The 144179-nt window shown below is 38.5% G+C and overlaps 1 protein-coding gene across 1 annotated transcript; it reads right to left on the bottom strand.

Moving 5' to 3' along the window:
* Window positions 1-135522: 135522 nt before the first annotated feature.
* Window positions 135523-139010, bottom strand: LOC137709987 (uncharacterized). Its single transcript, XM_068448961.1, has 6 exons — window positions 138960-139010; window positions 138659-138820; window positions 138558-138617; window positions 138334-138439; window positions 136972-137579; window positions 135523-136290 (listed from the first exon to the last, which is right to left on the bottom strand). Exons 1-6 carry the CDS (start codon window positions 139008-139010, stop codon window positions 135523-135525), a joined length of 1755 nt encoding a protein of 584 aa, XP_068305062.1.
* Window positions 139011-144179: the final 5169 nt, after the last annotated feature.

Below are 144179 nucleotides of genomic sequence, written 5' to 3'. Positions count from 1 at the left end.
GCAATACTACATTTGCAAAACTCCTAGCCCAAATTATTTAGCTTAGGGCTTACCACCCTGATTATCTGATCAAGTCAATTCAACTGGATAATGCTGGAGAGTTTACATCACAGACTTTTGACGATTATTGCATGTCCATTGGGATTGAAGTTGAATATCACGTACCCCATGTTCATACCCAAAATGCCCTGGCAAAAGCTTTCACAAAGTGCCTTTAATTGATAGCTCGGAATTTGGTCTTGTGAACCAAACTGTTGGTACTTGCTTGGGGCTATACAATATTACACGCAACTATGTTAGTCCGGCTGAGGCCCACCGCTATCCAACCTCATTCATCGTTATAGTTGGTTACTGGATATGAGCCTGACGTCTCGCATTTACATGTGTTTGAGTGCACAGTCTATATGCCAATAGCGCCGCCACTACGTATGAAAATGGGTCATCAGAGAAGAATAGGAATCTATATCGGTTATGATTTGCCATCAATTATTTGCTACTTAGAGCCCTTGACAGGGGAGATCTCTTTACCGCACGTTTTGCGGATTGTTACTTTGATGAGACAGTCTTCCCGTTGTTAGGGGGAGATAAGAACGTAACATTCTTGTTGAACGTCGCGAATTGTCGTTGTATGCTCCCACTATGTCTCATTTAGATACCTGCATTTCTCAGTCTGAAACTGAAGTACATTGTATTATAGATCTTCAGAGCATTGCTTAAAAGTATGCCTGATGCTTTTACTGATCTAGTAAAGGGGACGAGATCACATATACCCGCTGCAAATGCACCTGCAAGGACCAACGTACGTAGAGTACGTCATAATATCACCTTGGAAGGCCGGACCGTCCTTGAGGGTGGGGTGGCTACACCTTCCACACGACCTAGTACATTTGTGGCTAGCCAATCATCTACTCTTACCTTGAAGCGTGGCATACCCCTTGGTTCAAATGAATCATAACCTCAGAAGAGGAAAATGGCACAAACTAGTGACCCTAGTCTAAATCCGACCATTGCATACTCATCTGTTCCAATGCATGAGGTTATTATAGATTACGGGGATGTCTTAGATGAGATAACCTAACTTCTTGAGAATCGCGAGATTTCAGTCCACTATGCAGTATTAGATGAGGTTTGGAATCAGAATGAGATGATCATCGACGATGCATTTGTGTACACAGTAGATACTGACATCATGCTTAGCGATGGCATTGAATCATGTTTCGTTAATGAATGTCGATGTAGAATGGATTGGTCAAACTGGAAACAAGCAATCTAAGTCGAACTCAATTCACTTGCGAAACATAAGGTGTTTGGGCCCGCAGCTCTTACTACAACAACCCGTCCCGAATAATTTTACGAAATTTAGAACGAAAAGATATTTTGGTAATTTCATTGGGATTGGGCTAGATATTTTGAATTGTTGCTTTTGGGTCTTAATTTGTGTGCCTGGTGGGGCCCACTTTTTTTGGTTTGTCTCCCCCCGGCCCAACCTCTCTTTCCTTTTTTCTTTCCTCCTTTCTTCCTTTCCTTCCTTATCCGTGAGCAAACCCACACCTACACCTACAACAAACACCATCACCCACCACCAAGGATGGGCTTCATCCCTCATTCCTTTTCTGTGAAGCATAGAGAAGACCCGAAAATCCCCTACGGTGAGTTCGATTTCAAGATCGATGATTCGAGGTAAACTTTATTTGATTCGGACCTATTTCAGTGTCTCATTATCTTCCGTAACCTTGTGGGGTTGTTTTCAAACTAAAAATTGACAGACTTAACCTTACTTTTTCCGGCCAACTCCAGCCACTACTGGGGAAACCAAAGGTATAATCCTAATCTACTCTTGTTTATCTTCAATTAGTGGGTAGATCGTAGGATATTGTTGAGGTTCAAGGTTGACCGAAGCTTGGGAAGCTCCGGCTTTCCTTTTTTTTTCAAAACCAACCTAGAATCAGGTTGGTTCTAAGGGTCGAATCGACCCGGTAACCCAAAGCCCAACTACCTTAGACCCAAACCCAAGGGGAACCGAGCCAAACCCAGAAACCAAAACCCAGATCCCAGTCTGCATTTGGGTCCATGCATGGGCGTTTGTCTTGGCTGGCAAGTGAAGCACACACACCTCCATCGGAGGTACTGTGTTCAGCTGCCGACTTTTTTGGCAACCCAAATCAGTGCTTGGCGATGCATGCGGTGACATGTGGCCGTCCTGTGGCGGTGCATGGGGGTACCCAAGGTCTGCCAATATGTTTTTCAACGTTCTGAATCTGTTTATGATGTCCGTTTCCTGAAATTCAATCATTTTAGTATAGTTTTATTAATTGGTACCTTTATGTGCTTAGGTACAATTATTTATGGCATTTCTGTCTTCTCTAGTTTGCACAACTCTTCGACGGTAAAGTATCTATGAGTGGACCCCTTCTAAAATGCATGATTTCACTATTAGAAATGCATGCGTGTAAAGCATGATTTAATGGCTATGTTTTATGAAACGTTTATGAGTAAATTGGTTTCACGCTTTATGAATTATCATGCTTTATCGACTTTACGTTCTTTGTGGTATATATGATGGATGATTATATACTATGAACATGATTTAAGATATGATGCTTGAGCTATTGAGCTCCGTTAAGATATATATACTTATACTTTGGAAAGATTATGTTCAATGTTTTTGTGTGCTTATTTAGTGGTTACTCATATGTCTTGCCTACGGGCAAATGTCCTGCTTATGAGCGAATGATCCGCCTACGGGCGAATGACCTGCCTACGGTCGAATAACTTGCCTTCGGGCGATTTTGATACCACTACTTAGCACACTATATACAATACATGTTTTATAAAGTTTTATAGCATGCTAGGGTTTTCGGAAAACCTATTACTTATTATGCTATATATGTTTTCATAAACTTTCGGGGTTAGTACGTTGTTAAATAACTATGTTAGTATTACTTATATATCAACTTGATCCACTCATATTTTGTTTTGCACCCCCTCAAGACTTAGAATCAAGGCATACAATCCCCATGTCAAGGCATTCCCGTATCAGCATCTTCCAATCCTTTCAGTGTAGGACCCATCTCTTTGTTCATTCCATTTTATATTATTCCTTTTTAGTGTCTTGGATTAGTTGTTTGCTCTGGACACGTTCCGCAATTGCATATTCATTATAATTAAATTTACAAGTTTTATTTATGTTGGTTAATTGTTTTTAGTTCTCATGCATCCTAATATGGCTTCGTCACCATTGGGTGTCGGCCAATAGGTGCCTACCCTGGTGTTTGGAGAATATTAGGGTCGGGTGTGTCACCTACTCCACCACATGTGAAGCTCGTGGGCTGGAAGTAGGTTTTCGTGAGGAAACGTAATGAGAATAAAGAAATAATGTGATACAAAGCACGTCTCGCATCGCAAGGCTTCTCTTGATGCCCTGGGATTGATTACAAGGAAATGTATTCCCTTGTAATGGACATCATAACGTTCCGCTACCTTATTAGTTTGGTAGTTTCCGAAAAACTGAATATGCGGCTTATGGACATGGTAACCACGTATCTGTATGGGGATCTACATACGAAAATCTACATGAAAGTTCCAGAAGGACTTCCATTAATTGGTTCAAATAGTTCTAGACCACGAAACACTCTCTCGATTAGATTGAGGAGATCACTCTACATATTGAAACAATCCGGACAGATGTGGTATAATCATCTAAGTGAATATTTGACAAGTCAAGGTTATGTGAACAACGAACTATGCCTATGCATGTTCCTCAAGAAGTCACATTCTGGATTTGCGATCGTTGCAGTTTATTGATGACATGAACCTCATCAGAACTCCTGCAGAGCTTAAGGAAATTGAAATTCACTAGAAATTGAAATTTGAGATGAAGGATCTTAGGAAAACTCAATATTGTCAAGGCCTGAAGATCAAGCATTGTTTGGTTGGAATCCTAGTACATTAATTGAACTACACCCAAAAGGTGTTGTGACATTTTAATAAGGATAAAACGAAGTCTTTGAGTACTTCTATGGTCGTTTGGACTCTAGATGCTAAACGAGATCCATTATGTCCCAAAGAGGATGAGGAAAAGATTTTGGAGCCTAAAGTTCCACACCTAAGTGCAATTGGTGCTTTACTGTACTTGGCTTGGCTTACTGTACTTGGCTTGGCTTAATGCACTAGACCTAACATCTCATTTGCTGTTAATCTTTTGGCTAGATACCACAATGTGCCTACACGCAGACAGTGGAATGATTTTAAAGGCATTTTCTGCTACCTCAAGGGTACAACAGATTTGGGCTTGTTCTACATTCACAAATCCCCGAGAGGAGCCACCACCCTCTAGGTCTTCGGGATGATTCCAGCCTTGTTGGTTACACAGATGCTAGTTATTTGTCTGACCCATATAAGGCATGTTCGTAAACGGGCTATGTCTTTACCATTGGAGACACCGTAATATCCTTGAGGTTTACCAAACAAACGCTAGTTGCAACTTATTTGAACCATGCTGAGATTCTCGCCCTGTATGGCATGAGTGCTTTTGGTTGAGAACCGTCATAGAACATATTCAAAGCACTAGTGGTCTTACTACCATCGTTGACCTGCCTACGACTGATAGGAGCATATTTATGCGACTTTGTTAGCTTGTTTCTCTGCATTTAGTGAGTTAGTTTCTATTTATTATAGTGATTTAAGCTATTTTCATGTGTTTGTAGGTCCAATTGGCAAAGATGACAATAAATGGCTAAATGGAGTAATTTGGAGCAGTTTTGGACTTGGATTGGATAGCATGTGTATGGAGCATAATGGATGGATGTTTTTGGTGACAAATGATGTTAAAAATGTGCTACAAATCTGGAAGAATTAAATTAAGGCTTAAAAGATAAGGAATCAGTTGAAAACAAGGAGATCTTATCCAACCTTATCCTATCATATCCAGTCTTATCTTATCTTATCCCATATTATCCAAACATTATCCTATTTAATCCAACATTATCTAAACTCATCTCCAGCTGCAAAAGGAGTCCTTATCATGTTTTAAAAATGCATATTTGATTTTAGAAGTCCTGAAATCATGCAAACAATTTAATTCCTTTTCTCCTAGAATTGTGCCATGTCCTATCCTTGTCCTCCAAGGATTGGTGCTGTGAGTCTGCATATATATAAATTACATTGTGTTGCAGCTTTGAAGGGGATTTTTCAGAGCGAAAGTTTTAGAGAGAAAATACATTAGTGTGCACAGGTTTCTGAGAATTTTAGAAACTTGTGTCGTGCTTACAAGGAAGGAAGGAGAAAAGGAGTTTTGAGCCGTGCTGCATCCAAGGATTATGCAATCTTCCATTGGATTGCTGGAGTGTCTTGGGTTCTTTCTATCCTTAGTTTTAATTTCGATATTTATTTTAGATTGCTTTTCAACTATGATAAACATGTGTAACTAAATTTCTTTTTAGCTAGAGGTGAATTCGAAGGCATGGACATATGTTTTATATAAATTGATTTCCTCCAGTTATTGTTTCATAAAGCATGAATGTGATTTACTTATCTATTTTATAGAGAACTTATTCTTGTATGTTTATTACGGAGGCCTACTTAGTATGCATGCAGGGATTTGATGCTAGGATATAAGGGAATTTCACCTAATCGTTATGAACTTATATTCACAAGTAGTAAAAGTCACTATCATGATTGCGTTAAATAGATTCCTGGCAGGAGTATCATGCTTTTCATAGTTATGAATGCCTTGTCAAAGCTTATGGTTTTCATAGAACTTAATGATCTTTGATATGTATCTCTATCATGTTGTTCATATAGGGAACTTGATAAGAATAATTTGATTGCGTCACTGAGTCCAATTCAATGAACTTAGGAAAATCTGAGAGTTAATTTGTGCAGTTCACAGTTAATTTGGGGCATTGTCATTCGTGGTTTATGTAGGGATAATAACTGGAAATCGATTTGTATGTATATGGTTTATGTGTGGAGAAGAATCCTTTAGCTAGCCTTTCACCCAATTTTCGTACCAAACTTAATTTGTTTCTTCAATTTACTGGTTTTAAGTTAGAAGTCGTCCAAAAACCTCCCCCCTCATTGTTTTGTGTCAGTTTAGCCTAGTTTTCAAATTTTAAGTCTAATTTGTGTTGATTAGCATCCCTTCTAATCCCTGGCCTAGAATGATCCCTACTTGCTCATACTACAACTGTCTAAAAAGGGTTTAATTTGTGTGTTAGTTTCTACCACATCAAATTTTGGCGCCGTTGCCGGGGATTAGCAAATTTGCTAATCTTCCCCTTAGTTTCTGTTCGTGTTTCTTTTGTGTTTCTGATTTTGTTTTGTTTTGTTTTCTTTGTTTTAGGTACTAGTTTATGACTCGAAGTTCTCAACCTGTTCGTGAGCATATATTGGAGTTTGATGATGATTTTGAACAAACTTTGAGAAGGAAAAAGAAGAAGCCAGAATTCAATCCACCTAGTTCTAGTTCTGAATCTGAAATTGAAGCTGACATTGAGATACATTCGGAAGGGGAACAAGATATGGCTGTGGACAATCGAATAATCAAGGAACTTTTAGCCTCGGGTTTGGACAATGCCATTCCTCTTTGCATCCAATACCCTAGGGAAGTTCAAGGCAAAACCGGTGAGTTCGAATTAAAGTCTAGCTTGCTACATCACCTTCCCAAATACCATAGGCTGTCCATGGAGGATCCGAACAAACGTCTTAAGGAATGTGAAGTAGTATGCTCGAGTATGACACCAATCAACGTGGATGGGAATATTTTGAAGATGACAGCCTTTCCATTCTCTCTTATGGACAAGGCTAAAGATTGGCTCTATGAACTAGCACCTGGAACCGTTACTTCTTGGGAAATCATGAAGAAAGCATTCTTAGAGAAATTTTTCCCAACTTCAAGAGTCATTCTTTTGAGGAAGAAAATTAGTGGAATTCAACAGGGCCAGGGAGAATCCTTTCCAGTGTACTATAAGCATTTTAAGACGTTAGTTGCATCTTGCCCACAACATCAAATGAAGGAAGAGCTTTTAATTCAATATTTCTATGAAGGACTACTTCCACTTGAGAGACAAATGCTTGATGATTCAGTGGGAGGTGCCTTGGTTGACAAAACACCAGTTGTAGCAAAGATCTTAATAGCGAACCAAGCCTTGAATGCACAACAATACGAAAGAGTTGGAAGAAGGGATCATACACGGCCAAGCCAAGTTAATGAGGTAAATGCTATTTCGAAACTTCAATCTCAAATGGTTAATCTTTCTACACTTATTTCGCAGGTTGTTGAAGGATCCGAAGTGCAAAGTATAATCACTTGTAGCATGTGCTCTATGCAAGGACACCCCACTGATCAATGTCCTCAATTAATAGAGAATGGAGGATGGGAAAATGCGAATGCCATGGGTTATCAAGGCCAAAATCAACCAAGGTATGACCCGTTTTCCAACACCTATAACTCGGGGTGGAGAGAACATTCAAATATGAAGTAGAGGGAACCTTAACAAACTCATCAACAAGGCGGATATAGACAGCCACCTTCAGGACTCTATCAAAGGCCATTCGTACCACCACAACTCTCACCACAATCTGCCCAACCAAATTTAGGTTTGTCATTGGATAATGATAAACTTCTTAAAGTACTAACTTCTTTAACTCAAGGTTTACAAAATCAAGCTAAGAAGGTAGGCAAATTGAAGAATTAAATAGGGCAGATGGCAGAATTCATGGGACAGTTTAGAGAGAAGGCAAATTACCTAGTTCAACCATCGTCAATCGAAAGGGATGTTTTGAAATGGCTAAGGCTATCATCTAGAGAAATGGCAAAGAGGTTAGAACCATTCCAAAAATGTCCAAACAAAGTCGAAAAAAGGACGAGCAGTTGTTGCCTAAAGAAGAAGAGGAGGATAAAGCCACGACAAGGGAAGAACAACCCTTGTCGTATCCCTCTAAACCTTCTACACCACCCAACTTAGGTAAGGTTGTTCCAAATTCAACTCATTCTAACCCTATTCCACCACATGTGCCTTTCCCTCTCAGGTTTATGCAATCTAAGCAAGTTCCAAGGTATGCTAAATTCTTGAAAAAGCATTGTACAACAAGGAGGAGAATTTCAAGCAAAGAAACGGTAAGGGTAAGTGAGAATGTTTCAGCAGTTTTGCAACGAAAACTGCCACCTAAATGCAAAGATCCAGGTAGTTTCAAAATCCCTTGTGTTATTGGTAATACCAAGTTTGAACATGCCATGTTAGATTTAGGTGCTTCCATTAATCTCATGCCATACTCTATTTATGCATCTATGAACCTAGGAGAGCTTAAAAATGATGGTGTTATAATTCAATTAACCAATCGTTCTAATGCATATCCGAAAGGAGTTTTGGAAGATGTTTTGGTGCAGGTTAACCACTTGATATTTCTAGTAAATTTTTATGTGCTTGAGATGGAGGATTTGGCCCATTCTACACCATTGCCAATCTTACTTGGATGACCTTTCATGAAAACAGCCCGAACTAAGATCGATGTGTTCAAGGGGACGTTGACAATGGAATTTGATGACGATATCTTGAATCTCTAGATAGGGATGCCATTGAAACAACCATTGCTTGATGAATTAAACTCATCACCAATGGGGCCAAACCTAATCATGAAGAAAGTGGCGAGATGGTGGCTGCCCTTGAGTCATTGCCACAATATGTTGGTAAGCCTTTAATCCCAATTCCAATTCCCATTTCTACTAACAAGTTTTTTCCTTCGATGATTCAGGCACCCACTCTCGAGCTTAAACCGTTACCGAATCATTTAAAGTATATCTTCTTGGGAGATAAAGAGACTTTGCCCATCATAGTGTCTTCATCACTCATGACAGTGGAGGAGGAAAAACTAGTTCGGGTGTTGCATGAGTACAAAACAGCCATTGGATGGACTTTAGCCGACATCAAGGGAATTAGTCCTACAATAGCATACTTCTAGAGGAGGGGACTAAACCAACTCGAGAGGCTCAACGCCGACTTAACCCTCCAATGATGGAAGTTATGAAAAAGGAGATCATTAAACTTCTTGATTGTGGGGTCTTTTACCCAATTTCGGATAGTCGTTGGGTTTCACTGGTTCAAGTAGTACCATAGAAATCTGGAGTCACTGTGGTAAAATATGCAGAGAATGAACTTATGCCTACTCGTATCCAAACAAGTTGGAGAGTTTGTATTAACTATAGGAAACTCAATGCCATCACAAGGAAAGATCACTTCCCTTTGCCGTTCATTGATCAAATGCTTGAAAGGTTAGCCGGTTATTCTTTTTATTGCTTTCTTGATGGTTATTCGGGATATAACCAGATTGTTAAGCTCTAGATGATCAAGAAAACACTACTTTTACTTGTCTGTTTGGTACTTTTGCTTATCGTCGAATGCCATTTGGTTTATGTAATGCACCAGCTACTTTTCAACGATGCATGGTAAGTATCTTTTCAAATTTTGTTGAGAAGATTATTGAAGTTTTCATGGATGATTTTAGTGTCTTTGGTGACTCTTTTGATGGTTGTTTAAATAATCTCACGTTGATATTGAAACGATGCATTGAAACTAACCTTGTTTTAAATTGGGAAAAATGTCACTTCGTAAAACAAGGCATAATTTTAGGACATATAGTTTCAGAAAAGGGAATTGAAGTTGATAAATCAAAAATAGATTTTGTACGCCACTTACCTTCTCCCATTTTAGTGAGAGAGGTTCATTTTTTCCTTGGACATGTAGGATTCTATAGACGTTTTATCAAAGATTTCTTGAAGATTTCAACACCCTTGTGCCGACTTCTACAAAAGGATGTGCCGTTTGTGTTTGATGACGAATGTGAGAAGGCGTTCAATCACCTCAAATAATTGTTAACTTCGGCACCTATCATTGTTCTACCAGAGTGGAGCCTTCCATTTAAGCTTATGTGTGATGCTTCAGATTATGCTTTAGGGGCTATTTGGGACAACAAAATGACAAGAAGCCACACGTCATCTACTACGCATCTCGAACCTTGAATGATGCGCAATTGAATTAATCCACCATTAAAAAGAGCTTCTTGCTGTTGTGTTTTCTTTAGATAAGTTTCGTTCTTATTTACTTGGTACTAAAGTTATAATTTACTCTGACCATGCAACTTTGAAGTACTTAGTCACAAAGAAAGAAGCCAAACCAAGGCTTATTCACTGGATGCTTCTTCTTCAAGAGTTTGACGTGGAAATTAGGGACAAAAGAGGATGTGAGAATGTAGTGGCTGACCACCTTGAGCCATTTGGTACATGAAGAAGACCCTCTACCTATTCCAAACGCATTCCCAAATGAACAATTGCTGACCATTGAGGTAAGTGAGCCATGGTATGGTGATGTTGTGAATTATATTGTGTCTAAACAAGTTCCAAGCACCATAACTAGGCACCAACATGATAAACTTATGGCACGGTTTTATGTGTGGGATGACCCTTATTTGTGGAAATATTGCCTTAATCAAATTATTTGTAGATGTGTGCATGATTCTGAGTTTAATTCAATCTTAACTTTTAGTCACACTTATGCATGTGGAGGTCACTTTGGCACACAACGCACAACACTTAAGGTTTTAGAATGTGGATTTTATTGGCCTACTATCTTGAAGGATGCTAGAACTTTTTGTATGACTTATGATCGTTGTCAAAGAATGGGCAATATAGGTGCAAAAGATCAAACGCCACAAACCCCTATCTTTTCTGTTGAGATTTTTTATGTTTGGGGTATTGATTTCATGGGTCCTTTTCCTTCCTCACATGGTTTCAATTATATTTTACTTGTTGTGGATTATGTGTCGAAAGGGGTGGAAGCAAGAGCCACCTATACTAATGATTCCAAAATGGTTGTAGATTTTGTTAAAACTAACATATTTGCAAGGTTTGGAATGCCGTGAGTAATTAGACGTGACGGGGGTTCTCACTTTTGTAATCGGACCATAAAGGCGCTGCTCAAGAAGTATAATGTCACACATAAGGTTTCGACACCTTATCATCCTCAAACAAGTGGGCAAGCCGAAGTCTCCAACAGGGAAATCAAGCAAATCTTGGAGAAGATAGTTGGACCAACTTGAAAGGATTGAAGCTTACATTTGAATGATGCATTATGGGCATATCGTACTGCATACAAAACACCAATTGGAATGTCTCATTTTCGGCTCATTTATGGGAAACCATGTCATCTTCCAGTTGAGTTAGAGCATTGTGAACATTGGGCAGTCAAGACTTTCAACATGAACATTGATGCCGCTAGAATCCATAGGAAGTTACAATTGAATTAGCTTGAGGAAATTCAGAACGAGGCTTATAAGAACGCTCACATTTACAAGGAGAAAACAAAGGCTGTCCATGATAAGATGATTCGTAGTAAAATGTTTTCTGTAGGGCATAAAGTGTTACTCTTCAACTCTCACCTTCGTTTATTTCTAGGTAAGTTGCATCTAAATGGATTGGTCCTTTTGTTGTTACTAATGTATTTCCCTATGCTGCAGTCCAAATTCAAAGTTTGAAGATGGGACATGAATTCAAAGTGAATGGACACTGTTTGAAGCCTTACTACGAGTGTTTTGAGGAGCATGCTGTGGAAGACATACCCCTCCATGCCGTTGGCCCTAGTGAGGCTTAATTGAAGGTATCATCCGACTGGAAGATGTGTTAAAGCAAGCGCTTCTTGGGAGGCAACCCATGTGTTCCAATAGGAAGACGATGGACTCTCAGGCTCCTACAACCAGATTTGCTCTCTTTTACCCTTCTCTTTATTGCTTTTACTTTGCCATGATTGTCTTGTTTGTTAGTTGTCTTTTATTGCTTTCTTGTTTAAGTTTATTTTTGAAACATTGAGAACAATGTTTGGTTTAAGTGGGGGGGGGGGGGGGGTAAACAGATTGCTTTTCATGACTTATCATTGAATTACATCACCTATCACTTCCAATGTTGTTATGCACTGTTTTTAAGTGTTTTTATTGTGTTTTAAAGTCAAAATTAAAAAATTTTGAAAAAAATAAAAAAATAAAAATCGAAAAATTTTGAAAAAAAATACCAAAAAAAGTCGTCTTTGTTGCTTGTGTGTGTTTTAGGGTGTGTGTTTTAGGGTACCTTCCAACACAATGATGAGGATTTGGTTTTTAATTCCATGACTATTAAAGAAAGTTACAAACATGGGTGGAAGTTTGATATGCTCTTTGGTTAATACTTAGTTGTAGTTGTCAATTACGAATTCAAATGTAATCACAAAAAGAAAAAAACTCAGTTTTTGTAACTTGCTTGAAGGAAGAAACTCAAACTAACGCTACAACCCTAGAGACTTGAGCCCATTCTTTGTTTGGAGAGTATTAATCTGTGATATTGTTGTTTTCTAAAGACGTTGCATGATCTCATTATTTCTTTGCTTGGTTGCTACTTAGAATGCTTTTTCATCATTTTAGTTCCAAATACTAGAACTCATGCCTGTTTCATTCAAAGCATAAAATTGATTGCATAACAAATAACAAGATGAAGTTGTTTAGTTACCACCAGAGCTAAAAAGCCTTATCCCTTTCATATGTATTGTAGGTTTAACCCCGTTGAATATTATTTAGCCTATTTTCTTTGTTAGCCTGCATTATCCCTACCTAGCCTAGTATAGGACTATCCATACCCTTGTTCTTAAAGAATAGTGGAGCATGACTTGTTGGGAATTCCTTTTGATCTACAATATGTAGAAAAACAAGTGTGGGGGAAGAATTTGTCTTTGTGAATTGGTGAAGGAGTACATTTTGTGTTTCAAAAGAAAGAAGAAAAACAAAAGAAAGAAAAAAAAACGTGGAAAAAGAAAGAGAAAAGAAAAAGTTGCACAGAAAAGGAAAAAAGTGTTTGAAAAGAAGTGAGAATGAGTTCATAAGTGTTGGTTGTTGAAGAAGGGTCCACAAATGTGAATTTGACCCTAAAGTTGCACGAATCTCCCCTTTGTGTTTCAAGTTGGGTGGTACAATCAAAAGTTGAATTCTAAGTGTTGATTTCATTACTTTGCTTACTATCACTTTAAGAACCTTTGTTTATCCTTAACCTTTCTTTGTTAGCCAATACCTTAGCCCCATTACAACCCTTAGACTTTTATCTTGATCGTTATGTGATTCAATATGTGGAGTTTGAAATTGGTACGAGTATATGGAATCCCTGGTTCTCACTTCTAAGTAGTGGCATTCCGTTCATATGATCATATACATGTTTGTATTAATAATTCCAGAAAGTGCCTTCTTTGTTACAACATATGTGAGTGCTAGTCTACATGTTTACATCAATCTTCTCACATATACTTAGTATGGGAAGTGTAGTCAGAAAATCTGTGTGAAAATAGAGAGTATATCTGGTGAGGAATTGAGTGAATTCTCTAAGGCATGTTAATACTTTCAAATATTGTTTTAATTGATTAAATGCGAGCTAGCGAGTGGTGACTGCGGTTAAGTGTATACTTAAGAGTAAGGATGGCTAAAATCTATGTGAGTAGTAATTTTTAAAATGCCATGTTCCATTGGAAATCCCTGAGGCAATTGTTGGAAGGTTTAGGTTTTGTTTTGTTTCTTTGTTTTGCTCAGGGACTAGCAAAAGCTAAGTATGGGGGAATTTGATACGAGCATATTTATGTGACTTTGTTAGCTTGTTTCTTTGCATTGAGTGGGTTAGTTTCTATTTATTGTAGTGATTTAAGCTATTTTTGTGTGTTTGTAGGTCTAATTGGCAAAGATGACAATAAATGGCTAAATGGAGCAATTTGGAGCAATTTTGGACTTGGATTGGATAGCATGTGTATGGAGCACAATGGATGGGTATTTTTGGTAACAAATGATACTAAAAATGTACTACAAATCTGGAAGAATTAAATTAAGGCATGGAAGACAAGGAATCAGTTGAAAACAAGGAGATCTTATCCAACCTTATCTTATCTTATCCAGTCTTATCTTATCTTATCCCATATTATCCAAACATTATACTATTTAATCCAGCATTATCTAAACTCATCTCTAGCTGCAAAAGGAGTCCTTATCCTATTCTAAATCCTTCCCATCTAAATTTAGGAGTCCTTATCATGTTTTAACAATGCATATCTGATTCTAGAAGTCCTGAAATCATGCAAACAATTTAATTCCTTTTCTCCTAGAATTGTGCCGTGCCCTATCCTTGTCCTCCAAGGATTGGTGTCGTGAGTCTGCATATATATAAATTACATTGTGCCACAACTTTGAGGGTGATTTTTCAGAGCAAGAGTTTTAGAGATAAAATACATCAGTGTGCATAGGTTTCTGAGAATTTTAGAGACTTCTACCGTGCTTGCAAGGAAGGAAGGAGAGAAGGAGTTTTGAGCCGTGCTGCATCCAAGGATTGTGCATTCTGCCATTGGATTGTTGGAGCATCTTGGGTTCTTTCTTAGTTTTAGTTTTGATGTTTATTTTAGATTGCTTTTTAACTATGATAAACATGTGTAACTAAATTTCTTTTTAGGTAGAGGTGAATTCGAAGCCATGGACATATGTTTTATATGAATTGATTTCCTCCAGTTATTGTTTCATAAAGCATGAATGTGATTTTACTATGAAACCACCATCGCTGCAACAATAGGAAGCCTAAAGGAAACGTAAGAAATGCTAAGCCAACATACGCTAGGTAACTTATGGAGCAAGAGCCACACATTCCTGTCTCCTTGCATGAGTACTTCCCGAAGAACTTATTCCAACGGTGCACTGCCGTTGCCTGTCACATGGTTGAAATAGAGATGGAATAGCCCTCAAAAGGCAAAGCTATCGTCACCGAGGAAGAGAAGACCATCATGCCCAAAGAAGGCCTGCTGACACACTTTAGCATTAAGGAAGCTCTACGATTGCCAAAGAAGATGCGAAGAGCACTAGCAGCAGTCTTGGCAAGTCCCGACGACCATGAGGTACAAGAAAGCAAGGACGAGGGCTTGAAGCTTCGACCATATGTTGTGCCACCTATGACGTAATTAACTTCACTGACAAAGACTTACTGTTGGGATCAAAGTCGCACAACTGGCCTCTCTTTGTCTCGGGGTACATAAGGGAGCACAAAGTCAACCGTATGCTTGTGGATGACGGATCAGCCATAAACATCATGCCAAAGTCAACAATGACAACAATTGGCACCAAGGTGGCTGAACTGTCCCTAAGCCTCCTGCTGATCTAAGGTTTTAACCAAGGAGGACAAAAAATGATGGGCATGATCCGAGTGGAGAAGACCATTGGCGAACTCAAATCAAGCACGATATTCCATGTGATTGATGCAAGAACTTCCTATATCTTGCTCTTAGGAAGGCTTTGGATCCATGGGAATGGAGCAGTGCCATCAACCCTTCACCAATGCTTAAAATTCTACCAGGAAGGATACCAAGCCATTCATCGAAGCTAAATCACACTTCGTAGACGCCAAGTTCTACATGGATGAAGATATAGTGCCCGAAGTTCTTCCAAAAGAGATCAAATCCACGGGCAAAGCAGCACCTATAAAACAGGAGTGGCAAGTCATGCCCAAGAAGCAAGAAGGAAAAGTCGTGCCATCTTCAAGCAAAAACAATGATGAATCTGCTAAACCTGCAATGACCAAAGGGAGTAGGACGCTTACCAAAGGACCGAACACACCCGTTTTCCGATACATCCCGATGTTAAAAAGAAAGAATTGTCAATCTCTGTTTGAAACTAGAGCAAGCAAACACGACACACAGCTGCAGAAAGATAATGTAAAGTTACTCAAGACAAATGCAGTTTTGCCTCTAACATAGCTAAGCAATGCTAAGGTTGCAAGACTACCTCAAGGCTTCATAAAAGCTCTGCCGAAGGGGGTGGAACCAAGCTTTCTTCCAACCAAAAAGACCGAAGAATGTTTTGATCCAAACTTCTACAAACTCATGTCAAAGGTTGGGTACGACTTCACTTCCTCTTTGAATCCTGGAAAGAAGGTTTCAAACACCGTCAACGACAAAGAACATGATGCGAAAATTATGTTGACACACAAATTAAACCCTATTTGTGACAATTGTAGTAATGAAGTAAGTAGGGATCGTTCTAACCGGGGATTAACTAGGGGTGCTAATCTAATTTGAATTGACTCAAAAACACAAAAACTAAAATTTAATTTGGTCGAATTTGAAAGTGTTTATGACTCCAAATGCTTAAAAACACAAAATAAAACAAATACAAATGACTACGACTCAACAAAATATGGGGGGATTGTGGTTGGATGAATTTAAACTAAATGGGCAGATTGTAAAGAAAATAGATTTTAAGACAAAATTTGGATGAATCAATGGATGATGGGGTAGCTAAGGGGTTCTTCTCCACACATGAAATATATGCAACGTAAATCAATTTCCAAATATCAATCCAATAAGTTATGAACCTCGACACTCCAAGTTAATTAGGTCCGCTTAAATTAACCTTCAGATTTCCCTAGAATCATTGAATTGGATGAATATGCATCGCAAACAAATTATTCCTAACAAATTCTCTATATGAACAGCATGATAAAGATATAAGTTAGAATCATTACGTTCTTTGGAAATCATAAGCATCGACAAGGCATTTGTAACTATGAAAAGCATGATACGCTTGCCAGGAATCTACTTAACATGATCGTGACTAGCAACCTTCACTACTTGTGAATATAAATTCATAACGATTAGGTGAAACAAACTTATATCCTAGCATCAAATTCAAGCATGCAAATTAAGCGTGCACTCTCAATCAACATACAAGAATAAGTTTTAAATCAAACGGTTAAGCAAATTGTATTCAAAACTTATGCAACGATAATTGGAAGTAATCAACTTATTTCACATATATAATCATGGTTTCGAATCACCCCCTAGCTAACTAGGGGGTTTAGCCTCTCATGTTCACAGAAAGAGAAATACAATTGAATTTAAACATAAAGCACAAAGGATTGATTACACCTAGAACGCCCAACGAATCCACGTGAATTTCGGCGCGTCCAAGCTCCTCTTTCCTCTTCTCCTTGATGCGGCAGATTGGGTTTTGGATGATTTTGGGTGAATTTATGGGTTATAGATAGGTTTAGGGTTGTTTGGTAGTGCGGCAAGGTGGTGGAGTGATGGAGGAAGGGTTGTATGGTGGCTGGAAGTGTGGGGATGGCTGCGGCAAGGTTGGATTGTATGTGTAAGATCGCTGGAATGGAAGGGAGATGTCACGGCTTGGGAATTAGGGAAGAATGGTTGCGGCTGTGATGGAATTTTTAGATTAGGTGGCCACGGCTTTGATTTATTTTTGGTTTATTAGGGTTAATGGTCAATGGGGGGGGCCACGGCAGAGAAGAAAACTGGGAGATTGGCTTTATGGTGGCTGCGGCAAGAGCTTTTTGTTGGTTTTCTTAGGGTTTTTGATAAATGGGGGACACGGCAAGCAAAGGGGATTGCATGCAATGGCTGAATGTTTTATTATGGTCAATGGCTAATTAGAATAATGGGCTATGGTGGCTGCGGCAAGATTCAATTTTTGTCTTTTAAGGTGAATGATTAATGGGAACTTGCGGCTAAGTTGTAAAATGTAGGGTTTTCTGAAATTCAAAACCTAATTTATTTTTATTAACTACAATTCACCTAAAGGCTGCTAGAATTTAGGAAATAAAATCAGAAATTAAAGAAGGAATAATTAAAGGGTGCGGCTAGGGTTAGGTTAGGAGAGGGAAATAGGGTTTAATTGCACAACATTGGACAAAAGTGCCCCCCCTTGCACGGCAAGGGAAAGGAATTAGGGTTAAGGCACGGCAAGGTTGTGTAATTGGGCTAGGGCCTTGGTTTTGTGTCCTAAAGTGTTTACAAGGCCTTCAAAGTGGCTAGAAAATACGGACGTTTAAGTTTAGGAAAGGTTACCAAAACGGGAAACTTAGGGTTAACTTTCCTACTTCAAGTTGTTTGAGTAGGATTCCTCGTTTTGGTAAGAATTCATCGTTGGAGTAGGAATTCGTCGTTTCTTCACGTCTTCAACTCATTCATTCCTCTTTCGCTCCAAAAGACTCCAATTTGCATTTTCTTGCACCCTTTGGCCTTATAATCTGAAAATACACAAAAGTGGCCTTAAACACTAAAATAGCTAAGTAAACACAACATAAATGCATGAGAACAAGCTAATTAAGTCGCATGAATATGCTCCTATCAAATTCCCCCACACTTAACTTTTGCTAGTCCTCGAGCAAAACAAAACTAACTAAACAAAACGAAACAAAACACACAAAACATAACCTAAACCTTCCAACGTTTGCCTCAGGGATTTCCAATAAAACATGACATGTCAAAGATCATTACTCACATAGCTTTTAGTCTTCCCTCCCCTCAAGCATATACTTAATCATAGTCACCATTCACTAGTTCGCATTTAATCAATTAAAACACATTTTGAATGTAGTAACATGCCTTAGAGAACTCCCTCAATTCCTCACTAGTTATGCACTCAATTTTCACTCAGATTTTCTGACTACACACCCTACACTAGTTATATGTGAGAAGATTGATGTAAACATGAAAGACTAATACTCACATACGTTATAACAAAGAAAGCAATTTCTGGAGTAATTAAACGTGTTTAGATATGATCTCATGAATGGAATGCTACTACTTAGATGCGAGAACCAGTGACACCATATGCTCATACCAAATTCAAACTCCACAATTGAAATGCAAAACACTCAAGATAGAAGTCAAGGGTTGTAACGGGGCTTAGGTATTGGCTAACAAGGAAAGGTAGGGATAAACAAAAGTTCTTTACGCAATAGCAAGCAAAGTAATGAAATTAAGTCCTAGAATTCCCTTAGAATGCAGAAATCAACTTTTAGACAAACAAGGGAGATTCAAACCACTCTTAGGGCCTAATTCATTGTTTTGGGCCCTTACTTCAACAAACAATACTTTTGAAACTCTTTTTCACTTCTTTTTCTTTTCTTTTCTTTTGTTTTTTTTTTTTTTTTTCTCTTTTTTTTTTTTTTCTAACCGTGCCTATGGCACCTCAACTCACATAAATACTCTTTCCCCCACACTTATTTTCTGCAACACATTAATCAAAAGGAATTCATTCATGCTTACTATGCTTCAAGAACAAGGGTACGGATGATCCTAATCTAGGCTAGGTGAGGATGATATGGGTTAACAAAGAACATGGCTAACACGGCTCAATGGGGTTAAACTTAAACACAAAATGAATGAAGGCACATGGTTGTTTGGCTTTGATGGTGGTCACTACACAACTTCATCTTGAATATGTGTTATGCAAATCAATAACATGCTTTGAATGAAATGGGCATGAGTTCTAGCATTTGGAACTAAGTGATGAAATGCCTTCTAAGTAGTAACCGAGCAATGAGTAATGAGATCATGCAACGACTTTAGAAAACAATGATGCACAGATTATTACTCTCCAAATAAACGTTTAGGCTCAAGTCTCACAGGGATGTAGCGTTTGTTAAGTTCCTTCCTTCAAGCATGTTACAAAAACTAATTTTTTTCTTTTGTGATTACATGTGAATTCGTAAACTATAACTACAAACAAGCATAAACCAAAGAGTATATCAAACGTCCATCCATGTTTGTAACTTTCTTTAACCATCATGCAATTAAAAACCAAATCCTCATCATTGTGTTGGAAGGTAACCTACGACACAAACAAACACACAAAAACAACTCTTTTTGGGTTTTTCAAAGCAATTTTTCAAATTTTTATGGGATTTTCAGATTTTTAAGTCAACATACTCTAAAACACTCTAAAATAGCTTAAAAAACACTTAAAAACAGTGGGAAACAAGTTTAGACATGTTAGGTGGTAATACCCTACGAATTTCATGCACAAAATATCTCAAAACAGAATGTTACCCCCCCACACTTAAACGAAACATTGTCCTCAATGTTTTAGACACAATTGAACACATTACACATAACATAAAGTAAGCAACGAAGGAAAGGGTTTAGGGACGCAAATCTGAGTGTGGAGCGATTCCCAAGTTCTTCCTTTGTTGATTGCATGGGTTGCCTCCCAAGTAGCGCTTGCTTTAACGTCTTCCAGCCGGACAAAACCTTCTTTTAAACTTCACTCTGGCTCACGGAATGGGGGAGTATGTCCTCCACGGTATACTTCTTGGAATTTCTCGTAGTATGGCTCACTGAATGGCCGAGGATAATGATCCTCCCTGATGGTGGTGTTTCGGTTCTGAAAGTCCATGTACATGCTCCCACCACCTTGAAATTGATTGAGTACCTGCACCGAAGAAGGTAACAACCTATTAGTTGAAATGGGAATTGGAATTGGGCTTGGTGACTTACAAACATATTGTATTGAAGGCTCAAAATCGTCAGCCCTATCAACAATGTCCCCATTTGAAGTTTCGGCCATATTGGGTGGTTGTAGGGCAATCACTCCAAGTTCTTTTCCCATGGTGGTGCTTGACACATCTTTCGTGGTAAGTGTGGATCCTTTCGGCCTTTTATCCTTATGCACATCTACGACAAAACAAAAATGATTATCGTTAGGATTCTTAACAGAGTCATAAACATTGAATTTAATTACGTCACCACCAAACTCCATTGTTAGTGCTCCTTTGGCCACATCAATCTTGGTTTGGGCCGTTTTCATGAACGGACGGCCTAGCAAGAGTGGCAATGATGGAGCATCGCTCGAATCCTCCATTTCTAGGACATAAAAATCTGCAGGAAAGATGAGATGATTGACCTGCACTAAAACATCCTCAAGGACTCCCTTGGGATAAACATTAGAACGATCGGCCAATTGAATTATAACGCCATCTTGTTTTAACTCACCCAGGTTCATAGATGCATAAATGGAATATGGCATGACATTAATAGAAGCACCTAAATCTAACATGCATTGTTTAAATCTAGTGTTTCCAATTGTGCATGGGATGGTAAAGCTCCCTGGATCCTTACATTTTGGAGGCAACTTTCGTTGCAAAACCGCCGATACATTTTCACTCACTTTCACAACTTCTTTGTTTGGAATTCTTTTCCTAGTTGTGCATAACTCTTTTAAAAACTTTGCATACCTTGGGACTTGCTTTATGGCATCAAGTAAAGGAATGTTTACTTGGACCTTCCTAAACGTCTCAAGAATGTCCTTCTCGGCTTCCTCTTTCTTTGTTTGCATGAACCTACTAGGAAAAGGCACATTCAAAGGAAAAACATTAGTAGGAACAGAATTTGACACATTCTTACCCTTTTTGGCCGAATTGGACAAGTTGGGATCTCTAGAAGCTTGCAGCAAAGGTATGTCCACCTTCGCCGTGGGTTGTCTTGCTTCATCCTCTTTAATTCTCCGTTTTTCATCCTCTTCGGGGCTTGATGGTGATGGTTTTGATGTAATGCCAACTTCTTTTCCACTTCTCAAGGTGATTGCGTTGGCCGTTTCGAAACCACCCTTGGGATTGACCACCGTAGTGCTTGGTAACTTACCATTTTCACGGAATTGTCCCAAAAATTCGGCCATTTGGCCCATTTGCTTCTTTAGCTCATTAACCTCCTTTGCTTGGTTCTGCATTCCCTGCGCCATTGTGGTTAGTAACTGATATGTTTTATCGTCATTCATAGACGTACCTGAGTTGGTTTGGGATGATTGTGCTTGAGGAGGTGGTTGTGGTGCCATTGGTCTTGGAAAGAAACCCGGGGGTTGTCGGAATCCACTTTGTTGGCCATATTGTGGTGCATCTCTCCATCTGAAATTGGGGTGGTCACGCCATCCCTGATTGTATGTGTTGGAGAAAGGATCACCCCTTGGTTGGTTCTGATTCTCAAAGCCCACGGCATTGGCAGATTCCCACCCTCCGTTCTCAATTAATTGAGGACATTGATCAGATTGGTGTCCTTGAATGGAGCATACACCACAGATTGTAGTTCCTTGCGTCTTAGGGCCTTCAACAAACTGCGATAACATAGACGTAAGGTTAGCCATCTGGGATTGTAACTCAGAAATAGAACTTACCTCATTTACATGCTGTGGCCGTGGGGTGTCTCTCTGCCCAACACCTTCATATTGTTGTGCATTGAGTGCTCGATTAGCAATGAGAGTTTTGGCATCCCTAGGCGTCTTGTCCACTAGAGCCCCTCCCGCGGATGCATCCAACATTTGCCGTTCAAGTGGTAAAAGGCCTTCGTAAAAATATTGAAGAAGTAGCTCCTCCTTCATCTGGTGCTGTGGACAGGAAGCAACAAGAGATTTAAAACGTTCGTAATACGTAGGAAAAGATTCACCTTGGCTTTGCTGAATTCCACTAATCTTCTTGCGAAGAAGAATGACTCGTGATGTCGGAAAGAACTTCTCTAAGAAGGCTCGCTTCATACTCTCCCATGATGTGACAGTTCCGGGAGCCAACTCATACAACCAATCCTTGGCCTTCTCCACCAAAGAAAAAGGAAAAGCCTTCATCTTCAATATGTTGCTGTCCACGTTCACCGGTGTCATACTTGAGCACACCACCTCGAATTCCTTTAGATGCTTGTTCGGATCCTCCATGGCCAACCCATGGTATTTCGGAATATGGTGGAGCAAGCTGGACTTCAACTCAAATTCATCGGTCTTCTCAGGGGCTGCCCTAGGGTATTGGATGCAAAGAGGTGCTGCATTGGCCAAACCCGAGGCAGAAAGCTCCTTGATGGTTCGATTGTCCACTGCCATGGTTGGTACTTCCTCTTCAACCCAATCCGTGGCCTCCTCTTCAACCTCAACTTCAACTTCTTGCTCTTCTAATTCAGGTTCGGGACTAGGAGGATTAGACTCTTGCGATTTCTTTTTCCTTCTCAAAATCCTCTCGAAATCACCGTCAAAGTCGGAGATATGCTCACGAACAGGTTGTGAGCCACGGGTCATAAACTAGTACCTGCACACAAGAGCAAACAAGGTTAGCAATCAACCTAATAGACTCGGCACAAGTAAGGAAATAAGGTGCCACACACGGCACAAAAACAAAACACACACACACGGTGCAAAAAATTAAAACAAAACAGAAACTAAACAATTTAAACAAGACTCAAGACAAGGGATTAGCAACTTTGCTAATCCCCGGCAACGGCGCCAAAATTTGATGTGTAACTTATGTTGACACACAAATTAAACCCTATTTGTGACAATTGTAGTAATGAAGTAAGTAGGGATCGTTCTAACCGGGGATTAACTAGGGGTGCTAATCTAATTTGAATTGACTCAAAAACACAAAAACTAAAATTTAATTTGGTCGAATTTGAAAGTGTTTATGACTCCAAATGCTTAAAAACACAAAATAAAACAAATACAAATGACTACGACTCAACAAAATATGGGGGGATTGTGGTTGGATGAATTTAAACTAAATGGGCAGATTGTAAAGAAAATAGATTTTAAGACAAAATTTGGATGAATCAATGGATGATGGGGTAGCTAAGGGGTTCTTCTCCACACATGAAATATATGCAACGTAAATCAATTTCCAAATATCAATCCAATAAGTTATGAACCTCGACACTCCAAGTTAATTAGGTCCGCTTAAATTAACCTTCAGATTTCCCTAGAATCATTGAATTGGATGAATATGCATCGCAAACAAATTATTCCTAACAAATTCTCTATATGAACAGCATGATAAAGATATAAGTTAGAATCATTACGTTCTTTGGAAATCATAAGCATCGACAAGGCATTTGTAACTATGAAAAGCATGATACGCTTGCCAGGAATCTACTTAACATGATCGTGACTAGCAACCTTCACTACTTGTGAATATAAATTCATAACGATTAGGTGAAACAAACTTATATCCTAGCATCAAATTCAAGCATGCAAATTAAGCGTGCACTCTCAATCAACATACAAGAATAAGTTTTAAATCAAACGGTTAAGCAAATTGTATTCAAAACTTATGCAACGATAATTGGAAGTAATCAACTTATTTCACATATATAATCATGGTTTCGAATCACCCCCTAGCTAACTAGGGGGTTTAGCCTCTCATGTTCACAGAAAGAGAAATACAATTGAATTTAAACATAAAGCACAAAGGATTGATTACACCTAGAACGCCCAACGAATCCACGTGAATTTCGGCGCGTCCAAGCTCCTCTTTCCTCTTCTCCTTGATGCGGCAGATTGGGTTTTGGATGATTTTGGGTGAATTTATGGGTTATAGATAGGTTTAGGGTTGTTTGGTAGTGCGGCAAGGTGGTGGAGTGATGGAGGAAGGGTTGTATGGTGGCTGGAAGTGTGGGGATGGCTGCGGCAAGGTTGGATTGTATGTGTAAGATCGCTGGAATGGAAGGGAGATGTCACGGCTTGGGAATTAGGGAAGAATGGTTGCGGCTGTGATGGAATTTTTAGATTAGGTGGCCACGGCTTTGATTTATTTTTGGTTTATTAGGGTTAATGGTCAATGGGGGGGGCCACGGCAGAGAAGAAAACTGGGAGATTGGCTTTATGGTGGCTGCGGCAAGAGCTTTTTGTTGGTTTTCTTAGGGTTTTTGATAAATGGGGGACACGGCAAGCAAAGGGGATTGCATGCAATGGCTGAATGTTTTATTATGGTCAATGGCTAATTAGAATAATGGGCTATGGTGGCTGCGGCAAGATTCAATTTTTGTCTTTTAAGGTGAATGATTAATGGGAACTTGCGGCTAAGTTGTAAAATGTAGGGTTTTCTGAAATTCAAAACCTAATTTATTTTTATTAACTACAATTCACCTAAAGGCTGCTAGAATTTAGGAAATAAAATCAGAAATTAAAGAAGGAATAATTAAAGGGTGCGGCTAGGGTTAGGTTAGGAGAGGGAAATAGGGTTTAATTGCACAACATTGGACAAAAGTGCCCCCCCTTGCACGGCAAGGGAAAGGAATTAGGGTTAAGGCACGGCAAGGTTGTGTAATTGGGCTAGGGCCTTGGTTTTGTGTCCTAAAGTGTTTACAAGGCCTTCAAAGTGGCTAGAAAATACGGACGTTTAAGTTTAGGAAAGGTTACCAAAACGGGAAACTTAGGGTTAACTTTCCTACTTCAAGTTGTTTGAGTAGGATTCCTCGTTTTGGTAAGAATTCATCGTTGGAGTAGGAATTCGTCGTTTCTTCACGTCTTCAACTCATTCATTCCTCTTTCGCTCCAAAAGACTCCAATTTGCATTTTCTTGCACCCTTTGGCCTTATAATCTGAAAATACACAAAAGTGGCCTTAAACACTAAAATAGCTAAGTAAACACAACATAAATGCATGAGAACAAGCTAATTAAGTCGCATGAATATGCTCCTATCAGAACACAACCTCACCAAGACTTAAAAGAAGTTGAAGGAGCATGGTTACCGAGTTTACAATAACAAAGCTGGACTCTGATGCGAGATTTTACTTGACACTCAAATTAAACCCTCGTTTGACAATTGTAGTAGAATGGATAAGTGAGGGATCGTTCTAGACCGGGGATTAGGAGGGCTTGCTAAAACCTTCTAAATTGACTTAAAAACATAAAAACTAAATTAAAATACTCTTAACAAGACTACTATGACTCAGAAAGGCTTTGAAAAACTCAAATTGTCTAAAACAATCAAATTGACTCAAATAGAAGCTAGAACTTGATTTAGACGAATTTGCAATTGTTTATGACTCCAAAAGCTTAAAGATACAAAAATAAAACAAATACGAATGATTAAGACTTAACAAAATAGGGGGGGGGAATTGTGGTTGGACGATATTAAATTAAAAAGACAGAATATAATTAAAGGCAAAATGTAAATATGAATGTGATAAAAATATGGATGATGGAATAGCCAAGGGGTTCTTCTCCACACATGTTACACTTGCAAAACAAAATTGATTCTCAGTTGGTCTTTCGATAAGTTGTGAAACTCAATGCTCCAAGTTAATTAGATCCGCTTAGATTAACTTTCAGATTTCCCTAAATTCGTTGGATTGAATGGAATACGCATTACAACCAAATTATTCTTAATCAAAGTCCCTAACTATGGAATACGCATGATAGAGACATTCAACAAAGATCATTAAGTTCAACGGAAATCATAAACATCGACGAGGCAATCGTTACTATGGAATATGCATGAAACTTATGCCAAGAATTCGTTTAACGCGATTGTTTATAAGCAACCTCCACTACTTGTGAATATAAGTTCATAGCGATTAGGTGAAATTCACTTATATTTTAGCGTCATATTTATGCATGAAAATTAAGCTTGCAATCTCAATGAACATACATAAATAAGTTATCAATCAAACAGTTAAACGAATTGAATCCACAACTTATGAAATTCCAACCAAACGTAATCAATTCAAATTGCAAATATAAACATAGTTTCGAATCACCCCCTAGCTAAAGGGGGTTTAGTTCCTCATAACTTTGAAATCAAGGAAACACCTAAACATTCCAACAACTCAAACGTGAATTGTATGAACGTTTAGGCACTCTTCTCTTCCCTTCTCATACGTACAAAACAAAGAGAATTAAATTTAAACTTTGAAATCAAAGAAACACCTAAACATTCCAACAACTCAAACTTGAATTGTATGAACGTTTAAGCACTCTTTTCTTCCTCGTTGTTGTAGCACAAGGTCTAAGGTGAGCTTAAGGGCTTTAGGTGTATGTGGAATGGAGTAGGGAGTGGTTGGAGATGGAAGAATGAAGAGAAAATATGCAGAAAATGAAGTGGGACTCACGGCAATGCAATGGGTTTGTTGCTTGGTGTTTGTAACTGAAAATGTGTATGGAAGAGTAAGTGAATTTTGAGGAGTGTTGGATGCTTATTTATAGGTGAAATGGGGGAACAAAAGAGGGAATATTGCAGCTAGGAGCGGATGAATGATTATGGGTGCATGTGTTTGGAATAATGAAGGGGGAATGTATGTAATAAAACAACTAGGAAAAGTTATGAAAAGCTGGAAATGGGAGTGGGAACTCACGGCAAAGTGTTTTGGGGATGGTTCTTTGTGGTTGTGATGCATGTGATTACATGTGTTGATTGCTAAGGTGTGTGATGATGAGTGTAAGTGGAATAAAGAATGAATGAAGGCATGTGAATTAGGTGGGAAAGAGGTGGAAATGGAATGTTATGCAATGATAATGTCTTGTAAAGATACTAATAAATAATGCATGTAGGGTTAGGAAATAAAATCATAACTTAAAGGGGGAAGATTAAAGGGTGTTGAAAGGTTTTGCATGGCTTTGAAGTGATTGTGGATTGGGCTAGAGTTTAAGTACATGAAATGGACCCAAATTGCTCCCCCTTGCATGGCAAGGAATGGTGTTTGTGTTAAGCCCAAGGCAAGGTGAATGTAATTGGGTTAGGGCCATTGTTTTGTGTCTTCAAGTGCATACAAGGCCTTCAAATTCGTCCATCCTCTTGGCTCCATGGATAAGCTATCCAATCCATGCCCAAAAATGCTCCAAATGGCCTCAAAATGCACTTTCTTGCTCCCTAGGCCCTTAGAACCTAAAAACACACAAAAGAAGCATAAAGGACTAAAATAACGAGAGAAACATAACGTAAATGCACGAGAACAAGCCATTTAAGTCGCATGAATATGCTCCTATCAAATACCCCCACACTTAGCTTTTGCTAGTCCTCGAGCAAAACAGAATAAAAACAAATAAACAAAACGACACTAAACACGTAAAACACAACCTAAACCTTCCAACAACCGTCTTAGGGATTTCCAATGCACATGACAAGTTAAAAATCATCATTCTCACAGATTTTAGTCATCTTCACACTTAAGTACATTCTTAATCAAAGTCACCATATACTAGTTCACAATTAAGCATTTAAAACCATGTTTTGAATGTAGTAACATGCCTTAGAGAATTTGCTCAATTCCTTACAAGATGTGAACTCGATTCTCACTCAGATTTTCTGACTACACACCCTAAACTAGTTATATGTGAGAAGATTGATGTAAACATAAAAACGAACACTCACATATATGTATTTCAAAGGAAGCAATTTCTGGAGTTAATAAGCATGTTTAGATATGATCTCATGAATGGAATGCTACTACTTAGATGCGAGAACCAGTGACACCATAAGCTCATACCAAGTTCAAACTCCACAAATTGAAATACACAACACTCAAGATAGAAGTCAAGGGTTGTAACGGGGCTTGGGGTATGTGGATAACAAAGAAGGGATATGGAAAACAAAGGTTCTTAAAGAAATAGTGAGCAAAGCATTTGAATCAACTTAGAATTCACTTTTGAATGAAAACTCAACTTTTGAACAAAAAAAGGAGAATTTAGACAATTTACGCCCAGAATTGGTGTTTTGGAACCTTTCTTCAATCACTTATTCTTTTTTTTTTTTTTTTTTTTTTTTTTTTTTTTTTTTTTTTCTTTTTTTTTTTTTTTTTTTGAATCTCAAAACATAAACACTTAAACATTCTCTCCCCCACACTTATTTTCTTTCATAATGTAACTCAAAAGGAATTCAATTAAGTCATGCTCACTATCTTTTAAGAACAAGGATGGGGATTGTCCTAAACTAGGCTAGGTGAGGAAAAAGTGGGTTAACAAAGAACATGGGCTAACACGGCTCAACGGGGGTACAACTTACAACATATACGAAATATAGGAAGTGAGGCTATTTGGCTATGGTGGCAACTACACAACTTCATCTTGAATATGTGTTATGCAAATCAATAACATGCTTTGAATGAAATGGGCATGAGTTCTAGCATTTGGAACTATATGATGAAACGCCTTCTAAGTAGTAACCAAGCAAAGAATAATGAGATCATGCAACGACTTTAGAAAACAAGAAATCACAGATTATACTCTCCAAAGAACGTTATAGGCTCAAGTCTCTCAGGGTTGTAGCATTTGTTTGAGTTCTTTCCTTCAGGCATGTTACAAAAACGAAATTTTCTTTTATGATTGCATGTGAAGTCATACATTATAACCATAACCAAGCATATACCAAGAGTAAATCAAACTTTTCTCTATGTTAATAACTCTTTTTAACAGTCATGCAATTACAAACCAAATCCTTATTATTGTGTTGGAAGGTATCCTAAGACACAAACACACACACAAAAACAACTTTAAAACAACTCTTTTTGGGTTTTTCAAAACAATTTTTTCAAATTTTTATGGGATTTTCGAATTTTTAAGACAAAACACACTAAAACAGTTTTAAAACAGTGAGAAACAACATGTGAAGTGATAGGTGAATAAATCCCACGAATTTGCATCAAATATACTTAGTTACCCCCCCCCCCCCCCACACTTAAATCAAACATTGTCTTCAATGTTTTAAGCATAGATTCACACAAAGCATAAGTAAATACACAAAAAGCACTTAAACATACTAAACATGGCATAATGTAATTAACAAAGAGAAGAGTTTAGAGACGCAAATCTGGTTATAGAGTGTAAATTCCATCTTCTCCTTGGTAATTGCATTGAGGCTTTTGATCTTTGTGATTCCACAGGCTTACTCTTGAACTGGTTTCTGCCCATCGTTGATTTTCCTTTGTGCTACTTCTTGAACTGGGTAGCAGGATGGTTCTTTTGGTCTCCCCCGAAGGTCTGAGCTTATCCCTTTTATCTGTTTCTTTGTTCAATCTTTCCAATTCGTATTGAAAAGGGTTGGAGGATAACTCAGCCTATGTTTGTCTCCACATGCTTCAATGTATCGTTTGCACTTGCCTTACTCGCTCCCCTTTGCAGAAGTGGTCCCTTCTCCGGAAGTGTATCAACCGTTGAAGATGACTACTCGAGAGCAACGCTAGGTAAGCAATCAGGAATAGATTCCAGGCAGTTGGCTCCAGAACGGAAGATTGACTCCAAGTGCCGGCTGATTGCTTGTTTTACTTTGCCATGCGAGTAAGAACAAGGACAAAGAAAAAGACAGGGAAAGAGCATGATATGAGATACTTTTGCTTTTGACCTTGATGATATGAGATACCTTTGCTTTTGAAGAAGCGGTGAATGAATCAGCACATGTATTTGTTGTGCTGTTTCCTCCTGGGTCATATGTACTCCAGGCATCTGGTATCATCTTTGGGGAAGAAGAAAGAATTGAGTCTTTCGAAAGGCTTTGCTGGGAGTACGCCCTCAGAGGTGAGGGAGAGTTGGGCATTTTTCTTCAGGTTAAAAAAAAAAAAGGTCGACATATATAGAGATAATATCAAGTGGTGGTATTTTTTACCTTTGTCGACAAACGTTTTGATCCCGCAAATCTGGCTTTTTGAAATAGTGGCGCCTCTTCGATCTCTGAACACGCCTCTTCGATTTCTGAACACGCCTCTTCGATTTCTGAGCAGGCGCCCCTTCGATTTCTGAACGACGCCCCTTCGCTTTCTGAACGACACGTGGTAGTGCAGATGCGGCTCCTTTTGACAAAGCTGCACGCGTCTTCTGAAAAGCAGAGAAAGCGTCGCCGAACTTTGCGCTTGTCGGCTAAAGACGTGTAATTGAGATGATGGCCTCCACGTGTTATCAGCTTTGTCAGATATCTTTTGACAAAGCTGAACGCGTTTTCTGAAAAGCCGCGAATGCGTCGTCGAAATTTGCGGAGGAAAATCCGGATCTCTGAATCGGTGGACGCGTCGCCATGGCTTTTTATGGAGCTATCGATCACCCCAACAAATACACTCTGAAGAAATCCCATTCTTGAAAAATCGACTCCGGCCCTTTGAGAATTAACTCCATCCACCCCTTGAACACTTTTGAAAAATGGCAAACTCATCGAACCTTAGCTTGGAATTGAGCCTTAGCAGTGATGCGGGCGCGCCGCGTCAAGGTAACGTATGGCGCCCTTCTTTCTTTTCTTCTAACGGTCCTCTCACAGGTGAAGACTCCGTGATGCAGGACGCCACAACAGCTACAATAGTAGCTAGGAACCTCCTCACTCCGAAAGATAGTAGGCTGCTGTCAGGACGGTCCGATGAGTTGGCCGTTCAAGAGTCCCTCGCACTTAGTGTTCAGTGTGCGAGTTCTGTGTCCAACATGGGCCAACGCCTGCTTGCCCGCTCCCGTCAGGTGGAATCATTGATGGCAGAGGTGGAAAGTCTCAAGCAGGAGATCCAGCAGCTGAAGTATGAGAATAGAAGTTTGCACGTGCTTGCAAACAACTATTCGACGGGCATGAAGAGGAAGCTTGATGAGCTGCAAGAGTCTGAAGGTCGGATTCACAGTGACCGTCAAAGGTTTTCGTCTTTCCTCCAGAGGCACCTTTTTCCTGGCTCATCCAGCGCTTGGCCAAGTATTGAGGCCTGGAATGCTCTATCTTCGATGCCTTCTGCTCCTATGCCTTCCGCTCCGATGCCTTCTGTTCCTACGCCTTCCGCTCCTACGCCTTCTGTTCCTACGCCTTCCGCTTCAAGAGTAAAGCCACGTAGTGGGGCCTCAAGCAAACACCCTTTGTGAAGCACCATCTTTCTTTGTTTAGCAGTGCCTATCAATAAATCAAACATTTTCTCAATGTTACAATCATAGACTCACACAATTAATAAACAAACAAACAATAACAACTAAACAACCTAACAAGGCAGAAACGAAATAGCAACAAAGAAAAGAATTTATTTTTTATTTTTTTAATTTTTTTTTATTTTTTATTTTTATCAAATTTTCGGAGTTTTATACCAAGACACTATAAAACACACTAAAACACTCTAAAAACGCTTAAAACATCAAGAAACAACATTCTAAGTGAAAGGTGAATAAATCCCACGAAATTCATGCAAATACAAATTGTTTACCCCCCCCACACTTAAATCAAACTTTGTCCTCAATGTTTTAAGCAGAAAGTCACAACAGAGCAAGCAAATAAACAAATTCGAGAAAGAAAGCAAAGTAAAGGCAGTAAAGAAAAAGAAAGGAATAAAAATAAGTCTCTTAAAGGGGTTTCCAAGTTCTTCTCTATTCGGATGCATGGGTTGCCTCCCACGAAGCGCTTTCTTTTACGTCTTGCAGCCGGACGGTACCTCCGTTTAAGCTTGACTAGGTTCCACGGCATGGAGGGGTACCTCCTCCACGACATGCTCCTCAAACATCTCGTAATAGGGCTTCAATCGATGCCCATTCACTTTGAATTCTTGCTGCGTCCTTGAACTTTTGATTTGCACTGCACCATGAGGGAAAACATTAGTAACAACAAACGGGCCAATCCATTTAGAACGCAACTTACCAGGAAACAAACGTAGGCGAGAGTTAAAAAGTAACACTTTCTGCCCAACTGTGAAGGTCTTGGTTCGAATCATTTTATCATGGAATGCTTTGGTCTTGGCTTTGTACATCCGGGCATTCTCATAGGCTTCATTCCGAATCTCCTCAAGTTCATTCAATTGGAGCTTCCTATGAACTCCCGCTGCATCTATGTCCATGTTGAAAATCTTCACGGCCCAATGTGCCTTGTGCTCTAACTCTACGGGCAAATGACATGGCTTACCATAGACGAGCCGAAAATGTGACATCCCAATGGGTGTTTTGTATGCCGTACGATATGCCCACAGTGCATCATCTAAACGTAAGCTCCAATCCCTCCTTGTTGGTCCAACGGTCTTCTCCAAAATTTGTTTGATTTCTCGGTTAGACACCTCGGCTTGGCCATTTGTTTGAGGATGGTAAGGTGTGGAGACCTTATGGTTGACATGGTACTTTCTTAGCAACGCCTCAATGGTCCGATTGCAAAAGTGAGACCCTCCATCACTTATGATTACTCTCGGCATTCCAAACCTAGCAAAAATGTTAGTTTTCACGAAATCTGCAACCACCTTAGAATCGTTAGTACGGGTGGCTTTTGCTTCCACCCATTTAGAAACATAATCAACGGCTAGCAAGATATAAGTGAAACCATAAGATGGAGGGAAAGGGCCCATGAAATCAATGCCCCAAACATCAAAAATTTCAACATTAAAGACAGGGGTTTGCGGCATTTGGTCCTTGGTACCTATGTTACCCATTCGTTGGCAACGATCACAAGACATACAAAAGGTTCTAGCATCCCTAAATATAGTCGGCCAATAAAAACCACACTCTAGAACCTTGAGGGCAGTGCGTTGTGTGCCAAAATGACCACCACATGCATATGTGTGACAAAAGCTTAGAATTGAGTGAAATTCAGAATCATGCACACATCTACGTACAATTTGATCTGAGCAATACTTCCACAAATAAGGGTCATCCCAAACATAGAAACGTGCATCATTTTTAAGCTTATCACGTTGGTGCTTGTTTAGTTCATTTGGAATTTGTTTAGCCACCAAGTAATTCACTAAATCTGCATACCATGGTTCACTTACCTCAATGGATAGCAGCTGCTCATCGGGAAAAGTTTCAGGGATAGGTACGGCATGTTCATGCTCCTCGTGGATCATTCGGCTTAAATGGTCAGCCACTACATTCTCGCTTCCTTTCTTATCCCGGATTTCAATATCAAATTCTTGAAGAAGAAGAATCCAACGGATAAGCCTCGACTTTGCTTCCTTTTTCGTGAGCAAGTACCTCAAAGCTGCATGATCAGAATAAACGATTACTTTAGTACCAATTAAATATGAACGGAATTTATCTAAAGCAAAAACCACAGCTAGAAGTTCTTTTTCCGTCGTGGAGTAGTTCAATTGGGCATCATTGAGAGTCCGAGAGGCATAGTATATGACATGCGGCCGCTTGTCTCTTCTTTGTCCTAGAACAGCTCCTAATGCATAGTCGGATGCATCGCACATGAGCTCGAACGGAAGGCTCCAATCTGGAGGTACAATAATGGGGGCCGAGACTAGCTTCTCCTTGAGTTGGTTAAATGCCGAATTACACTCTTCATCAAACTTGAATGGCACATCTTTTTGAAGCAATCGGCAAAGAGGGTTGGACATCTTGGAGAAGTCCTTGATAAAACGCCTATAGAACCCTGCATGGCCAAGAAACGAACGTACCTCTCTAACCGAAGTAGGAGAGGGTAAGTGACTTACAAGGTCTATTTTTGATTTATCTACTGCAATTCCTTTTTCTGAAACAATATGTCCTAAAACTATACCTTGTTTCACCATAAAGTGACATTTCTCCCAATTCAAGACAAGGTTAGTTTCAACACATCGTTTCAAAATTAAGGTCAGATTATCCAAGCAATTATCAAATGAACTCCCAAATACACTGAAATCATCCATGAAAACCTCAATGATCTTTTCAACAAAATCGGAAAATATACTTACCATACACCTTTGGAAAGTGGCCGGTGCGTTGCATAAGCCAAATGGCATGCGACGATAAGCAAATGTTCCAAAGGGACATGTGAATGTGGTCTTCTCTTGATCATCCGGGGCTATCACAATTTGGTTATATCCAGAGTATCCATCAAGAAAACAGTAAAAAGCATGACCGGCTAACCTTTCGAGCATCTGGTCGATGAATGGCAAAGGAAAGTGATCTTTCCTAGTCATGGCATTTAGCTTCCGGTAATCGATACATACTCGCCATCCAGTCTGAATGCGTGTAGGCACGAGCTCATTCTCATCATTCTTGATAACAGTTACTCCGGACTTCTTGGGAACGACTTGAACTGGAGAGACCCAACGGCTATCGGAGATAGGGTAGATCACTCCGCAATCCAAAAGCTTGATTATTTCTTTCTTCACCACTTCCATCATCGGAGGGTTGAGACGGCGTTGAGCCTCTCGAGTTGGTTTAGCCCCCTCCTCAAGAAGTATACGGTGCATGCATGTGGTAGGGCTTATTCCTTTAATGTCGGCCAAAGTCCACCCTATGGCCGTTTTGTGCTCTCGCAGCACCCTCACAAGCTTCTCCTCCTCCATTGCCGTGAGACTTGATGAAATGATGACGGGCAATGTTTCGCTTTCTCCCAAAAACACATACTTCAAATGGTCCGGCAACGGCTTAAGTTCAAGCGATGGTGCCTGAACAACAGAAGGTAGCATCTTAGTGGAAACTGAATTGGAAAGTGAGAGTGGAACCTTACCATATTGTTGTGGCAATGACTCAAGGGCTGCCACAACCTCAATTATTTCTTCACTAGAACCCATTGCAAAGAATTCCTCCTCCTTGCCGTGGCCTTGCATTGGCCCAAATCCTTCATTTTTGCGCTCTATGGCCTTAGTGATGGTTGTTTCCAGGGCGTCCTCGTTCAATTCTTCAAGGTATACCTGCGCCAAAGAATCGATAACATCAATGGAAAAACAAGAATGGTCATCAACGGGATATCTCATAGTTTCAGAAATATTAAAATCAATCACTTCCCCATCGAATTCCATTGTCAAGGTGCCTTTGTATACATCAATCTTTGTTCGGGCCGTCTTCATGAATGGCCTACCAAGGAGAATCGGCAAAGATGTAGAATGGGCTGAATCCTCCATGTCTAGGACGTAGAAATCAGCTGGACAAATTAAATGGTTCACCTGCACAAGCACATCTTCCAAAACTCCTTTTGGATACGCGTTAGAACGATCGGCCAATTGTATAATTACACCATCTTGTTTTAATTCACCCAAATTCATAGATGCATAAATAGAATAAGGCATGACATTTATGGATGCACCTAAATCAAGCATGGCATGTTCAAAACGATTATGTCTAATCACACAAGGAATCGTGAAACTACCGGGGTCTTTGCACTTGGTAGGCAGTTTACGTTGCAAAACAGCGGACACATTCTCGCTTACCTTCACTACCTCTTTGTTTGTCCTCCTTCTCTTTGTATTGCATAGGTCCTTGAGGAATTTAGCATACTTTGGAACCTGTTTGATTGCATCGAGAAGCGGTATGTTCACTTGCACCTTCCGGAACGTTTCAAGAATGTCCTTCTCGCTTTCTTCCTTTTTTTCTTGCATGAACCTGCGAGGAAAAGGTACATTGGGCAGATTAGGACGTGAAGTACATGAATTTGAACTTAAATTACCTGATTTGGTCGAGTTAGGGTGATCTGCCTCAGGTTGTGTCTTCTCTTCATCTACTCTCTGGGCAGATTTGGGATTGTTTGGCTCGGTCCCAACTTCTTTTCCACCCCTTAGGGTGATGGCCTTGGCGGATTCGAATCCTCCCTTTGGATTGACTGTGGTTGAGCTAGGAAGCTTTCCTTGCTCTCTAATCTGTCCAAGGAACTCAGAAATCTGCCCTATTTGTTTCTTCATATCCATCATCTCCTTCTCGTTATTTTCTATCCGGTTGTTTTGATTTTGCAACCCCTGCGAAATAGAGGTTAGTAATTGCATAGCTTGATTACTTTCCAAAGACGTACCTGAATGAGATGATGCCGAAGGTTGTTGGGATTGTTGGGGTGCATACGGCTTGGAATAAAAACCAGGGGGGTTTGGCCTAAATCCTCCTTGTTGGGCAGCTTGTTGTGGCTCCCTCCATTTGAAGTTTGGATGGTCCCTCCATCCGGCATTGTAAGTGTTCGAGTATGGGTTGTTTTGATTTTGTCCTTGGAAACCAATTGCATTGGCAGATTCCCAACCACCATTCTCGATTAGTTGAGGGCACTTGTCGGATGGATGCCCTTGAATTGAGCACACGCCACAAACTTGGTGTTCTTGTGCTTTTGGACCAATCACAACCTGAGAAACAAGAGAATTAAGATTAGCAAGTTGTGATTGAATTTCAGAAATAGCACTCACCTCATTTATACTTTGTTGCCGTGGGGCTTCCCTTTGGCCCACTCCTTCATATTGTTGAGCGTTGAGCGCTCGGTTGGCTATGAGAATCTTGGCATCCCTTGGTGTTTTGTCCACCAATGCTCCTCCCGCTGATGCATCAAGCATTTGACGTTCGATAGGAAGGAGGCCCTCATAGAAATATTGAAGGAGAAGTTCCTCCTTCATTTGATGTTGAGGACATGAAGCTACAAGGCCCTTGAAGCGCTCATAATAAGCCGGGAATGTCTCACCATGATTCTGTTGAATACCACTAATTTTCTTCCGTAGGAGAATCACTCTCGAAGTAGGGAAGAATTTCTCCAAGAAAGCACGCTTCATACTCTCCCACGAAGTCACAGTTCCCGGGGCTAGTTCGTAGAGCCAATCTTTGGCCTTGTCCATAAGTGAAAATGGAAAGGCCTTCATCTTCAATATACTCCCATCCACATTGACGGGGGTCATGCTCGAACAAACCACCTCGAACTCCTTCAAGTGTTTGTTGGGGTCTTCCATAGACAAGCCATGGAACTTCGGAATATGGTGTAACAAACTGGATTTGAGTTCAAATTCCTCAGTCTTCCCCTCTGCAGCCGTGGGGTATTGGATACAAAGAGGCAATGCATTATCCAAACCCGAGGCCGAAAGCTCCTTGATGGTTCTATTATCTGCTGCCATGACTTGTTCTTCTTCAAAAATCTGATCCGTGGGCTTTTCTTCTACACCTACTTCGTCTTCTTCAAGCCCAGGTTGTGGTGGAGGTTGTGGTGGAGGTTGTGGTGGCTCTTGTTGACTCCTCGTTCTCCTCAAAGTGCGTTCAAAATCACCGTCAAAGTCGGAGATGTTCTCTATAATAGGCCGAGAGCTACGAGTCATACACAGTACCTAAAAAAAACAAGGAAACAAACAAACTAAGAATCTGAAATAAGAATGCACGAAAAACAAAATATAAAAATAAAGACAAAGGATTAGCAAAATTGCTAATCCCCGGCAACGGCGCCAAAATTTGATGCGAGATTTTACTTGACACTCAAATTAAACCCTCGTTTGACAATTGTAGTAGAATGGATAAGTGAGGGATCGTTCTAGACCGGGGATTAGGAGGGCTTGCTAAAACCTTCTAAATTGACTTAAAAACATAAAAACTAAATTAAAATACTCTTAACAAGACTACTATGACTCAGAAAGGCTTTGAAAAACTCAAATTGTCTAAAACAATCAAATTGACTCAAATAGAAGCTAGAACTTGATTTAGACGAATTTGCAATTGTTTATGACTCCAAAAGCTTAAAGATACAAAAATAAAACAAATACGAATGATTAAGACTTAACAAAATAGGGGGGGGGAATTGTGGTTGGACGATATTAAATTAAAAAGACAGAATATAATTAAAGGCAAAATGTAAATATGAATGTGATAAAAATATGGATGATGGAATAGCCAAGGGGTTCTTCTCCACACATGTTACACTTGCAAAACAAAATTGATTCTCAGTTGGTCTTTCGATAAGTTGTGAAACTCAATGCTCCAAGTTAATTAGATCCGCTTAGATTAACTTTCAGATTTCCCTAAATTCGTTGGATTGAATGGAATACGCATTACAACCAAATTATTCTTAATCAAAGTCCCTAACTATGGAATACGCATGATAGAGACATTCAACAAAGATCATTAAGTTCAACGGAAATCATAAACATCGACGAGGCAATCGTTACTATGGAATACGCATGAAACTTATGCCAAGAATTCGTTTAACGCGATTGTTTATAAGCAACCTCCACTACTTGTGAATATAAGTTCATAGCGATTAGGTGAAATTCACTTATATTTTAGCGTCATATTTATGCATGAAAATTAAGCTTGCAATCTCAATGAACATACATAAATAAGTTATCAATCAAACAGTTAAACGAATTGAATCCACAACTTATGAAATTCCAACCAAACGTAATCAATTCAAATTGCAAATATAAACATAGTTTCGAATCACCCCCTAGCTAAAGGGGGTTTAGTTCCTCATAACTTTGAAATCAAAGAAACACCTAAACATTCCAACAACTCAAACGTGAATTGTATGAACGTTTAGGCACTCTTCTCTTCCCTTCTCATACGTACAAAACAAAGAGAATTAAATTTAAACTTTGAAATCAAAGAAACACCTAAACATTCCAACAACTCAAACTTGAATTGTATGAACGTTTAAGCACTCTTTTCTTCCTCGTTGTTGTAGCACAAGGTCTAAGGTGAGCTTAAGGGCTTTAGGTGTATGTGGAATGGAGTAGGGAGTGGTTGGAGATGGAAGAATGAAGAGAAAATATGCAGAAAATGAAGTGGGACTCACGGCAATGCAATGGGTTTGTTGCTTGGTGTTTGTAACTGAAAATGTGTATGGAAGAGTAAGTGAATTTTGAGGAGTGTTGGATGCTTATTTATAGGTGAAATGGGGGAACAAAAGAGGGAATATTGCAGCTAGGAGGGGATGAATGATTATGGGTGCATGTGTTTGGAATAATGAAGGGGGAATGTATGTAATAAAACAACTAGGAAAAGTTATGAAAAGCTGGAAATGGGAGTGGGAACTCACGGCAAAGTGTTTTGGGGATGGTTCTTTGTGGTTGTGATGCATGTGATTACATGTGTTGATTGCTAAGGTGTGTGATGATGAGTGTAAGTGGAATAAAGAATGAATGAAGGCATGTGAATTAGGTGGGAAAGAGGTGGAAATGGAATGTTATGCAATGATAATGTCTTGTAAAGATACTAATAAATAATGCATGTAGGGTTAGGAAATAAAATCATAACTTAAAGGGGGAAGATTAAAGGGTGTTGAAAGGTTTTGCATGGCTTTGAAGTGATTGTGGATTGGGCTAGAGTTTAAGTACATGAAATGGACCCAAATTGCTCCCCCTTGCATGGCAAGGAATGGTGTTTGTGTTAAGCCCAAGGCAAGGTGAATGTAATTGGGTTAGGGCCATTGTTTTGTGTCTTCAAGTGCATACAAGGCCTTCAAATTCGTCCATCCTCTTGGCTCCATGGATAAGCTATCCAATCCATGCCCAAAAATGCTCCAAATGGCCTCAAAATGCACTTTCTTGCTCCCTAGGCCCTTAGAACCTAAAAACACACAAAAGAAGCATAAAGGACTAAAATAACGAGAGAAACATAACGTAAATGCACGAGAACAAGCCATTTAAGTCGCATGAATATGCTCCTATCAAATACCCCCACACTTAGCTTTTGCTAGTCCTCGAGCAAAACAGAATAAAAACAAATAAACAAAACGACACTAAACACGTAAAACACAACCTAAACCTTCCAACAACCGTCTTAGGGATTTCCAATGCACATGACAAGTTAAAAATCATCATTCTCACAGATTTTAGTCATCTTCACACTTAAGTACATTCTTAATCAAAGTCACCATATACTAGTTCACAATTAAGCATTTAAAACCATGTTTTGAATGTAGTAACATGCCTTAGAGAATTTGCTCAATTCCTTACAAGATGTGAACTCGATTCTCACTCAGATTTTCTGACTACACACCCTAAACTAGTTATATGTGAGAAGATTGATGTAAACATAAAAACGAACACTCACATATATGTATTTCAAAGGAAGCAATTTCTGGAGTTAATAAGCATGTTTAGATATGATCTCATGAATGGAATGCTACTACTTAGATGCGAGAACCAGTGACACCATAAGCTCATACCAAGTTCAAACTCCACAAATTGAAATACACAACACTCAAGATAGAAGTCAAGGGTTGTAACGGGGCTTGGGGTATGTGGATAACAAAGAAGGGATATGGAAAACAAAGGTTCTTAAAGAAATAGTGAGCAAAGCATTTGAATCAACTTAGAATTCACTTTTGAATGAAAACTCAACTTTTGAACAAAAAAAGGAGAATTTAGACAATTTACGCCCAGAATTGGTGTTTTGGAACCTTTCTTCAATCACTTATTCTTTTTTTTTTTTTTTTTTTTTTTTTTTTTTTTTTTTTTTTCTTTTTTTTTTTTTTTTTTTGAATCTCAAAACATAAACACTTAAACATTCTCTCCCCCACACTTATTTTCTTTCATAATGTAACTCAAAAGGAATTCAATTAAGTCATGCTCACTATCTTTTAAGAACAAGGATGGGGATTGTCCTAAACTAGGCTAGGTGAGGAAAAAGTGGGTTAACAAAGAACATGGGCTAACACGGCTCAACGGGGGTACAACTTACAACATATACGAAATATAGGAAGTGAGGCTATTTGGCTATGGTGGCAACTACACAACTTCATCTTGAATATGTGTTATGCAAATCAATAACATGCTTTGAATGAAATGGGCATGAGTTCTAGCATTTGGAACTATATGATGAAACGCCTTCTAAGTAGTAACCAAGCAAAGAATAATGAGATCATGCAACGACTTTAGAAAACAAGAAATCACAGATTATACTCTCCAAAGAACGTTATAGGCTCAAGTCTCTCAGGGTTGTAGCATTTGTTTGAGTTCTTTCCTTCAGGCATGTTACAAAAACGAAATTTTCTTTTATGATTGCATGTGAAGTCATACATTATAACCATAACCAAGCATATACCAAGAGTAAATCAAACTTTTCTCTATGTTAATAACTCTTTTTAACAGTCATGCAATTACAAACCAAATCCTTATTATTGTGTTGGAAGGTATCCTAAGACACAAACACACACACAAAAACAACTTTAAAACAACTCTTTTTGGGTTTTTCAAAACAATTTTTTCAAATTTTTATGGGATTTTCGAATTTTTAAGACAAAACACACTAAAACAGTTTTAAAACAGTGAGAAACAACATGTGAAGTGATAGGTGAATAAATCCCACGAATTTGCATCAAATATACTTAGTTACCCCCCCCCCCCCCCACACTTAAATCAAACATTGTCTTCAATGTTTTAAGCATAGATTCACACAAAGCATAAGTAAATACACAAAAAGCACTTAAACATACTAAACATGGCATAATGTAATTAACAAAGAGAAGAGTTTAGAGACGCAAATCTGGTTATAGAGTGTAAATTCCATCTTCTCCTTGGTAATTGCATTGAGGCTTTTGATCTTTGTGATTCCACAGGCTTACTCTTGAACTGGTTTCTGCCCATCGTTGATTTTCCTTTGTGCTACTTCTTGAACTGGGTAGCAGGATGGTTCTTTTGGTCTCCCCCGAAGGTCTGAGCTTATCCCTTTTATCTGTTTCTTTGTTCAATCTTTCCAATTCGTATTGAAAAGGGTTGGAGGATAACTCAGCCTATGTTTGTCTCCACATGCTTCAATGTATCGTTTGCACTTGCCTTACTCGCTCCCCTTTGCAGAAGTGGTCCCTTCTCCGGAAGTGTATCAACCGTTGAAGATGACTACTCGAGAGCAACGCTAGGTAAGCAATCAGGAATAGATTCCAGGCAGTTGGCTCCAGAACGGAAGATTGACTCCAAGTGCCGGCTGATTGCTTGTTTTACTTTGCCATGCGAGTAAGAACAAGGACAAAGAAAAAGACAGGGAAAGAGCATGATATGAGATACTTTTGCTTTTGACCTTGATGATATGAGATACCTTTGCTTTTGAAGAAGCGGTGAATGAATCAGCACATGTATTTGTTGTGCTGTTTCCTCCTGGGTCATATGTACTCCAGGCATCTGGTATCATCTTTGGGGAAGAAGAAAGAATTGAGTCTTTCGAAAGGCTTTGCTGGGAGTACGCCCTCAGAGGTGAGGGAGAGTTGGGCATTTTTCTTCAGGTTAAAAAAAAAAAAGGTCGACATATATAGAGATAATATCAAGTGGTGGTATTTTTTACCTTTGTCGACAAACGTTTTGATCCCGCAAATCTGGCTTTTTGAAATAGTGGCGCCTCTTCGATCTCTGAACACGCCTCTTCGATTTCTGAACACGCCTCTTCGATTTCTGAGCAGGCGCCCCTTCGATTTCTGAACGACGCCCCTTCGCTTTCTGAACGACACGTGGTAGTGCAGATGCGGCTCCTTTTGACAAAGCTGCACGCGTCTTCTGAAAAGCAGAGAAAGCGTCGCCGAACTTTGCGCTTGTCGGCTAAAGACGTGTAATTGAGATGATGGCCTCCACGTGTTATCAGCTTTGTCAGATATCTTTTGACAAAGCTGAACGCGTTTTCTGAAAAGCCGCGAATGCGTCGTCGAAATTTGCGGAGGAAAATCCGGATCTCTGAATCGGTGGACGCGTCGCCATGGCTTTTTATGGAGCTATCGATCACCCCAACAAATACACTCTGAAGAAATCCCATTCTTGAAAAATCGACTCCGGCCCTTTGAGAATTAACTCCATCCACCCCTTGAACACTTTTGAAAAATGGCAAACTCATCGAACCTTAGCTTGGAATTGAGCCTTAGCAGTGATGCGGGCGCGCCGCGTCAAGGTAACGTATGGCGCCCTTCTTTCTTTTCTTCTAACGGTCCTCTCACAGGTGAAGACTCCGTGATGCAGGACGCCACAACAGCTACAATAGTAGCTAGGAACCTCCTCACTCCGAAAGATAGTAGGCTGCTGTCAGGACGGTCCGATGAGTTGGCCGTTCAAGAGTCCCTCGCACTTAGTGTTCAGTGTGCGAGTTCTGTGTCCAACATGGGCCAACGCCTGCTTGCCCGCTCCCGTCAGGTGGAATCATTGATGGCAGAGGTGGAAAGTCTCAAGCAGGAGATCCAGCAGCTGAAGTATGAGAATAGAAGTTTGCACGTGCTTGCAAACAACTATTCGACGGGCATGAAGAGGAAGCTTGATGAGCTGCAAGAGTCTGAAGGTCGGATTCACAGTGACCGTCAAAGGTTTTCGTCTTTCCTCCAGAGGCACCTTTTTCCTGGCTCATCCAGCGCTTGGCCAAGTATTGAGGCCTGGAATGCTCTATCTTCGATGCCTTCTGCTCCTATGCCTTCCGCTCCGATGCCTTCTGTTCCTACGCCTTCCGCTCCTACGCCTTCTGTTCCTACGCCTTCCGCTTCAAGAGTAAAGCCACGTAGTGGGGCCTCAAGCAAACACCCTTTGTGAAGCACCATCTTTCTTTGTTTAGCAGTGCCTATCAATAAATCAAACATTTTCTCAATGTTACAATCATAGACTCACACAATTAATAAACAAACAAACAATAACAACTAAACAACCTAACAAGGCAGAAACGAAATAGCAACAAAGAAAAGAATTTTTTTTTTATTTTTTTTATTTTTTTTTATTTTTTATTTTTATCAAATTTTCGGAGTTTTATACCAAGACACTATAAAACACACTAAAACACTCTAAAAACGCTTAAAACATCAAGAAACAACATTCTAAGTGAAAGGTGAATAAATCCCACGAAATTCATGCAAATACAAATTGTTTACCCCCCCCCACACTTAAATCAAACTTTGTCCTCAATGTTTTAAGCAGAAAGTCACAACAGAGCAAGCAAATAAACAAATTCGAGAAAGAAAGCAAAGTAAAGGCAGTAAAGAAAAAGAAAGGAATAAAAATAAGTCTCTTAAAGGGGTTTCCAAGTTCTTCTCTATTCGGATGCATGGGTTGCCTCCCACGAAGCGCTTTCTTTTACGTCTTGCAGCCGGACGGTACCTCCGTTTAAGCTTGACTAGGTTCCACGGCATGGAGGGGTACCTCCTCCACGACATGCTCCTCAAACATCTCGTAATAGGGCTTCAATCGATGCCCATTCACTTTGAATTCTTGCTGCGTCCTTGAACTTTTGATTTGCACTGCACCATGAGGGAAAACATTAGTAACAACAAACGGGCCAATCCATTTAGAACGCAACTTACCAGGAAACAAACGTAAGCGAGAGTTAAAAAGTAACACTTTCTGCCCAACTGTGAAGGTCTTGGTTCGAATCATTTTATCATGGAATGCTTTGGTCTTGGCTTTGTACATCCGGGCATTCTCATAGGCTTCATTCCGAATCTCCTCAAGTTCATTCAATTGGAGCTTCCTATGAACTCCCGCTGCATCTATGTCCATGTTGAAAATCTTCACGGCCCAATGTGCCTTGTGCTCTAACTCTACGGGCAAATGACATGGCTTACCATAGACGAGCCGAAAAGGTGACATCCCAATGGGTGTTTTGTATGCCGTACGATATGCCCACAGTGCATCATCTAAACGTAAGCTCCAATCCCTCCTTGTTGGTCCAACGGTCTTCTCCAAAATTTGTTTGATTTCTCGGTTAGACACCTCGGCTTGGCCATTTGTTTGAGGATGGTAAGGTGTGGAGACCTTATGGTTGACATGGTACTTTCTTAGCAACGCCTCAATGGTCCGATTGCAAAAGTGAGACCCTCCATCACTTATGATTACTCTCGGCATTCCAAACCTAGCAAAAATGTTAGTTTTCACGAAATCTGCAACCACCTTAGAATCGTTAGTACGGGTGGCTTTTGCTTCCACCCATTTAGAAACATAATCAACGGCTAGCAAGATATAAGTGAAACCATAAGATGGAGGGAAAGGGCCCATGAAATCAATGCCCCAAACATCAAAAATTTCAACATTAAAGACAGGGGTTTGCGGCATTTGGTCCTTGGTACCTATGTTACCCATTCGTTGGCAACGATCACAAGACATACAAAAGGTTCTAGCATCCCTAAATATAGTCGGCCAATAAAAACCACACTCTAGAACCTTGAGGGCAGTGCGTTGTGTGCCAAAATGACCACCACATGCATATGTGTGACAAAAGCTTAGAATTGAGTGAAATTCAGAATCATGCACACATCTACGTACAATTTGATCTGAGCAATACTTCCACAAATAAGGGTCATCCCAAACATAGAAACGTGCATCATTTTTAAGCTTATCACGTTGGTGCTTGTTTAGTTCATTTGGAATTTGTTTAGCCACCAAGTAATTCACTAAATCTGCATACCATGGTTCACTTACCTCAATGGATAGCAGCTGCTCATCGGGAAAAGTTTCAGGGATAGGTACGGCATGTTCATGCTCCTCGTGGATCATTCGGCTTAAATGGTCAGCCACTACATTCTCGCTTCCTTTCTTATCCCGGATTTCAATATCAAATTCTTGAAGAAGAAGAATCCAACGGATAAGCCTCGACTTTGCTTCCTTTTTCGTGAGCAAGTACCTCAAAGCTGCATGATCAGAATAAACGATTACTTTAGTACCAATTAAATATGAACGGAATTTATCTAAAGCAAAAACCACAGCTAGAAGTTCTTTTTCCGTCGTGGAGTAGTTCAATTGGGCATCATTGAGAGTCCGAGAGGCATAGTATATGACATGCGGCCGCTTGTCTCTTCTTTGTCCTAGAACAGCTCCTAATGCATAGTCGGATGCATCGCACATGAGCTCGAACGGAAGGCTCCAATCTGGAGGTACAATAATGGGGGCCGAGACTAGCTTCTCCTTGAGTTGGTTAAATGCCGAATTACACTCTTCATCAAACTTGAATGGCACATCTTTTTGAAGCAATCGGCAAAGAGGGTTGGACATCTTGGAGAAGTCCTTGATAAAACGCCTATAGAACCCTGCATGGCCAAGAAACGAACGTACCTCTCTAACCGAAGTAGGAGAGGGTAAGTGACTTACAAGGTCTATTTTTGATTTATCTACTGCAATTCCTTTTTCTGAAACAATATGTCCTAAAACTATACCTTGTTTCACCATAAAGTGACATTTCTCCCAATTCAAGACAAGGTTAGTTTCAACACATCGTTTCAAAATTAAGGTCAGATTATCCAAGCAATTATCAAATGAACTCCCAAATACACTGAAATCATCCATGAAAACCTCAATGATCTTTTCAACAAAATCGGAAAATATACTTACCATACACCTTTGGAAAGTGGCCGGTGCGTTGCATAAGCCAAATGGCATGCGACGATAAGCAAATGTTCCAAAGGGACATGTGAATGTGGTCTTCTCTTGATCATCCGGGGCTATCACAATTTGGTTATATCCAGAGTATCCATCAAGAAAACAGTAAAAAGCATGACCGGCTAACCTTTCGAGCATCTGGTCGATGAATGGCAAAGGAAAGTGATCTTTCCTAGTCATGGCATTTAGCTTCCGGTAATCGATACATACTCGCCATCCAGTCTGAATGCGTGTAGGCACGAGCTCATTCTCATCATTCTTGATAACAGTTACTCCGGACTTCTTGGGAACGACTTGAACTGGAGAGACCCAACGGCTATCGGAGATAGGGTAGATCACTCCGCAATCCAAAAGCTTGATTATTTCTTTCTTCACCACTTCCATCATCGGAGGGTTGAGACGGCGTTGAGCCTCTCGAGTTGGTTTAGCCCCCTCCTCAAGAAGTATACGGTGCATGCATGTGGTAGGGCTTATTCCTTTAATGTCGGCCAAAGTCCACCCTATGGCCGTTTTGTGCTCTCGCAGCACCCTCACAAGCTTCTCCTCCTCCATTGCCGTGAGACTTGATGAAATGATGACGGGCAATGTTTCGCTTTCTCCCAAAAACACATACTTCAAATGGTCCGGCAACGGCTTAAGTTCAAGCGATGGTGCCTGAACAACAGAAGGTAGCATCTTAGTGGAAACTGAATTGGAAAGTGAGAGTGGAACCTTACCATATTGTTGTGGCAATGACTCAAGGGCTGCCACAACCTCAATTATTTCTTCACTAGAACCCATTGCAAAGAATTCCTCCTCCTTGCCGTGGCCTTGCATTGGCCCAAATCCTTCATTTTTGCGCTCTATGGCCTTAGTGATGGTTGTTTCCAGGGCGTCCTCGTTCAATTCTTCAAGGTATACCTGCGCCAAAGAATCGATAACATCAATGGAAAAACAAGAATGGTCATCAACGGGATATCTCATAGTTTCAGAAATATTAAAATCAATCACTTCCCCATCGAATTCCATTGTCAAGGTGCCTTTGTATACATCAATCTTTGTTCGGGCCGTCTTCATGAATGGCCTACCAAGGAGAATCGGCAAAGATGTAGAATGGGCTGAATCCTCCATGTCTAGGACGTAGAAATCAGCTGGACAAATTAAATGGTTCACCTGCACAAGCACATCTTCCAAAACTCCTTTTGGATACGCGTTAGAACGATCGGCCAATTGTATAATTACACCATCTTGTTTTAATTCACCCAAATTCATAGATGCATAAATAGAATAAGGCATGACATTTATGGATGCACCTAAATCAAGCATGGCATGTTCAAAACGATTATGTCTAATCACACAAGGAATCGTGAAACTACCGGGGTCTTTGCACTTGGTAGGCAGTTTACGTTGCAAAACAGCGGACACATTCTCGCTTACCTTCACTACCTCTTTGTTTGTCCTCCTTCTCTTTGTATTGCATAGGTCCTTGAGGAATTTAGCATACTTTGGAACCTGTTTGATTGCATCGAGAAGCGGTATGTTCACTTGCACCTTCCGGAACGTTTCAAGAATGTCCTTCTCGCTTTCTTCCTTTTTTTCTTGCATGAACCTGCGAGGAAAAGGTACATTGGGCAGATTAGGACGTGAAGTACATGAATTTGAACTTAAATTACCTGATTTGGCCGAGTTAGGGTGATCTGCCTCAGGTTGTGTCTTCTCTTCATCTACTCTCTGGGCAGATTTGGGATTGTTTGGCTCGGTCCCAACTTCTTTTCCACCCCTTAGGGTGATGGCCTTGGCGGATTCGAATCCTCCCTTTGGATTGACTGTGGTTGAGCTAGGAAGCTTTCCTTGCTCTCTAATCTGTCCAAGGAACTCAGAAATCTGCCCTATTTGTTTCTTCATATCCATCATCTCCTTCTCGTTATTTTCTATCCGGTTGTTTTGATTTTGCAACCCCTGCGAAATAGAGGTTAGTAATTGCATAGCTTGATTACTTTCCAAAGACGTACCTGAATGAGATGATGCCGAAGGTTGTTGGGATTGTTGGGGTGCATACGGCTTGGAATAAAAACCAGGGGGGTTTGGCCTAAATCCTCCTTGTTGGGCAGCTTGTTGTGGCTCCCTCCATTTGAAGTTTGGATGGTCCCTCCATCCGGCATTGTAAGTGTTCGAGTATGGGTTGTTTTGATTTTGTCCTTGGAAACCAATTGCATTGGCAGATTCCCAACCACCATTCTCGATTAGTTGAGGGCACTTGTCGGATGGATGCCCTTGAATTGAGCACACGCCACAAACTTGGTGTTCTTGTGCTTTTGGACCAATCACAACCTGAGAAACAAGAGAATTAAGATTAGCAAGTTGTGATTGAATTTCAGAAATAGCACTCACCTCATTTATACTTTGTTGCCGTGGGGCTTCCCTTTGGCCCACTCCTTCATATTGTTGAGCGTTGAGCGCTCGGTTGGCTATGAGAATCTTGGCATCCCTTGGTGTTTTGTCCACCAATGCTCCTCCCGCTGATGCATCAAGCATTTGACGTTCGATAGGAAGGAGGCCCTCATAGAAATATTGAAGGAGAAGTTCCTCCTTCATTTGATGTTGAGGACATGAAGCTACAAGGCCCTTGAAGCGCTCATAATAAGCCGGGAATGTCTCACCATGATTCTGTTGAATACCACTAATTTTCTTCCGTAGGAGAATCACTCTCGAAGTAGGGAAGAATTTCTCCAAGAAAGCACGCTTCATACTCTCCCACGAAGTCACAGTTCCCGGGGCTAGTTCGTAGAGCCAATCTTTGGCCTTGTCCATAAGTGAAAATGGAAAGGCCTTCATCTTCAATATACTCCCATCCACATTGACGGGGGTCATGCTCGAACAAACCACCTCGAACTCCTTCAAGTGTTTGTTGGGGTCTTCCATAGACAAGCCATGGAACTTCGGAATATGGTGTAACAAACTGGATTTGAGTTCAAATTCCTCAGTCTTCCCCTCTGCAGCCGTGGGGTATTGGATACAAAGAGGCAATGCATTATCCAAACCCGAGGCCGAAAGCTCCTTGATGGTTCTATTATCTGCTGCCATGACTTGTTCTTCTTCAAAAATCTGATCCGTGGGCTTTTCTTCTACACCTACTTCGTCTTCTTCAAGCCCAGGTTGTGGTGGAGGTTGTGGTGGAGGTTGTGGTGGCTCTTGTTGACTCCTCGTTCTCCTCAAAGTGCGTTCAAAATCACCGTCAAAGTCGGAGATGTTCTCTATAATAGGCCGAGAGCTACGAGTCATACACAGTACCTAAAAAAAACAAGGAAACAAACAAACTAAGAATCTGAAATAAGAATGCACGAAAAACAAAATATAAAAATAAAGACAAAGGATTAGCAAAGTTGCTAATCCCCGGCAACGGCGCCAAAATTTGATGCGAGATTTTACTTGACACTCAAATTAAACCCTCGTTTGACAATTGTAGTAGAATGGATAAGTGAGGGATCGTTCTAGACCGGGGATTAGGAGGGCTTGCTAAAACCTTCTAAATTGACTTAAAAACATAAAAACTAAATTAAAATACTCTTAACAAGACTACTATGACTCAGAAAGGCTTTGAAAAACTCAAATTGTCTAAAACAATCAAATTGACTCAAATAGAAGCTAGAACTTGATTTAGACGAATTTGCAATTGTTTATGACTCCAAAAGCTTAAAGATACAAAAATAAAACAAATACGAATGATTAAGACTTAACAAAATAGGGGGGGGAATTGTGGTTGGACGATATTAAATTAAAAAGACAGAATATAATTAAAGGCAAAATGTAAATATGAATGTGATAAAAATATGGATGATGGAATAGCCAAGGGGTTCTTCTCCACACATGTTACACTTGCAAAACAAAATTGATTCTCAGTTGGTCTTTCGATAAGTTGTGAAACTCAATGCTCCAAGTTAATTAGATCCGCTTAGATTAACTTTCAGATTTCCCTAAATTCGTTGGATTGAATGGAATACGCATTACAACCAAATTATTCTTAATCAAAGTCCCTAACTATGGAATACGCATGATAGAGACATTCAACAAAGATCATTAAGTTCAACGGAAATCATAAACATCGACGAGGCAATCGTTACTATGGAATACGCATGAAACTTATGCCAAGAATTCGTTTAACGCGATTGTTTATAAGCAACCTCCACTACTTGTGAATATAAGTTCATAGCGATTAGGTGAAATTCACTTATATTTTAGCGTCATATTTATGCATGAAAATTAAGCTTGCAATCTCAATGAACATACATAAATAAGTTATCAATCAAACAGTTAAACGAATTGAATCCACAACTTATGAAATTCCAACCAAACGTAATCAATTCAAATTGCAAATATAAACATAGTTTCGAATCACCCCCTAGCTAAAGGGGGTTTAGTTCCTCATAACTTTGAAATCAAAGAAACACCTAAACATTCCAACAACTCAAACGTGAATTGTATGAACGTTTAGGCACTCTTCTCTTCCCTTCTCATACGTACAAAACAAAGAGAATTAAATTTAAACTTTGAAATCAAAGAAACACCTAAACATTCCAACAACTCAAACTTGAATTGTATGAACGTTTAAGCACTCTTTTTTTCCTCGTTGTTGTAGCACAAGGTCTAAGGTGAGCTTAAGGGCTTTAGGTGTATGTGGAATGGAGTAGGGAGTGGTTGGAGATGGAAGAATGAAGAGAAAATATGCAGAAAATGAAGTGGGACTCACGGCAATGCAATGGGTTTGTTGCTTGGTGTTTGTAACTGAAAATGTGTATGGAAGAGTAAGTGAATTTTGAGGAGTGTTGGATGCTTATTTATAGGTGAAATGGGGGAACAAAAGAGGGAATATTGCAGCTAGGAGGGGATGAATGATTATGGGTGCATGTGTTTGGAATAATGAAGGGGGAATGTATGTAATAAAACAACTAGGAAAAGTTATGAAAAGCTGGAAATGGGAGTGGGAACTCACGGCAAAGTGTTTTGGGGATGGTTCTTTGTGGTTGTGATGCATGTGATTACATGTGTTGATTGCTAAGGTGTGTGATGATGAGTGTAAGTGGAATAAAGAATGAATGAAGGCATGTGAATTAGGTGGGAAAGAGGTGGAAATGGAATGTTATGCAATGATAATGTCTTGTAAAGATACTAATAAATAATGCATGTAGGGTTAGGAAATAAAATCATAACTTAAAGGGGGAAGATTAAAGGGTGTTGAAAGGTTTTGCATGGCTTTGAAGTGATTGTGGATTGGGCTAGAGTTTAAGTACATGAAATGGACCCAAATTGCTCCCCCTTGCATGGCAAGGAATGGTGTTTGTGTTAAGCCCAAGGCAAGGTGAATGTAATTGGGTTAGGGCCATTGTTTTGTGTCTTCAAGTGCATACAAGGCCTTCAAATTCGTCCATCCTCTTGGCTCCATGGATAAGCTATCCAATCCATGCCCAAAAATGCTCCAAATGGCCTCAAAATGCACTTTCTTGCTCCCTAGGCCCTTAGAACCTAAAAACACACAAAAGAAGCATAAAGGACTAAAATAACGAGAGAAACATAACGTAAATGCACGAGAACAAGCCATTTAAGTCGCATGAATATGCTCCTATCAAATACCCCCACACTTAGCTTTTGCTAGTCCTCGAGCAAAACAGAATAAAAACAAATAAACAAAACGACACTAAACACGTAAAACACAACCTAAACCTTCCAACAACCGTCTTAGGGATTTCCAATGCACATGACAAGTTAAAAATCATCATTCTCACAGATTTTAGTCATCTTCACACTTAAGTACGTTCTTAATCAAAGTCACCATATACTAGTTCACAATTAAGCATTTAAAACCATGTTTTGAATGTAGTAACATGCCTTAGAGAATTTGCTCAATTCCTTACAAGATGTGAACTCGATTCTCACTCAGATTTTCTGACTACACACCCTAAACTAGTTATATGTGAGAAGATTGATGTAAACATAAAAACGAACACTCACATATATGTATTTCAAAGGAAGCAATTTCTGGAGTTAATAAGCATGTTTAGATATGATCTCATGAATGGAATGCTACTACTTAGATGCGAGAACCAGTGACACCATAAGCTCATACCAAGTTCAAACTCCACAAATTGAAATACACAACACTCAAGATAGAAGTCAAGGGTTGTAACGGGGCTTGGGGTATGTGGATAACAAAGAAGGGATATGGAAAACAAAGGTTCTTAAAGAAATAGTGAGCAAAGCATTTGAATCAACTTAGAATTCACTTTTGAATGAAAACTCAACTTTTGAACAAAAAAAGGAGAATTTAGACAATTTACGCCCAGAATTGGTGTTTTGGAACCTTTCTTCAATCACTTATTCTTTTTTTTTTTTTTTTTTTTTTTTTTTTTTTTTTTTTTTTGAATCTCAAAACATAAACACTTAAACATTCTCTCCCCCACACTTATTTTCTTTCATAATGTAACTCAAAAGGAATTCAATTAAGTCATGCTCACTATCTTTTAAGAACAAGGATGGGGATTGTCCTAAACTAGGCTAGGTGAGGAAAAAGTGGGTTAACAAAGAACATGGGCTAACACGGCTCAACGGGGGTACAACTTACAACATATACGAAATATAGGAAGTGAGGCTATTTGGCTATGGTGGCAACTACACAACTTCATCTTGAATATGTGTTATGCAAATCAATAACATGCTTTGAATGAAATGGGCATGAGTTCTAGCATTTGGAACTATATGATGAAACGCCTTCTAAGTAGTAACCAAGCAAAGAATAATGAGATCATGCAACGACTTTAGAAAACAAGAAATCACAGATTATACTCTCCAAAGAACGTTATAGGCTCAAGTCTCTCAGGGTTGTAGCATTTGTTTGAGTTCTTTCCTTCAGGCATGTTACAAAAACGAAATTTTCTTTTATGATTGCATGTGAAGTCATACATTATAACCATAACCAAGCATATACCAAGAGTAAATCAAACTTTTCTCTATGTTAATAACTCTTTTTAACAGTCATGCAATTACAAACCAAATCCTTATTATTGTGTTGGAAGGTATCCTAAGACACAAACACACACACAAAAACAACTTTAAAACAACTCTTTTTGGGTTTTTCAAAACAATTTTTTCAAATTTTTATGCAGAAAATGAAGTGGGACTCACGGCAATGCAATGGGTTTGTTGCTTGGTGTTTGTAACTGAAAATGTGTATGGAAGAGTAAGTGAATTTTGAGGAGTGTTGGATGCTTATTTATAGGTGAAATGGGGGAACAAAAGAGGGAATATTGCAGCTAGGAGGGGATGAATGATTATGGGTGCATGTGTTTGGAATAATGAAGGGGGAATGTATGTAATAAAACAACTAGGAAAAGTTATGAAAAGCTGGAAATGGGAGTGGGAACTCACGGCAAAGTGTTTTGGGGATGGTTCTTTGTGGTTGTGATGCATGTGATTACATGTGTTGATTGCTAAGGTGTGTGATGATGAGTGTAAGTGGAATAAAGAATGAATGAAGGCATGTGAATTAGGTGGGAAAGAGGTGGAAATGGAATGTTATGCAATGATAATGTCTTGTAAAGATACTAATAAATAATGCATGTAGGGTTAGGAAATAAAATCATAACTTAAAGGGGGAAGATTAAAGGGTGTTGAAAGGTTTTGCATGGCTTTGAAGTGATTGTGGATTGGGCTAGAGTTTAAGTACATGAAATGGACCCAAATTGCTCCCCCTTGCATGGCAAGGAATGGTGTTTGTGTTAAGCCCAAGGCAAGGTGAATGTAATTGGGTTAGGGCCATTGTTTTGTGTCTTCAAGTGCATACAAGGCCTTCAAATTCGTCCATCCTCTTGGCTCCATGGATAAGCTATCCAATCCATGCCCAAAAATGCTCCAAATGGCCTCAAAATGCACTTTCTTGCTCCCTAGGCCCTTAGAACCTAAAAACACACAAAAGAAGCATAAAGGACTAAAATAACGAGAGAAACATAACGTAAATGCACGAGAACAAGCCATTTAAGTCGCATGAATATGCTCCTATCAGACTCGGCTTCACACTAAAAGCACCCGTGAAGATTTCAAGCAAAGCGAATGCTAGCACTCAACACATCAGCGTGAGCATTGAACAAGATCAAGAAAAGCTTAAGTTTCCCCTCAAACGTCAGTTTTTTATAGGATGAATCGTTCAAGGCCCAAAATTTTGGCACTTAATCGCATTGGTGGTCAAGACCAAACCTCCGTTTGTAAAAGGCTTAATGCGTTAACATCCCAAAGCTCTGTTTTCAAAAGGTTGTCAAAACCTAAGAAACAAAGCAACATGCTAGCTTTTCTCCACATCGGTCAGCTTTGGAAAGACTTGAAGACAATAAGAAACCTTATAGAAAGAGGGAGACAATGCCAAAGGAATAAAAGCTTGACGGGCTAGCAGAAAAAGGCGACATTCGAAGCTCGATTCCTTCAAGGATGAAGCGCCAAGCAATCTTAGAGGTTGACACAAATGGATCACTGAAAGTAAGAAGGTGTACCATTATCCATACTAGACAATCTTCATGCCAACAAGCTTGAGAGGATAACACTGAAGAGGAGGACCAAGATGTCTTTCACATCATGATCGAAGAAAGTAAAGAAGACGAAATCATCGAGAAAGATGTTACTGCTGTGCCACCACAGCTCGAAGATGGGGGCAAGCCACAGTTGATGATCTCAAAGAACTCAACTTAGGCACAAGCGAGGAATCGAAGTTTATCTTCGTAAGTGCACTATTAAGTGCGGACGAGATAGAGGAGTATAACCAGTTGCTATTAAAGTATAAAGACATTTTTGCTTGGACCTACAAAGAAATGCCTAGCCTTGACCTTATCATCGCTGTGCATCATCTTGCAGTTAAGCTTGGAACGTGACCGATAAAGCAAACTCAAATACGTTATCGATCCGAGCTTATCCTGTAAATTGAGGCCGAGATTGACAGGCTAATCGAATCAGGCTTCATTCGAGAGGTGCAATACCTTAAGTAGATCTCCAACATCGTCATTGTCTTTAAGAAATTTGGACAAATACGTGTTTGCATAGACTTCCGGGACCTCAACGATGCTTGCCCAAAGGATGACTTCCCCTTACCAATCATCGAAATCATGGTAGACGTAGCCACTGGCCACGAGGCACTGTCATTCATGGATGGCTCTTCTGGATACAATCAAATTGGCATGGCTCTTGAAGACGAAGAATTAATAGCCTTTTGCACTCCAAAAGGTATTTACTGCTACAAGGTGATGCCCTTTGGTATGAAGAATGCTGGAGCTACATATCAATGCGCAATGTAGAAAATCTTCAATGACATGCTACACAAAAACGTAGAATGTTACATAGATGATGTGGCGGTCAAGATGAACCCGTTAAAGTGTGCATTTGGCGTCACCTCTGGAAAGTTCCTCGACTTCATTGTCAAACACTGTGGCAATGAAATGGACCAAAACACTGTGGCGTCACCTCTGGAAAGTTCCTCGACTTCATCGGGAATGGCGCACGGCACCATGTGACAGGTTTTGGGTGGGATTAAGCTGCAGGACAAAGGTACGTGTTCAAAAGTGACCTATTAACACATTTGACATGAGTTCTTGTGTGCCAATTCAAAGGTGAAGCTCATATTTTTCTAAAGAGGAATGATATCCTATGCAAATTCAAACACCCATCAAGGAACCCAGCCGTGCCATCTTGAAACCACTCACAATTACATGCTCCTATTAGCAAGTCAAGAAGAAAAAAAGAAAAGGGGCGATGGCAACATAATTATTGAAAAGTAGAAAGTAGGGGAAGGATGGTGCATCAGGCACTAAAAAAATAAATAATAAGTAAATAAAAAGGGAAGTAACACATCTTAGTGAAATATATGCTCTATGGTATTTAGCACAATACACTGAATGAAATGAAGCATGTCTATTGATATCTCCGAGAAATTACAAATACAAAAAAAATAAAAAAAAATAAAAAAAAAGAAAAAAGAGAAAAAAAAAAAGAAAAAAGAAAAAGAGGAAACAAAGCGAAGCTTTCACAAAAGTTGCTTACGTGCCGCCACAGTACTTGGCAGAACTCCAGGAAGAAGAGGCAATAAAGTTTGATTATTCGGAGCCTCAATACTTGGTTGAACTCCAGATGACGAAGGCAAAATGTGCCTCTGGAGTACAGCCACAAACCTCTGATGGTCACTTTGAATTCGACCTTCGAAGTCCTGCAGCTGATCAAGCTTTCTCTTCATGCTCGTCAAATAATTGTTTGCAAGCATGTGCCAATCTCTATTATCGTACTTAAGCTGTCTGATCTCTTGTTTAAGATTTGCAACGTTGGTCGTCATTGATTCAACTTGGTGAGTTCGAGCAAGTAGACGTTGACCCATATTAGACACAGAGCCCGCGTATTGGACACTGAGAGCCAGGGAGTCTTGGACAACCAACTCAGGGAGTCTTGGACAGCCAACTCATTGGACTACCGTAGTCGTTGTTGCATCCCTCATCACGGAGTCTTCAACTGTAAGAAGGCCATTCGAAGATAAGAAGGATGGGCACCATATATTACCTTGACGCGGTGCGCCTGTATCGCTTCTGAGACTCAAATCTAAGCAAATGTTAAACAGGTAGGCCATTTTCAAAAAAAAAAAAATGGTAAAAGAAAAGGGTTGGATGGAGTAAAATCTCAGAAATACACCAGAGACAATTTTCACGAGCGGGCAATCTTCAAAGTGTGCATGTTGGATCTGATCGATACCTCTGTAAAAGGAAAGGCAACGCAGCCACCAATTCAAAAATCGAAGAAACACCACTCTCAGAATTTCAAAAGCCTGATTTTCCTACATAAAATCCATCAACACTTTTCAAACGTGACCTCAACTTGTCAGATAACACGTGCAACTTTGTCAAAGATCTCTGACAAAGTTGAAAACGCGTGAAATTCACTATTCCAACTACAACACTTTTGCCGACAAGCGTGGGTGACAAGGCCGCACCCGCACCACCACTTGCTATTCGAAAATCCCTATATATGTCAACCTTCATCCTCCATGGCAAGACACATTTCCAAAACACCTGACTCTTATTCCTTGCCAAGAATGCATCGACAACTAAACCTCTCAACATACTCAGTTTTTTCCCCCTTGAAAACACCTCTTCAACCAGGTCACACCAGAGCAAACGTATATTATATCATCAGGGTCGAAACCAAAAGTATCTCATAGCATGCCTTCTCCCTGCCCTTTTCTTTGTTCTTGTTCTTCCCTGCAGGACAAGGAGAAAGAGAGTGATGCGAGTTTTATACGCGCACAAATTAAACCCTCTTTTCGTCAAATTATAGTATATGTATAAGTAGGGATCGTTCTGGACCGGGGATTAGGAGGGATTGTTAATCACTTGGATTTGACTCAAAAACGTAAAAACACAATATAAAACACTAAACTAGACTCAAAGAATGTAAAACTAAACTTTAAAACACTAAGACAAACCAAAGACTCAAAATGCTTTTAAAAACACAAACTAAAATGATTTCTAACTAAATTGACATTAAAGTAAAGGGGGATTTAAGTTTATACGAAAATTGAAATAACGAAACAAGTTAAATAAACTAGACAGAATGTAAATATGAAATTGATGAAATGGAATGAATGGATGATAGAATAGCTAAGGGGGTCATCTCCACATATGTTACACTTGCATAATAAAAAGATTTCCAGTTGATCTTTCGATAAATTATGAAACTCATCACCCCGGGTTAATTAGGTCCGCTTAAATTAACCGTCAAGTTTTCCTTAAGTTAATGAATTGGATGGGTTAGCGCAACGCAATTCACAACATTCTCCAAAAGTCCTTTACGTGAACAGCACAATAAAGATACAATCAAAGATCATTAAGCATTATGAAAACTATAAGTGTTGACGAGGCATTCGTTACTATGATGAGCATGAAACTCGTGCCAAGAATTCATTTAACGCGATTGTTTATAAGCAACCTCCACTACTTGTGAATATAAGTTCATAACGATTAGGTGAAAATCACTTATATTCTAGCGTCATATTCATGCATGAAAATTAAGCGCGCATTCTTAATAAACATACATAAATAAGTTATCAATCAAACGGTTAAACAAATTGAATCAACAACTTATGAAATGCAATTAGAAGTAATCAAATCAAAATGCAAGCATAAACATATATTTCGAATCACCCCCTAGCTAAGGGGGGTTTAGTTCCTCATACAAAACAAAGAGAATTAAAATTAAACATTGAAATCAAAGAAACACCTAAACATTCCAACAACTCAAACTTGAATTGTATGAACGTTTAGGCCCTCTTCTCTTCCTCTTTATTGTAGCATAAGGTCTAAGGATAGTTGGTTTGGGGGAATGGAAGTGTGGAATGGAGTGAGGAGTGATGGAAATGGAAAGATGGTTTTTGGATTCTAAGGGAGACTCACGGCTAAGAGAGAAAGGGATGTGTTTGTGGTGTGTTGTGTATGAAATGAGATGTCCATGAATGAATGAATGCAAGGGTATTTATAGGAGTAGTGGAGGGAACATATGGCTATGTCATTTGTAGGTGAAGTAGGTGGATGTTGTAGGTGAAGTAGGTGGATGTTGTAGGTGAAGTAGGTGGATGTTGTAGGTGAAGTAGGTGGATGTTGTAGGTGAAGTGGATGGATGTTGTAGGTGAAGTAGGTGGATGATATGTTAAGTGATAAGTGATAAGTGATATGATATGTGGTTATGATATGATAAGTGGTTAAGTGGTGATGATAAGTGATAAGTGATTAAGTGATATGATATGTGGTGATGATAAGTGATAAGTGCATGTGGGTTAACTAATGAAGGAAATGCATGTGCAATGACAATGTGTTAGAATGGATGTGTGTTATGCATGGCATGATTGGGATTAGGAAAGGTTTAAATGTCCTAAAACTAAAGAGAACAAGGTTCCAACACTTTGGCTCCAATTAGGTCTTCAATTTCGTCCAACACTTTGGCTTCAAGCATAAGCTATCCGTCCTTAGCCCAAAAGTGCTCCAAAAGTCTCCAAAATGCATCTTTTTGCTCCTTTAGCCCTTTGGACCTACAAACACACGAAAATAGCTTAAAGTACTAAAATAACTAAAGAAACATAACGTAAATGTACGAGAACAAGCCATTTAAGTCGCATAAATATGCTCCTATCAAATACCCCCACACTTAGCTTTTGCTAGTCCTCGAGCAAAACAGAAAAACAAAACAAAAAGAACAAAACACAACCTACACCTTCCAACAATCGTATCAGGGACTTCCAATGCACATGACAAGTTAAAAATCATTATTCTCACAGATTTGAGCCATCTTTACACTTAAGTACATTCTTAATCATAGTCACCACATACTAGTTCACAATTAAGCAATTAAAACACATTTCAAATGTAGTAACATGCCTTTAGAGAATTTGCTCAATTCCTTAAAAGATATGTACTCAATTTTCACTCAGATTTTCTGACTACACACCCTAAACTAGTTATATGTGAGAAGATTGATGTAAACATAAAAACGAACACTCACATATATGTATTTCAAAGGAAGCAATTTCTGGAGTTAATAAGCATGTTTAGATATGATCTCATGAATGGAATGCTACTACTTAGACGCGAGAACCAGTGACACCATAAGCCCATACCAAGTTCAAACTCCACAAATTGAAATACACAACACTCAAGATAGAAGTCAAGGGTTGTAACGGGGCTTGGGGTATGTGGATAACAAAGAAGGGATATGGAAAACAAAGGTTTTTAAAGAAATAGTGAGCAAAGCATTTGAATCAACTTAGAATTCACTTTTGAATGAAAACTCAACTTTTGAACAAAAAGGGAGAGTTTAGACAATTTACACCCAGAATTGGTGTTTTGGAACCTTTCTTCAATCACTTATTCTTTCATTTTTTTCTTTTCTCTTTTTTTTTTTTTTTTTTTTTTTTTTTTTTTTTTTTTTTCTTTTCTTTTGAATCTCAAAACATCAACACTTAAACATTCTCTCCCCCACACTTATTTTCTTTCATAATGTAACTCAAAAGGAATTCAATTAAGTCATGCTCACTATCTTTTAAGAACAAGGGTGGGGATTGTCCTAAACTAGGCTAGGTGAGGAAAATGTGGGTAAACAAAGAATAAAGGCTAAACAAGGCTCAACGGGGTTAAAACTTACAACATATACGAAGTATGGGAAGTAAGGCTATTTGGCTATGGTGGTGGTCACTACACAACTTCTTCTTGAATATGTGTTATGCAAATCAATAACATGCTTTGAATGAAATGGGCATGAGTTCTAGCATTTGGAACTATATGATGAAACGCCTTCTAAGTAGTAACCAAGCAAAGAATAATGAGATCATGCAACGACTTTAGAAAACAAGAAATCACAGATTATACTCTCCAAAGAACGTTATAGGCTCAAGTCTCTCAGGGTTGTAGCGTTTGTTTGAGTTCCTTCCTTCAAGCATGTTACAAAAACGAATTTTTTTCTTTTATGATTGCATGTGAAGTCATACATTATAACCATAACCAAGCATATACCAAGAGTAAATCAAACTTTTCTCTATGTTTATAACTCTTTCTAACCGTCATGCAATTATAAACCAAATCCTTATCATTGTGTTGGAAGGTACCCTAAGACACAAACACACAAAAACAACTCAAAACACTCTTTTTAGGCTTTTTTTAAAACATGTTAATGCAAATTTTTATGTGATTTTCGGAGTTATAAAAACAAAACATACTAAAACACTCTAAAACAACTTAAAAACACCTTAAAACAGCAAGGAACAACATTTGAAGATATGGGTGATAAAATCCCACGAATTTGCATTAAATATACTTAGTTACCCCCCCACACTTAAATCAAACATTGTCCTCAATGTTTTAAGCATATGGTTCACACAAAACATAAGTAAACACACAAAAAGCAACTAAACATACTAAACATGGCATAATGTAATTAACAAAGAGAAGAGTTTAGAGACGCAAATCTGGTTATAGAGTGTAAATTCCATCTTCTCCTTGGTAATTGCATTGAGGCTTTGATCTTTGTGATTCCACAGGCATACTCTTAAACTGGTTTCTGCCCACCGTTGATTTTCCTTTGTGCTACTTCTTGAACTGGGCAGCAGGATGGTTCTTTTGGTCTCCCCCGAAGGTCTGAGCTTACCCCTTTGGTCTGTTTCTTTGTTCAATCTTTCCAATTCGTATTGAAAAGGGTTGGAGGATAACTCAGCCTATGTTTGTCTCCACATGCTTCAATGTATCATTTTCACTTGCCTTACTCGCTCCCCTTTTCAGAAGTGGTCCATTCTCCGGAAGTGTATCAACCGTTGAAGATGACTACTCGAGAGCAACGCTAGGTAAGCAATCAGGAATAGATTTCAGGCAGTTGGCTCCAGATTGGAAGACTGACTCCAAGTGCCGGCTGATTGCTTCTTTTACTTTGCCATGCGAGTAAGAACAAGGACAAAGAAAAAGACAGGGAAAGAGCATGATATGAGATACTTTTGCTTTTGACCTTGATGATATGAGATACCTTTGCTTTTGAAGAAGCGGTGAATGAATCAGCACATGTATTTGTTGTGCTGTTTCCTCCTGGGTCATCTGTACTCCAGGCATCTGGTATCATCTTTGGGGAAGAAGAAAGAATTGAGTATTTTGAAAGGCTTTGCTGGGAGTGCGCCCTCAGAGGTGAGAGAGAGGTGGGCATTTTCTTCAGGTTTGCCCTGCCATAAAAGACGAAGGTCGACATATATAGAGATAATATCAAGTGGTGGTACTTTTTACCCTTGTCGACAAACGTTTTGATCCCGCAAATCCGGCTTTTTGAAATAGTGGCGCCTCTTTGATCTTTGAATACGCCTCTTCGATTTCTGAGCAGGCGCCCCTTCGATTTCTGAACGACACGTGGTAGTGCAGATGCGGCTCCTTTTGACAAAGCTGCACGCGTCTTCTGAAAAGCAGAGAAAGCGTCGCCGAACTTTGCGCTTGTCGGCTAAAGATGTGTAGTTGCGATGATGGCCTCCACGTGTTTTCAGCTTTGTCAGAAATCTTTTGACAAAGTTGAACGCGTTTTCTGAAAAGCCGAGGGAGCGTCGCCTAACTTACGCCGGAAAATCCGGCTCTTTGAAACGGTGGACGCGTCGCCTTGGCTTTTTATAGAGCTATTGATCACCCCCAACATACACACTCTGAAGATCTCCCATTCTTGAAAATCGTCTCCGGCCCTTCGAAATTTAACTCCATCCACCCATTCTCTTTGAACACTTTTGAAAAAAATGGCAAACTCATCGAACCTTAGCTTAGATTTGAGTCTTAGCAGCGATCCGGTTGCGCCCCGTCAAGGTAATGTATGGCGTCCTTCTTTTTTATCTTCTAACGGTCCTCTTTCAGGTGAAGACTCTGTGATGCAGGACGCCACAACAGCTACAATAGTAGCTAGGAACCTCCTCACTCCAAAAGATAGTAGGCTGCTGTCAGGACGGTCCGATGAGTTGGCCGTTCAAGAGTCCCTCGCACTTAGTGTTCAGTGTGCGAACTCTGTGTCCAATATGGGCCTACGCCTGCTTGCTCGGTCCCGCCAAGTGGAATCGTTGATGGCAGAGGTGGAAAGTCTTAAGCAGGAAATCAAGCAGCTTAAGTACGAGAATAGAAGTTTGCATGTGCTTGCAAATAACTATTCGGCGGGCATGAAGAGGAAGCTTGATGAGCTGCAAGAATCTGAGGGTCGAATTCACAATGACCGTCAAAGGCTTGCGTCTTATCTCCAGAGGCACCTTTTTCCTGGGTCATCCAGCGCTTGGCCAAGTATTGAGGCCTGGAATGCTCTAGCTCCGATGCCTCCCGCTCCGATGGCTTCCGCTCCGATGCCTCCTGCTTCTATGCCTCCCGCTTCTGCGCCTTCTGCTTCTGCGCCTCGTAGTGGGGCTTCACGCAAACAACCTTTGTGAAGCTCCACCTTTCTCCATGTTTAGTATCTTTTTTTTTTTTTTTTTTTTTTTATTAACATAAATAAAATCAAACGGCATGGAATTGGTCCTTGAATGGAAGGTGATACTTGAAGTGAACCGGCATTGGTTTGAATTCTAATGTAGGTGCCTGATTCATAAAAAACAACAAGTTAGTATAAAATGTAATGGAATTTGAAAAAAATGACTTACTTGTTTTGTCTGACAAGAACTCAATGACAAACACCACTCCTTTGAAAGTTTCAGGGATATTGGACTTGGCCAGATTGCATGTGATGGTTATGACTTGTCCAATGTCATCAAATTCAACTTCTTTGGGCATTGTTGTCTCAAGTATATCCTCTTTGATGAATTCATGAAATTCCCTACTTTGCACCTTTGGAAGGTCTTCCAAGATGTCTTTTTCACTTTCTTCTTCCTTGGAATTCATGAACCTGCAAGGAATAGGGATATTAGGTGGAATGGGGTTAGAACTAATTGGAACAACCTTACTTGAATTAGATGGCGTAGGAGCAATAAGTGCTTCCGGCAAAGGTGCTTCAAATTCTCCCTTCGGATTTACAATGGTTGAACTAGGGAGTTTGCCTTGGTCGCAAAATTGTCCTTCGAACTCCGCTATCTGCCCAATTTGCTTTTCCAGAGTAGTAAGTAATTGAAAAATCGTATCATTATCATTTGAATTACCTACATTACTTTGGGCAGGTTGTGGTGGCTGCATAGGCATTGAATAGAACTCCTCATACGGCTGCCAATATCCTTCTTGTTGAGCCTCATTGTCTTGATTTTGTAAGCCCTGCACCAAACAAATTAATTCATCAAGCTTTTGATTATAATTTATTGACGAACTTAAATTTGGTTGGGCATATTGAATATGAGGTTGTGGTGGCTGCCAATATCCTCCTTGTTGATCATTTTGAGGTTCCCACCACATAGAGTTTGAATGATCACTCCAATTCGAATTGTAAGTATTGGAAAACACGTTATTCCTTGATTGAAGATTAAATATATCAACTCTTTGCATTTGGGACCTTTCCATGAGCTGTGACAAAAGAGAAGCGTTATCAAGTGCCATGTTGTTCTTAACAAACAAAACACAAATAAAAAAACTAAATCTAAAAGACAATACAGAAACAAACAATCCAAGGGATTAGCAAATTTTCTAGTCCCCGGCAACGGCGCCAAAATTTGATGCGAGTTTTATACGCGCACAAATTAAACCCTCTTTTCGTCAAATTATAGTATATGTATAAGTAGGGATCGTTCTGGACCGGGGATTAGTAGGGATTGTTAATCACTTGGATTTGACTCAAAAACGTAAAAACACAATATAAAACACTAAACTAGACTCAAAGAATGTAAAACTAAACTTTAAAACACTAAGACAAACCAAAGACTCAAAATGCTTTTAAAAACACAAACTAAAATGATTTCTAACTAAATTGACATTAAAGTAAAGGGGGATTTAAGTTTATACGAAAATTGAAATAACGAAACAAGTTAAATAAACTAGACAGAATGTAAATATGAAATTGATGAAATGGAATGAATGGATGATAGAATAGCTAAGGGGGTCATCTCCACATATGTTACACTTGCATAATAAAAAGATTTCCAGTTGATCTTTCGATAAATTATGAAACTCATCACCCCGGGTTAATTAGGTCCGCTTAAATTAACCGTCAAGTTTTCCTTAAGTTAATGAATTGGATGGGTTAGCGCAACGCAATTCACAACATTCTCCAAAAGTCCTTTACGTGAACAGCACAATAAAGATACAATCAAAGATCATTAAGCATTATGAAAACTATAAGTGTTGACGAGGCATTCGTTACTATGATGAGCATGAAACTCGTGCCAAGAATTCATTTAACGCGATTGTTTATAAGCAACCTCCACTACTTGTGAATATAAGTTCATAACGATTAGGTGAAAATCACTTATATTCTAGCGTCATATTCATGCATGAAAATTAAGCGCGCATTCTTAATAAACATACATAAATAAGTTATCAATCAAACGGTTAAACAAATTGAATCAACAACTTATGAAATGCAATTAGAAGTAATCAAATCAAAATGCAAGCATAAACATATATTTCGAATCACCCCCTAGCTAAGGGGGGTTTAGTTCCTCATACAAAACAAAGAGAATTAAAATTAAACATTGAAATCAAAGAAACACCTAAACATTCCAACAACTCAAACTTGAATTGTATGAACGTTTAGGCCCTCTTCTCTTCCTCTTTATTGTAGCATAAGGTCTAAGGATAGTTGGTTTAGGGGAATGGAAGTGTGGAATGGAGTGAGGAGTGATGGAAATGGAAAGATGGTTTTTGGATTCTAAGGGAGACTCACGGCTAAGAGAGAAAGGGATGTGTTTGTGGTGTGTTGTGTATGAAATGAGATGTCCATGAATGAATGAATGCAAGGGTATTTATAGGAGTAGTGGAGGGAACATATGGCTATGTCATTTGTAGGTGAAGTAGGTGGATGTTGTAGGTGAAGTAGGTGGATGTTGTAGGTGAAGTGGATGTTGTAGGTGAAGTAGGTGGATGTTGTAGGTGAAGTAGGTGGATGTTGTAGGTGAAGTGGATGGATGTTGTAGGTGAAGTGGATGGATGTTGTAGGTGAAGTAGGTGGATGATATGTTAAGTGTTAAGTGATAAGTGATATGATATGTGGTTATGATATGATAAGTGGTTAAGTGGTGATGATAAGTGATAAGTGATTAAGTGATATGATATGTGGTGATGATAAGTGATAAGTGCATGTGGGTTAACTAATGAAGGAAATGCATGTGCAATGACAATGTGTTAGAATGGATGTGTGTTATGCATGGCATGATTGGGATTAGGAAAGGTTTAAATGTCCTAAAACTAAAGAGAACAAGGTTCCAACACTTTGGCTCCAATTAGGTCTTCAATTTCGTCCAACACTTTGGCTTCAAGCATAAGCTATCCGTCCTTAGCCCAAAAGTGCTCCAAAAGTCTCCAAAATGCATCTTTTTGCTCCTTTAGCCCTTTGGACCTACAAACACACGAAAATAGCTTAAAGTACTAAAATAACTAAAGAAACATAACGTAAATGTACGAGAACAAGCCATTTAAGTCGCATAAATATGCTCCTATCAGAGAGTGATCAGTCGGCACTGGGAATCAAGCTTCCTGTCAGGAACCGACTACCTGGATCCCCTTCCCTGATTGCTTACCTAGCATCGCTTTCGAGCACTCATCTTCAACTGTTGATGTACTTCCAGATAAGATATCAAATGCATGGAGAACAGATAAGGCAAACAAAAATGACACATCGAAGCATGTGGAGACAAGCGCAACAAATACATATGCTGATTCATCCGCTACTTCTTTAAAAGCAAAAGTATCTCACATTATCAAGGTTGAAAGCAAAGGTATCTCATATTATGTTTTTTCCCTGTCTTTTCTTTTGCCCTTGTTCTTGCTTCGAAGATAAGGAGAAAGAAAGCAATAAGTCAGAACCTGAAATCAAACTTCCGATTTGGAACTAATTATCCATAACCTTTGCTTGGTTGCTTGCCTAGCATTGCTCTCGAGTGCTTGTCTTCAACTGTTGGTGGGTCTCGAATTACCTCAACGGATACTCCAAGGACAGTTGATATGATGTTGTCTCTTTACATTGAAGCTACCAAGCATAGATGAGTTGCTGAGAAGTGATGCTCTAAAGGACCATTTAAATGCAAAAGGTTGCGCACCACTTCTACTATGCAAAAGAAACAAGCAGAGCAGAGTGCAACATAATGACCTGTAAAAAATCACTATAACACAATGCCCTTCTCTACAGAACCACATAATCCAAATGGATGAGTCTAAATCAAATCCAAGCTCGACTCGTTGCTCTAATCGAAGAGCTCAAGAAGCCTCAATGGCTCTTGAAGAAATCACAAGTTCGATTCAAAATCAAGTGTCCACCACCATTGAATCAAATTTAGCTCCACATAAAAGGAGTAAATTCAGACATTTGGTGCAAGTCTGGCAGAAGAAACCCCTCAGCCCAGTTCAAGAATAAGCATGTGGAAAGTCAACAATTGGAGGAAACTAGAAAATCCTCTAACCCAGTACAAGATCAAAGATGTGGAAAGTCAACAAGTGCAACGAAATACGTGCCGATTCATCCACTACCAAAGCCAAAGATCATATACCACGTGAAGGTCCTTGTGGTCCAATTTCATTCAAGATCAAGCCTCGACGGCCCTTGAAGAAATTTCAAACAAAATTCAAGAACAAGCCTCAACGACACTTGAAGAAAACTTTCAACCCAATTCAAAATCAAGTCTTAGTGGCTCTTGAAGAAATTTCCAGTCCATTTCAAGATCAAGCTTTGAAAGCCCTTGGATCGACATCTACATTAAGGGACTTCAAGATGCATCTCCTACATGTGACAAGCACATGTATACAATGCGCCTTGAAGTGGGTGTTTTTGTAGACATCAAAATTTCGGTGAAATAAATGTTGACCAATGCATTAAAATTACAACCTCCATTCATTTCACCTACATCATACACTTACTTCCTCTACAACCTCCACTTATTTCACCTCCATTATCCACTTACTTCACCTACAATCTCCACTCATTTCACCTACATCATATGACACACCCCGACCGAGGTCGGAGCGTGCTGGCCGTCACACGAAGGTGACGTAGCCATGTGCACGTGCGGAAGCTAATAAAGTAATAATATAAAAGTACGAATAATTACAAACTAGCATACAAAGTACTAAACAAGTGCTAGCGTAAGTGAAAGACAATTCCAGAGCAGGTCTACAGCAGTCCAAAAGAAAGTTGCGACAAAAGTACACCCGAAGGTGACCCTACGCTGGTGAGTATCTGTCAGAAAAGCCGGGAGAATCCTCTGGGAAAACCACCGAAACTGCTAATCAACTAGAACCTGGAGCGGCGCAAAACAAAAGCGTGAGTGGGCAAAAACAAAGCTCTTTGAAAACCATTTAGCAAAATATATTCTAACCCCTCGCCGTAAAACCTGTATACTTCCCAGAAAATAATCATATATACGTAAGTATAAATATGCCAATCATGCTCAAGGGTATGCCAATCATGTTCAACTATGCCATGTCAAAGCCTCATAAAGAAATGTATGTGCTCAGGTATGAATCATATCAATAATATAACATCTGGCAGCCGGAGTCACCTAACGTGACCTGTACGGCTGCATATAGAGCTAAAATCTCAAAACTCAATAACTGAACCTGCCCACGAGTCGGAACCACCTAAAGTGGTCTGTACGACAGGCCTGGGTGTAACATATATATACGCTCTAGTGCTACGATCACGTGAAGGCTGTGCGAATAATCGCGGGTCACCTACGAGTCGGAACCACCTTATGTGGTCTGTACGACAGGCCTGTGCACCTAACTTGGATCCAAGCTGAGCGTGTGGTGCGGGAGGTGAACATCACGTGAAGGACTGTGCCCTACTCTGGGCGGGAGCACTAACACCGAGGGTGCAGGTTATGAGCTCTCTAATCATCTCAAACCACTACTGAATGTAAATATGAATACCACTTACCTGGCACCTACCTGTGCGTCCACAGCACCCAATATGTATATGTATATGCAAGCCGCTATTAATGCATGTGATGATGCATAAACGATAACAATAAAGTGCATGGCATAAAATAAATAACCCTTTTTAATCAATTTCTGGGAATAGAAATGTATATAGGTATATACGGAAAACAAAAGCCCACTCACTGATAAGTGGAAGGGTCGTAGCCCCCCTGCCTCGAGTGCGAACGCTCGTCCTCAGGGTACGTGTCACCTATATGCGAAATAACTATAAAAACGTTAACTTTAAAGCACATAACCAACTTCTCGTAATAACTTCTCATACATTGCTCAAATTGGACAAATGAATATACCAACGTGCTCTACACAACCTCAGGAACACAACCATATTTTTAAAATAATTTTTGGACCTCTCACGCGCCCCCACGCGCCAAAATAGGCACGGACCTACGCGCCCCCACGCGCGGCCACGTGCCATGCACACTGACAGTGTCAATTGATGCCGTCAGGAATATTCCGTTAGAATTAACCGGATACCATTACTACCGTTAGGAATATTCCGTTAAAATTAACGGAATAATCCTGTTTCTTCTCCGGCCTACCCTCGCCGGACTCCGGTCGCTGGAAAACTGGGAAAACTTTAAACTCACTAATCTCCATCGTTTTTCATCCATTTTTCACGTAATTTATACCAAAATGAAGCCCTAAACATAATCTACCACGTTGGACAAGTTTTAGGGCCTAAACACAACGGAAACAAACTTTTCAAAAACATGAAAATTCGGCCAAACTTACAGTTCTTGGTTCCGACGTCCAAAACCGTCCAACGATGCACTCCCAAGCTCCTTGGGACCTCACCAACACATCTACAAGCTTCAAAAGTCCAAAAACTAACTAGATTAAGTTTGCATGAACAGTACCCAAGTCGGACCACTTCGAATCGACGTGAAAATGTTGGTTTTCTTACCTGAAAATAGTATGGATGTGCTCGCCTCGACCTCACGAGTTCAATGGTATGCTTGGTTCCCTTGATCTGCAAGGTTTGGTATGGTTATGTGTGTGTCCGTACAGTTTCAATGGAGAAGGGAGGAAGGGAGCACGGGAGAGACAGAGAGAGAAGACAGAAGGAGAGAGAGAGAGAGAGAGACAGTGTCTGTGTGTGTGGTTCCAAACACATGCCAACACCACACCACCCACCAACCAGAATAACGAAACGAAATAAGGGCAAAAATGTCATTTCGCAAGCACGTTTCGATAATTCCGGGGCGGGATGTCACATCATACACTTACTTCACCTACAACCTCCACTCATTTCACCTACATCATCCACTTACTTCACCAAAAAAGAAAAGATGGTGGTGGTTCATCCTCAAAGTCTATTAATAGGCTTGTCCATCAAGGGATCAAAGGGGGAATTAACATATACATTTCTCTACTCCTAAATTGGAAGAGAATTCCCAAACCCTTGAAGCTATGAACTTTAAAGCTTTGAAGCATCCAACAGCCCAAATTCCCAAGAATTCAGAAGGATCAAGAAAGCACTCTTCGTTCTTCATCAAATCCTTGAAGAAACCCACATAACTATTCATCAAGATCAGACCCCGAAGGCTTTTGAAGATCTGTTCATTATTCATCAAGATCATGCCCCAAAGGTCCTTGAAGATACGTTCATCCTTGTTCATCAAGATCAAGCCCCGAAGGCCCTTGAAAATCCGTTCATCCTCGTTCATCTTAAGATTAAGCCCTGACGGCCATTTGGATTGACAACCCATCCACAAATCTACACCTTACGAAGATAGAATCAGACAGTCAAATTGTAAAAGAGATTGTAACCCCAAAATTAATACAAAATATTATTTTGTACACGTGTTCTTATCTCGTTCATCACATGAATAATCGTTGTTACAGCTACGTACCATGATTATGAGATATGGCAAATGGACGTGAAGACGACCTTTTTGTATGACGACCTAGAGGAAGAGCTCTATATGACTCAACCCGAAGGTTTCATGTCCAAGTCTGAAAAAGACTAAGGTATGCAAGCTTCAGAGGTCTATTTATGGACTTAAGCAAGCCTCCAGGAGCTGGAACATTTGTTTTGACACTGAAATTAAATCGTTTGGTTTTACTCAAAATGAAGACGACAATTGTGTTTATCAAAAGGTCGTTGGGGATGTAGTTGTATTCCTAGTCTTATATGTAGATGACATATTACTATTCGGGAATGACACTGCAGTGCTTTCTTCTGTAAAAGTATGGTTGTCCAAAACCTTCCATATAAAAGATTTAGGAAATGCATCTTATGTATTGAGGATAAAGCTCTTTCATGATAAATCTAGAAAATTAATTGGATTATCCCAACCTATGTATATAGATAAGGTGCTAAGTAGGTTCCAAATGGAATAATCTAAGAAAGGTCTTCTTCTAGTGAGACATGGAATTCACCTTTCTAAGTCCATGAGACCGAAAACTCCTGAAAAAATACGGCAGATGAGTAGGACTCCTTATGCTTCTGCGATAAGAAGTCTCATGTATGCCATGATATGCACAAGGCCTGATATCGCATATGCTTTGAGCATTACTAGTTGATATCAATCTAACCCAGGATCAGAACATCGGGTAGTTGTTAAGACGGTCCTTAAGTACTTAAAGAAGAACTAAGGACATGTTCCTCATTTATGGAGAAGTGACAGAGTTGCGAGTGTAAGCCTATACAGACGCAGATTTCCAATGTGACGTTGATGATAGAAGTTCCAACTCCGGGTATGTGTTCACTCTGAATAGTATGGCTGTCAGCTGGAAAAGAAAGAAACAAGATGTAGTTAATGATTCACGACGGAGGCAGAATATGTCATTATAGCTGAAGTCGGCAAAGAAGCGTTCTAGATGAAGAAGTTCATCACTGAACTTAGAGTGGTTCCAACCATTACATCACCAGTAACTTTGTACTGTGATAATAGTGGGGCGATATCTCAAGCCAAGGAACCCAAGGCTCATAAAAAGAACAAGCATTTTGACAAATGCTTTAATATCATTAGAAGATATGTTGTCGAAGGGAAAGTCAACATCCTCAAGGTTGCCTTAGCCGATAACATAGCAGATCCACTAACGAAGCTAATGTCTCAAATCCAACTTGATCGCCATATGGAAAAGATGGGTATTAGATACATAGGAAGGTAGCTTTGAGTGCAAATGGGAGATTGTTGGAAGTATGCCCACAAAGCCACTCATTTGATGTAATAGATTTTGGAATACTTATTGTGTTAAACTATTATATGTTTAATGAAGGGCAAAGCTTATTGTTAATCAATATTTATTGTATTACGTGTTTAAGCAATAAGGGAATCCCATGAATGTATTTAATCTAAGAAAGAAGTGATCTAAGTACATTAGATTAATGAGACCTTTCTCTTATGTTCATTCCTAAAACGTTCCTAGCCATAGGATTGCCAATTTGGCATTGACAATTAGCTAAGGTTGTATGTGTTATGTTTACTCAAGCGTAAGTATGACTAGTCTCAAGTCATTTAGTGTTGGACACTGAGACAAATACATAGGTGCTCAAAAGGTAATTGAGTACACTGAACTATGATCAGAAGAGAGTTCGAATAGACATCTCATGTAAGAACTCATAAGTTGCAATATGCAAAGAAGTCTTTTGACTTGAGACATCATAGATCTCTAATGGTTAGGTCCTTGATCTTTAATCATGTCAATGGCATTTCATCAAGAGTGTACACGGTATTGTTGGGGTCAAGCTATCTAGTTATGTAGGCATATGAATGCACAACAAGGGATCTCTAACCTTCCATGATGGAGGGAGAATACTCTGAGATATGATTCGGGAGTCTTTGGCCAAAGCATACGAATATGACTTAGGAAGTTTGTTCCAAATCGTATTTTATTGAATCGTATAGATAAGTATCACATTGGACAGTAGACATGGAACAAACTATCACTCAAACATTGTGATTAAGAGTATTGTATTAGAGAATGACCGTATTGCATTGTAATTGTAACTGGATAGGTTCTCCAAGCAATTCTACATAGCTTGGGTAGCCATGACATACTGCTAGGTCTCACTTATGGTTTGTGGAAGCCCTGAAGATTAGCAAACACTAATCTTCATCAAAGGGAGAATTGAAATGTATTTCAATTCACAATTGATCGTTAAGACCTTTATAGCCATTCTCTCACTAGGGTTTTCTTGTGGCAAAGAAGAGAAACTTTTTCTCCTTTTTCTTTATAGAGACCAGCCTTCCTAGGGGAGTTTACTAGCATCTAACTTCCTTTGGGTAATCCATTTGATCTCCACACCATCATCCTTGGTGTGGAGACTTAGAGGTACCAAACCTTTGGTACTATCTGATGCTAACTAAATAAGCACACAAATTAAAACCCTCTTGTGACAATTGTAGTATATGAATAAGTAGGGATCGTTCTTAACTGGGGATTAGGAGGGATTGCAAAATCGCTTGGAAACTGACTCAAAAACTTAAAACAAAGGTTAAAACACTAAACTAGACTCAAAGAATGCAAAACTAAACACTTAAAACACTAAAACAAATCAAAAGACTCAAAACAGCACCAAAACACTCAAAACTGCCTTAAAAACACTTTCTGGGCAGTTTTGAGCACTTTGACTACTTTGGACGAATTTGGGTAATAAATTGATTCAAAACACTTAGAAACACAAACTAAGACACTTTCTAACTAAATTGGACATTAAAGTAAAGGGGGATTTGGTTTTTGACGAAATTAACTAAAATGCACAGATTCTAATTTAAAACAGATTGTAAAGATGAATGTGATGAAAATATGGATGAATGCTAACTAGAAGGTTCTTCTCCACACATGTCACACTTGCATACAAGATGATTTTTAGTTGGTCTTTCGATGAATTACGAAACTCAACACCCCGGGTTAATTAGGTCCGCTTAAATTAACCTTCAGATTTCCCTAGAATCATTGAATTGGATGAATATGCATCGCAAACAAATTATTCCTAACAAGTTCTCTATATGAACCTTCAGATTTCCCTAGAATCATGATAAAGATACAAGTTAGAATCATTACGTTCTTTGGAAATCATAAGTGTTGACGAGGCATTCGTTACTATGATGAGCATGAAACTAGTGCCAAGAATTCATTTAACGCGATTGTTTATAAGCAACCTCCACTACTTGTGAATATAAGTTCATAACTATTAGGTGAAACTCACTTATATTCTAGCGTCATATTCATGCATGAAAATTAAGCGTGCACTCTCAATAAATATACACAAATAAGTTATCAATCAAGCAGTTAAACAAATTGAATCCACAATACATGAAATTCCAACCCAAGGTAATCAATTCATATTGCAAGCATAAACATGGTTTCGAATCACCCCCTAGCTAATTAGGGATTTAGCCTCTCATGTTCACAGAAAGAGAAATAAAATTGAATTTAAACATAAAGAACAAAGGATTGATTACACCTAGAACGCCCAATGAATCCACTTGAATTTCTGCGTGTTTTAAAGTCCTCTTTCTTTGTTCTCCTTGCTGCGGCAGAGAGGGTCTTTGGATGATTTGGGATGATTTCTGGGTTGTAGATGGGTTTATGGGGATTTGGTGGTGCGGCAAGGTGGTAGGGAGATGTATGGAGGTGTGGAAGGTGGCTGGAAGGGTTGGGATAATGGAGGAAGGCTGCGGCAAGGTTGGGAAGTGGCTGCAATGGAGGGAATTGGCTGCGACAGAAAAGGGAGAAGATGAATGGGTGGCTACGGCTTAGGGGAAAATTAGGGTGAATTGAGAGTTGGATGGTGGCTGGAAGGGTGGAGAAAGGCTCCGGCAAGGTTGGGAAATGGCTGCAATGGAGGGGGAAGGCACGGCAGAGAAGGTTTTTGGTATGGTGGCTCCGAATTGAAAGGGGAGAATGGAATGGATCCTTGCGGCTGAGAGCTTAGGGTGAATATGTGGCTGAATGGTTGAATGAAAAGTAAATCAATGAGAGAAGAGAGTTAGGGTTTTAGAATAAAGGGTACGGCTCAGATTAGAAGGCTTAGGGAATTGCGGCTGAGATGATTTTGTGGCTTATTAGGGTGAATGATGATAATGGGAGCTCACGGCTTAGAGAGGGAAATAGGCTTTGTGGTGGCTGAATGAAAATTGAATAAAATCAATCTAGGGTGCGGCTAGGGTTGTAAAAATGTGTAGGGTTTCAGAAAATAAACCCTAGCTTATTAAAATTAAATCAAAGGCTTTTAAAATTAGGAAATAAAATCAGAAATTAAAAGGGATGGCTGCAAGGTGCGGCTAGGGTTAGGTTAGGAGAGGGAAATAGGGTTTAAGTGAATGACATTGGACCTAAATACCCCCCCTTGCACGGCAAGGAAAGGAAAGACAGGGATTGGGCACAGCAAAGGGTTTTAAGGGCCCTAGGGACGTTTAAGATTAGGAAAGGTTACCAAAACGGGAAACTTAGGGTTAACTTTCCTACTTCAAGTAGGAATCCTTGTTTGAGTAGGAATCCTCGTTTTGGTAGGAATTCATCGTTTTGGTAGGAATTCATCGTTGGAGTAAGAATTCATCGTTTCTTCAAGTCTTCAACTCATTCATTCCTCTTTTGCTCCAAAAGGCTCCAATTTGCATCTTCTTGCACACTTTGGCCTTATAATCTGAAAATGCACAAAAGTGACTTTAAACACTAAAATAGCTAAGGAAACACAACATAAATGCACGAAAACAAGCTAATTAAGTCGCATGAATATGCTCCTATCACTATCCTCAAGGAGCAAGATGAGCATCAAAAGGGAAGAAAATCACAAGGAAAATCTAAGGATGAGCTTCAAGGATAATGAATCTCAAAATCCTTTCTTCTCTTTAATGTTATAAAAAGTCTTGTGGTTCACCATTCACTAGGCTTTGAAAGTCAAGGGTTTTAGAATTGTTTTTGAATGCATGCCTACTTTAAAGTGTTAATAGTTTGCTTATGTATTCAAATGTTCTACTAAATCTTTTTTATAGTCGATCAAAGGGGAGCATAAGCAAGTTCAGTGGTTGCAAAATTTATCCTTCAGTCCAAGGAATCGGTATGCGTAAATTATCTGAGTTGAACTGCTTGTAATTATCTTATTTTGAAGTTATGTCTAACGCATGAGGAGTATCCTGAAGCATACTTAGTTAATCTTAATGTACTCTTTTTCCTACGATTAAGAGCATTTTTTCCACTGGGCTTGTTCTACCTAATGAGGTTTTGATGAGGCACCCATCTTGGGATGATCAAATTCCATTGAGTTCATAACTTTCGTCCTATATGATGTTTATTTTAGACATTATGCATATTTCTCACTTTTTTCTCCTTAGTCTATAGGTTTTTACCTACCTTAGGTTTTACCATAGCAAGGTTTTGTGAGTTTTACTACCAATGCATACTTTCTTTAATTTGAGACTCATATTCATTCATTGTACCGACGACTTCATGAACTGTTCTACCTCAATTGCTGAAGATCTAATGCGATATTTTGTTTGAGTATTTACACACTCAAGAGGCAATGTCACATCCTGGCCTGGGCCCCTACTGTTGGAAATGTGCCCTAAAACCAATCATATGATGATACTTTATGGACATTTCACATGTTAAACTAATCTAGTTTAATGTAAAGGGCAAAGATTATTGTTTGAGCCGTCTCATATAAATGTTATATGCTTAAACGATAAGTCCAAGGAATATGTGATTGGAAGAATGTGATCTAAAGAAGTTAGATTCATGAGACCATTCTTTCGTTGACACATCCTAAACGTTCCTGATCATAGGATTGTCAATTGGGCATTGACAATCAGTTAAGATCAGTACGTGCTATGTCTTCTCTCAGGGAGAGTGACTAGTCTCGAGTCATTGGTGTGTGTGACATCAAGACAAGTACGTAGGTGCTCAATAGAGAATGAGTTCACTGAACACGATCAACGAAGAGTTCTCATATTCATGTCACATGAGAACTCATGGTTGGGATAATGCAAATTAGTCTTTTGACCTGAGGCATCACAGTTGTCTTGTGGTTAGGTCCTTAATCTTTGATTATGTCAAAGTCACTCCATCAGGAGGGTGTCCATGGCATCGTTGGGGTTAAGCCACTTAGCCATGGAGACAAGTGAATGCGCAACAAGGGATCTCTAACCTTCAAACTGTTTGAGGGAGAATACTCTATGATATGATTTAGAATCTCTGGCCAGAGTATGAATGAGATTTAGGAATGCGTTCCAAATCACATTCAAGGTAATCATATAAGCACAAGACTCACATTGGATAGTAGACATGAATAAACTATTGATAGGAGCATATTCATGCGACTTAAATGGCTTGTTCTCGTGCATTTACATTATGTTTCTTTGGTTATTTTAGTACTTTAAGCTATTTTCGTGTGTTTGTAGGTCCAAAGGGCTAAAGGAGCAAAAAGATGCATTTTGGAGACTTTTGGAGCACTTTTGGGCTTAGGATGGATAGCTTATGTGATAGGAGCATATTTAGGCGACTTACTTAGCTTGTTTTCGTGCATTTATATTGTTAATTCATAGTTGTTTTTGGCGTTTAAGCCATTTTCGTGTGTTTTTAGGTTCATGTGGCTAAGGAAGCAAAAAGATGCATTTTGGAGCATTTTGGATCAAAATTGGAATTGGAAGGGATAACTTATACTTGGAGCAAAAGGAATGGACGAAATTGAAGAGTTGATGTCACAAGGATTCCTACTTGAAGTAGCCACACACCTTCCACATTTCAGCCACATGCACTTGTTCCTCCATCATTGCACCAACAACAACATTGCACATGCACTCCCTTTAATTAATTAACCCACATGCACCCTTTATTCTTTCATCATTCCAGCCACTCCACATCCCTCACCAAGAAATCATTCAACACATGCATCCATAATCATTTCTCCACACCAAAACCGTGCACATGCATTCCCCTTGTGCAATTCCATCATTCCACACCTCCATGGCAGCCACCAACCAACCTAGCTGTCATGTTTCCCCTTTAATCATTCAAACATTCACCCACATGCATTTCTAACCCACATGCACCCTAGATTCTAATCAGCCATTCACATTTAAGCATTCATTCCCATCAGATTTCTAGCATATTCACATGCATTCCATCCTTTAAAACATTGCACATGCACTCCACATGCATTCATCCTAGCTGTCATGTTTCCCCTTTCATCATTCCCTCACATTCTTTAAATCAGCCAACACATGCATCCACCTTTCTCCCATCAGATTTCCAACATTGCACATGCATTCCCCTTACAATTTCAGCCATCCTAGCTGTTTTGCACATGCATTCACTTAACCTAGCTGTCATGTTCCCTCTCCCATCCATTCATCTCCCTATAAAAACCATACACAATTCACACTCATTCACACCTCAATTCATCCCATACTTCCATTTCAGAAATTCATCCATTGTACATACCACAAACACTTCCCCCTTTGTGCCGTGAGTTTCCCTATTAATCCAAACACCATCCTTCCATTTTCACCACTACCCAAACCATTCACACCATCAAACTATCCTTAGACCTTGTGCTACAACGAAGAGGAAGAGAAGAGTGCCTAAACGTTCATACAATTCAAGTTTGAGTTGTTGGAATGTTTAGGTGTTTCTTTGATTTCAAAGTTATGAGGAAATTCGAAATATATGTTTATGCTTGCATTTTGATTTGATTACTTCTAATTGCGTTTCATAAGTGTGGATTCAATTTGTTTAACTGTTTGATTGATAACTTATTTATGTATGTTTATTGAGAGTGCACACTTAATTTTCATGCATGAATATGACGCTAGAATATAAGTGAGTTTCACCTAATAGTTACGAACTTATATTCACAAGTAGTGGAGGTTGCTTATAAACAATCGTGTTAAACGAATTCTTGGCATAAGTTTCATGCGTATTCCATAGTAACGAATGCCTCGTGAACACTTATAATTTTCATAGAGCGTAATGATTCTTGCTTGTATCTCTATTATGCAATCATGTAAGGGACTTGTGGGGAATGTTTTGAATTGTTGTATGCGCTAACCCATCCAATTCAATAACGTTAGGAAGATTTGAAGGTTAATTAGTGCATCACGGTTAACTTGGGGTGTTGAGAATTCATGGTTTATTGAAATGCAATTGAAAATCATTTAATTATGCAAGTGTAACATGTGTGGAGAAGAACCTTCTAGCTAGCATTCATCCATTCATCTTTACTATCTGTTTTTACTTACAATCTGTTCTTTTAGTTTAAATTCTTCAAAACCAATCCCCCATTTATTTTAAAGTGTTAGATTAGTTAGAAATACTTTTAGTTTGTGTTTATAAGTGTTTTGATTCAATTTGTTAAACAAATTCGTCCAAATTTGTGTTTGTGCTCAAATCTGCCCAGAAAGTGATTTTAAGGCAGTTTTGAGTGTTTTGGGTGATGTTTGAGTCTTTTCGTTTGTTTTAGTGTTTTAAAGTTTAGTTTTGCATTCTTTGAGTCTAGTATAGTGTTTCATATTGTTATTTTATGTTTTTGAGTCAAATCCAAGTGGTTAACAATCCCTCCTAATCCCCGGTCCAGAACGATCCCTACTTATATACTTATACTACAATTGACAAAAAGAGGGTTTAATTTGTGTGCGTATAAATCACACATCAACTATCAAACCAAACAATGTGGTCAAGAGTATTGTATTAGAGAAAGACCGTATTGCATTTGTAATCCTAAAACTGAATAGGTTCTCCACCTCTTCTGATTAGCTTGGGTAACCATGACATGCTGCTAGGCATCAACCATGGTTTGTGGAAGCCCTAAAAGTGTATTATCACTAACGGGAGAATTGAAAGTAAGTTTCAATTCACAATCGATTTGAAAGAGTTTGAATCGCCCACTACCTCGCTAAAAGGAACCTAATGGATCGTACACCGTGTAAGGTAGAGATTGAAGATTCAACGGAGATGAGTAAGAATAATTAAATGGTTTAATTATTTATGGCAAGGATTAATTAATATGATTATTAATCAAACGAATAAGTTCGTTAAAAGACCACGGGATAGTTTTGGACCTTAAGGCCCAATGGGCTTCGAACGTCAAGTCCATTGACTTAAGTTGTATGACAACTTAATGAATAATGATTCACAAAGGCCCAAATAGCCCAATAAATCCCATATGGCCGGCCATTTAGAGGAGGGTAGTGAACTTGGCTTAATTGCAAGTTTGCCACTCCATTGTGAGGTGGTATAAAGACATCTTTATAGCCATTTCATCCTAAGGGTTTTCTTAGGAGTAAAGATGAGAACACAAACCTCCCTTTGCTCTCAAAGAGGCCGGCCAATCTAGAGGGGAACATCTAGCAATCTTACTTCCTCTAGGTCACTCATTTCTTCTTCAATCTTACCTTGGTGTGGAGACTTAGAGGTTCTCAATTTTGGGAACTTGGAGAAACCTTTTCATCCATCCAAATCCATGGATCTAAGATGCAAGGAATGAAGGCCCTCTCTTTGGGTGATTAGCCTTTGCTTATGCAAAGAGGAATCTACAAAGGTATTGATTTCTCAACTCACTTTGTTTTGAGTTGAGTCTTGGTTCACCTATCTACTAGGCTTTGAAGTTCATGGGTTAAGCTTTGTTTTTGAGTGCATATAAACATGATTCCGCCTTTTAATTGTTAATTGCATGTTGTTGATGTTGCTCAAATGAACTTGTTTTTCACAAATTTTCCTTCAAGTGGTATCAAGAGCCTAAGTCTAGTAGTTGGTGAATCCTTTTGGGTTTTGTAGTTCATAGTTTGTGATTTGAATGTTGTAATTGTTACAAGCTTTATTCTTGCTTTTTTGAATGTAAATTTTGTTAGAAAATTTGCCATCTCAAATGTTGTAGATGTAGTTCATATGAGCATGAATTTTGGAGCTAAAATTTGGTGCCATGTTTTTTGGGAAATTCGGCCAAATCCAAAGGGTGGATTTTTGGGTTCTTGTTTGACTTGTTAAAAGTGTTTTAAAGTGACTTTTGGAACCCCTATGTACCCTAGTATGGTTGTATGTTATTTCCCTTAAGTTTGAGTGGTTTTGGTATGTTTTTGGGTGAAGAATGTTCATGGAGCTCTTATGGGTTTTCATGGATGTTCTTCATTGTTCTTGATATGTTCTTGCCAAGAACAAAAGGTTTGGTGTTTTAATTCAAAGTTTTGATTTATTTCATAAAGTTTTTGTTTTGAAATATTTCTTATGTTTAAATATATTAGATATTTATTTTGAAAGATTAAAGAAATTTTAGTGGGTAGGTGTGTAATGATTTATTCCATTTCACCCACCCCACTTACAAAAACTTTGAAATTTTTTTTTATTACTTTGCTTCAATGGCCGGCCACCCTACTCAATTAGGGTCCTTGTGGGGCTTTTATGCAATTACATAAAGTTTTGATACTTTTGTGTATTTGTAGTTTGACCCAAAAGTTTACGTTTTTACGTAAAGGTCCAAAATCACTAAAAGGACAAATTGTTTTGCTCCTTTAATGAAGTTTTAGCTTTTGTGGAAATTTTTGGGTTATACTTGTAATTACATGAAGTAGTGGACTTTTGTGTTTTTACAAAGTGACCCCAAAAGTTTAAGTTTTGCAAAATGGCCCAAAAGTTGAGGTCATAGCATTTTGGCCCAAATTAGGTAGAGAACAAAATTGTTTTGTCTCTTTAAATGAGAATTGGATTTTCATTTCATTTAGCTCCATTTAAATCAATTCTATGGATACAAAAACCAAATGAAAATGTTGCATTCAAGTTTAATTAGTTAAAGCATTAATTAATTAAAGAAAGGGTGATTATGAACCTAAGCCTACGATAATTGAGCTATGTGAATGGCCGTTTCAAATTTGTTTGAACCATGGGAATGAGTAGATTAAATTTTAGTTGTAATTTGATATGATCAATTGTTGTAAAAGAGCATAAGCTCTTCTTTACTTTAAAGTAATTTGATTTGATCAATTGTTGTAAAAGAGCATAAGCTCTTATTTACTTTGAAGTACTCCTTTTTTGTTTTATTCGATATGCATGAAATTGGAGTAGTTGGGTCCAACGCCCAATAAGACAACACGCCTTAATGTGATTAAACGCATAACTAAAATCAATCACCATCCCTAGACCGAGATTCAACACTAGGCTCGTGTTGAATCGAATCAAAGGTTCATAGTCATCCTAAGGCCCTAAGGCAACTATATAGTCCATCAATGAATGCAAACCTTATGTTAGTAGTATCATATACTCTTGCTTTAAAAACCGTTTTAAAAGCTCAGTGGGAGTATTATATACAACTAAATCAATCAAATGGACCAATAGTTGTAATAGGATCAAAATTGTTTTAATTAGATTAAAATGAATATTTATGTGATGAGACCTAAAACCCTCAACCAAACCATTATTAAGTTGATAAGCGAGAGATGCTTTGAATATCTCTTCGTGGCCTTCCACCGTGGTAGGCACCAATCGTTTGTGACTTGTACACCGGCTTCACCCTATCATGGGGGAGTACAAAGTGCATGCTTACACTCATGAGGAGTCTATACGCATATGATGAGGTGAGTGTAGGCAACGAGGATGGCCAACATCATATCATTGTGAGGCTATTCTTGAACCCCTTCATGAACTAAGCATGGTGGGAATAACTTAACTAAGTGCAATGGCGCCGATATCATATCATTGTGAGGCAACATTCTCTAGAGGCCAAATAAGATGGGTACTTGCAAGAGATGCAAATGAGTAAGCGTACTCTCTCATTATTATTAATGCTAGCCAACATCGTATCATCGTGAGGTGGGCTTGGTAATAGTGAGCCTCCCATACCCTACTAAGAGTTTCCTCCAAAACTCTCGAATTCCGATGAGGGATATGGAATTTGCCAAAAATAGTGGGTGGTGCTATTTGATTTAAAGACCCGAATCAAATGACTTAAAATCAATCAATTTATATTCGTTATGTATTTGTTTACCAATATATTTGCAAAACGCTATCCAAAACTTGACAAAGAAAAACCGAACGCTTTAGTTTCCGAACTTGGTACCACAATCCCATAGATTGTCTTGAATGGATTGTAAAAGTGCCTAAGTAGTCTCATCCTCACAATCTTCCTATTGATAATGTATCAATGGAAGAACATGTTAGATAAGTCTACCATGAAGAGGACAATGCAAACTCTAGTGCTTGTCTCTTTGTTACACGAACAAGGAACTTGAGAAGTAAGCACAAGGGCATGGACACTTTATGTGCCATGATTCTTCACTTACAAATTGTTGTATGAAGAAATGAGAGTTGCCTTGAACAACTCTTGAAAGTTTCTAATTATGTTGAGAACATAAATGGTTGGTTGACAAAAATAGTCCATCAACATGGACTTATGATGATTTTGAATCATTGAATGTTGAAGTGTCAAAACACTTAACGAGACGGAAACTAGGCAAGGACTTCACCTTTGTGTCCCTATCCTAATGGTTCACTAAGTTTATTGTAAACTATATAGTGAACAATAACCGCACGCTCTCCAAATCGTTTGATGTGTATAACACATTTGAAATAAGTTTCAAGAGAGATAGTGGGAGTTTAGGGACCATGACTATTGTAGTCAAAAGGGAAGTCAAATGAAGAAGGCAAAATAACTCCAAGGGAACAAACTTTCTTTATGAAAGGATGGACATTGGAAGGGGTATTTGCAAGAAATGTCTTGCAAGTGTCAAGAACACACCTTTCGAAGGTGTTGTAAAATGTTCTTGAATAATTCAAAACAGTTGGTTCTTCTACTTGAATACATGATTCTATATTAGCAACTATGTTTTACAATTGTTGTAAAAGTGTGCTAATAAAAGGTAGAAGATTAATGAGAGAAGAGAAAGTACTTCACATTCGGAAAGTGAATAAAATATAGATCTCTGCGAAAGCGGATTGTACTTACTTCCTCATATGAACTACCAAAGAAATTGGAAAATACTAAAGATTGTCTTTACATTCCAATTTTAAGGAACTTAAATCCGTCACTATAGTAGAGATGGATAAATGTTTTGTTTGACAAAACATTGTTCTTTATTAAATCAATAATTAGATTATTGTAATTTAATTGGTTGTCTCTATAGTAGAGATGATGTGGTAGTTTAACTGTTTAGAATACGATGATGCTTAAAACCCAAAAGGTTGCAAGGTAGTGACTAATCCCAACTGAGTTGTGATACCTCTAAAACATAAGTTACGAGTTGGTCATAGATGGATGCTTTGGATCGTTAGATCCGAATCCAATACCTTCTTGTTAAAATTGTATAGAGGCGAAATGTTCGAATCTTTATTCTTTTGGAAAGAAGAAAGAATCACAAAGTTGTTGAGGTTAATTCACTTAGAAGTTAGTGGCACTTGTCCACAACATAATATTACTCATGCTGTATGACATTCACCGAAGATCACTCTCGGTTAGACTATAGTTTATTTTGAATAAACACAAGTCCGAATACTTTGCAAAAGGTTTCAAAGAATTCAAGAAATGTAAGTAGATGAGTAAGACGTCTAAAGTATTTACCTCCTTAGATTTGATCCAAGGAAAGATAACACTTTAGATGAGTTTCCTTGAAAGATATCAAGGAAAATAGCATCATAAGATAATGAATTTCTCCATTAGGAGAAGAACGAACTTGAATAAAATTTAGTTCGTTGGATGTTATCTATTACCTATATATAGGATATATATACTTCTAAAACAATATGATTGTCAATTAGAAGATCTTCCAAAATTTTCATAACTCCATAAGATGTAGTTGGAAAGAAAGACAAATCTTAAACATGTTAAGATTTGGGGTTGTGTGCTAATAAGCAATATTTGTTTGATATGATCAACAAATATAACAACCAGTTCCTACACCACAAGCTCCAAGGTAGTCGAGAAGGATTTATAAATCGTCTCAGTTGAATGGTTTGAACTTTATGACTATGTCATAGAGTTACACCTCTTAATTCGAAAGAAATAAGAATGAAAATCCTTATGACTACACTTAGTGGGAGCTATAAGCATCTTATGAGAAAAAGGATCAAATCGTTTGATTTCTCATAAAGATGTAAATGAATCTTTTGTTTACTAGGTTTACAAAAGATTAGTGGGAGTTAATCATATTCCTAAATTTGAATATATATACATGATATATATTAATTTTGAAAATGAAAGGAATTCTTCATCGTTAAAGTTATGACTTTAAACATTCTATAATGATAGAATGTATATGGGAGATATAGTCTATGGGATGGAAATCTATAATGATATATTTCAAGATATAATTGGATTATATCAATCCCTAAAATAGACAAGAGATGCTAGGAAGTTTCTCATATGATGATAAACTTCAATTAGAATGACAATTCTAGTGAGACTAGGAAGTTGTTCTTCTCAAAGGGAATGTACCCTTTGACTCCCAAAGAAATAATGCGTAAATAGAATCCTTTATGCATACGCAGAAAAAGTGATTTATGTATTTCATATTGTATGAAAACATTGATATAAGTTGTACCTAGAACGGTACAAGATGATATCAGTGCAAGCCCAGGATCAGAACCATGGCAACTGTCAAGTGAATCATTAGGTATTTAAGAAATACTAAGGATAGATTCCTCAAGAATGAGGAAGAATTAGAGTAACGTAATGGAAGCGTAAATGTATTAGATTATGAATCTAATCCATCATAGAATATCTTTTCATTATGAATGAAGTGATAATGAGGTATCTCTTTATTATGACTAAAGAGATATTTGGGTGGAAACGTTAAAAGTAATGACTTTAATGTGTTCCATCATGTATGCAAAATATATTGCCATATAGAAGCTTACAACATTATTGTTTGGATGGGAAAGTTCATTTATGAACTCTCCATTCGGTTCCAACCAGAAAGTGTATGACACTAATGGGGCGATAGCTCAAGCCAGGGAATCAAGGTCTCATCAAGGTTCGAACTCAAATGAGAGACTGAACCACATGATTGAGAATCATGTATAATGGTGACATCGTTATTCTCAAGGTTGCTTCTAAGGATAACATATAGATATCCATTGTCTAGGCCTACTACTCAGCCATTTATGAAATGACTACAGAAGAGGTATCATCACTGATGACTAAGCTGATTGGCTCTAGTGCAAGTGGGAGATTGTTGGAAATGTGCCCTAAAACCAATCATATGATGATACTTTATGGACATTTCACATGTTAAACTAATCTAGTTTAATGTAAAGGGCAAAGATTATTGTTTGAGCCGTCTCATATAAATGTTATATGCTTAAACGATAAGTCCAAGGAATATGTGATTGGAAGAGTGCGATCTAAAGAAGTTAGATTCATGAGACCATTCTTTCGTTGACACATCCTAAACGTTCCTGATCATAGGATTGTCAATTGGGCATTGACAGTCCGTTAAGATCAGTACGTGCTATGTCTTCTCTCAGGGAGAGTGACTAGTCTCGAGTCATTGGTGTGTGTGACATCAAGACAAGTACGTAGGTGCTCAATAGAGAATGAGTTCACTGAACACGATCAACGAAGAGTTCTCATATTCATGTCACATGAGAACTCATGGTTGGGATAATGCAAATTAGTCTTTTGACCTGAGGCATCACAGTTGTCTTGTGGTTAGGTCCTTAATCTTTGATTATGTCAAAGTCACTCCATCAAGAGGGTGTCCATGGCATCGTTGGGGTTAAGCCACTTAGCCATGGAGACAAGTGAATGCGCAACAAGGGATCTCTAACCTTCAAACTGTTTGAGGGAGAATACTCTATGATATGATTTAGAATCTCTGGCCAGAGTATGAATGAGATTTAGGAATGTGTTCCAAATCACATTCAAGGTAATCATATAAGCACAAGACTCACATTGGATAGTAGACATGAATAAACTATCAAACCAAACAATGTGGTCAAGAGTATTGTATTAGAGAAAGACCGTATTGCATTTGTAATCCTAAAACTGAATAGGTTCTCCACCTCTTCTGATTAGCTTGGGTAACCATGACATGCTGCTAGGCGTCAACCATGGTTTGTGGAAGCCCTAAAAGTGTATTATCACTAACGGGAGAATTGAAAGTAAGTTTCAATTCACAATCGATTTGAAAGAGTTTGAATCGCCCACTGCCTCGCTAAAAGGAACCTAATGGATCGTACACCGTGTAAGGTAGAGATTGAAGATTCAACGGAGATGAGTAAGAATAATTAAATGGTTTAATTATTTATGGCAAGGATTAATTAATATGATTATTAATCAAACGAATAAGTTCGTTAAAAGACCACGGGATAGTTTTGGACCTTAAGGCCCAATGGGCTTCGAACGTCAAGTCCATTGACTTAAGTTGTATGACAACTTAATGAATAATGATTCACAAAGGCCCAAATAGCCCAATAAATCCCATATGGCCAGCCATTTAGAGGAGGGTAATGAACTTGGCTTAATTGCAAGTTTGCCACTCCATTGTGAGGTGGTATAAAGACATCTTTATAGCCATTTCATCCTAAGGGTTTTCTTAGGAGTAAAGATGAGAACACAAACCTCCCTTTGCTCTCAAAGAGGCCGGCCAATCTAGAGGGGAACATCTAGCAATCTTACTTCCTCTAGGTCACTCATTTCTTCTTCAATCTTACCTTGGTGTGGAGACTTAGAGGTTCTCAATTTTGGGAACTTGGAGAAACCTTTTCATCCATCCAAATCCATGGATCTAAGATGCAAGGAATGAAGGCCCTCTCTTTGGGTAATTAGCCTTTGCTTATGCAAAGAGGAATCTACAAAGGTATTGATTTCTCAACTCACTTTGTTTTGAGTTGAGTCTTGGTTCACCTATCTACTAGGCTTTGAAGTTCATGGGTTAAGTTTTGTTTTTGAGTGCATATAAACATGATTCCGCCTTTTAATTGTTAATTGCATGTTGTTGATGTTGCTCAAATGAACTTGTTTTTCACAAATTTTCCTTCACCTACCACATCCCTGGCTCCACTCCACCGTAACACAATATTGTCCGCTTTGGGCCCCAACCATGCCCTCACGGTTTTGTTTCTAGGAAACTCACATGAGAACTTCCCAGTGGGTCACCTATCCTAGGAATGCTTTCGCCCGAACTTGCTTAACTTCGGAGTTCCTATGAACTCCAAAGCCAATGAGCTCCTAAAATGCCTCATGCTAGGTAGAGATGGGAATATACATATAAGGCTTACAAGATCCCTTACCCCTGGGCGATGTGGAATCTTACAATCCACCCCCCTTAGGGGTCCGACATCCTCGTTGGCACACTTCCGGCCAGGGATTTGCTCTGATACGGCCCGGGCCCCCACCATATCCCGGGTTGGACTCCACCATAACACGATATTGTCCGCTTTGGGCCCCAACCACGCCCTCACGGTTTTGTTTCTAGGAAGTCACACGAGAACTTCCCAGTGGGTCATCCATCCTAGGAATGCTCTCCCCCGAACTCGCTTAACTTCAGAGTTCCTATGAACTCAGAAGCCAATGAGCTCCCAGAAGGCCTCATGCTAGGTAGAGATGGGAATATACATATAAGGCTTACAGGATCCTCACCCCTGGGCGATGTGGGATCTTACAGGCAATGTTGTAGTCATATTTAGAATAGGAATGTGATTGTGTAAATCTTAGTGTATCTAGGGATATCTTGGAATATTCCCTAAGTTAGATGTTATCCTATTAGAGTTGTAATCCTATTAGGGTGAGGATTTAACCTATCTTACTACTATAAATAAAGGCACAATGGGGGTGATACAACACACACATCACAATTAAACTTCTCTCTTATTGCCGCCGGCCTCCCCTTCTCTATTCCATTAGAATAATTTAGTAAATTAGACCTACAATAATTCTAATATATTTGTGATTGTTTAAATCATAAGTAAAGATAAATTAGGAATTTTTCAGATCTAGAAAATCCTTCTTATTAAACCTTGTATTGCAAGTTTCTATTTGGAAAATTTTATTTGAACCCATGTAACCTCCTTCTACACCCAACTTATTCTCTACACCTATATTATTTTTTAATTAAAAAAATAATATCTCTTTAAACCTAAATTTATTACCTAAAGTACTCTCCCAAACCCAATTCAAAATGTAAAGTTATCTTTACACTCATTTATAAAATATGATCTCAAATTGGATCTAACAGACAAAAAAAAAAAAAAAAAAAAAAAAAAAGAGAGAGAATCCCCTCATAGCTAACTAGCTTGAATTTGGGTACGCAACAAAATTTATATCTATCTATATAGTTTGAAGAACTAACAGTTCCACTTGAATGTATATCTATCTATACAGCATGTATACAAGAACTTTAAAATTACAATTATGACAATCGAGACTAAGTTGAACTTTGTTTAACATCGATTTGAAGTGTTGATTTTGAATTCTATATGTACATTTACTGACACACCCCGATCGAGATCAGGGCATGCTGGCCGTCATATGGAAGTGACGTAACCATGTGCACAGTGCGGAAGCTAATAAAATAATAATGGAAATAGTATTACGAATAAATACAAACTGGTTTTACATAAAGTAATAATAAATGCAAGCATAAGTGTAACACTAAGTTCAGAGCATAAAGCCTAAAGCAGTCCAAAAGAAAATGATACAACAAAAGCACACCTGAAGGTGGTCCCACGCTGGTGATCGTCTGTCAGATATGCCGGGAAAATCCCCTGGGGAACCACCAACCGTGCTAGCCAACTGGAACCTGGAGGGGCGCAAAACAAAAGCGTTAGTGGGCAAAAACAAAGCTTTTCGAAAACCATTTAATAAATAAGTTCTAACCCATCGCCGTAAAACCTGTATACTTCCCAGAAAATAGATATATATATATATATATATATATATATATATATATATATATATATACCAATCATGCTCAAGAATATGCTATGCCAAAACCTCAAAATGAAATGTAAGTGCTCAGGTAAAATCATATCACTATCATATAATCTGGCAGCCGGAGTCACCTAACGTGACCTGTACGGCTGAATCTAGAGCTCAAATCTCAATCTCACTAACTAGACCTGCACACAAGTCGGAACCACCTAAAGTGGTCTGTACGACAGGCCTGGGTGTAATATATATATATATATATATATACGCTTAAGTGCTATGATCACGTGAAGGTTGTGCGAATAGTCGCGGGTCACCTACGAGTCGGAACCACCTAAAGTGGTCTGTACGACAGGCCTGTGCACCTAACTTGGATCCAAGCTAAGCGTGTGGTGCGGGAGGTGAACATCACGTGAAGGACTGTGCCCTACTCTGGGCGAAAGCACTAACACCGGGGTGCAAGTTATGAGCTCTCTATGTATCTCAAATCACTACTGAACGTAAATATAAATCACCACTCACCTGGCACTTACCTGTGCGTCCGCAGCACCAATACACACACATATATAAATGCAAGTAACCATGCATAACAAAGGCAATATAATATATGGCATATGATGAATAAACAATTCAAATCATTTTCTGGGAAAATATAAGTATATAGGTATATACGGAAAACCAAAAGCCCACTCACTGGTATGTGGAAGGGTCGTAACCCCCCTGCCTCGAGTGACCATGCTCATCCTCGGGATAGGATTCACCTATATGCGAAACAACTACAAAAACGTTAATTTTAAAGCACATAACCAACCTTTAGAAATAACTTCTCATACAATGCTCAAATGGGGTGTATGAATATACCAATGTGATCTACTCAACCTCAGGAACATCCCCATATTTTAAAAATAATTTTTCACCGTCGCACGCGCCCCCACGCGCCGGCCAAGGCACGGGCCTGGCACGCTGACGGCGTCAGTTAACGCCGTCAGCAATATTCCGTTATCTTTAACGGTAACCGTCAACGGCGTCAGGAATATTCCGCCAGATTTGACGGAATATTCCGTCGTCTTCTCCGGCGAGGCTCCGGTGCCGTCCCTGGCGCCGAAAAATCGTAAAAACTTCAAACCTTTGTAACTTCTTCGTTTTTCAACCAAATTTCACAAAATTGGTACCAAAATGAAGCTTACAACGAGAGGAACACAATCATACCACTTTTAAGTGCTAAAATCCACGAAACCTCACCTAGAAAATCACCCCAACTCCGGCCAACCTCGAAACTCATGATCCCGACGTCCAAAACCTTCAAACGAACCACCCCGAGCCTCCTAGGGACCTCACCAAGCTTCCTACAAGCTTGAAATTCCCAAAAATGTGAGAAATTACGTGTGCATGAACAGTACCAAAATCGGGCATCGTGAGTTCGACGTGAAAACGAAGGTATTCTTACCTGAAATGGGTATGGTTAGACTCCTACGGGCCTCACGAGCATGGATATGTGCTTGGTTTCTTCGATCTGTGGAGGTTTAGTGTGTTTGTGTGTGTGTCCGTACAATGGAGGAGGAATGGGGAAGGGAACTGGGCACGGGATAGGGGGTACAGGGCAGGGAAAGTGTGTAGGTGTAGGTTAGTGTGTGTATGTGGCCCAAAACATGCCAAAAAAAACCCAAAACAACCACAACACGTAAAGGAAACGCACTAGGGGCAAAATCGTCTTTTCACATGTACGTTTTAAAATTCCCGGGACGGGCTATCACATTTACTGATTCATGAGAGATTGACTCACCACATGCATTTTTGCCAAATAAAATTACGTGCTATTTATTAGCAAAAGAAGTGTTGTAAACCCTTTTAATGGTGCATAATTAAATTGAGAATGCTCAAGAGCTCCTTGTTGCTAGTGCATCTAGGGGTCTTAAGTTGACTCATTGCAGACCCAGTTCTTATGAAATGTTTCAAATTTTCCTTGAAAGTTTCCTTCTCCACAATTCAAAGCTCAAGAGCCCGATCGAAATGCTTCTCCTCAAGGCCACATTACCATGATCCAAAAATGATGCGTCCATTTCTCTACAACACTCATTGATAACTCTCTCAAACTTCTCCTTTGATCTCCCAATATATTATGTAGTGGGCTGGTTGGGACATCAAGTCGGCATGGCTCATGAAATCGATCATCTCAACTTTCGACTTTCTCAGTAGTTCAGACTCTTTCTGGACCACCATTTGAACCTTTTCAGTGCTTTTGTCTATGTTTACTGTTAGTATTGATGATGTTTTGTAAAAATGGTGATTTTTTTTGTGATGATGTAATTGAAGTGGTGGCTGCCCTAGAGTCATTGCCACGGCAAAATGGTAAGTCCCTAACCTTAATTTCAATTCCTGTTTCAACTAATAAGTTGCTTCCTTCAGTGATGCAACCACCTTCCCTTGAGCTTAAACCATTACCACTTGAAGTATGTTTTCTTGGGCGAACAAGAGACCTTGCCCGTCACTGTGGCTTTCTCACTCACGGCACAAGAAGAAGACAAGTTGGTAAGGGTGCTAAAGGAGTACAAAACAGCCATTGGTTGGACTTTAGCCGATATCAAGGGAATAAGCCCTACTACATGCATGCATCGTATACTCTTGGAGGAGGGGGCTAAACCATCTCGAGAAGCTTAACGCCGACTTAACCCTCCAATGATGGAAATCGTCAAGAAGGAGATTATCAAACTCCTTGATTGTGGCGTGATCTATCCTATCTCTGATAGTTGTTGTGTTTTGCCAGTCCAAGTTGTTCCCAAGAAGTTCGGAGTCATAGTGGTGAAGAATGAAGAGAATGAGTTTGTGCCCACACGTATCCATACAAGTTGGAGAGTTTGCATCGATTATAGGAAGCTAAATGCCACTACAAGGAAAGATCACTTCCCTTTGCCATTCATTGATCAAATGCTTGAAAAGTTAGCGGGACATTCTTTTTATTGTTTTCTTGATGGTTATTCATGATATAATCAAATTGTTATAGCTCCAGATGATCAAGAAAATGTCACTTTTACTTGTCCTTTTGGTACTTTTGCTTATCGTCGAATGCCCTTTGGTTTGTGCAATGCGCCAGCCACATTTCAAAGATGCATGGTAAGTATATTTTCTAATTATGTTGAAAAGATCATTGAGGTATTCATGGATGATTTTAGTGTTTTTGTTGATTTGTTTGATGATTGTTTGCATAATCTCACTTTAATCTTGAAAAGATGCATTGAAACTAACCTTGTTTTAAATTGGGAAAAATGTCATTTCATGGTAAAACAAGGCATAGTTTTGGGTCACATAATCTCTGAAAAAGGAATTGAGATTGATAAATCAAAAATAGATCTTGTACGCTACTTACCCTCTCCTACTTCGGTGAGAGAGGTTCATTCTTTTCTTGGACATGCAGGATTTTATAGGTGATTTATCAAGGATTTTTCAAAGATTGCACAACCCCTTTGCCGTCTTCTTCAAAAGGAAGTGTCCTTTGAGTTCAACGAGGAGTGTGAGAAGGCATTCAAACACCTCAAGGAGATGCTTACTTCGGCACCAATTATAGTTCCACCAGATTGGAGCATAGCTTTTGAGCTAATGTGTGATGCATCAGATTATGCAATAGGGGCTGTTTTTGGCCAAAGGAAGAACAAGCAACCACATGCCATCTATTATGCATCCCGGACCTTGAATGATGCTCAATTGAACTACTCTACCACTGAAAAAGAACTTCTTGTTGTTGTGTTTGTTTTAGATAAGTTTTGTTCTTATTTACTTGGCACTAAAGTTGTTGTTTATTCTGACCATGCAACTTTGAAGTAGTTATTCACCAAGAAGGAGGCCAAACTAAGGCTAATTCACTGGATGCTCCTCCTCCAAGAGTTCGACATTGAAATTAGAGACAAGAAATGGAGTGAAAACATGGTGGCTGACCACTTGAGTTGTTTGGTGTGCAATGAGGAGTCATTACCCATCCAAGAGACATTCCCAAATGAGCAATTGTTGTCCATTGAGGTAAGAAAGCCATGGTATGCAGATTTGGTGAATTATTTGGTGTCTAAACAAGTTCCAAACACCCTAAACAAGCACCAACATGATAAACTCATGAAGGATGCACGGTTTCATGTGTGGGATGACCCATATTTGTGGAAATATTGCTCTGATCAAATTCTTCGTAGGTGTGTGCATGATTGTGAGCTTAATTCCATTTTAACTTTTTGTCACACTTATGCATGTGGGGATCATTTTGGCACACAACGCACAGCCTTTAAGGTGTTAGAATGTGGATTTTATTGGCCTACAATCTTTAAAGATGCTAGAACTTTTTGTATGACTTGTGATCGTTGTCAAAGAATTGGTAATATAGGTGCAAATGATCAAATGCCGTTGGCCCATATGTTCAATGTTGAAATTTTTTATGTTTGGGGCATTGATTTCATGAGTCATTTTCCTTCTTCATATGGTTTCACTTATATTTTGCTTGCCGTTGATTATGTCTCCAAATGGGTGGAAGCAAAAGCCACCCTACTAATGATTCTAGAGTGGTTGCAAATTTCATCAAAACTAACATCTTCTCTAGATTGTGGATTCCTAGAGTGCTCATAAGTGATGGAGGGTCTCATTTTTGTAATCGCACCATTGAGGTGTTGCTCAAGAAATATAATGTCACACATAAGGTTTTAACACCTTATCACCCTCAAACAAATGGCCAAGCCGAGGTTTCCAATAGAGAAATCAAGCAGATTTTGGAGAAGACCGTTGGGCCAACAAGAAAGGATTGGAACTTGCGTTTGGAGGATGCATTGTGGGCATATTGTACGGCCTACAAAACACCCATTGGGATGTCCCCATTTCAGCTTATCTATGGCAAACCATGCCATCTTCTCGTGGAATTAGAACACAAGGCCATTGGGCTGTCAAAACATTTAACATGGACATAGATGCGGCTGGAATTCATAGGAAACTCCAATTGAATGAACTTGAAGAGATTAGGCATGAAGCTTATAAGAATGTTCACATTTACAAGAAGAAAGACCAAGGCATTCCATGACAAGATGATTCATAGCAAAACATTCTTCATAGGGCAGAAAGTGTTTACTTTTCAATTCCTGCCTTCATTTGTTTCCCGGTAAGTTACGTTCTCAGTGGATTGGTCCTTTTGTTATTACTAATGTTTTTCCATATGGTGCAGTCCAAATCCAAAGCTTAAGGAATGGACAAGAATTCAAGGTGAATGGGCATCGATTGAAGCCATATTATGAGAATGTTGAATGGCAGATTGTGGAGGATGTACCCCTCCATGTCGTGGGTTCCAATAGAGCTTTAGAAGAGTTATCGTTCGGCTAGAAGACGTTAAAGCAAGCGCTTCTTGGGAGGCAACCCATGCATCCAAATAAAGAAACCTTAGGCAATCCAACAATCCACAACTAGATTTGCGTTCCTAAACCCTTCTCTTTATTGCTTTTACTTTGCCATGATAGTTATGTTTGTTAGTTTGTTTTGTTTATTTGAATGTGAGTCTTTGCTTGAAACATTGAGGACAATGTTTGATTTAAGTGTTGGGGGGGGGGGGGGTAAACAAGCTGTTTTTGCATGATTTTTGTGGGATTTTATCACCTATCACTTCTAATGTTGTTTCTCATTGTTTTTAAGTGATTTTAGTGTGTTTTGAAGTGTTTTTATGTCTCTTATTCAGAAAATAGGAAAATTTGAAAAAAAAATTTGAAAACAGTTTTGAAAAACCCAAAAAAAGTTGTTTTAGAGTTGGTTTTTGTATGTTTGTGTGTTTTAGGGTACCTTCCAACACAATGATGAGGATTTGGTTTTTAATTGCATGACTATTAAAGAAAGTTACAAACATGGATAGAAATTTGATTTTCTCTTTGGTTTATGCTTAGTTATAGTTGTTGTTTACGAATTCACATGTAATCACAAAGAAAAAAAATCAGTTTTTGTAACATGCTTGAAGGAAGGAACTCAAACTTTGCTTAGAGAGTTATAAATCTGTGGATTATTGTTTTCTAAAGTCTTTGCATGATCTCATTATTCTTTGCTTGGTTGCTACTTCGAATGCGTTTCATCATTATAGTTCCAAATACTATAACTCATGCCCATTTCATTCAAAGCATGATATTGATTGCATAACATACAATAAGGTGAACTTGTTTAGTTAAACCAAAGCCAAAAAGCCTAACCCTTTTGCATATGTATTGTAGGATTAACCCTTTTGAGCCTTATCTAGCCTATTTTCTTTGTTAACCGCATTATCCTCACCTAACCTAGATTAGGATTATCCATACCCTTGTTCTTAAAGAAAAGTGAAGCATGAGTTAGAAGGAATTCCTTTTGACTTACATATTGCAGAAAACAAGTGTGGGGAGTTTAAAAGGGCATGGCAAAGAAAGAAAAGAACGAAAGAAAAAAAAAAAAAAAAAAAAAGAAGAAAAGTTGTGAAAAGAAAGAAAGAGAGTTAAGAAATAAGTGAGAATGAACTCACAAGTATTCGTTGTTGAAGAAAGGGTCCAAAAATCTGAATTTGACCCTAAGTGTTACATGCATTTTCCCCTTGTGTTTAAGTTAATCTTTGCCATCAAAAGTGAATTTAAGTGTCAATTTCATTACTTTGCTTCCTATTGCTTTAAGAACCTTTGATTATCCTTTACCTTTCTTTGTTAGCCAATACCTTAGCCTTATTACAAACCCTTGACTTCTATCTTGATGTTATGTGTTCAATATGTGGAGTTTGAAATTGGTATGAGCATATGGAATCCTTGGTTCTCATTCTAAGTAGTAGCATTTCATTCATGAGATCATATACATGTCATTGTAATAATTCCAGAAAATGCTTTCTTTGTTATAATATATGTGAGTGCTAGTCTACATGTTTACACCAATCTTCTCACATATACCTAGTGTAAGGAGTGTAGTAATTGAGGTTTTCCTTCTTCGTGCTAGAATATGTTTAGTATAATGGCACAAGTAAGGGTGTCGAATCCACAGGGACTAATTGGACCTATATAATCACTTGTTTTGCAAGAACTTTTTACTAGAGAAATAAAACTAATCAATGTAGGCAGATTTGTTGTTGTAACTTGAAAGCATAAGGAAATGAAGGAAACACAAATAAATGAATCAACAACTAATAAAATGAGATAGTACCAATGGAGATGAAGCTAGGGATTCGATTTTACCATTGCTAACCCAAGGCCATGTTTGTTAAATCAGTTTATACTCAGTCATCTACCTATTTCTTGAGTTTGTTTCACTTAGATATGATCAACCATATGATGTGTGGATTTGATCAAATGTCTCTAATCATGAGCCTAATTGTGATGTGCAACTTTGGTTCCTAATCAAGAATATGTAGTGCACAAGAAACTTTCACAAAACCAAAGGGAACACTCAGCAGGATGTTTGCAAAACATTCCCTTCATTCATTCACATATCCACCAAGATTATGCATGATGTGTGCTTTAATCTTGGCTAAACAACCTGTGGTTAATTCAAATGATGATCAAGCATTAAAATCAACACACTAAGTCACAATTAAATCGGAGAATGAAACAAGAAATAGATAAATTAAATGAGAATTCTGAATTAACTACATGGCAATCTTGCAAGGCTACATCGAATCCCTAGAGAGAGATTAGTTACACTTCATGTTTACAAAAGGTTGGACATAAAAATATATAACATGAGTGAACATAGGATTAAGAAGAAAGAACCCTTGAAGCAAAACTGATGTTGAAATCCCTTAAGAGTTGCCTTCGGTGTTGGTGCTCCAAGTGTGTTGTAAATGAAGGTGGAGCGGCTAAGGTTGAATGGTTTCTGCAAATGGGAGACTGTATGGAATGGAATGAAGCCGAGAAGAGATTGTGTAGAAATGGAATGGGAGCTTGCGGCAAAGGGGAAGATTGGATGTGTTTGTGGTGTCTTGTGTATGAAAATGAGATGTGATTTTTGTGTATGAATGCATGGGTTTTTATAGGGGGAATGGGAGAATATGTGGGTGATTGTTTAAGAGTGAATGTGGTTGTTATGATTGAGAGTGCATGTGGATGAAATAATGATGGAAAAAGAGCTAGGTTGTTGGTGTGTGAATGCATGTGTTGAATTTGTGATGCAATGATGAAAGAGTAAGTGCATGTGTGTGTGAATGGTGGTGCAATGATGAAAGAGTAAGTGCATGTGTGTGTGAATGGTGGTGCAATGATGAAATGATGAAGTAGGAAGGTGGAAATGCATGTGTTGAATTGGTGGTGCAATGATGAAAGAGTAAGTGCATGTGTGTGTGAATGGTGGTGCAATGATGAAAGAGTAAGTGCATGTGTGTGTGAATGGTGATGCAATGATGAAATGATGAAGTAGGAAGGTGGAAATGCATGTGGCTAAGGGTTGTTGATTGGGCTAGAGGTTTTGCATGGCTCAAAGGATTGTTTGATTGGGCTAGGCCCTTTGTTTTATGTCCAAAGTGCATACAAGGCTTTCAAATTCGTCCAACACTTTGGCTCCAAGCATATGCTATCCATTCCAAGCCCAATTTTGCTCCAAAATGCTCCAAAATGCATCTTTTTGCTTCCTTAGCCATATGAACCTAAAAACACACGAAAATGGCTTAAACTACTAAAACAACTATGAATTAACAACATAGATGCACGAAAACAAGCTAAGTAAGTCGCCTAAATATGCTCCTATCATGTAGTCAAAAAATCTGTGTGAAAATAGAGAGTATATCTGGTGAGGAATTGAGGGAATTCTCTAAGGCATGTTACTACATTCAAAATGTTGTTTTAATTGATAAAATGTGAGCTAGTAATGTTGGAAGTATGCCCACAAAGCCACTCATTTGATGTAATAGCTTTTTGGAATACTTATTGTGTTAAACTTTTATATGTTTAATAGAGGGCAAAGCTTATTGTTAATCACTATTTATAGTATGTTGTGTTTAAGCAATAAGGGAATCCAAGGAATGTATTTGATCTAAGAGACAAGTGATTTAAGTTAGTTAAATTAACGAGACCTTTCTCTTATGTTCATTCCTAAAACGTTCCTAGCCATAGGATTGCCAATTGGGCATTGACAATCCGCTAAGGTTAGTATGTGTTATGTCGACTCAAGCGTGAGTATGAACTAGTCTCAAGTCATTTGGTGTTGGACACTAAGGCAAACACATAGGTGCTCGAAAGAGTAATCGAGTACACTGAACAACGATCAAACGAGAGTTCGAACATACATGTCATGTGAGAACTCGATAGTTGCAATATGCAAAGTAGTCCTTTGACCTGAGGCATCATTGATGTCTAATGGTTAGGTCCTTGATCTTTGATTATGTCAACGGCATTCCATTGGAGTGTCCACGGCATTGTTGGGGTCAAGCTATCTAGTCATGTAGGCATATGAATGCACAACAAGGGATCTCTAACCTTCCATGGTGGAAGGAGAATACTCTAAGATATGATTCGAGAGTCTTTGGCCAAAGCATATGAATATGACTAAGGAAGCTTGTTCCAAATCTTATTCAATTGAATCATATAGAGAAGTATCACATTGGATAGTAGACATGAAACAAACTATCACTTAAACAATGTGATTAAGAGTATTGTATTAGAGAATGACCGTATTGCATTGTAGTTGTAACTAGATAGGTTCTCCAACCACTTCTACTTAGCTTGGGTAACCATGACATGCTGCTAGGCGTCACCCATGGTTTGTGGAAGCCCTAAAGATTAGCAAACACTAATTTTAAGGGAGAATTGAAATGTGGTTTCAATTCACAATCGATCGTTAAGAGTAACATCGCCCACTACCTCGCTAATTGGAACCTAATGGATCGTACACCGAGTAAGGATATAAGTGAAGAAATTATATGAAATGGATAAGCAATTAAATGGTTTAATTGAAGAATGGTCAAGATTAATTAAATAGTTAATTAATTATACGAAACGTTCGTATTGGGCGTTTAAGTTAGTTTTGGGCTTCGGGGCACAAAAACGTTTTGGTCCACAAGGCCCATTATGTTTAAGTTGTATGACAACTAAAACAAAATGGGCAATTAAGCCCAATAACAACATATGGCCGGCCATAAGGGTGAGGGGTAGCAAACTTGTATTAATTACAAGTTTGCCACTCACATGAAATGAAGTATAAAATCAACATTATAGCTTTGTTTCACATTAGGGTTTTCTAATTGAATTTGGGTGAAACATATTCTCTCATTTTCTACATAGAGGCCGGCCACTTAGGGGAGGAACATCTAGCAATCTATTCTTCCCTAAGTCATCCATTTCATCTTCACACTACATCTTTGGTGTGGAGACTTAGAGACACCAAACCTTTGGTGTTTTGGAGAACAAATCCTCAAATCCTCAAAGAAGAAAAGGAGCATTAAAAGGGAGGAAATCACAAGGAAGATCCAAGGAGCAAGGAGGTGACTTGAAGGCCCTTTACTTGGGTGAATCCCTTGTGCAATCAAGGATGAGCTTCATGGGTAAAGAATCTCTAAATTCTTATTCTCTTTAATATTGTTAAGAGTCTTATGGTTCACCATATACTCGGCTTTGAAAGTCATGGGTTTTATGAATTGTTTTTGAATGCATGCCTACTTTAAAGTGTTATTAGTATGCATATGTATTCAAATGTTCTTACATGTTCTTAGCTAGGACAAAATTTTTCCTTCAAGTGGTATCAGAGCCTACGCCTAGTTTATGGTGGATCCTTTTGGGTTTTGTGATTTTTCATATTTTGTGATTTAAGTGTTGTAAATGTTACAAGCTTTGTTCTTGCTTTGAATATAAATTTTGCTTGAAAATTTAGCATCTCAAATGTTGTAGATGTATTTCATTAAAGCATGAATAATGGAACTAAAAGTTGGTGCCAAGTGTTTTGGGATTTTCGGCCAAATCCAAAGGGTGATTTTTTGGGTTCTTGTTAGTCTTGTTAAAATGGTTTTAAAGTGCTTTTTGGAACCCCCAAGTACCCTAGGATATTAACCCTCTTTTGAGTTGTGAAAATTTGAGTTTTTGGTGAAAGAAAACATCCATGGAGCTATTATGAGTTTTCATGTATGTTCTTCATATTTCTTGAAGTTCTTACCAAGAACAAAAAGTTTTGAAGTTTTGATTCAAAAGTTTTATGTTTTTAATAAAGTTTTGTTTTTCAAATGGTGGGTGATAGTTATTGGTGAGATGTGACTAAAAGAATTTTAAATTTTTATAAAAAACATTTTCTTACAAACCATCAAAGTCACCTTTGTCTCACCTACCAAAAACCACTTACAAAACTTTAGATTTTTTCAATTTTTCAACACTATGGCCGGCCACCTTTGGTAAAAGGTGTTGGAGGGACTTTTGTGCAATTATATAAAGTTTTGATACTTTTGTGTATTTGCATTTTGACCCCAAAAGTTTTTGCTTTAACAAAGTGACCCAAATTGTTGTGGTCATTGTTTTTGGCCCAAAACAAAATGAGAACAAAAATTGTTTTGTCTCTTTAATGAGAATTTGATTTTCATTATATTTAGTTCCATTTAAATCAATTCTATGGATCCAAAAACCAATTGTTTAAAGTTGCTTTCTTAGTTAATTTAGTTAATTAAGAAAAGGGTGATTATGAACCAAAGGCCTCGATAATTGAGCTATGTGATTGGCCGATTTACATTATGAATGCTTGGGTTTTAAGTAATGTAGATTTGAATGTAATTTGATTAATTCAAGTTGTTGTATTGGGCATAAGTCCTTCAATTTGTTGTAAAGGGCATAAGCCCATTATTTGTGTTGTAAAAGGGCATAAGCCCTTCTTATTATTTCATGTATTCCTCTTTGTTTATATGTATGCAAATTGGAATAGTTGGGTCCAACGCCCAATAGGAAATAACGGTTTAATTGGATTAAACGCGTAACTAAAATCAACAACTATCTACCTTAAACCCAAGGTCCAACACAAGGCTCGTGTTGGATCAAATCAAACGGTTCATAATCATCCTAAAACCTAATATGACTATATAGTCCATATGAGGATGCAATGCGTTCGCTAGTAGTTCCATATAGTCTCGCTTGTTTCAACGAAACAATGGGAGTATTATATGCTACTAAATCATATTAACTTGGACCAATAGTTATGATAGGGCCATGTTCTTTTAATATGATTAAAATGATTTTGATGTAGCCCAAAACTACTCCCTCAACAAACGAATATTAAGTTGATAAACGAGAGATGTTTTGAACATTTCTTCGTAGGCCTTCCACCGTGGTGGACTCCAATCGTTTGTGACTTGTACACCGGCTTCACCCTATCATGGGGGAGTACAAAGTGCATGCTTACACTCAGGAGGAGTCCATAAACATATGATGAGGTAAGTGTAGGCAACGAGGATGGCCGATATCATATCATTGTGAGGCTATTCTTGAACCCCTTCATGAACTAAGCATGGTGGGAATAACTTAACTAAGTGCAATGGTGCCGATATCGTATCATCGTGAGGCCACATTCTCTAGAGGCCAAACTAGATGGGTAATTACAAGAGTTGTAAATGAGTAAAGTGTATTCTCTCATCATTATTTTTGCTAACCGATATCGTATCATCGTGAGGTGGGCTTGGTAATGGTGAGTCTCCCATACCCCGCTAAGAGTTCAACATAACTCTCGGATTCTATTGAGGGATATGGAATTTGCCAAAAATAGTGGGTGGTACTATTTGATTCAAGACCCAATCAAGTAGTTAATCAACAATCTAATACGATTTCTGTTATGTTATGTAGTTAACGACATGCCTAAAATACTACCCACCATTATACTTGACAAAATGGCCCAAGACTTTTTCCTTGCATATCTCTCGGATGATTTCACTAAGTTTATTGTAAACTATAAAGTGAATAGATTCGATCATACTTTTAACGAGATGATTGACATGTGCTGTAAATTTGAAAAATGTTTCAAAAAGGACAGTGGGAGTGAGAATGCAAAAACAAGGAAAAGGTTACATAAGAAGAAGGCAAAGAAATCCAAAGGAACATGCTTTCATTGTGGAAAGGATGAACGTTGGAAGAAGAAATACAGGGTGCGCATTGCGAGCCTTATGACACGAACTTTTGAAGAGACTATTTCGGTCATAGAAAGTGCTTTTATAGTGAGCTCCAATTCCTGGATATTTGATTCAGGCGCTAGTCAACATATCTGTAATACGATGCAGGGACTAGCAGAGAGCAAGACACTGCGCAATGGGGAGATAGTTGTGCGAGTTGGGAACGGCACTAAAATCTCTGCAAAAGCAATAGGCACCTATATGCTTAAACTACCCTCTGGGGAAGTCTTGGAACTTAAAAATTGTTTATATTTTCCTTCATGTATAAAGAATTTGATTTCTATCTCTAAGCTTTTACGAGATGGGCACTCAGTATTGTTTGACAAAATGAGTTGCACTTTATACTTGAACGGTCGTATTATCTCTCATGGTAATATGATAGAGGGACTTTTTCACCAAAAGACGAATAGTGGTTTGCACTGTATTGAAAGCGGGAATACCTCAAAACCCAAAAGGGCTAGAGAAGAAGTTAATCAAGAAAAGATGTGGCATCTTAAACTTGGACATGTGAACCTTGATAAGATTCGCAAGATGTCGAAAGACGGATATTTCCGCCCGTTAGGTAATGACCAGATGGGTACTTGTGAATGTTGCTTGAAAGGGAAGATGACCAAATCTCCATTCACTGGGAAAGGAGAGCGTGCCACTGAAATTCTAGGGTTAATCCACACTGACGTATGTGGACCTATGTCTACTACGTCGAGAGGAGGCTTCTCCTACTATATCACATTCACCGACGATCACTCTCGGTTTGGCTATGTGTATCTTATGAAGTACAAGTCAGAATCCTTTAAAAGGTTCAAAGAATTCAAGAATGAAGTTGAGAAGCAAACTGGGAAATAGATAAAGATCCTAAGATCAGATCGAGGGGGTGAATATCTGAGTAATGAGTTCCTAGATTATCTCAAAGAGTGTGGAATAATATCACAGTGGACTCCACCGGGAACTCCACAACTTAATGGAGTTTCTGAAAGGAGAAATCGAACCTTGATGAACATGGTTCGTTCTATGATGAGTTCCGCTAATCTACCAGTAACATTCTGGGGATACACTCTATATACAGCAGCTTACTTGCTTAATAGAGTACCTTCCAAATCAGTTTCACAAACGCCCTATGAGATATGGCATGGAAGAAAGCCAAGTCTTAAGCATATTAAGATTTGGGGTTGTGAAGCATATGTCAAGAAGCTTGAAGCTACTAAGCTTGAAGCGAGATCAGTAAGGTGCTATTTTGTGGGATATCCTAGAGAAACTATGGGATATGAGTTCTACCATCCTGACGACCAGAAAGTCTTTGTCGCCAGAACTGCTATGTTTCTTGAGGAACAATTTGTTCTCAAAGGAACTATAAGTAAAACGATGGAAATTAATGAGATTAATGATGAACCACAAACAAGCACACGACATGTTGACAACCCTGTTCCTGAACCCCTAGCTCCACGTAGATCTGAACGAGTTAGTAAGCCACCTAAGAGGTATGGCTTAGACAATGAATTTGCGGAATTGCACCTTCTAGGTGACAATGACACAAAGGAGGACCCTAGGGACTACACTGAAGCAATGTTCGACATTGATTCAAAGAGATGGCATGAGGCCATGAAATCCGAGATGGATTCCATGTATCAAAATCAGGTCTGGACTCTTGTAGACCCTCCAGAAGGTATAGTACCTGTTGGAAATAAATGGGTATTCAAGAGGAAGATAGGCGTTGATGGGAACGTGGAGACTTATAAGGCTAGACTAGTAGCCAAAGGTTACAGGCAACGAGAAGGGATTGACTATGAAGAAACTTTCTCTCCTGTAACCATGATTAAGTCCATTCGGATTTTGCTTGTTATAGCTGCGTACCATGATTATGAAATCTGGCAAATGGACGTGAAGACAGCCTTTCTGAACGGCTACCTAGATGAAGAGCTTTATATGGCTCAACCCGAAGGTTTCGTGTCCAAGTCTGAAAAGACTAAGGTATGCAAGCTTCAGAGGTCCATTTATGGACTTAAGCAAGCCTCCAGGAGCTGGAACATTCGTTTTGATACTGAAATCAAATCGTTTGGTTTTACTCAAAACGAAGACGACAATTGTGTTTATCAAAAAGTCGTTGGGGAAGCAGTTGTATTCCTAGTGTTATATGTAGATGACATATTACTATTCGGGAATGACACTGCAGTACTTTCTTCTGTAAAAGTGTGGTTATCCAAAACCTTCCACATGAAAGATTTAGGAGATGCATCTTATGTACTTGGGATAAAGCTCTATCGTGATAGATCCAGAAAATTAATTGGATTATCCCAATCTATGTACATTGATAAGGTGCTAAGTAGGTTCCAGATGGAGCAATCTAAGAAAGGTATTCTTCCTGTGGGACATGGAATTCATCTTTCTAAGTCCATGGGACCTAAGACTCCTGAAGAGATACGGCATATGAATATGATTCCTTATGCTTCCGTCATAGGAAGTCTTATGTATGCCATGATATGCACAAGGCCTGATATCGCATATGCTGTGAGCATTACTAGTCGACATCAATCTAACCCAGGATCAGAACATTGGGCAGCTGTCAAGACGGTCCTTAAGTACTTAAGAAGAACTAAGGACATGTTCCTCGTTTATGGAGGAACGACAGAGTTGCAAGTGGAAGGCTATACAGACGCAGATTTCCAATCTGACGTCGATGATAGAAGTTCCAACTCCGGATATGTATTCACTCTGAATGGTGGGGCTGCCAGCTGGAAAAGCAAGAAACAAAGTGTAATTGCCGATTCCACGACAGAGGCTGAATATGTCGCTGCAGCTGAAGCCGGCAAAGAAGCGTTCTGGATGAAAAAGTTCATTACTGAACTTGGAGTGGTTCCAACCATTACATCACCAGTAACTTTGTACTGTGATAATAGTGGGGCGATAGCTCAAGCCAAGGAACCCAGGGCACATCAAAAAAACAAGCATTTTGACAGGCGCTTTAATATCATTAGAAGATATGCTGCCGAGGGGAAAATCAACATCCTCAAAGTTGCTTCAGCCGATAACGTAGCAGATCAACTGACAAAGCCAATGTCTCAAATCCAGCTTGACCGTCATATGGAAAAGATGGGTATTAGATACATGGGAAGATGGCTTTGAGTGCAAGTGGGAGATTGTTGGAAGTATGCCCACAAAGCCACTCATTTGATGTAATAGCTTTTTGGAATACTTATTGTGTTAAACTTTTATATGTTTAATAGAGGGCAAAGCTTATTGTTAATCATTATTTATAGTATCTTGTGTTTAAGCAATAAGGGAATCCAAGGAATGTATTTGATCTAAGAGACAAGTGATTTAAGTTAGTTAAATTAACGAGACCTTTCTCTTATGTTCATTCCTAAAACGTTCCTAGCCATAGGATTGCCAATTGGGCATTGACAATCCGCTAAGGTTAGTATGTGTTATGTCGACTCAAGCGTGAGTATGAACTAGTCTCAAGTCATTTGGTGTTGGACATTAAGGCAAACACATAGGTGCTCAAAAGAGTAATCGAGTACACTGAACAACGATCAAACGAGAGTTCGAACATACATGTCATGTGAGAACTCGATAGTTGCAATATGCAAAGTAGTCCTTTGACCTGAAGCATCATTGATGTCTAATGGTTAGGTTCTTGATCTTTGATTATGTCAACGGCATTCCATTGTGAAGGATTATTTTGTATTATGACATGTTCATTTAAGCAACATCATTAGCATGCAATTAACAAATTAAAGGCGGAATCATGCTAGCATGCACTTAAAAACAAAACATTACCCATGAATGTTCAAAGCCTAGTAAAATGGTGAACCAATAATCAACTCAAAACAAAGTGAGTTGAAATATATACCTTTGTAGATTCCTCTTTGTATTTAAACAAAGGCTAATCACCCAAAGAGAGGGCCTTCATTCCTTGCATCTTAGATCTATGGATTTGGATGGATGAAAAAGGTTTCTCCAAAGTTCCCAAAATTGAGAACCTCTAATGATTCATCACCAAGGCATAATGAAGAAGAAATGAGTGACCTTGGAGGAGTTTGATTGCTAGATGATCCCTCCAAGGTGGCCGAAATTTTAGAGAGAAAGGAGAGCTTGTGTTCTCATCCTTTCCCCAAAAACAACCCTTAATGAATTTTAGACTATAAAGTCCTTTATATAGTCCCTTCAAATAAGTGACCTAATGGACCAAAAGCCCTATTCTTCTAACATGACCGGCCTATAGGGTTTATTGGGCTTTCAAGCCCTTTGTTTATTCAAGTTGTCATACAACTTGAGTTAATGGGCTTGACATTCAAATCCCATTGGGCCTTGCGGCCCAAAACTAACCCGAGGTCTTTAACGAACTTATTCGTTTGATTAATTAACATATTAATTAATCCTAGCCTTAGATAAATAATTAAACCATTTAATTATTCTTACTCATCTCCGTTGTTTCTTCAAACTCTACCTTACTCGGTGAACGATCCATTAGGTTCCTTTTAGCGAGGCAGTGGGCGATTAAAACTCTTTCTAATCGATTGTGAATTGAAACTTACTTTCAATTCTCCCGTTAGTGATAATACACTTTTAGGGCTTCCACAAACCATGGTTGACGCCTAGCAGCATGTCATGGTTACCCAAGCTAATCAGAAGAGGTGGAGAACCTATTCAGTTTTAGGATTACAAATGCAATACGGTCTTTCTCTAATACAATACTCTTGACCACATTGTTTGGTTTGATAGTTTATTCATGTCTACTATCCAATGTGAGTCTTGTGCTTATATGATTACCTTGAATGTGATTTGGAACACATTCCTAAATCTCATTCATAGTTTGGCCAAAGATTCTTAATCATATCATAGAGTATTCTCCCTCAAACAGTTTGAAGGTTAGAGATCCCTTGTTGCGCATTCACTTGCCTCCATGGCTAAGTGGCTTAACCCCAACGATGCCGTGGACACCCTCCTGATGGAGTGACTTTGACATAATCAAAGATTAAGGACCTAACCACAAGACAACTGTGATGCCTCAGGTCAAAAGACTAATTTGCATTATCCCACCATGAGTTCTCATGTGACATGAATATGAGAACTCTTCGTTGATCGTGTTCAGTGAACTCATTCTCTATTGAGCACCTACGTACTTGTCTTGATGTCACACACACCAATGACTTGAGACTAGTCATTCTCCCTGAGAGAAGACATAGCACGTACTGATCTTAACGGACTATCAATGCCCAATTGACAATCCTATGATCAGGAACGTTTAGGATGTGTCAACGAAAGAATGGTCTCATGAATCTGACTTCTTTAGATCGCATTCTTCCAATCACATATTCCTTGGACTTATCGTTTAAGCATATAACATTTATATGAGACGGCTCAAACAATAATCTTTGCCCTTTACATTTAAACTACATTAGTTTAACTTTGTGAAATGTCCGTAAAGTATCATCATATGATTGGTTTTAGGGCATATTTCCAACAATCTCCCACTTGCAGTAGAGCCAATCAGCTTGGTTATCAGTGATGATACCTCTTCTGTAATTCATTTCATAAATGGCTGAGTAGTAGGCCTAAACAAGATGGATATCTATATGTTATCCATAGAAGCAACCTTGAGAATAACGACGTCACCATTATTCATGATTCCTAATCATGTGGTTCAGTCTCTCATTTGAGTTCGGACCTTGATGAGACCTTGATTCCCTGGCTTGAGCTATCGCCCCATTAGTGTCATACACTTTCTGGTTGGAACCGAATAGAGAGTTCATAAATGAACTTTCCCATCCAAACAACATTGTTGTAAACTTCTATATGGCAATATATTTTGCATTCATAATGGAACACACTAAAGTCATTACTTTAATGTTTCCATCCAAATATCTTTTTAGTCATAATAAAGAGATATCTGTTTATCTCTTCATTCATAATGAAGAAATATCCAATGATGGATTAGATTCATAATCTAATACATTTACGCTTCCATTACGTTACTCTAATTCTTTCTCAATTATTGAGTAATATATCCTTTAGTATTTCTCAAATACTTAAGGACTCACTTGACAGTTGTCATGGTTCTGATCCTGGGCTTGCACTGATATTGTCTTGTACCTTTCTAGGTACATCTTATATCAATGTTTTTCATACAATATGAAATACATAAATCACCTTTCTGCTTATGCATAAAGGATTCTATTTACGTATTATTTCTTTGGGAGTCAAAGGGTACATTCCCTTTGAGAAGAACAACTTCCTAGTCTCACTAGAATTGTCATTCTAATTGAAGTTTATCATCAAATGAGAAACTTCCTAGCATCTCTTGTCTATTTTAGGGATTGATATAATCCAATTATATCTTGAAATATATCATTATAGATTTCCATTCCATTATATAGACTATATCTCCCATATACATTCTATCGTTATAGAATAACTTTAACGAAGAAGTACTCTTTTCATTTCCAAAAATAAATATATCATATATATATATATATATATATATATATATATATATATATTTAAATTTAGGAATACGATTAACTCCCACTAATCTTTTGTAAACCTAGTAAACAAAAGATTCATTTACATCTTTATGAGAAATCAAACAATTGATCTTTTCTCATAAGACGCTTATAGCTCCCACTAGCTTGCTAAGATCCATGATGGATGGATCTCTACAACTAACCTGTCTTGTGATTTATAGTTTTAGACATATATTATCAAGACTATCTTAATAATGGTTTCGGAAACCCATATTATGTCCAAACATTAAATCACCATTTAGTTGTAGCTAGCAATCTTCGAATTAATTGAAACCAAGACTACGTCAAAGATGGTTTCTTCAAAGTCAACCATTCTCTTTGAGTGTAGTCACCTTAAGCTACCAAATAGCTGTGAAGGTTTCATTATTTCGGGTCAAATGGTACTTTACCATTTCCTTGAGTATATATCGTATATACACTCAATGTAGTCATAAGGATTTTCATTCTTATTTCTTTCGAATTAAGAGGTGCAACTCTATGACATAGTCATAAAGTTCAAACCATTCAACTGAGACGGTTTATAAATCCTTCTGGACTACCTTGGAGCTTGTGGTATAGGAACTAGGTTGTCTTAGAAGTATATATCATATATATATGGGTAATTGATAATGTCCAACGAACTAAATCTTATTCATGTTCATTCTTCTCCTAATGGAGAAATTCATTATCTTACGATGCTACTTTCCTTGATATTTTTCAAGGAAATTAATCTAAAGTGTTACTTTTTCCTTGGATCAAATCTAAGGAGGTAAATACTTTAGACGTCTTACTCATCTACTTACATTTCTTGAATTCTTTGAAACCTTTTGCAAAGTATTCGGACTTGTGTTTATTCAAAATAAACTATAGTCCAACCGAGAGTGATCTTCGGTGAATGTCATACAACATGAGTAGTATTATGTTGTGGTCAAGTGCCACTAACATCTAAGTGAATCAACCTCAACAACTTTGTGATTCTTTCTTCTTTCCAAAAGAATAAAAATTCGAACATTTCGCCTCTATACAATTTTAACAAGAAGGTATTGGATCCGGATCTAACGATCCAAAGCATCCATCTATGACCAACTCGTAACTTATGTTTTAGAGGTATCACAACTCAGTTGGGATTAGTCACTACCTTGCAACCTTTTGGGTTTTAAGCATCATCGTATTCTAAACAGTTAAACTACCACATCATCTCTACTATAGAGACAACCAATTAATTTACAATAATCTAATTATTGATTAATAAAGAACAATGTTTTGTCAAACAAAACATTTATCCATCTCTACTATAGTGACGGATTTAAGTTCCTTTAAAATTGGAATGTAAAGACAATCTTTAGTATTTTCCAATTTCTTTGGTAGTTCATATGAGGAAGTAAGTACAATCCGCTTTCGCAAAGATCTATATTTTATTCACTTTCCGAATGTGAAGTACTTTCTCTTCTCTCATTAATCTTCTACTTTTTATTAGCACACTTTTACAACAATTGTAAAACATAGTTACTAATACAGAATCAAGCATTCAAGTAGAAGAACCAACTGTTTTGAACTATTTCAAGAACATATTACAACACCTTCGAAAGGTGTGTTCTTGACACTTGCAAGACATTTCTTGCAAATACCCCTTCCAATGTCCATCCTTTTCATAAAGAAAGTTTGTTCCCTTGGAGTTATTTTGCCTTCTTCATTTGACTTCTCCTTTGACTACAATAGTCATGGTCCCTAAACTCCCACTATCTCTCTTGAAACTTATTTCAATTGTGTTATACACATCAAACAATTTGGAGAGTGTGTGGTTATTGTTCACTATATAGTTTACAATAAACTTAGTGAACCATTAGGATAGGGACACAAAGGTGAAGTCCTTGCCTAATTTCCGTGTGGTTAAGTGGTTTAACACTTCAACACTCAATGATTCAAAATCATCATAAGTCCATGTTGATGGACTATTTTTGTCAACCAACCATTATGTTCTAAACATAATTACAAACTTTCAAGAGTTGTTCAAGGCAACTCTCATTTCTTCATACAACAATTTGTAAGTGAAGAATCATGGCACATAAAGCGTCCATGCCCTTGTGCTTACTTCAAAAGTTCCTTGTTTATGTAACAAAGAAACAAGCACTAAAGTTTGTGTTGATTAAGGGTTGTTCAAAGCAACTCTTATTTCTTCATACAACAATTTGTATTTGAAGAATTATGACATTAAAAGTGTTGTCCTTCTCATGTTAGACTTATCTAACATATTCTTCCAATGATACATTATCAATAGGAAGATTGTGAGGATAAGACTACTTAGTTACATCTACAAGCCATTAAAGACAATCTATGGGATTGTAGAACTAAGTCCGGAAATTAAAGCATTCGGCTTTTCTTTGTCAAGTTTTGGATAGCGTTTGCAAATATATTGGTAAACAAATACATAACAAATATAAATTGATTGATTTTAAGCCATTTGATTCGGGTCTTTAAATCAAATAGCACCACCCACTATTTTTGGCAAATTCCATATCCCTCATCGGAATTCGAGAGTTTTGTTGAACTCTTAGCGGGGTATGGGAGACTCACCATTACCAAGCCCACCTCACGATGATACGATATCGGTTAGCAAAAATAATGATGAGAGAATAACACTTTACTCATTTACAACTCTTGTAATTACCCATCTAGTTTGGCCTCTAGAGAATGTGGCCTCACGATGATACGATATCGGCACCATTGCACTTAGTTAAGTTATTCCCACCATGCTTAGTTCATGAAGGGGTTCAAGAATAGCCTCACAATGATATGATATCGGCCATCCTCATTGCCTACACTTACCTCATCATATGTTTATGGACTCCTCCTGAGTGTAAGCATGCACTTTGTACTCCCCCATGATAGGGTGAAGCCGGTGTACAAGTCACAAACGATTGGAGCCCACCACGGTGGAAGGCCTACGAAGAAATGTTCAAAACATCTCTCGTTTATCAACTTAATATTCGTTTGTTGAGGGTTTTAGGTCTCATCACATATATATATTCATTTTAATCATAATTAAAACAATTTTGGTCCTATTACAACTATTGGTCCATATGATTGATTTAGTTGTATATAATACTCCCACTAAGCTTTTAAAACGGTTTTTAAAGCAAGAGTATATGATACTACTAACATAAGGTTTGCATTCATTGATGGACTATATAGTTGCCTTAGGGCCTTAGGATGACTATGAACCTTTGATTAGATCCAACATGAGCCTTGTGTTGAATCTCGGACTAGGGATGGAGATTGATTTTAGTTACGCGTTTAATCACATTAAGGCGTGTTGTCTTAGGGCGTTGGACCCAACTACTTCATTTCATGCATATCAAATAAAGCAAGAAAGAAGTACTTCAAAGTAAATATGAGCTTATACTCTTTACAACAATTGAATATAACTAATTACTTTAAAGTAAAGAAGAGCTTATGCCCTTTTACAACATTTGATCAAATCAAATTACAACCAAAATCTAATCTACTCATTCCCATGGTTCAAACAAATTTGAAACGGCCATTCACATAGCTCAATTATCGTAGGCTAAGGTTCATAATCACCCTTTAATTAATTAACACTTTAACTAATTAAATTGAATGCAACAATTATCATTTGGTTTTTGGATCCATAGAATTGATTTAAATGGAACTAAATATAATGAAAATCAAATTCTCATTAAAGAGACAAAACAATTTTTGTTCTCATTTTGTTTTGGGCCAAAAAACAATGACCACAACAATTTGGGTCACTTTGTTAAAACAAAAACTTTTGGGGTCAAAATGCAAATACACAAAAGTATCAAAACTTTATATAATTGCACAAAAGTCCCTCCAACACCTTTTACCAAAGGTGGCCGGCCATAGTGTTGAAAAATTGAAAAAATCTAAAGTTTTGTAAGTGGTTTTTGGTAGGTGAGACAAAGGTGACTTTGATGGTTTGTAAGAAAATGTTTTTTATAAAACTTTAAAATTCTTTTAGTCACATCTCACCAATAACTATCACCCACCATTTGAAAAACAAAACTTTATGAAAAACATAAAACTCTTGAATCAAAACTTCAAAACTTTTTGTTCTTGGTAAGAACTTCAAGAACATTGAAGAACACTCATGAAAACTCATAATAGCTCCATGAATGTTTTCACTTACCAAAACTCAATTTTTCACAACTCAAAAGAGGGTTAATATCCTAGGGTACTTAGGGGTTCCAAAAAGCACTTTCAAACCATTTTAACAAGCCTAACATGAACCCAAAAAATCACCCTTTGGATTTGGCCGAAAATCCCAAAACACTTGGCGCCAACTTTTAGTTCCAATATTCATGCTTTAATGAAATACATCTACAACATTTGAGATGCTAAATTTTCAAGCAAAATTTATATTCAAAGCAAGAACAAAGCTTGTAGGCATATTTCCAACACATTGGAGTGTCCACGGCATTGTTGGGGTCAAGCTATCTAGTCATGTAGGCATATGAATGCACAACAAGGGATCTCTAACCTTCCATGGTGGAAGGAGAATACTCTAAGATATGATTCGAGAGTCTTTGGCCAAAGCATATGAATATGACTAAGGAAGCTTGTTCCAAATCTTATTCAATTGAATCATATAGAGAAGTATCACATTGGATAGTAGACATGAAACAAACTATCACTTAAACAATGTGATTAAGAGTATTGTATTAGAGAATGACCGTATTGCATTGTAGTTGTAACTAGATAGGTTCTCCAACCACTTCTACTTAGCTTGGGTAACCATGACATGCTGCTAGGCGTCACCTATGGTTTGTGGAAGCCCTAAAGATTAGCAAACACTAATTTTAAGGGAGAATTGAAATGTGGTTTCAATTCACAATCGATCGTTAAGAGTAACATCGCCCACTACCTCGCTAATTGGAACCTAATGGATCGTACACCAAGTAAGGATATAAGTAAAGAAATTATATGAAATGGATAAGCAATTAAATGGTTTAATTGAAGAATGGTCAAGATTAATTAAATAGTTAATTAATTATACGAAACGTTCGTATTGGGCGTTTAAGTTAGTTTTGGGCTTCGGGGCACAAAAACGTTTTGGTCCACAAGGCCCATTATGTTTAAGTTGTATGACAACTAAAACAAAATGGGCAATTAAGCCCAATAACAACATATGGCCGGCCATAAGGGTGAGGGGTAGCAAACTTGTATTAATTACAAGTTTGCCACTCACATGAAATGAAGTATAAAATCAACATTATAGCTTTGTTTCACATTAGGGTTTTCTAATTGAATTTGGGTGAAACATATTCTCTCATTTTCTACATAGAGGCCGGCCACTTAGGGGAGGAACATCTAGCAATCTATTCTTCCCTAAGTCATCCATTTCATCTTCACACTACATCTTTGGTGTGGAGACTTAGAGACACCAAACCTTTGGTGTTTTGGAGAACAAATCCTCAAATCCTCAAAGAAGAAAAGGAGCATTAAAAGGGAGGAAATCACAAGGAAGATCCAAGGAGCAAGGAGGTGACTTGAAGGCCCTCCACTTGGGTGAATCCCTTGTGCAATCAAGGATGAGCTTCAAGGGTAAAGAATCTCTAAATTCTTATTCTCTTTAATTTTGTTAAAGAGTCTTATGGTTCACCATATACTAGGCTTTGAAAGTCATGGGTTTTATGAATTGTTTTTGAATGCATGCCTACTTTAAAGTGTTATTAGTATGCATATGTATTCAAATGTTCTTACATGTTCTTAGCTAGGACAAAATTTTTCCTTCAAGTAAGTGGTAACTATGGTTAAGTGTTTGCTTCAGTGTAAAGAGGACTAAAATATGTGGGAGTAAAGTTCTTTAATGTGTCATGTTCATTGGAAATCCCTGAGACAATTGTTGGAAGGTCTAGATTGTGTTTTGTTTGTTTTGTTTTGCTCGAGGACTAGCAAAAGCTAAGTGTGGGGGAATTTGATAGGAGCATATTTAGGCGACTTAGTTAGCTTGTTTTTTTTACATTTATGTTGTTAGTTCATAGTTATTTTAGTATTTTGAGCCATTTTCGTGTGTTTGTAGGTCCAAATGGCTAGAGTAGCAAGAAAGTGCATTTTGGTTCATTTTGGTGCATTTTGGAGCAGTTTTGTGCTTGGAATGGATAGCATATGCTTGGAGTTAGGTGGATGGATGAAATTGAAGACCAAAGGAGGCTAGGAATTTGCTGAAGAGATGGAAGAAATTAATTTAAGATTTGGAAGTAAAGAAATCAGCCACAAAGAAGGAAACATGAGTCAAACTTCCTTATTTTGACTTTGTTTCCCTAAATCTTTCCTACATAAGTTCCAGCTGCCAAAAAGGGTCCCTAATTAATTTAGGACACTTAAATACAAGTTCTAGAAGCCTTAATCCCAGCAAATGGGGATGTCGCACCCAACTTAGCCTTTATCCTTCCTTGCCGTGCAAGGGAAACAACATTCCCTTTCCTATTTTCCTTGCCGCAAGTTCCTATCCCTTTTCCCTTGGGATTCTAACTTTAAGTCTTCTTTTCCTTGTGGATTTGAGGTCTAATTATTTCCTAAAACATTGAATTAAAGTTTAGATCCTTTCCCTAAAATATATACCTTGTGCCGCACCCATACACACATCTATTCATTCACATACACAACCAGCCGTCATTCATCCTTCCACACATCCATCTGCAGTCTTCATCACCTTCCATACACCATTCCACACCTCTTATTCCACCATATCTCCCTGCCATTCATCTATCCTTCACCATAACACACCACAGCCCACTACTCACACCCTTAACCCTTGTGCCACATCATAGCAATGAAGAAGCAGCCTTGGACATTTTTGGCATTCAAGTTGGATTGTTGGAACATTTTTAGGTGTAATCTATCTTTTGTTTTCAATGTTTAATTTAAGTTCTCTTTGTTTTGCTGTGAACATGAAAGGTTAAACTTGTTTTAGCTAGGGGAGACTTTGCAACCATGATTATATTTGTGATATGAATTGATTAATTCCAGTTGTGATTTCATAAATTGTGAATGCAATTTACTTAATTGTTGGATTAAGAACTTATTCTTGTATGTTGATTAAGGAGGCCTACTTAGTTTGCATGCTTGAATTTGATGCTAGAATATAAGGGGAGTTTCACATAATCGTTACAAACTTATATTCACAAGTAGTAAAGGTTGCTTGTCACAATCATGTTAAGTTAAATTCCTGGCATGAGTATCATGATGTTATAGTTACGAATGTCTTGTCAATGCTTATGATTTTCATGAAACTTAATGATGTTTGCTTGTGTCTCTATTATGCAGTTCATGTAGGGAACTTGGGAAGAATAATTTGGTTGCCGATGCGTTGTCCATCCAATTCAATGACTTAAGGAAAATCTGATGCTTAATTAGTGATGTCACGGTTAATCTGGGGTGTTGAGGTTCATGGTTTATTGAAAAAGCAACTGGAAATCAATTTGTGTTCAAGTGTGTCATGTGTGGAAAATGACCCTCTAGCTAGCTTATCACCCATCAATTCACTCAATTTTGTGCCAAACTTTGTTTCAGTCTTTAAGTTACTTGTTTTTACTTTAAATCAAAAACCCAATCCCCTTTACTTTGTTGTGTCAAATTAGTTAGAATATGTCCTATTGTGTGTTTTTAAGTGTTTTGAGTCAAAACTAATTCAATTTTCGTCCAAAATAAGTCTTAGAGTCTAGTTTGAGTCTATTTGATTGTTTTGTGCTGTTTTGAGTCATTTTAGTTTGTTTTGAGTCATATAAGTTTAGTTAAGAGTCTTTGAGTTTGTTTAAGTGTTTTTAAGCCTAGTTTTGTATCCTTGAGTCACCCTCACGATTTTGTTTCTAGGAACTCACACGAGAACTTCCCAGTGGGTCATCCATCCTGGGAATGCTCTCGCGTGAACTCGCTTAACTTCAGAGTTCCGATGGAACCCGAAGCTATTGAGCTCCCAAAAGGCCTCGTGCTATGTGGAGGTGGGCATGTACATATAAGGCATATTACCCCCTCTCCGTTGGTCGATGTGGGATGTTACACTGCAATTGTCGGAGACTCTTCATGTTTAGGTGATCAAACCTTCTATGACAAATAAATGTAAATTGACACATATTGGCCCTTAATGCCATTTGCATTCTAGGTTGCAGCTTCAGTGGAAAGCTTATATTTCCCTTCATTGGTATCTTGGTAATAAGAGTTGTAAATGACCTATCACCATAAATTTCAACCTTATTTCCACCAAACTTAAGGTAATAGCCATATTCCATGACCTGGCCTATACTTAGTAGCTTTTCTTTCAAACCAAGGACAAGCATAACCTCTCTAATGAATCTTCTACCCATCTTGGTTTCTACAATCAGATTTCCTTTCCCTATAACATCCACAAGTTGTCTAGTACCGATTTCAACTTTAGCTGTTATATTATGTCAACTAGCAAATCTTCTCCACTAGTTATGTGGTTACTATAACCATTATCCACATACCAAACATCTTTAATAGACTTCATAGTTGCAGCATTATATGCATAAAACATGATCGGAGTGTCATCAACATGATTTGCATAATTTACATGTTTAACAGCCTTCTTCCTGCTGCAATCCTTGGCAATGTGTCCATACCTATCACAGTTATGGCACTTGGTTTTGCCTTTAAACCAGCAATCTCCAAAATGTAGTTTATCACATACTTTACAAGCCTTTTTACCTGCATCACCAGTACTAGTAGCTTTCACTTGTTGATGATTAGTTTTATTTTACCACTTCTTCCCTTTCGCTTTCCAATTCTTTTTTAGCCTTCACATTCAGATAACCACCAACTTTAGGTTGCTTGGAAGTAACACTTAGATTAGCAAAAGCTCTTTCAGTCTTATTTTCAGTATGCCTCTCTAACCTTTGCTCAAAACTCTTCAAAGAAGCAACAACTTCCTATACTTCAATCACATCTAAATCCTTTGAATGTTCACTTACTGAGCATAGAGTTATAAAAAGATGGTAAGCTAATAAGTAGCTTCTGTACAACCCTCTGTAGACAATTCCTCTCCATAGCTTTGTTGGAAGTATGCCCACAAAGCCACTCATTTGATGTAATAGCTTTTTGGAATACTTATTGTGTTAAACTTTTATATGTTTAATAGAGGGCAAAGCTTATTGTTAATCACTATTTATAGTATCTTGTGTTTAAGCAATAAGGGAATCCAAGGAATGTAATTGATCTAAGAGACAAGTGATTTAAGTTAGTTAAATTAACGAGACCTTTCTCTTATGTTCATTCCTAAAACGTTCCTAGCCATAGGATTGCCAATTGGGCATTGACAATCCGCTAAGGTTAGTATGTGTTATGTCGACTCAAGCGTGAGTATGAACTAGTCTCAAGTCATTTGGTGTTGGACACTAAGGCAAACACATAGGTGCTCGAAAGAGTAATCGAGTACACTGAACAACGATCAAACGAGAGTTCGAACATACATGTCATGTGAGAACTCAATAGTTGCAATATGCAAAGTAGTCCTTTGACCTGAGGCATCATTGATGTCTAATGGTTAGGTCCTTGATCTTTGATTATGTCAACGACATTCCATTGGAGTGTCCACGGCATTGTTGGGGTCAAGCTATCTAGTCATGTAGGCATATGAATGCACAACAAGGGATCTCTAACCTTCCATAGTGGAAGGAGAATACTCTAAGATATGATTCGAGAGTCTTTGGCCAAAGCATATGAATATGACTAAGGAAGGTTGTTCCAAATCTTATTCAATTGAATCATATAGAGAAATATCACATTGGATAGTAGACATGAAACAAACTATCACTTAAACAATGTAATTAAGAGTATTGTATTAGAGAAGGACCGTATTGCATTGTAGTTGTAACTGGATAGGTTCTCCAACCACTTCTACTTAGCTTGGGTAACCATGACATGCTGCTAGGCGTCACCCATAGTTTGTGGAAGCCCTAAAGATTAGCAAACACTAATTTTAAGGGAGAATTGAAATGTGGTTTCAATTCACAATCGATCGTTAAGAGTAACATCGCCCACTACCTCGCTAATTGGAACCTAATGGATCGTACACCGAGTAAGGATATAAGTGAAGAAATTATATGAAATGGATAAGCAATTAAATGGTTTAATTGAAGAATGGTCAAGATTAATTAAATAGTTAATTAATTATATGAAACGTTCGTATTGGGCGTTTAAGTTAGTTTTGGGCTTCGGGGCACAAAAACGTTTTGGTCCACAAGGCCCATTATGTTTAAGTTGTATGACAACTAAAACAAAATGGGAAATTAAGCCCAATAACAACATATGGCCATAAGGGTGAGGGGTAGCAAACTTGTATTAATTACAAGTTTGCCACTCACATGAAATGAAGTGTAAAATCAACATTATAGCTTGGTTTTCACATTAAGGGGTTTTCTAATTGAATTTGGGTGAAACCTATTCTCTCATTTTCTACATAGGGGCCGGTCACTTAGGGGAGGAACATCTAGCAATCTTCTTCTTCCCTAAGTCATCCATTTCATCTTCACACTACATCTTTGGTGTGGAGACTTAGAGACACCAAACCTTTGGTGTTTTGGAGAACAAATCCTCAAATCCTCAAAGAAGAAAAGGAGCACTAAAAGGGAGGAAATCACAAGGAAGATCCAAGGAGCAAGGAGGTGACTTGAAGGCCCTCCACTTGGGTGAATCCCTTGTGCAATCAAGGATGAGCTTCAAGGGTAAAGAATCTCTAAATTCTTATTCTCTTTAATATTGTTAAAGAGTCTTATGGTTCACCATATACTAGGCTTTGAAAGTCATGGGTTTTATGAATTGTTTTTGAATGCATGCCTACTTTAAAGTGTTATTAGTTTGCATATGTATTCAAATGTTCTTACATGTTCTTAGCTAGGACAAAATTTTTCCTTCAAGCTTTTCATTTGGTTTATTAAATCTAAAAGTTTTGTAAGATAAACAGATAATGGTTCAACATCCATCATTCAAGCATATTCAAATTCTCTTCGAAGGCCTTGCAATTTAACACTTCTGACATGTTTATCACCACGAAATTCTTGTTGTAAAACATCTCATGCTCCTTTTGAAGTTTCTTCTTGGGAGATTCTAGGAGATATTTGTTTGAGATAGCTTCTGAATAAGACCCAATGCCTTAGCATTCCTTCATTAGTCTTTCAATGGAGGATAGCTTCTCATAACGATTAGCTTCTTCCTTATCCTTCTTTTTCATATCCATGCCTTCATTCTTCTTTGATTTTGGGTTGTCAAACCCATTCTCTACAAATTATCAGAGCCCATGAGATTTAAAGATGGTTTTCATCCTTATACTCCGAACTCATAGTTGTCACAGTTGAAAATTGGTGCTCTCAGCTCACCACTACCAGATCTTGCCATGTTAGATTTGGATATGAGGAAAGCACAAGCTCAACTCTGAGAAATTTCTTCAAGCTTTCCAGCAGTAATACACAAATTCAAATGCCCAGATTAGACAAAGGAACTTGGCTTTGAGGCCATGTTAGAGTTTGTGAATTTGTTAGTTTATTTCTTTGAGTGATTGAGAGTGTAAGGTTTTGAATTTCTGGGAAAATGGATGGATGCTTGCAGAGAGAACCATCAAGAATTGGATTCCAATTACTTACAACTCACACACAATGTGTGTTGAGCATATTACCGTCACAAGGAGAGAAAAATAGAGTTTCTTGCTCTTACATCAACCAAATCCAGCCATTCTTGTAATCTATCCTATGAGATAGTTACAAGTGTCAAAATCTGTTACTTAACTAAGAATGAATCTGAAATGCACACTTGGAATATGATCCAAGGGCTCACTTGCAAGTCCAAGACGGACATTGCAACACACCCTTGAATAATCTGGATGTCTTATCCAAATTCTTCCAAACAGGGGTATCCATAGGGTGCCTAAAAACACCACCGTGGGTTCTCATCTTTCAATGCCATATCTTGGACTCAGCCGTGTAGTAACTGGACATGTACATCCTTTGTAGTCTATGACCAATTGGGAAGTAGCATAAAACATTTTTTGGTAGCTATGTAGTTTTCCTCCCCAACCTATATATATATATATATATATGTTATTGCCACGTTTTGCATAACAATGTCATTTGCGTAATCGTTCCAAAAGAGCATGCAATAATTTCAGCATAAGTAATCCAACCCCAATTCCTTGATGATCTTCTTTGTATAGTATAAATTTGGATAAAGAGTCTCGCATATAGGAAAATGCTTTTTTATTATTGCTAACATTGTAGCAAATGCAACATCAATCATCTAATATAACAATTTTGCCTGATATAAATTCACCACAAAGTTTTTTTTTTTTTTTTAATACTAATTGGATACAATTTATGGTCTCCTTCTTGTAGAATGTTATAAATTGTTGCTCAACAGGCGTTTGATTTTTGGTGGAAGAAGATTCACCTACATGCTTTCGCTTATCCATGTGAACATGGTCACCAAAATCTTCATGAAGCATCTCCACATGCATTTATGTCTTATGGTGATTTATTTCATTAATTTAAGTTAAATTAGGTCTAAATTATATATTTTGTAATTAACTTTTGTATTTTATTGTTAGTTTCACTGCTAAGAATAACTGCTTGGGCGACGAAGAGGCAAGCATCACACAAAGGCCAATATTGTCACCGGAAACATTGGGCGGTGAAGAGAGCCTCATGCAAATTCTGTCGCGCAAAGCTCGTGACGTCAGACATTGCGTGACAGAGGAAATCGCTTTGTTGCACCAAATGAAGGTTGTGTGACGGAATTGATGGTCATTGCATGTGATCAAGCAACGAGACTGGGGTTCAACCCCCAAACTGTTACACGACAGACATAGAAGTTCGACCCCCAAACTATTGCGAGATGGACATAGAGTTTCGACCCCCAACCTGTTGCTTGACGGACATAGGGGTTCAAGCCCCAAACTCTTGCGTGATGGACATAGAGGTCGTCGTAGTAAGATTTTAAACTTAGTTTTTTTAAATATTTATTTATTAGTTTTTTCCTTTTAAATGTTGCTAATATTGTTTTATGTAAAAATTAATTTAATGAAATTAAAAATAGAAAATGTAAAGAAGAATATTGAATTAAAAAATTATTGAAAATGTACATACAATGAAAAAAAGTATTTTTAAATTTGGAAACAATTTAAAAAAAACTAAAATAAGTAGTCGTCTACATCACAATCGCCTGCTGGTGGTGTTGCTGCTACGTCGGGGGGTAGGAGGTTGTAGCTGCTGCGGCGGAGGGGGGGCTGGGAGGTCATTTTTGGAGGTGGTTCAACATCAGGGAACTGAATGCCAGAGATTTAAAGTGCACGATGAATTTGGTTCATCAAATTGCTTAGGGCCGCAATCTAAGATTGCTGGGCAGCAATCCGCTCCTTCAGGTCCGCCACTTCAAATGTCAGCGTTTCGACCTCTTATGTTATCTGCCTGGAGGATGAGGCAGATGGGTCCCGAAAGCGGGCTTTCCCAAACTCCTGGCAAACATTCTCATGCCTACGACCGAGGGTCTGATCGAGTGTGTCTATCATGATCTGAAAACTGGCATCCTCAAGGAGATATGTCATGACAGTCATGTGTGTGATAAAAAGTTAATAACTTAAAAAAAAAAAAAATTCTCACCACTTCTATTAATTTTCATTTTTCCCTCTCTTTTTTGTTTCCTTTTCAACTTTTTCTTATCATTTTCACTTTTCCCTCCAACATCTTTCCCTAATTCCCTCACTTTTTTGTTTTATTTTCAACTTTTCTTAACATTTTCATTTTCCCTCCATTTTTTTTTTCAAAAAGGGCGGCAAGTTGGCAAATGGCAATGGCAAGAAATTGATTATTGAAATTTGAGAATGGAAACAAATCACATCTGAGTCCTGACGCATCAAATTTCAATGGATGCAAAATCATGCAAATATGCAATGCATCAAATTTCAATGGATGCAAAATCATGCAAATATGCAATGCATGATCATGCATATTAAATTATTAATTAATAATTATTATAGTTTTTATAAAATTTAATATATATATATATATATAATTAGTATAGATAGACTTAATATTTTGGGAGTATAATTATTATAGTATATATAATTATTATAATTATTATAAATTTTATAGTTAATTTAATATATATATATATATATATTTATTATAATTTTTAGGGGTATAAAATTGTAAAATTAATGTATATAATTATTACAGTATTTTTTTAGGGTTATAAAATTATAAAAATAATATTATGCTTATCGTGTATCGTGTTTACCCACGTGTATACCCGACCCAACCCGTTATCTTAACAGGTGCTTATTGGGTTACCCGATAAGACCCGATTCGTTATCGTGTCGACCCAAACACCTGTTAATTTCGTGTCGTGTCGTGTCGGGTTATCGGGTCGTGTCAGAAATTGCCAGGCCTAAGCACAAGTCAAAATCCCTTTTTCCAAGAAAAATACAGATATAATTGATAAACACATTAACCCTAACTCCAAATCAGAAAATAATGAAGCATGGATGAGGTAGAGATATCATTGATAAACTCATTAACCCTAACTCCAATTCGATACACACCTTTGTTTATAACAAAAAAATGGGAAGGAAAAAAAAAAAAAAAAAAACCTTTCCTCCGAATTCTCAATTCGAAAACCATCACCCAATATTCTCAACTCGAAAACCATAACCCAACGGCCACAATTTGAAAACCCTAACCCAAGATTCCCAATTCGAACCCTAAATCCCTAACCCCGGATTCCCAATTAGAACCCTAAATCCCTACATGTTCAAATTAAACCAATTGAACAGAAAAATTGAAAAATTGCAATAATAAATAATTGAATTAAGGGATACTGGGTGCTTACGTAGTAATGTTGTGGTGGCGGGGAGATGTTGTGGCATCGGAGTGCGGCGAATGCAAGAGGGAGAGTGACAAAGAGACAAAGAACCACAGAGAGAGCGAGAGAGGCAGAGAGAGGGAGAGAGGGAGACACTGAGATAGCATACGCATATGAGAGAGAGAGCTGGAGAGAATTGAGAGAAAGGACAGTGAGTTCAGAGAGAATCACATGCAAAGAATGAGAGAGAGATATAGTGAGTCTGAGATAAAGAGAGATAGAGTGAAGCTAGGCACCGAAATAAATGCGCGCCAAATTCTAGCAAAAAAAAAAACAAATTTTTACATATTTGCGCAACGAGGGTGTTCAAATTTTTGTCGCGCAACAGTTTTTAAATATAAAAAAAATTAAAATATTTGCACAACAAACATTTCCAACACGTCATCGTGCATGTTTGTAAATTTAAATTATTTTGTTGTTTAAATAAATTAATTAATTTTTTACAAATTTTAAAGGAAACTTTTGTTTGTATACAAAATAGATATCATTCAATACATATCATTACATTTACATTACAAGTTTTCATTAATCCTCGTCCAAACTAGAATAAATATCATCACTTTTGTCAAATTCCGACTCCCATTCCTCCTCATCTGTAGGTATGTCAACATCGTTTGTCGCACGCTCAGGTGCATTGTATCACGGTAAATCTCCAAGGTCAATCATAATGGGGTCGATTAGTATTTAAATTTCAGGACCTCTAGCTACTTGATACGGTTCTTGTACAATAGTCATGTCCCACAGTGTATTTGTACCAAGTTCCGTTGAAGTCTGAAGTTGTTGGTCAGCAACATCACCACAATCGTCATCGGCTGCAGGATCTTGATCCAGAATATCATACAACCCTCTGTGCTCAATCTTCTTAACTATTTTCCATCCCCTCCCACCCTTAGGGTCATCTATATAGAAAATTTGTTTGACCATCGTTGCCAAAATGTAAAGGTTGTCGTTATACCAACATCTGTTAGTGTTGACAGATAACAAACCATCGTCTCACTTAACACCTCCAACCTTACGTGGGTTTGTATCAAACCAGCAGCACTTAAATAGGATAACTTGACAACGGTCTTTGTAAAGCAATTTCACAACACTTGTCAATTTTCCGTAGAAATTAATGTCTGCAATGTCGCCTATACCCGAGACATGTACCCCACTATTTTGCGTACAAAGCTTGTCATCGCGATCAGCTGCCAAAAACTTGATGCCATTTACATGACAACCAGAGTACAATTCTACGCTTAGGGGCCCAAAGCCAAGTCGTACAATTCTTCAGTGTAAGCGGGAAAATTCATGTCCTTCAATTTCTTCACCTAAATAAATGAGAAAAAAGTTGCCGTGTTAGTCTAACATTTACAATTATACAAATAACCCAAAACAAAAATAACTTACATTGTCATGAAACCATCGAGGAAACAATTCACGGTGCTTTTTGGCATATAAATGTGAAGAATGTTCCCGCTTCATTGACTCTTCATGCTTATCTAGGTAGGTATTTGTCTCGTCACAATTGTTAAGTACAAACCAATGTGCTACCTCCATGTCCCTTTTGTTAAACTAATCCGTTCTGATTGGTTCACCAAAGGGTCGTGCAATTTGGGCAAAAATAGAAAGTTTTTCACTTCTCACACCACCGTCATTATTGCGTTGTTGTCTATTGAACATTAGTCTCAATGTCTTGTAGGTACATTGCACAAAATGTAAGCGACTCAAATGTGACCCATGCCTCCATGATGTAAGCGACTCAAATGTGACCCATGCCTCCATGATTGATCCTTCAGCCTTTGCCCTGTTCTGTACACTCTTTCTTAATTCACCCAATACATCTATCGATAGTTGACAAGTCTGGCTGGAAGTGCCTCATCCGACAAGTGAATCATGATGTGGATCATGCTTGTGAAGAAAGATGGATGAAGTATTTGTTCAAACTTGCATAGCACTTCAATAATATCGTTGCACAATTGTTTAACATAGGACTTGCGTAAAGATCTTGCAGTTAATTGAGAAAAATATCTCGCCAACAACATAATCGGCTTTACCACATCTTCAGGCAAGAGGTGTTGAATTCTCACTGGGATAAGGCATTGAAGTATGACATGACAATCATGGCTCTTGAGGCTAGAAAATTTGCCTCCATCCACGTTTGCGCAACGGCTGATGTTTGAAGCATACCCATCTGGAAACTTTACAGAAGATAGAAACTGCAAAAACTCTTTCCTCTTATCCGGTTTCACTAAAAACGATGCAAGTTTCTTTCTGGCTATGTCTCTGTCCATCGTCATCCATAAACCTGGCCTAATGCCCATTTTTTTCAAATCGATCTGAGCTTTTATTGTGTCATTTGTTTTGCCCTCGATGTCTAGTATAGTTCTGACCAGTGTATCAAACATATTTTTCTCAACATGCATTACATCGATGTTGTGTCTCAATTTTAATTTGGACCAGTACAGGAGATCGAACAACCTCGTCTTCTGTGTCCAGTTCAGATGTGTGTCTGGTCTTGTCCTATTTTCGAATTTGCCCAACGGAGCAAAATCCAACTTATTCACCTGAGCCAAAATTTCATCTCCAGACCTTTCTCTAGGTCTTGGCCGAATCTTTGTGCCACTGAAGAAGGCTGTCTTATTTTGACGCCACTCGTGGTCCCACGACAACCATCTATGATGCCCTCAGTAACAAACTTCTCTCGCGTGCCAATTAGACGTTGTGTTCTCTTTGCAAACTGGGCATGCGTAATAACCCTTAATGCTACACCCATACATCATAACATACGCATGAAAATCGTTTATAGTCCACATCACTACTATTCTCACAGTGAACATCTTCCTGGTAGATTTATCATACGTGGGAACACCATTTTCCCATAATTTTTTTAGTTCATCGACCAATGATTGTAAATACAAATCAATAGACGTGCTCGGATCTTCAGGTATCAACAACGTCATCATCATATATTCTTTTTTCATGCACTTCCAAGGCAACAAATTATACAGAATTGCGAAGATTGGCCAAGTGTTGTGGTTTTGGTTTAGAACCCCAAACGAATTAAACCCGTCTGTTGCAAGTCCTAATCTAACGTTTTGGGGCTCACGTGTAAAATCAAGCTACAACCGATCAAACTCTTTCCAAGCCTCTCCATCTGCAGGATGTCTCGTAACATCATTATCCACTCGTCTGTCCTTATGCCACCTGATGTCGCATGCAGTGTGTGTTGACATATACAATCGCTGCAACCTGGGCGTTAATGGGAGATAACGCATAACTTTTTGTGGAATCTTCGTTGTTCTATTCTAAGAGGTCATTTTAAACTGCGACTCATTACATACAAGGCATGTATCCAACACTTTATTCTCTTTGTAGAACAAAATGCAATTATTTTTATACGCGTGAATTTGTTCATATCCCAATTAAGACCACTCAGCACCTTCTTTGCACTTTTATGATCTTTAGGTAGGCAATTGTCCTTTGGAAGTATTCTCTTGAAAACCCCCCAAAAAGTAATCAAAACACTGGTTCGACATACGAAACTTTATTTTGCCATGAATCAACTCAACAATCGCCATGAGCACCGAAAATACTTCGCAATCGGGGTATAATTCTTGCTTGGCACTTTTTAATAGTTTTTCATATTTTTTAAATGCTTCACTGTCCATGGTGGGAAGGACATCATTGATGTGAAAATTAACTTGACACACAAATTAAACCCTATTTGTGACAATTGTAGTAATGAAGTAAGTAGGGATCGTTCTAACCGGGGATTAACTAGGGGTGCTAATCTAATTTGAATTGACTTAAAAACACGAAAACTAAACTTAAAGACTCTTAACAAGACTACTATGACTCAAAAAAAATTTGAAACACTCAAAACTGCCTAAAACAATCAAATTGACTCAAACAGAAACTAGAACTTGATTTGGACGAATTTGAAAGTGTTTATGACTCCAATTACTTAAAAACACAAAATAAAACAGATTTGAATGACTAAGACTCAACAAAATACGGGGGGATTGTGGTTGGACGAATTTAAACTAAATGGGCAGATTGTAAAGAAAACAGATTGTAAGACAAAATTGTGATGAATCAATGGATGATGGAATAGCTAAGGGGTTCTTCTCCACTCATGAAATATATGCAACGTAAATCAATTTCCAATTATCAATTCAATAAGTTATGAACCTCGACACTCCAAGTTAATTAGGTCCGCTTAAATTAACTTTCAGATTTCCCTAGAATCATTGAATTGAATGAATATGCATCGCAAACAAATTATTCCTAACAAATTCTCTATATGAACAGCATGATAAAGACATAAGTTAGAATCATTACGTTCTTTGGAAATCATAAGCATCGACAAGGCATTTGTAACTATGAAAAACATGATACTCTTGCCAGGAATCTACTTAACATGATCGTGACTAGTGACCTTCACTACTTGTGAATATAAATTCGTAACGATTAGCTGGAACAAACTTATATCCTAGCACCAAATTCAAGCATGCAAATTAAGCGTGCACTCTCAATCAACATACAAGAATAAGTTCTAAATCAAACGGTTAAGCAAATTGTATTCAAGACTTATGCAACGATAACTGGAAGTAATCAACTTATTTCACATATATAATCATGGTTTCGAATACACCCTTAGCCAAAACGAATTTAGCCAATCATTCTCAAAGCAAAACAAAGATTACATGAATTAAACATTGAAATTTAAGATAGAATACACCTAAAATTGTTCAACAACTCAGAATGAAGAGCCAAACAATTGTGTGAAACTGTCTCCTTTCCTTTGCTTGCGGCAGATTGGATGATGATGGTTTCTGGGCTGTTTTGATGATGTAGAATGGATTTTGGGTGGTGTGGAGGCACGGCAAGGAGTGTGGATGGTGTATGGAGGTGTGGAATGGAGTGGGGAAGGGTGGAGTGGCTACGGCAGAGAAGGGAGGTTGTTGGAATTGATGGGAAAAGGTGCGACTGATAGGTTTTTGGGTGATGGGGCTTGCGGCTGAATGGAATGGTGGCTGAAGGAAATAATAGAATGAATGAAAAGTGAAAAAAAAAAAAGCCTAGGGTGCGGCTAAAGAGAGGGTTTATATAGGGTTTCAGAAAATAAAACCCTAAGTTATTTTTATTAACTAAAATTAATTTAAAGGCTGCTAGAATTAGGAAAAAACTCAGAAATTAAAAGGGATTTGATTAATAGGTGTGGCTAGGGTAAAGGGTTAGGGTTTAATTGCACAACCTAGGACAAAATTGCCCCCCTTGCACGGCAAGGGAAGGGAAGAGAGGGAAAGGGCACGGCAAGGTTGTGTAATTGGGCTAGGGCCTTGGTTTTGTGTCCTAAAGTGCCTACAAGGCCTTCAAAGTGGCTAGAACATACAGACGTTTAAGATTAGGAAAGGTTACCAAAACGGGAAACCTAGGGTGAACTTTCCTACTTCAAGTAGGAATCCTTGTTTGAGTAGGAATCCTCGTTTTGGTAGGAATTCATCGTTGGAGTAGGAATTCATCGTTTCTTCAAGTCTTCAACTCATTCATTCCTCTTTTGCTCCAAAAGGCTCCAATTTGCATCTTCTTGAACACTTTGGCCTTATAATCTGAAAATACACAAAAGTGACTTTAAACACTAAAATAACTAAGGAAACACAACATAAATGCACGAAAACAAGCTAATTAAGTCGCATGAATATGCTCCTATCAATCATCTTCTACTTCCTCATTCATATTTGAACTACGGTTTGGAAAAGTATCGTTGATAATGTCCATAATTTGGTCATTTGGGTCTATAACAGATTCAACTGTATCCACTACTCGGGGTAATGTGGGAGGATGAAGTATATTGTATTTGTTCTCCATGATGATTCCACGTAGTATAGGTCTCCATCATCCCATTTCTGACTAAATGGTATCGAACAATTTCAAAATATTCAATCATTAAGTTGTTACATTTTCGACAAGGACACCGAATTTGAGTTGAACCGCGGTTGTTTGCAACTGCAAAATCAATGAATTGATTTATTCCATCCAAATAATCATCAGCACATCTATTAGGATTATGTATCCACTGTTTGTCCATTTCACCTACAAAAAAAATAAAAAAAAATTAAAAATTACAAGGATTACAACAACTTCTATTATGACATGCCACCTTATGCCTCTCGTATGGTTCCAACATATTAGAGTTTGATCATGGGAAAATTTCAGCAGCATCTCCCTATAGTTCTTCAAGTGCACGACGTTGATACAAAAAACCATGATGCACCCAAAGAATGCAAAGAGTTGCTACCAAATTTCTCACGTTCAAACTCTAATGTTTGAAATGCAAAATACAACATGTAACTGTGCATTCTCAAACTATCCAAAATTTTGGGACAATTCAAGAATTAATTGGACCGCAATCATGCTTTCGTATCCATTCGCAAAATCCAACTAATCTCAAATAGGAAGCTAAGCTCATATGAACATTGCAAACCATTTTTTGTACATCTGTACAAAAATGTTTGCATACAAATACATAAGCTAACAACACCTTTAAACTACATACAACACAATTTAAATGAATGAAAATCAATTAAGTTAGTTAAGAAAAATTATACCTCTAAGACTAATGACAATCTCGACGGCTGGAAATTCCAGCAGGAGAAGGTAGCTGCTACAATTGTTTTGCAGCTTCTGCCTTCCTGCATTCTGGTTAAGTTCAGTAAAGTGAAAGATTTTGCGCATGAAAGCACTATCGTACAAAACATGGCGCTTCAACTTTTTGGTGCCATCCAACTACACTTTGCCGCGTTTTTATAACACATTGCGTGACGAATAGTTCGTCGCACATTACCTTTTTTTTTTTTTCTTTTAAGTTCATTTTTTGAAAAAAAAAAATTAATTTTTTCATTCACTATTCAAATTTTTTCAAACCACATAAATACTTAATAAATCAAGAACTTATTTCATTATACCATTTGTGCATAATTAATATATATATATATATATTAAAATGCTTTAATTTTATTCATAATAAACATTAAATACATATTTAATTAAACCGTTTGTACTAAAAAAAACTTAAAATTCAGATCTAATTATTAAATAAGCAATAAAATAAAAATAAAAAGCACTATTCTACTCCTCCACCGGTAGTAATAGTTCTTGCTGTAGTTTTGCTGCACGTTAATTATCAAAATTCCACTCCCAGAAACAAGACTTGAACATGTTGTTAATAACTTTCATCAGATTTGGGTTACTTTTATCAATGTCCTAATTAGGCTATCATGCAAAAATTATTAAATTAAAATCTCACTATTATATTATATTTGTCACATCCCGACCCGAGCCCCCACCACATCCCAGGCTTGACTTCACCGTAGCACGATATTATCCGCTTTGGGCTTTGACCACACCCTCACAGTTTTGTGCTGGGAACTCACACGAGAACTTCCCAGTGGGTCACCCATCCTGGGATTGCTCTTGCCTAAACTCGCTGAACTTCGGAGTTCAGATGGAACCCGAAGCCAGTGAGCTCCCAAAAGGCCTCGTGCTAGGTAGAGATGGGAATATACATATAAGGCTTATAGGATCCACTCCCCTGGGCGACGTGGGATGTTACAATCCCCCCTTGGGGACCCGACATCCTCGTCGGCACACTTTCGGCCAGGGATTGGCTTTGATACCAAATTGTCACATCTTGGCCCGAGCCCCCACCACATCTCGGGCTTGACTTCACCGTAGCACAATATTGTTCGCTTTGGGCCCCAACCACACCCTCACGGTTTTGTTTCTGGGAACTCATATGAGAACGTCTCATTAGGCCACCCATCTTGGGATTGCTCTAGCCCGAACTCGCTTAACTTCGAAGTTCCAATGGAACCCGAAGCCAGTGAGCTCCTAAAAGGCCTCGTGCTAGGTAAAGATGGTAATATACATAGAAAGCTTACATGATCCACTCCCCTGGGCGATGTGGGATGTTACAATATTTAACAAACATTATTATTATTTAACTAATAAAATTAACACATACAGCTAACTCATCAATCATGTGCATCTTCAGCTCCTTCAGGGATGGCTTTCCAAGACTCCCAAATCGTAGCATATTTGGTACGCACCAATGCTCCAATGTTAGACCAAAAGTTGGCGCGTTTTCTAACTTCACAACCCCTATTATTTCATCAGTAGTGATTCGATAATGGCAGCCACCATAAGTGTGTCGGACCCGTACCGCAACAAGTTTCTTCTTGTCTATCAACAAAATATGTTTTCATAATAGTGAAGCTAAATAAAAAAATTTATACAAAATGCAAAATTTACAATGCAAACCTTTTCCGGAACCTTCATCATCCATTATCTTTGACGAACGTACACCACTATCGGCCATCGTACCAATAATCAAAGAATGAACTGATTATAATCTGCATAATTGTTAAGCATTTCCCAAACGAATTGTGAAGAATAAGGAGTGCAAAAGTGCATATTTATAGGAAAGTTAGGGACTTGTGCAATGAACACTTTGTCACGCAAACATCTGCACTAAATGCGGTATTAATTCCTCTGATTTAGATGCACGAAATACTCTAACCTAAAACCGAACACCTTTTGCGTGATGAAGATTTTGTTGCATAAATTTTTGCATAGTGACGAAGGCTTTGTTGCACAAACTCTCTAGTGACGTAGCTTTTGTCGCGCAAACTCTTTAGCGACGAACGTGAATAATTGTAATTATGAAGTTTACGTAAACATAGATATCTATATTTACGTAAACTTCATAATTACAAACAAATATTCAGTTATAATATTTATTCTAAAAATAATTAAAACCTTAAATAACTTGAATTAATCAATTCAAGTATTTAAAAAACCAAACAAGAATTAAAGCCTAATTAAGTCCAAATACATAACCTATAAAAAACCTTAAATTTAAATATTGTCCTCAAAAACATAAATTTAAAACTACTATTTTGATGGTCCTCCATTGACACACCCCAACCGAAATCAATGCGTTCTGGCCGTCACGTGAGGGTGACATAGCCATGTGCATAGTGTAGAACTGATAATGATATAAAGAAATGTGAATAACAAAGAACCAAGGTAACTAATTTACACTAAGTAAATATAAGTGCAAAACCCGATATTTAAGTGTGATACACCATAATCAGAGCATAGGTAGCCTAAGTGAAGATTTTCAAAACCATTTCAATTATCAAAGGTAGTAACCCCTCGCTGTAAAACCTGTATAATTTCCCAGAAATTAAAATACATATCTATATCACAACCATTCTCAGAATAGCAAAATCCACATATATGCCATGTCAAATATCTTAGCATAAAATATGTAAACCAGGTGATATCAATCCAAATGATATGTCAACCGGAGTCACTTAATATGACCTGTACAGCTAAATCTATAGCTCATCCATCTAGCCGGAGACACCTAATATAACTTGTACGGCTCAACCAATAGCTCAACAAATATGCATGCATGCGAGTCAAAGCCAGCTAAAGTGGTCTGTACGACATGACTGGGTGTAAATAAGTACACTCAAGTGCTACGATCACGCGACAACTGTGCTAATGATTGCGGGTCACCTACGAGTCGAAACCACCTATAGTGGTCTGTAAGACAGGAATGTGCACCTAACTTGCATCCAAGGTGAGCGTATAGTGTAGGAGGTGAACATCACGTGAAGGACTGTGCCCTGACCACAGGCGAGAGCACCAACACCAGGGTGCAGGTTATGGGCTATAGATACATCTCAGCATAATCATACAACTCACATCCACAATCTATAAACTCAACTGGAACTTCCCTAAGCGTTCGCAACATCAAACATAAATATGTGCAACTACTAAATGCATATTCTAAATATAAAACATTTGGCATGGCATTTAAAAACACAAGTCCATTTAAACACATTTTCTAGGAAAAATACCAAGCATATATCTACACTAAAAACCAAAAGCCCAGTCACTGATATGTGGAAGGGTCGTATAGCCCCCGAGTCTCGCTTGACTGCGCTCATCCTCTGGAAAAGTCTCACCTATATGTGAAACAACTATTTTAACGTTATTTTTAAGCACATATACAAAACTAGATAATATCTTCTCATACGTTGCTCAATTGGGGTATTTGAATATACCATCATGGCTTACTCAACCCCAAGAACATACCGATATTTTTAGAATAATTTTTTAAGTTCCCACGTGCCGGCCAAGGCACGGCCACACGCGCAGGCACATGCCTGGCACACTGGACGGAATCCTGTACAACCTTAGGGAATATTCCGTTAAATAAGGAAATATACCATTAAATATACCTGAGGTCATTAGTAATATTCCGTCAAAGTTGATTGAATATTCCCCTTCTCATTCCTTGGTTCACTGGAGTCCATCGCTGGTCACCATTTCTATCGCCGGATTCTAGGCAAATTTCAAACCTTAATATCTCACTCATTTTAACACCAAATTTCATGAAATTTGTACCAAAATGAAGCTTAGGATGAAAGGAACACATCCTTACCACTTTCAGGACCTAAAACCAACGGAATCTCACCGGAAAAATCTCGATACTCTGGCCACCCCTGCAACTCGACAAACTCGAGTGTCCTGATGTCCAAAACCTTCCAAAACTCCTTTCTAAGCTCCGTGAAGAAGTTTTAAGACTTCCTAGGACCCTAAAAGTCGACGAGAACTCTGCTATCATGAAGGATGAACAGTGCACTTCGTCGGAGCTCCCTGGTTGTAGAGTTTCCGAAGTTCTCACGTCCAACCAAAGGTATAATTGAGTTCGTAAGGTTACAATGAAGGTGATGATGGTGTCCACAAGCTTGATCTGTGAATGGAGAGCTAGATTAGGAGTTGTCCGTACAGGTTGTACGGATGGTTGAAAACGATAGGGTCAACGGGTAAGTGTGTGTGTGTATGGTCCGGATTTGGGCAACCAACCAAAAACAATTAAAGCCTAAATTCTAATTGGGTCCAATTACTTAGGGAGAAAATGAATTAGTCCAAATCCTTAGCCCATCTACACATACCACTACCAACGCTCAAGGGCAAATTAGTCATTTCACACCATCGAGAATAAAATATATTATATTTCGGGATGGGTTGTCACAACCTACCCCCTTAAGAAAATTTCATCCCCGAAATTTCATACAATAATATAACAAACCACTAATAATCATGAAACAAGCGTGGATACATATCTCTCATAAGATCATCCGTCTCCCGGGTAGCTTCCTCTACCGAGTGATTTCTCCAAAAAAATTTCACTAAGTGCACGATCTTATTCCTCAAAACCTTATCTTTCCAATCCAAATTCTTCACTGGCTCCTTGTCATAAGTCAAATCTAGATTAATTTCCAATGGCTGAGAAGGTATCACATGTGATGGATCGGAAACATAATGACGAAGCATGGAAACATGAAAAACATAGTGCACTTTAGATAACTCTGGAGGCAATCCAAGCCTGTAAACAACTTCACCGACTCGCTCGGTGATCTGATACGGTTCGATGTACCTAGGACTTAGCTTACCCTTTTTCCCGAACTGTACTACACCCTTCCGTGGTGATAACTTCAAAAATACCCAATCACCAACTTTATACACCCGATCAGTGGCATGCTTGTCTGCTAGACTTTTTTGTCGATCTTGGGCCGCTTTCAGGTTAAACTTAATTACATAAATATTCTGAGTAGTCTCCTCTACCATCTTAGGGCCCACCAATACTCTTTCACCAACCTCTGACCAGCACAATGGCATACGACAAGACTTACCATAAAGTCCCTCAAAAGGTGACATACCAATGCTCGAATGGTAACTGTTATTGTAGGCAAACTCCATCAAATCTAACCACTGATACCAGGCGTCGCCAAATTGCAATACTGAAGATCTTAGCATATCCTCCAACGTCTGAATAGTCCTCCCAGATTGCCTGTCTATCTAAGGATGATATGTTGTACTGTAAAGTAACCTTGAACCCAGAGCCCTCTGAAATGCCACCCAGAACTTAGAAGTGAACCTAGGATCCTAATCCGAATTGATACTAATCGGAACCCTATGGTATTTAACAATCTTTGATATGAATAATTCAGCTAATCGTCTTAAAGAATATTTCTCCCTTACTGGAATAAAATGCACTGATTTAGTGAGCCGATCCACAATCACCTAAATACCATCGTAACCATTTCGTGTACGAGGAAGTTTATACATGAAATCTATGGTGATATCTTCCCATTTCCACTGTGGAACGGGAAGTGGCTACATCAATCAAAATGGCTTTTTCTTTTCAGCTTTAACCTGTTGACAAATGGCACCCCTACTCATATATTGAGCAATTTCTCTTTTCATACCCGACCAGCAATAAAATGGTCAAATGGTATGATACATTTTAGTACCCCGAGCATGCATTGCATATGCTGAAATATGCGCTTCATCAATAATTTCTTTCTTTAATTCAACATTATTTGTCACGTTCATTCATTTCTCTTGCATAAGTATACCATCAGACTCCCGAACTCTAAGATCTTTCTTTTTCCCTTGTGACATAGCCTAAATTAACTCATGGGTTTCTTCATCATTCATCTGAGCCTCAAGCACACGATCAATTAAAATTGGTCTGACCTGGAAACTGGCAAGCAAAGCGTCCTCCCGATTTTCCACTCCTAAGTTCACTCCAGTGGATCTCAAATCGGCAAGAAGAGGGATGTGACTAGTGTATAAAGCATTAATTTGACCTTGAGACTTCCTACTAAGTGCGCTTGCCACCACATTTGCATGGCCAGAATGATACTCAATCATGCAATCATAATCACTGAGCAATTCAATCCATCTTCGTTGTCGAAGATTAAGATCCCTCTGAGTGAAAAGATACTGAATACTTTTATGATCCGTAAAAATCTTATATTTTTCACCATAAAGATAATGTCTCCAAATCTTTAAGGCAAAGATAATGGATGCTAATTCAAGATCATGTGTAGAATAATTCATCTTATGAGGCTTCAACTGTTGCAAAGCATAAGCAATCACCCTACCATGCTGAATCAACACATAACCCAGACCATTCAATGAAGCGTCACTGTAGATCTCAAAATCACCACTATCATCTGGGAGCGCCAAAACCGGTGCATAAGTGAGACAATACTTCAACTGCTGGAAGCTCTGCTGTATATTATCGTCCCACTCAAATTTAACATCTTTTCTTGTCAACCTCATTAGTGGTAATGCAATAACTGAAAAATATTTAACAAACCGTTGATAATAACCTGCTAGACCAAGGAAACTCCGTACCTCCGTGACGGTTCATGGCTGTTCCCAATTCTCAACGGCTGTTACCTTTTGAAGGTCTACCAGAATACCTTGGGCAGATATAACATGTCCCAAAAATGCCACTTGATCTAACCAAAATTGGCATTTGCTAAACTTAGCATACAATTGATGTTCCCTCAACTTCTTCAACACCAAAGTGAGATGTCGAACATGCTCTACTTTAGACTTATAGTACACCAGAATATCATCAATAAAGAATGACAAACCTGTCTAAATATGGCTGGAATACTCGATTCATCAAATCCATAAAAGCTGCAGGTGCATTAGTTAATCTGAATGGCATCACAAGAAACTCATAATGACCATATCGAGTCCTAAAAGACGTCTTAGGAACATCCTCACTTTTAGTCTTCAATTGACAGTAACCAGACCTCAAATCAATCTTAGAAAACATGCAGATACCTCAAAGTTGATCAAATAAATCATCTATACGATGCAACAGATAACGGTTTTTAATTGTTACCCAATTCAACTACCGATAGTGAATACATAGCCTCATAGTCCCGTCTTTCTTATGTACAAATAAAACTGGAGATCCCCAGGGTGAATTACTAGGCTAAATAAAACCCTTATCAACTAGTTCCTGCAATTGAATTTTCAATTCTCTCAATTCGGTAGGAGCCATTCGATAAGGAGTTAAAGATATAGGATATTTACCTGGAAGTAAATCAATAATGAACTCCACATCTCGATCTGGCGGCAATCCAGGTAAATCATCAGGGAATACATCAAGAAAATGCCTGACTGCTCGTACATCCTCACACTGTTAGGAACATTATCATTTAGCACCACATATGCCAAATATCCCTGACAACCTTTCATTAACAACGTTTTAACCCTTATGGTCGAAATAACACCATGTCTTACTCCACTACACTCACCCATAAACGTAACCTCAGGTAATCCAAGACGATGAAAAGTGACTGTCTTCCCGTAGCAATCTATATTGGCATGATTGTAATAACCAATTTGCCCAAATAACATCAAAATCAACAATATCTAACGGGATGAGGTCAGCTGGCATAACAACATCCTCCACCAACACGGGACATCCTGTATACACACAGCTAAGATAACATGCCTCCCCTCTAGGCATTGAAAACTCTAAATCATACCCAAAAGGTGTAGGATAAGGTTGTGTCGCCTAAGCAAACGTATGAGAAATAACAGAATGCGTAGCACCACAATTAATTAATACTGTAGCAAAATGACCAAGAATATTCAATGTACCATGATCAAATCAGGATTATTCCGAGCATTCTGCAATGTAATGTGGTGAATACATCCCTGAGCCTGTTGTCGTCCTCATCGACCTCTGCTAGCCTGATTACCATGTCCCTGCACATTACGCCCTTGACCTGGCTAATTAGGCTACCTTGATGGTTCTGTACTACTAGAAGCAACCTCCACATGTTGGGACTGTCCTCAAGGATACCATTGAGACCCACCAACTGAATTGAAAGAATACGATGTATAACCTCCAGGATACTAAGGGTAACCACTCTGATAATATGGATCCAGCAGATACTGATGCTGCCCAGCAGAATAAGGAGCTACATCACCCTGATAATGATAAGCACCCCCACGACCAGTCTGGGCATAACTACTAGGTCTTGGAACTTGCTAGATCGGAACTGGTGGTGGTAAGGAAGGCAGCTGAGGCTTCTGCTGATTCTGTGGACAATGAATAGCCCTATACCCCATTTGACCACAAGTATAGCATCCGTTGCTGCCTCGCCTACACTCCCCAAAATGTCTATTATTACATCTGCGGTATAAGGGAACACCTGTGCTACCAGAATCCTTCTGTCTCTGAAAACAAGGACCTCCAGAAAATCTACCACCCCTTCTTTGCCCAGTGGAACTCAAACCCCCTCTAGAAGAACTGAAACTAACACCACTTCTCTTAAAACTTTGAGTCTTACGAGGTCCCTGAGACGATTGACCCATATCTTTACCATTTTTCTTCTGGTTACCATCTTTTTCTTCTTCTTCCTTGCTATCATTGGGCATGTCCTCTAAATCTTCAATTCGAAGCAGAATCTCATAAAACTCCTGGTAAGTAGCACAGGGAGTCGTGGTCGCCATAGAACACCACTTCTTTCGAGTACCCAACCTAAAACGATGAAGCATCTCTACTGGATTAGCAGCAACCTCCGGGTGATAACGAGACAAATTAGTAAACCTTTTGTAGTACTCATTAGCTGTCATCTTCCCTTGTTTCATGTGCGTAAATTCTTGCTTCTTGCGATCTATATGCTCTGGAGGAATGAATGTTTTATGAAATAACCTCTTAAAAACTTCCCAATCAGTAGCTTCCTCTGGTGATAACTAATAAGACTCTTGTCTCCACCAGGATGCCGGCTCCAGACCTAAAAACCAGGTAGTCGTCTCAACCCACTTATCCTCAGGGAGATTCCCTTGCCTATGCATCAAACGGAAAATCTTCTTAAGATGATTGAGCCACCGCTCAGCTCCCTTATGTCCTTCATTACCTATAAACTTATCCAACTTTAGATTATACATTGTCTCTAGGGGAGTCCTCTAGGGAGGGCGAAGCGAAAACTAAATAGCATTGGCTATAACTTCCCCTAACTGAGCAATATCAGGGAAACCAGACTTAGCCGAGGAACGTGGCATTCTACGAGATATGCAGGGCTGCCAAACCTAGGCTCTAATACCAAACTGACACACCTCGACCGAAATTAAGGCATGCTGGGCATCACGTGAGGGTGACATAGCCATGTGCGCAATACAAAAATGATAATGATATAAAGAAATGTGAATAACTAAGAACCAAGCTATATAATTCACACTAAGCAAATATATGCAAAACCTGATATTTAAGTGTGATACACCATAATCAGAACATAGGTAGCCTAAGTGCAGTCAAACAAGACACGTACTAATTATACAATACTAGATGTGATCCTACATTAGTGATAATCTATCAAAATCGCCGTCAATTCTTCGTAAGCCACCAACAAGCACTCCTACCTAAAACCTGGAGGGGCGCAAAACAAAAAGTGTGAGTGGGCAAAAACAAAGCTTTTCCAAACCAACAATCACCCCTCGCCGTAAAACCTGTATAGTTTCCCAGAATTAGAATACATATCTATATCACAACCATGCTCAGAATAGAAAAATCCACATATATACCATGTCAAATATCTCAACATAAAATATGTAAGCCAGGTGATATAAAACAATGCAAATGATATGTTAGCTGGAGTCACTTATTATGACATGTACGGCTGAATCTATAGCTCATCCATCTAGCCGGAGTCACCTAATATGACCTGTACGACTCAACCAATAGCTCAAAAAATATGCCTGCACATGAGTCGGAAACACTTAAAGTGGTATGTACAACGGGACTGGGTGTAAATAAATATGCTCAGGTGCTACGAACACATAAAGAATGTGCGAATGATTGCGGGTCACATACGAGTCGGAACCACCTATAGTGGTCTGTATGACAAGACTGTGGACTTAACTGGGATCCAAGTTGAGCGTATAGTGCGGGAGGTGAACATCACATGAAAGACTGTGCCCTGAACATGGGTAGGAGCACTAACATTGGGGTGCAGGTTATGAGCTATAGACACATCTCAGCATAATCATGCAACTCACATCCACAATCTATAAACTCACCTGGAACTTACCTAAGCGTCCGCAACGTTAAACATTGATTGGAGCATATTTATGCGACTTATAGCTTATTTCCTTGCATTTAGTGAGTTAGTTTCTATTTATTATAGTGATTTAAGCTATTTTCATGTGTTTGTAGATCCAATTGACTAAAGTGGCAAGAAAAGGCAATTTGGAGCAATTTTGGACTTGGAAATGATAGCACATGCATGGAGCAAGATGGATGGACGAAATTGAAGTTCAAGAAAGGCTAAGAATATGCTAAAGAGATGGAAGAAATTAATTCAAGACTTGGAAGAAAAGGAATCAGCTACAAAGAAGGAAACATGAGTCAAACTACCTTATTTTGACTTAGTCAATCCTAATATTTTCCTACTTAATTTCCAGCTGCAAGAGGATCCCTAATTATATTAGGACACTTAAATATATGTTCTAGAAGCCTAATCCCATTCTAAGAGGGATGCCGCACCACCTATCCCTTTCCTTCCTTTTCCTTGCCGTGCAAGGCCTTCCCCCTTTCCCAATTCCCTTGCCACACCCTTCTTCCCTTTTCTCTCTTGGATTCTGATTTAATTACCCTTTTTCCTTGAGTTCTTTGAGTCTAGTTAAGTGTTTTCAAGACTAGTTTTGTTTTTTTGAGTCAGTTTTAAATAGATTTGTAATCCCTCCTAATCCCCGGCCTAGAACGATCCCTACTTAGATCTTTACTACAATTGTCAATAAGAGGGTTTAATTTGAGTGCTAGTTTATAACACATCAAACATAAATATGTGCAACTACTAAATGCATATTCTAAATATAAAACATTTGGCATGGTACTTTAAAACACATTTTCTGGGAAAAATACCAAGCATATAAATATACTGAAAACCAAAAGCCTACTCACTGATATATGGAAGGGTTGTAGCCCCCGAGTCTCGCTTGACTGCTCTTGTCCTCTGGAAAAGTCTCACCTATATGTGAAACAACTATTTTAATGTTATTTTTAAGCACATATACAAAACTAGGTAATATCTTCTCATACATTGCTCAATTGGGGTATTTGAATATACCATCGTGGCCTACTCAACCCCACGAACATCCCCAAATTTTTAGAATAATTTTCTAAGTTCCCACACGCGCGGCTACGCGCAGGCACGTGCCTGGCACACTGGATAGAATCCCTAACGGCATTAGGGAATATTCTGTTAAATAATAGAATATACCGTTAAATATACCTAAGGTCGTTAGTAATATTTCGTCAAAATTGACTGAATATTCCCCTTCTCCTTCCTTTGTTTGCCGAAGTCAGGCACCGGTCACCGCTGCTATCGCCGGATTCTGGGAAAATTTCAAACCTTAATATCTTACTCATTTTAACACCAAATTTCATGAAATTTGTACCAAAATGAAGCTTAGGACGAAAGGAACACATCTTTACCGCTTTTAGGACCTAAAACCAATGGAATCTCGCCGAAAAAATCTTGATAGTCCAGCCATCCCTGCAACTCGACGAACTCGAGTGTCTCGACGTCCAAAACCTTCCAAAACTCCTCTATAAGCTTCGTGAAGAAGTTTTAAGACTTCCTAGGACCCTAAAACTCGACGAAACTCTACGATCACAATAAATGAATAGTAAACTTCGTCGGAGCTCCCTGGTTGTAGAGTTTCCGAAGTTCTCACGTCCAACCAAAGGTATAATTGAGTTCGTAAGGTTACAAGGAAGGAGATGATGGTGTCCACAAGCTTGATCCGTGAATGGAGAGCTAGATTAGGAGTTGTCCGTACAGGTTGTACGGACTGATGGAAACGATCATGGGGGAGAGAGAGAAAGAAGGGTCAATGTGTAAGTGTGTGTGTGGGGTCTGGATTTGGGCAACCAACCAAAAAAAATTAAAGCCTAAATTCTAATTGGGTCCAATTACTTAGGGAGAAAATGAATTACTCCAAATCCTTAGCCCATCCACACATGCCATTACCAAATGCCCAAAGGCAAATTAGTCATTTCACGCCAGTGAGAATAAAATATATTATATTTCAGGACGGGTTGTCACATCCATTCCGCTCCACATCATAATGCCATCGCTTGTAACCTCCCTTAAACGCCTCCTCCGTCAACTTCATCAACCCTTCGTTCGTATCATCATCCAGAGTATACTTCCAATATGCAAATAATTAATTCCAACATATAACAAAAAATTTCACAAAATTAATTATTGATCTATCAACAGTATACTTACTAATAATTGATCCATCACCGCATTCTTCACATTCTCGGGCATAAATTTCCAAGAACGCCACTCAGCAATAGGACAATTATTCTGCATGGCTACACCAATCATATGCGTGAACTCCACATGTTGCCTCAAATCATACGGGTTAGTAGGCACGCTCTCATTCTGATTTTTATCCTCCATCCCAACACGAACAGAATTGTGAAGAATAAGGAGAGCAAAAGCCCATATTTATAGGAAGGTTAGGGCCTTTGCACGACGAAAGCTTTGTCGCGCAAACATTTGCACTAAATACAGTATTGATTCATCTGATTCACATGCACTGAAGGCTCTGACTCAAAACTGACTGTAACTTGCATGATAAAGCCCTTGTTGCGCAAGTGTTCCTCGGTTTCCCATGCGTTGAATGCTCTGACCCAGAAACTGAACGAGCTTTGCATGACAAAGCCTTTGTCGTGCAAAGGTTCTTCGAGAAAAACTTCGTCGTGCATGTTTTTCGCGCCAAAAAAAAATACCCGCATTTTTTCTTATTGATTTTGCGCGATGAGTATATTGTTTTCGTCGTGCGAACTTCATCGTGCAAACTTTGAGCGACGAAGTTCCTGTTTCGGTGCACAAAACACTCTTGCAACAATTTAT

This window comes from Pyrus communis, chromosome 12, assembly GCF_963583255.1.
Source record: "Pyrus communis chromosome 12, drPyrComm1.1, whole genome shotgun sequence".
Classification (NCBI taxonomy): domain Eukaryota; kingdom Viridiplantae; phylum Streptophyta; class Magnoliopsida; order Rosales; family Rosaceae; genus Pyrus; species Pyrus communis.
The sequence above is the reverse complement of the archived record's forward strand: the minus strand, read 5'-3'. Positions and strand labels throughout refer to the sequence as shown.

Excerpts from the sequence above, each read along its gene's own strand:
- LOC137709987 (XM_068448961.1), bottom strand. The coding sequence starts at position 139,010 with ATGGTAATCAGGCTAGCAGAGGTCGATGAGGACGACAACAGGCTCAGG. Across the intron at positions 138,440-138,557 it reads ACCTGAGGTTACGTTTATGG|TGTGAGGATGTACGAGCAGT; the intron begins GTGAGTGTAGTG and ends TGTTCCTAACAG. Across the intron at positions 137,580-138,333 it reads CATTATTGATTTACTTCCAG|TTATTGCATTACCACTAATG; the intron begins GTAAATATCCTA and ends AATATTTTTCAG.